Source organism: Eretmochelys imbricata, chromosome 7, assembly GCF_965152235.1.
Source record: "Eretmochelys imbricata isolate rEreImb1 chromosome 7, rEreImb1.hap1, whole genome shotgun sequence".
NCBI classification, from domain to species: Eukaryota; Metazoa; Chordata; order Testudines; family Cheloniidae; genus Eretmochelys; species Eretmochelys imbricata.
The window spans coordinates 111,081,402-111,225,580 of NC_135578.1; the positions used below are offsets into that span (position 1 = coordinate 111,081,402).

The 144,179-nt window shown below is 41.8% G+C and overlaps 2 protein-coding genes across 2 annotated transcripts; one reads left to right on the forward strand and one right to left on the reverse strand.

Annotated features, from left to right (window-relative positions):
• Positions 1–14,262: 14,262 nt before the first annotated feature.
• On the forward strand, positions 14,263–96,779 carry HSPA12A (heat shock protein family A (Hsp70) member 12A). The gene is made up of 12 exons (XM_077822866.1): positions 14,263–14,290; positions 40,789–40,874; positions 45,911–46,038; positions 54,702–54,888; positions 55,836–55,940; positions 58,599–58,715; positions 88,472–88,643; positions 92,063–92,149; positions 92,761–92,865; positions 93,818–94,076; positions 94,745–94,848; positions 96,145–96,779. Exons 1-12 carry the CDS (start codon positions 14,263–14,265, stop codon positions 96,777–96,779), a joined length of 2,013 nt encoding a protein of 670 aa, XP_077678992.1.
• Positions 96,780–122,099: 25,320 nt separating this feature from the next.
• Positions 122,100–142,128, reverse strand: LOC144267581 (inactive pancreatic lipase-related protein 1-like). Its single transcript, XM_077821668.1, has 12 exons — positions 142,080–142,128; positions 140,383–140,537; positions 139,486–139,611; positions 137,383–137,517; positions 135,936–136,044; positions 132,447–132,566; positions 132,067–132,186; positions 129,937–130,055; positions 128,008–128,137; positions 126,882–126,993; positions 123,517–123,684; positions 122,100–122,163 (listed from the first exon to the last, which is right to left on the reverse strand). Exons 1-12 carry the CDS (start codon positions 142,126–142,128, stop codon positions 122,100–122,102), a joined length of 1,407 nt encoding a protein of 468 aa, XP_077677794.1.
• Positions 142,129–144,179: the final 2,051 nt, after the last annotated feature.

Here is a 144,179-nt window from a genome sequence, read left to right on the forward strand (position 1 = left end):
AGGATGACAGATAAAATTTACAAAGTCAATCCTTTTGGATCTGTTTTTGGACAGCTTTACACCACAGGCTATAAACACCAACAGGAATCTGAAACCTTTTCTGCAGTGACCTTGTTTTAGAAAACGGTATTCTTATCTCTCAGCACTATTCTCTGTGCAGTCACTTCTCGCTGTATGTTCCTCAGAATGTGTGATTTCCATTTTCTTAAACAGTGACTGCTTTTGTATTTTTAGTTTGCTGAACTTCTGCGTTTAATTTACATATGCTGGGAAACTCCTGCAGCTGGCTGCAGAAGGATTCTATTGAAATCACTTGATTTCTTGTTTCTTTTTCTTCTTTACACCACAGTTGTGCCTGGAGGCCTTATCCAGGCAGAGGCCCCATTGTGCTAGGCACCGTACTAACAGATACTAAATGACAGTGGTTTTCTTTCTTTGAAATTATAAACTCTCAAACCCTGATATCCTTATTCAGACAAGCTTCAACTGAAATCAGATATTTCACATTTCATTGAAGTCAGTGGAAGTTTACCCAAGTCAGGGCTGCCTGGTCTCTGACAGGCAAGAAGGATATGTCTTTACTGCAGAGCTAACTCATGTGAGCAGCCGCACTGCAAAGTTGTATCCAAGTTACTGTGTCCTGACTGGTGCTGCACTCACGTGTGTGTGTGTTGCTAGGACTTCAGGGCACATATCCCATTGATCTTGTTCCTGCAGTAAGCTGAGGCACTCTATGATTCTTTCCCAGTGAATTGTAGGAGAACTTGTCAGTCCCTTTGTGCCCACGATTGGAACAGTGGGAAAGTATTGGAGGACTATCAGCACTAAAGTGATTTTAGCCTGCATCCTTGCTGTAGAATGGGCAGGTTCCAGCCCAAATGAAAGTCTCACTTGGATGTTTGCCTGTACCCCAGGATGGAGCAGCTAGCCCTGGTTAAAAGCACCACAAACTCAGAGGTTGTATATGTGAATGGGACGGGGATTGGGGCAACACCCAAGTAAGAGCCAGGGTTAACTCTGCTGTGAAATTCTTCCTACTGCCTGGCATTTGTTAGCAGTGGCCTCTCCTTCCTAAAGTCCCCCACTGTTTAAATTTGTAATGTTAGGTTGTGTCCATTATGCTCAGCAATCTAAAAGCAGCAGGATTCATAATCCCTTTTTTGTGGTGGAGGGCTCACACACCATACAATTGGTGGCACAGCTTTGAACTACATGGCTATCACCAGCAGTAGGCTGAGAGATGTATTGTAAAAATTGTTTTCACACACATTTCACTCTCTATAAATAGTGCCAACTATTCCTTTTCCTGTGACCTGTTCAAGCTACTGGGCCGAGCAAGCAGTTATCTTTGGAAATGACTTATTGACTGGACTTTCACACGGTCTAAACATACGTATTTTTTCCACAAAATCTATTCTAACAAACATGTAAACTCGCTTTAAAAGCACTTTCCTTTTGAGCCAGGCGACCTTATATCAGGCAGGATAGTCGAAGGACGGCTCACTTAAATCTCTGTGCATTTGATCTGCTTGGGTTTCCAAGTGTCCTTGCTAAGATCAGCTGGGCTTGCAGGTTCCTGAAGTCAATCTTGTCTCTTTTTCAGCTTACGTTCCCTTTTTAACAATGACCTAGAACAGTGTCCCACCGTGCAGCATACTTTAAATTAAAAAAAAAAAACACCCTTTGGTGAATACAAACTGCATGACCATTATTCTGATCATACAAAAAATTGCAGTTACTATGAAATAATACATATTAATAAAGTGATAGCTAAACAGTACCTGTGTTGGAAATACAGGTTCTTACAGGTGTTTAGTCCACCATATTTTGTCCAGATATCAGTGTACTTGTAACACCAGTGCTTTGGGGCCAGAGCCAAAGTTCATTGAAGTCAATTGGAGCCCTTCAATTGATTTGGATGAGGCCATGTATGAAAGCTGTGATCACAGTCCTTCTGTGGATCTTGGAAAGGACCTGAGTAGGTCCATGAGTCCCAGCTGGATCTCGGATATGGCCATATAGAACGTATAAAATAATCAGATGCATTGCCTGCATAGCTGAAATAGGAAACAGACCTTTTGCCTTTTGTTGCAGCTAGTCATGTCAATATGATGCATTTCTCTTTTTATCCGTGAAGATGTGGATGAATATGTCGTCAGTGCATTTCCTATAGGAACTTCAGCATCATCTTTCTGATAATAAGGAAAAGTAGTTAGTGGCAAACATTTTAAGGGGAGTATTAGTTTTTCTTCTGAATAATTTCTTGGTTTATTAAATTAGCAGACTAAAGCAGTTTAGGCTAAATGTTAGAAGTCACTTTAACAACATTCTTTTCTGCTGGCATGGATGACTGAAATCAGAAATATTTATTGGGAGTACTGTGAGCACACCCAATGGATTTAACAGCGGGGAAAGATATTTCTGGTCTTTAAACGTTTTAGTGCAATTTTGCTATATTTAAATGATGATACATAAACAGCATATTTATCTTAATCATAGCATTCCCTGCACACTTTGTCAAAACAAGTATTTCAGACACAGAGGCTGATTTCAGTTACGGTTATGTAACCTCATTTAAGTCAATGGAGTCTCTCTGTATTTACACTATTGTAACCAAGAACAGAATCTGTGGTTCAGCCTAGTAATTCTTTTGCATTTAATAGAGTTAAAGAAAGAGAGAGAGAGAGAGAGAAAGAGGTGGGTTTTTTGTTCTATGTTTATGTAGCAAAAGCAGCAGTAGTGTCACATTCCAGTATTCATTTTTAGGCAGCCTTTATATAAAATTATTTAAAAAATTATTCTGTGAAACTAAATCTAATAAGGTGAACAGTGTTCCTTAGAGAAAGGATTGTCATGCCCCACTTATCTTTGACAGTACTGTTCCTGTTGGAGAATATGGCCTTTTTGTTTATTATTTGCAACCATTCACGTTAAATTCTTAAATTCACAGGAACGGACTGGCTTTCTAGTTGGTGCAAGGTCTTTTGGTTTAGTTCTAGACAGCTGTATCAAGGGATCTCTGAAAACTGGCATTGATCTATTATTTCAGAATGGCAGATCATTGGAGTTAGTGATGGAGTGATCTGGTCTTCTGTGTCTGATGAAATGCCAATTCCATGAAAAATTTGTGCTCAAGAGAAGAAAGCTACCAGATGGTCTCAAGGGCTGGCACCTAAAGTGTGAGAAATTTAGATATTAAACAAAGTTGCAATGTTTGTTTTGGACTTCTTGAAATTGGAGTCAGTGTTGGGGGAGGGAGGATTTCAGGAAAGGAAATGTGTGCATCAGAAGTGAAGACAAAGCCACATGTTAAGGACTTTGGAGAAACCCTGGTAGCAATCATCAATACACTATCCATTTCAGTACTTCAGAATAGCATTGAGCAAATTATTTGTAATTATTAATTTACAGATGATTTTAGCCCTTTATTTGTTAGCAAATTGTCCTTAACTTTGATTTTTACAAATCTGTTCATTATTTGAAATTGTTTGACTATTTTGTGTGAACATATTTCAGTCCCAAATATTCACTTCTGCTATTAGAGTAGTCTCTATTTTGTTTTTCCTGATTCACGGTGTGTGATAGGCCACTTTAGTCACATGGCAATATTTCCACTCCCTGACTGGATAAATGACACTTTTTATATGAATATGATTGTCTCAAACCTTTGTGTGAATAACATTCCACAAACAGCTTACACTTTTGCTTTCTAAAAACATTCTTACGAATACCAAACACTGGCCATGAATGTTCATAGAAAATAAATCTAAAATGATGCAAAGCCTGTTGACACCAACTCATAGTCTGTAGCCAAATTAATGTTCACAGATACTTTGCAGTATTTGTCCAGCTCTGTTTCTGACCTGGGTACTGGCTTTTGTTTGATTAGTCTTTATCTCCATCTATAAACTATAAGAATTCCCAGAGTTAAAGCCCTATTGATGCTGCCAAATATCTGTTGGAGGTCAGTAGAATTCATTATAAATTCCCTCTCCTTATTCAATGTTTTTTCAATGAGCACTATCAGACTTTGGATCTTATTGATGTATTTTCTTTCCACAAGAAAGAATATTATTCTCCATCCTTTAAATCAGACCCTTGGGGAATTCAGTATTAAAATGGGGGAGGTGTATGCGTCAGTTTAGTACGGAGTGTTGCTCATCACCAGTTAATATAGGGCTTGTCTATGCACTAAAGAGGTAAACTAAACCAACATAAGAGATAATTATATTGCACTGGTTTAACTAAAGTTCTGTTTGCATGTTACTGGTGTGGTCCATAGAATTACTCTGGATTTTCACCAGTGTAAATGAGAGCAACACTTGGTTCAATAGCTCTTCTCTTTCCCTCAGAGGTAATCATAGAACTATAGGGCTGGAAGGCACCTCAAGACGTCATCAAGTCTAGCACCCTGTGCTGAGGCAGGAGCAAGTAAACCTAGACTATCTACTTTTGTCTATCCTCTACTTAAAAACCTCCAATAATGGGAATTCTCCCTTGGAAGCCTATTTCAGAGCTTAACTCCTCTTATAGTTTGAAAGCTTTTCCTAATATCTAACCGAAATCTGCCTTGCTACAGATTAAGGCCATTACTTCTTGTCCTACCTCCAGTAGACATGAAGAACAATTGATCACAGTTCACTTTACCTTATTACTCCTGGGGGAATTCTGTGTCACTGCATGTGCACATAATTAATGAGCTGTGAATAATTTTAATTTTTTGCGCAGAAAAAAGCTTCTGTTGAAAAGTTGTTGCAGTTCCGCCTTTTGCCCACCAGAGGGGGCTGTGGCAGTAGAACACAGCAGCAGCTTCTTCACAGCGGGCCATGTCAGCAGACACGGGGTATGGGGAGACAGACATTGTGGGGTGCTGGGGAAGGTCAGACAGGTGCTCATAAGGGCTAGTGGGGGAGGACAGACTCGGGCAGGGGCTGAGTGGGAGTGGAGGCACAGGACCACAGGGTGGAGGGCGGTGCAGGGCCACATGGTGATGGGGGAGGGAGTGCAGAGCTATTTAGGGATGGGAGGAGTGGGTGTCTGAGTGGGGGTGGAGGGACACGTGCCTGACTGAATGGGAGAGGCTAGGGGTCAGCCAGGGTCTGCATGGGGAAGCTCCCTAACAGTCCCTTCCCGCCCCACAAAAAACCTGTTCCATACTTTTTTCCCCACCCATACCCAAGAATCTTCCAAGTTCGCATCCAGGCTCCTTCCCAGCAATTATTTCCCTCTCCCTTAGCTCCTCCATTACCCCTGACTCCCCCGAATCTTTACACTGCTTCTGGGGTGTGTGTGTGTGTGTGTGTGTGTGTGTGAAATATGGTTCTGTATTGTAGTTTAAATGAATTATTACTCAGAGTTCTGTATTAATACTGTATGCCTAGGAAGGAATCTACTTGTCAAAAAACATTTTCTGAATCTTTTTTGTTGTCTGTATTGTTACAGACATACTTGCTGACAGGTATTTTGAAATAAATGACCCAAGATAATTGAAACTGGTGTGATTAAATTGTATTATTTTGAGAAATAAAATATGCAGAATTTTGCAGAATTTGAAAATTCTGTGCACAAAATTTTTAATTTTTTGATGCAGAGTAATCTTATTTATCCTATGAAACTCCTTGCTCTGAGAAACCCAAATTTGTAGTTCATCCTTATAAGAAAAGCTATACCTTTTGCTTAGCCCAAGGGATGGTGAAATACAATTCAAACCAGAAATAAACACCGAATTCTGTTTGAGAATAAAGGCTTGATTCACCTCTGCACTGCTCCATTATTTTTTTTGCCAGGGGGACTCCATTCCACCATCTTAAAACCAGAGTAACAGTGGTGACTCAGACCCAAAATGTTTAATTACAAGTGTAATTTCCAAGTTTAGTACTTGGGGCAACCACCTCGCTAAAAAGTAAGATCCCTTCTTACAATGACAATACAGAAACCCTGTATCAGAGTTTCTAAACTAGTTACAAATATGTTTTATTACTAGTTTAACTACAGTGAAAACTATACAAAGGGCCACCCTTATTAAGCATCATCAAATACACTCCTATCTTTGTTAGAAGACCACATCCATTAATTAACCGATTTGGTCAAGCTTTGGTCAGAGTGCAAAATTCGCTGTATGGTGTAAATACCTTGTTTTAAAATTAATCATTTTGTTTCACTTATTTGTTCAATACCACCATTGAACGTCACTTGCTCCTTTTTCAGTTGACTTTTGAGCTTATTTTATTCCTCCATACAAAACGTGTATCTCACTTTGATATCTATCTTGCTTCCTACTCATTTAGTGATATAGGCGCCAAGAGACAGAGACAGGGAAGGTGAAATCTAATGACCTTTGAAATGCACACTATAAGGCTATGATATACTATTCTCTTTTATCCTCTATTAATCCTGAGGCTCTGGTTGGATACAATCTTCTATTGTTTTTGTGTATTCTAAACACATCTTCTCAGATGATCTGAAAAAATGTAACCAGACACATGCCTTTGGAAAGTGGTTCTTGGGACCTAAATCTGGGACAATATTTTTCTCTGAGATTATTCAGTTTGTGGAAAATTTATATCCTCCTAGTTGCAGATTTTCCAGTTGTATTTAATTTGTTTTGAGCATCATGTGAATCATGTGCTGATTAACTTGCAGCATTTATGTTTTTTGTTCTAGTATTTAACTGAACCATGGAAAACACGCTTAGATAGAGTCTGTTGCTTTATGTATTTCTGTAATGACAATTGTGTGCCTAAATGTTTGTTGATGTTCCTCAGTTTCTGAATCCTCTCCCCTAACACCACCCAACATTACCTTTTTAAAGTCACTCCTTGCTGGGGATATTTTTAAAGGATCAGATTCTGCTGCTTTTACTTACATCGGGTAGTAGTTTACAATTTGAGCAGTCCTATTCAAATCAGTGAGACTATTTGCAGACGAAAATACTACACAGTGCCCCCTATTCAGCACAGCACTTAAGCACAAGCTTGAGCGTTTTCCTGAATTGAGGCCATAGTGAGTAAGGGTGCCAAAATCTGACCCTATCTGTCTAGTGGCCTAATTCTCAGAGGTGTTGAGCACTCATAACTCCTGAGGAGTTCAATGGGAGCTGAAGAGCTTAGCCCCTCTATAATCAGCCTGTAAATTCTTGTGCATCTTATGTATCCTGTAAACAAAACTATGTTTATCTATTGTGCACTACACACACGCAGCTTTGTTTCAGTTAGGAGCTACAATTAGAAATGTACTATAAAAGAAGTCATTTCAGAGGCAAAATTAAGTTGACCTTTTAAAGATATGAAATGTCTGTTGAATTTTTCACTATATATATACGATAGGGTGTGTATGCTCATAGTGTGTTCACTGTAAGTTATATAATGCATATAAACTGCACCCTTATCTCCACTTTCTTTTAATTTTTCAGAAATGCTAGTGGTGGCAAAAGGCACTGGATTTGATTGACAGCCATGTTTTTTCCACCGAACAGGTACAGCATGATTGTAAGCTCTTTGGGACAGACACCATCTTTTTGCTCTGTGTTTGTACAGCACCTACCACAATGAGTCCATGACTAGGGCTTCTAGGTGCTCCACAATACAAGTAATACATAATAATAACTCAATATTGGAAAAACTACAGGTTGGCAAAGTTGCAGTGTGTTCATTTTTCCTTTGGCCACTGCAACTTTTTCAAAGTCGGAGCCATTTTGAAAAGTTACAGAGTGGAAAAAAGGAAAATAAAAAGTGAAAAAGCAGTGGAAGTTAGTCACGTAGTTACCATTTGTGCCTTTGAAAATCTTTCCCTAAAAATGAATAAACCTTTTGACTGAGGGTCTGTGCCATTGAAGTCTGTATCATATGAGCATTGGAAACACTCTTGTTGTATCTGCAACATAGATTTGCCCTAAAGCCTACTCTGTTAATCGGTGCAGGGGTAAAGTGAATCTGCTGAGAATAAAGAATTGTACATTGTTCATACACATGCTCAGATACCACAGGGATAGGTAACTTTATAAAACAGATGGACAGATACTGGAGAAAGGGGACTAAGGGAACATACTCCTCTTGGAGAAACCACTCATTTCCCTCAATGTGCCCACTTAGTCTTTTCACCCAAGGCTTTCTTACCTTTTGCAAAGGACCAAGTAGCAATAAAAAGAAATGGTTTTAGGAATGGAGGAAGATTCTCCAGTGCCTACTTGCTCTTGGGGAGAGACATATTAGAAGGAGGAGGAGATTGGTACGTGAACCACGAGGAACTGAGGGAATTTGAAAAGTCTTGAGATCTGGGACGAGGATCTACAGTCAGCATAAAACATGGAATTTGAAATAATGGTTGTGAAAATCCAACAAAAAAATCAGACAGACAATGCGTCCTATGTTCCAGAAAGTGTACAGCGACAGCTCTTTGGACTGTGAATCCATTGCTTACAGAATACCAGGAGAGCAGGTAGACAATGCCCTACGTCAGGGATTGTCATGCTGTCATTACTTTTGACAGGTTTAATGTATGCAACTTTCCTTTATTTTACTTTAAATTCAGTGTATTTTTAGGGCTTTATATAAACAACTCCCACTGACACCAATAGGAGCTGTGTGGTAGACTTCAGGGTATTATATGGCCCTTAGTGTTTGACTGTAATAACTTCTGTCAGTAGTGCTGCCAAAAACACTAAAATGGCCATATACTGCTCTTGATTTGCTCATGCAACTTCAATTGATGCTAACAGGATTTGTGTGTTTGGATAGGGGGTTGGGTATGGCCATTAGTGTTTGAGCGAGAGACTGACAGCACTTGTTAAAGTCATAGTTTAGAAAGAGTTGTTATTACTCTTATCCATTTCTGCCAATGCATCCATGTCCCTCTTGTTTCAGTGTTCTTTCTCCTGTGCCGAGGCTGCTCAGCACCTCACAGGGTTGGGTCCAGTCAATGACTTTCCTAGGCTAGCCCCAGTCTGAAGTCTTACCTGCAACTGGCTCTTTTGCTTCAAATTTCTCACTAGTGCTACCACCAGTTCAGCTCCACCAGTGTTAGCAACCATGGAAGTTTTGGCTTAAATAAGGCAGTGGCATCCTAATGATGTAAGCATGATGTCAGATAGACACGCTGTGAGCAAGGTTAAATCACACAGGGTATAAAATGTCAGCAGTCACCTGGACCCCTGGGTGTACTAGTGTTCTCACCATTGCTACCACCAGTGGAACTGGACTGGTGGCAGTAATGGTGAAAAACTGGGGGCACAAAAGGCTAGTATAAGCAAGCCCTAAAATCTGTTACTTAAAGCTCGCTTAATGCAGCAGGAGCATTGTTGAAGGTTAGATTTATTAACATTTCTGACTGACTGAGAAATGGGTACTGAGTTGGAACTGGTAATTTACAATCCAGCTCCATTAATTGCATTCTGCTGATTTCAATTCCCTCTGTAGTTTGAATTGGTAGAGTATTCTTCACTCACTGCCCTGAAGTTCTGTGTAGCGTCTCTGTGTGCTGTGAGAACAGTTGCTGTGGTTCACCCCAGAGGTAGGTACGTATCAGTATGGCCGAAGTCATTGATCTATGTATCAATTTAAGTTTACATAGTGCTTCAGGATCATTTGGGATGAAAGGTGCTACGTAAATGTGAAAAAAAATGATGTATTAAGTCACAGTTCCAAGTAGGGACCTGGGATGGAACATAGCCCACACATCTAGCTATTATTAGGGTGATGATGCATCCATTATGGTCCCGGAGTAGCAGTCGTGTTAGTCTGTATTCACAAAAAGAAAAGGAGTACTTGTGGCACCTTAGAGACTAACCAATTTATTTGAGCACAAGCTTTCATGAGCTAAAGCTCACTTCATCGGATGCATTCAGTGGAAAATACAGTGAGGAGATTTAAATACACACAGAACATGAAAAAATGGGTGTTATCATACACACTGTAAGGAGAGTGATCACTTAAGATGAGCTATTACCAGCACGAGAGCGGGGCGGGGGGGAGAAAACCTTTTGTAGTGATAATCAAGGTGGGCCATTTCCAGCAGTTAACAAGAACATCTGAGGAACAATGGGGGATGGGAGGGGGTAAATAAACATGGGGAAATAGTTTTACTTTGTGTAATGACCCATCCACTCCCAGTCTCTATTCAAGCCTAAGTTAATTGTATCTAGTTTGCAAATTAATGTCAGATGTCAAGAATTATAACATTCATAAACTAGTCGGAGAACACTTCAATCTCTCTGGTCACTCGATTACAGACCTAAAAGTCGCAATATTACAACAAAAAGACTTCAAAAACAGACTCCAACGAGAGACTGCTGAATTAGAATTAATTTGCAAACTGGATACAATTAACTTCGGCTTGAATAGAGACTGGGAGTGGATGGGTCATTACACAAAGTAAAATTATTTCCCCATGTTTATTCCCCCACCCCACGCCCCGCCCCGCACTGTTCCTCAGACATTCTTGTTAACTGCTGGAAATGGCCCGCCTTGATTATCACTACAAAAGGTCTTCTCTCCCACCCTGCCCCCCCCTCCCCCGCTCTCCTGCTGGTAATAGCTCATCTTAAGCGATCACTCTCCTTACAGTGTGTATGATAACACCCATTTTTTCATGTTCTGTGTGTACATAAATCTCCTCACTGTATTTTCCACTGAATGCATCTGATGAAGTGAGCTTTAGCTCATGAAAAGTTATGCTCAAATAATTGGTTAGTCGCTAAGGTGCCACACATACTCCTTTTCTTTTTCCATTATGGTCCGTGCACTGTAAATTGTAATTCCAGGATTTGGTGTTTAGATTCTATGCTGATGGATGCCCTGGAAATACCAATGGTCCATCAAGTCAGAATCAAGCCTCTGAGAATGGTCAATACCTGATGCTTCAAGGGCAAACAAACCTCTTCTCTCCTGCCCTCCCCATCCCTGCTCCCCCATAAAGCACACAATTATTGTTACAATACTGTACTGGAAAGGGTAAGAATTTCTTCCTAACCCATGCAGTGATTAAATCACATCAGGACATAAAGTGATTATCTTATTTGACCAGTTTCAGAGTAGCAGCCATGTTAGTCTGTATCCGCAAAAAGAAAAGGAGGACTTGTGTCACCTTAGACACTAACAAATTTATCTGAACATAAGCTTTACGCTCACGAAAGCTTATGCTCAAATAAATTTGTTAGTCTCTAAGGTGCTACAAGTCCTCCTTTTCTTTTTATCTTATTTGAGTCTTCATAACTACAGAGGATATTGCTGATCATATAGTTATCCAGTCTTTTTAGAAATCAGTTCACAATATTTAGCTTTGTGTTTGTATTTATTTAGACTAATTTCCAGTTGTGCTTATCAGAATCTTAGCCATTAAAACCACAAATTCCAAACAGCATGTCAAAATGACCATAAAAATGACAGACCTCCAAAAGAAAAGAAAAGGAAAGGAAAGGAAAAAAGAAAGAAACCTTCCCAGCCCCAGATCAGCTCAATGACCTTCTGTGGAAGTCAATTCCACCATGAGAAATGTTTGTTTTTATTTGTCCACGAGGGAGAGAGATGGCAAAGGGAAAAGACCCTTCCTTCACCCCTTTATTTTCCTATAACCTAGTTTTCTCTATAGATAAAGCCTCAAGAAAAAAATAAGGTGCCACAGTCTTGTGTACGCTTTTTGCTCTGGACTGGGGACATATATTTGAGCTGAAGTAGATTTCTAACGTGGTTCAACTCATTAGATTTTTAACAGTGATGCTAAGTGTACAAGAAAAAGATTTGATTTTTGTAACCAATTGCTACACACATTTGGGTATGCTCTTTCTGCATTATTCACAACACCTACAACTGAGTCTGTAACTTAGGCAACCTGGTGGGATATTCAGTAATGTAGTCACTGCCTTGACATTCAAAAAGATGTTTGTATCTAGCAATTGCTATTTTTATGTGGGCATTTTGGTTGCTTCAAAGATAAAGAGGAAAACTTGCTTGTAAGTCATATTTTCCCTGCAATGCTAGATTTTTATTTATTTAAATACATGATTGTAAAGCCACAGATCAGTTGCAGTTAAAGTGTATTTAATTGTATGTGAAATTTTTAGCTTGTCAGGAAACCATGACATTAAATGAAAGTTGTTTTGTTTCCTATTTCCTATGCTGATTAATAACAGTTCAAATTTTGAGCCAGACTCTAAATATATAATTAAATCAGACTAAAGGCCAGATGTTCTCCTCTGCTGCATGAGTGGAGCAGAGGAAAGCGGGAGGGAAGCAGCAGCAGCTCTATGGCATAGTGTCCTCACCTCCCTGGGAGATCCCTATGTGAACCTTGGAGCAGTTGGGGCTTCTGCAAGAGTAGGGGCAGCTCTACCAATTTTGCCGCCCCAAGCAGGGACTGCCGCCCCATTCTAAATGCCGTCCCAAACACCTGCTTGGAAAGCTGGTGCCTGGAACCGGCCCTGTGCAAGAGTGTCAGCTAATGCTTATTATAAATGTTGGGGTGAGTGAGACACCCTTTAGCTCCAATTCTTTGCTCAGGAGAGAATACTGCATGCTTCCTTCCCTCTCTGCTTTCTGCCAGTGCAGGAAGTCCCTTCTTATGGTTGACTCACAGAGGAGGAGGCAGGGTCAGGAGCAGTAACTGCACTGCATTCTTCCCCAGCTACACAGTGGATTTTTGGCTGAAGTCTGTCTTTCTAGCTGCTTATAAAGGGCTCATCACTATATCTGTCAGAAGCACGTTTATTGTAAATCTGTTTATCATAAATCTGTAAATCTTCTGCCACAGCTCCTCCTCCACAGACGGGACAGTGCATAGCCACAGGGCTCAGAGCTAATGGCATCAAGGCTTCTGTGACAATCTTGCTACAGGGGAGATATGGAAGACCTGGCAGGAGGAGAAGGCATGCTGCATAGATGACCTGCCATATGTGCGGTTTGCCTAAGGATGCTCTGTCTTCTGGGGTTTCACAAGGACCCTGCCTTCTCTAAGGGGCAGCTTTAATGGGAGGATTCAGCAGAAACTCTGGGGTGGAATTTTTGAAAGCACTCAGTCACTGACCTAAAGGTAATGGCCAATGATTAAGTGTTTCTTCAAATCTCACTCTCTAAACCCAAGGTTCTAGGGCCTGTTTCTGCGTTGCCTTGCATCTTGTGTGGTCATTTACACTGGTACCAAGTGGATGTAATTGCTGCACAATCAGAATTGGTAACATTAAAACCCACTTTGGAGTTACTTACTATGGGTGTGAATAACCACACAGGACACAAGGTACTGGAGGGTTAGGCCAATGGAGTTTCAGGAGAACTTTTTCTTCTACTAAAACGTTTTTTTCCCCTAGGGTAGGAAATTAGCCCTAATTTTATTTTCTTGCTTCTAAGGGAGTTTTATCTAATGTTGGCAACTCATGATTTTAGCATGAGGTATGAAATATTTGATTTTCTTGAATGCCCAGCTCATGGAGTCAAGTGACTATTTGAGTTTCTTGGCTTTCATTAGGAAAAAATGAAAGTAACTTTCTAGCCCTTAGGGCTGTGAAGAAGAGTTTGAAGATGTCTCAAGTGCTCCCTCAAGGCCTGAAAGCAAATATAAATATATATATATATTTTAAATCTCATGATTTTTGAAGGTGCAGGGCTGGTAATGCAGTTAGTCACAGAAAATACAAAGCTACTCAGTGCATCTTTTGCAAATGATATTTGCCCTAACTCCAACTCCCTATTGCAGTGGTGGTGGTTTTTCTGTGCACAAAGGTTAGTCCGTGCTATAAGCAGCGTGCTCCAGTTTCCAACCACTCAGCCATGGGCAGGGTGCTTAGTCTGGAACTAGCCTCATAACGCTGTCAGCTTCATTTGCGCACCGAAAGCGACAGCAATGACAACGAAATACACATTCAAAAGCTAGGCTGGAGCCGTCCCTTCCCTGAGCGTCTCCATCATTTAGCAGCTCCACAAGCGATTCTGTCAGTTGCAGCCTGGGGTGCCCTGGTTGAGGGGGGAAGCGGAGAGCGAGCGCACGCTTGCAGGGGAGGGGCTCTGCAGCAATCGGAGCAGTCACAGCCCTGCAGCCCGCAGGAAAGGCTTCTGAGCACTGGGGTCAAACGCTGAGCCGTCCCTCTGGCTCCCTGCACCGTCTGTGGGAAGGCGCTAGGAGAGTGGGGGAGGGAAGAAGGAGCGAAGCCTCGCCCGGGCTCAGGAGGAAGCAGCAGCAGCAGCCGGCGATGGCTCAGGCTGCGGAGTGAGCAGCGCCCCGCGTGCGGCTGCTGGGCTCTGGCTGCAGGGCGGAGAGGGGCGAGAGGCGGCTCCAGCCATGGCCGAGACGGAGGGCGGCCCCCCAGGTAAGAGGAACCGCGTTCCCTTGTGCCTGCCGCGGGGGAGCCCCTGCCGGCCGGGCACGCACCAGCCCCTCCGCAATGCAGGAAACCTCCCCGTGAATGCGCATGGGGCTGTGGCTCACCTCAGCCTCTGCAGCAAGGGGCCGGGCACGGGTGCGGCCCCGCGGTGCAGCCGCGTCCCGTCAGTGAGTGCGCCGGAGGAGACCGGCTGCGGGAGGCGTCACGCGCGCTAGGCGGCGCAGAAATGGCTCTGCGGGGAGCTGGCGCTAGCCCCGACCGACTCTGTGTCATGTCCCGCCCCGGCCCGCCCCGCCGCCGCTCGGGCTCCGGCTGGGTGCAGCTGGCTCGAGCCCTCCGCGTGGCTTCGCGCGGCGGCCGCGGGACTGTGCGGGGCAGGGCTGGGCGGGGGCTCAAGCCGGGGCCGCGCTGCTGAGCCTGGGGAGCGCTCCGCTCCCGGCGCGGGGAGGGGATACTGGCCTGGGGCGGGATTGATGCTCAGAGGCTCCGATGCAGGCGCGTAGGGCAGCCGAGCGGTTTCCCCAGGGCGACCGCCGGGCTCTCCCGGGCGGGGTGGCCACGCATCTCCCGAGCCAGCCGCAGTCCGGGACCGAAGAGCGTTGGCCGGACAGGACCCCTGGCGGGGGCCGAGGGGCAGCCGCTGCTGCTCATCCCGCGCTGTCTCCAGGAGGGAGTCCGTGCCGCAGGCCGGGAGGGGGCTGACGGGGGGAGCCGAGCGGCAACACAATGCGGAGGAACGTGATGCCCCCGCTTGCCCGTCTCCTGCCTGTCTCCGGGCTGCCCCCCTGCAAGTACGGCTGGGCCCGCGGCGATCGGGCCCGGACAAAGCTGCCAATGCAGCAGCTGTTCCCCAAAGGCATGTACACCACCCAGCTAGCCCAGGCCTCTCTCCCCCTGTCTCCCACTGGCCAGTCTCCTCTCTTAGGATGTGGGGTCAGACTCTGGGCAAGGGCACGCTTTGTAGTTCCACTCGGGTGCTTCTCCGATTGAAATAAAGGGAAGGGGCATTTTAGGCTAATAGAGAGGCAGGCCTGTCAGTGCATCAATCTGACCTGGGGTTTGTGATACAGAATCATCTCTCTTCCCCCCCTCCCCCCGCCCCCATTTAGATCACATCATATCTTCAGCATCCTGGAGCAGCCAGAGAGCTCCAAATCTAAGGAGTCTCAGAGGCGGGATAAAACCGGAGGCAGTTTTGCAAAACCTTGTATATGGGGGTTTGACTTTGTAAAATCAAAAACAGGAGCTGTTCTGGGTCTCCTTTTATCCAGATCAGGAGGATTCTAATAATTAAAAAAAAACATTGGTCCATTTGAAAATACAGTGCATAGGAGTAAAACAATGATGCTTTGGGGGGCAAGGAACTACACTCTGTATGCATCTGTCTGTAAAGGGTGCCAGCACAGTACGGGTATTACCAGACTGCAAAAATAATTATAGGGGAATAAAATATAGCCAGCATGATGTACTTGATTCCTCTCCATGTGGGTGCTGCAGAGGTTTGAAAACATTGTAACTTTGAATCCCAGTCTCTGCACAAATAGAATTCTAGATGATGGTGTAGAGAGAAATAAAGGGTTGGGTTTATATGGTATTAGCATGTGGCTTAGAGGAGAATATTCCCGAATGAAATAGTTCCACTGCAATGCATCGTAAACGGGAATGTCCGAGAACATCCATTTTGAAAACTCTAGAACAGAACATTGTTTGAAAAACTAGTTGAATCTTAAAGTTATCTGCTTTGCTCTTTTGTTGCTTTGCTTGCCAAAGGTTGCTGGGAACTCCAATACTCTCCTTCCCCTCATGTAAATTAATTTTTTTTAAAATAAAGGCTCTAATGATTTGTGTCCTCTGGCTTGATGAAGTTAACTATAATCTTGTTATAGCAGACAGCTGACAAAGGGAAGAGTGGAAAGCAGATTCACCCATCTGTTAGATGACAGTATATTACATATTTTTACACAGAGTTAATTGCAAGTCTGGTGTATTGCAATGTTGAAATTAAATGGTTCGAGGAAGAACCTAAGCAGGAAGGATTCCACTATAAGAAGGAGTACGATATAGCAAAGTAACGATTTGTCATACTAGAAATGCTTACATCTTTTGTAGTCAATAGAACACTGAAACAGTTGGAGAAAAAGGAATCTGAAAAAAAAATACTGCTAAATGAGAGTACGTATATTGGTAGTGTTAGGGCTGCAAAAATTTACAGCAGTGTAGTGTGCTGCAAAAATGACACACGCCTATGTAAAATAGCAAAATGCTGTATGCGCCAGCTGTTCATCATTTTTATGGCTACAAGTAGCACAGCATTGCAGTATTTGCAGTTTGGCTAGCATGAGCATGACTAATTTTATTCACAGAAACTGTTGTGTTAAAGCTTTAATAATGCTATCTTAAAGAAATATAAACCATTGGCTCATATTCAAATGACATCAATTTAGTAGATTAAAAAAAAATTACAAAAAACCAACTTGACAGTACACAGTGTGATAAGCTTTTAACCTGAATGTATAGCACATTTTAGCCCATGAACCAGACCCTGCCCTGTGCTAGGATGACATTTTGCTTCTCCACTGATGCAAAGTTTCCCTAAAGCCTATCAGGCCCCAGAGGATGTGTCCTACACTGGGTTTATGGAAAATAGGTCCTGTCAAACTAACTTAATTTTTTTTGATGGGATTACAAGTTTGATTGATAAAGATAATAGTGTTGATGTTATATATTTAGACTTCTTAAAGTATTTGACTTAGTACAACATTTTGATTAAAAAATTAGAACGGTACAAAATTAACAGGCACTCATTAAATGGATTAAAAACTGGCTAGTTGATAGGTCTCAATATGGAATTGTAAATGTGGAATAGTCATCAAGCAAGTATGTTTCTAATGGGGTCCCTCAGAGATCGGTTCTTGGCCCTACGCTTTTAAACATTTTTTATCAATGACCTGAGAATATAAAATCACCACTAATAAAGTTTGCAGATGGCACAAAGATTAGAGATTGGTGAGTAATGAAGAGGACAGGTCACTGTTACAGAGCAATCAGAATTGCTTGGTAGGTCGGGCACGAGCAAACTACATGCATTTGGATATACTAAATATAAATGTATACATCTAGGAACGAAGAAAGTAAGTCATACTTACAGGATGGGGGACTTCTGGGAATCAATGACTCCGAAAATCATTTGGGGGTTGTGGCAGATAGTCAGCTGAACATGAGCTCCCAGTGTGACACTGGCCAGAATGGCTAATGGTATCCTTGGATGCATAAACAGGGGAATCCTAAATAGGAGTAGAGGTTATTTTACCTAAATATTTGGCACTGGTGTGACCGCTGCTGGAATACTGTGTCCAGTTTTGGTGTCCACAGTTCAGGAAGAATGTTGATAAATTGGAGAAAAGCAACAAGAATGATGAAAGGATTTGAAAACATGCCAAGACTCAAGGAGCTCAACCTATTTATCTTAAAGAGAAGGTTAAGGAGTCACTTGATCACAGCCTATAAGTACCTTCATGGGGAACAAATATTTGATAATAGGCTTTTCACAGGCAATTTTAAAATCAAGGTTGGATTTTTTTTCCCCAGATATGCTGTAGTTCAAAAGAATTTTGGTGGGGAAGTTCTATGGCCTGTTATGCAGGAAGTCAGACTAGACGATCACAATGGTCCCTTCCGGCTTTGGAATCTATGAACATAGGGGCATACTCAGGTGGTATAGATCTGATGTAACAGCCCCTATTCCCTCACACTCTGAGCCAATGTAGCGACAGTGGCTAAGGTATCCCTACACCACAGCTATCCCCAGGAGCTGGCGTGACCTCTTTGGGACATGGACTGTCACTGCAAGTTAGAGCAGCCTTTATGCAGGAGGACAGGACTGTTGCCTCAGGTGCATCAAATCTGGCCCCATAACTGTAAAAGGTGGAATTTGAATCCATTCAGTTCTCTCACAATGTCATTTTTATTCAAATTAGGATAAAACATTTTAAAAGATTTTAATGACATTCATCACCCCCATCATTTTTTGTTGAGTGATTTTTTTGCGTGATCACAGATTTCCTCAGTTGAGGTTCTCATATGACTTGCCAACGTCAGCTTCTCCTCATTGTTTTGGGCATGTTGCTGTCAACTTTGATTCCCATTATGGGCTTCACCTCTCCTGCTGCATTAGGTTCAGGCTTCTGGGCCTTTCCTTCAAGGCTGTGCACAACTCCTCTCCTGGCCATATGCCTGATTTTGGTTTCCCCAGTTCCCTATGGCAGGGGTTCGCAACCTTTTTCTTTCTCAAACCGCCCTCCCCCACCCCCCCCACACTATAAAAACTCCACGGCCCGCCTGTGTCACAACAACTCTTTTTCTGCATATCCAGTAGATTCAAAGCCAGGGCTGGTATTCGGAGGCAGCAAGCAGGGCAATTGCCGCAAAGCGACGTTCCTTGGGCTTCAGTTTTAGTCCAGGGTGATGGGGTTTGGCTTCAGCCCCGGGCCCCAGTGAGTCTAATGCTGGCCCTGCTGTCTGGCTTATTTTGGCAGACCCCCTGAAACCTGCTCTCAGACCCTCACTGGAACCCGGACTCCTGGTGGAGAACCACTTCCCTGTGCCATACCAAGCCTCTCTCACAACCACTCCCCTTTGTATCCTCCCCACTCTTTTTCTCATCTTGCATGGTGTTCCCTACTCTCTTCCTGTGCACCAAACAACCACCCCCCTCCCCCCCCCCCTGCTCATTCAAATCCACTCTTAAAACACAGTTTTTCTGCAAAGGCGTGCAGCGTGACTGGTGAACGGTTCCAGCACTTCCTTACTATCCCATTGGTATCCCATCCACCTTCAGTACATGTGTCTGGACTCTTCTCATGCAGTTTGAGCTAAACTCATCACTGACGTTACTCTGACTTCAGTGGAGGAACTCCAGGCAGGAAATCAGCCCTGTAGGTGGGATTTCCAAAAATGGTGTTAGCCTAAGTCTAACAGTGGGAGTTTTACTCTTGACTTCAGTGAGAGGTAGAGTTAGTCTTCTATTAAGTGTTTTTGAAAATCCCTCTCTGTCTATACTAGATTGTATGCTCTGTAGAACAGGAGCCATGAATATTTGTATGTTTACGCTGTGCTAAGGTCACTCTTGGTCTCAATAAATAATTATGGAAAGCACGAATAGAAGAAAGCAGTTTCATGTAAGTGCACAGTTTTGAGATTAGGAGAGGAAAGATCTTAATCCATTGACATGCTGTTCTGTAAACCGTTAGCAAATTTTGTGAGGAAACTGTTGGGCTGTATTTCCTTTTTTATTTTTTAATGTAAATTTAATTTGACAATTGCGACAAGTTTGCAGGTAAGTACCTTACACCTCTTTGTTAAATGCTACGTTTTGACCTATTTGTCTTTTCATAATTATTTACTTATTTATTAGGCTTTGTATAGCATTCATCAGCTTTCCATCTAACAACCTCATTAGATTAAAGAAGTTAAATCGAGGTTGCTGACGGACACTCAGGTCTGTTCAGCTTGAATTCACCAACGGGAAAGATGGTAGAGTGTCAGGCAGAACTAATATGAGAGAATTCCAAAGCTCTTAAATATACGGGCCCCGATCCTGGAGTGCACGATGCAGCCACTTTGCACGAGCACTCTGGTGCACCCTAAATAATGGGGATATGGCCCTTGGGGGAGAGGTGTCACCATCACATAGGGAAAATCTAAGTACAGTAACTCCTCACTTAACGTTGTAGTTTGGTTCCTGAAAAATGTTACTTTAAGCGAAACGATGTTAAGCGAATCCAATTTCCAATTTCAGCATAAGAATTAATGTAAATTGGATGGGGGCTAGGTTCCACGGAAATTTTTTTTGCCAGACAAAAGACATTATAACATATAGAGTATAAGTTTTAAATAATTTTAAACAATTTAATGTTGGACTTCCTAGTGATGATTGTGAAGCTTGGTTGAGGCAGGGGTGTAGTGGGGTTGGGGTGTAGGGCCTTGCCCCACTCCGCCTGCCTGGAGCTCCTGCTAGGGAGTGGGGTCAGGACGTGGGGGGGCTTGCCCTGCTCCGCCCGCCCGGCGTTCCAGCTGGGAAGGGGGTCGGGGCGTGGGAGGTCCCCCTGTTCCACCCACCCAGCCTTCCTGCCAGGGAGCAGGGTTGGGGGTTGCCCGCTCCCTGGCTGGAATGCCGGGCGGGAGGAGTGGGGTAAGCCCCCGCGCCCCGACCCCGTTCCTTGGCAGGAGCGCCAGGCAGGCAGAATGAGGCAAGCCAAACAACCTTATAACAGAACATTGCGCGACTTTAAATGAGTATATTCTCTAATAGATCAGCAACCCAATAACGAAACAATGTTAACTGGGATGACTTTAAGTGAGGAGTTACTGTATTAGGCTTCTGTAACATTCCTGTGGCTGGTGTTTCTGTGTCCTGGTGACTGTCAGCTGCCATAAGTGCTCCTGGGAGCCTTCGTTCTGCTCTACACTGTGTCAAGGCAGCCTCAGGATGGGGGGAGGGGGATACAATGGGTACCTTTGAGTCTGTCCCTCAGATGTGCCGAGCACTCCTCTGCCGTAGCTTAGGATCAGACCAACAGAGTCTGTTCCGACCAGCTGTGCTCATAGGAATACATTTTACTCAGTTCCACTGAAAAGTGAGCTGGACTATTCACTTGATTAAGATTTACGCTCAAGAGCAAAATCAATGAGTAGATCAGACTCATACTTTGGTTAAAAAAGAATGATTTTATGATATGACTGCTGATAAATATTCACATTTGCTGTGGTGATGAGTGGCATAGTAATGCATATATGTAAGACAGATATAATGAAAAGCTTCCATTTATTTTACCACAAGGTATTTTTAAAACAGATAATGCAGGGTTTTAAAAGTAGGATTGCCACAGTGAAGTGGTAATGGTTGACAAATAGATATTGTAACAAGAAATTCCTCCCAAGTTAGGTTCAGAGCGTTTTTAAAAAATGTTATCACATAACAGAAAAGTAAAATGCAGTCAGTCTAAAAACAGAATGCACTGAAATACTCTTTACAGATGAATCTAAAGGACAAGAGAGAGAGCTCTCAGCACAGAGGGCCTTTGTTCTTGTTTCCCGAGTAGCACCATTTAGGACTGCATAAGGGTGGGTCAAGGACATATGAGAATTGCTTTTGGAAGTTGCTGGGTCCGATTCTCCACTGCCTTGTGTCCTGTGTACCGTTTGGGTCAGGCAGTGTGTTACAGTAGCCACTTCCCACTCACTGGCTCAGATCCTTGGCTTCGTTAGGGCTGATTGGCACTGCAGTGGTGTGACAGCAGCTTTAAAGCCAGTTAACTGAGATTTGAGCAGCCTTGAGGCCGTGATAAATTACATCAGGGTCTAGACTGACTCTCTGCAGCTCCAGAATCCTGCAGCCACAGAAGTGGCTTAGAACCATCTGTCCCTCCCCTAGCTCTCACCCCTACGCCTTCAGCATTGAGCACAACTTGGTCACTGCAGAGGACCTGACACTTTGCACAGGTGAAAATGACTATAGCATGCAAGACAGTGAAGAATTAGGACCAAGGCCAGGAAGACAGCTTTATTGGCCCTTTAGAGCCACTGTGACAGCTCAAAGGCTCTGGATTTGGGGCCAGAATCTGATTTCAAGACTATACAAAGCAGAGCTTACCCAACGCCACTGGAAATTCCCTACTCTCAGCTATATTTAAGAGAGAATCCTTAACAGTAACACTCCACACGTTAAGAGTCAACTCTGTACCTTTTCTCTCTTCCATTGTTGGCCACACACACTATTTTTTCCAGCAGCAATTCTCCAAAGACCAAGGAGCTAAGGTCTACAGACTCTAAAGCAGTGGTGGGTAACCTGTGGCCCGCAGGCTGCATACAGCCCATCAGGGTAATCTGATTGCGGGCCGCGAGACAGCTTGCTGACGTTGACCATCCGCAGGCACGGCCCCCGCAGCTCTCAGTGATCACGGTTTGCCGTTTCCAGCCAATAGGAGCTGCGGCGGGCTGCAGGTTGCCCACCACTGCTCTAAAGCGTTGTTCTGTATATCTTTGTTGAACTTCTAAGTTATTTTAAAATTGCTAGAAGGACCTTTAAAAGGTTTGGGGTTCAGATAATCATCCAGAACTGTACATGCTTATCTGACTGTGGGGGTACCATCATCCCATCCATGAAGACTCATATTCCTCCACCCCCAAAACTCCCTCAATGAACTGTCCTACCTGCAGTTGCCTTTTTGGAAGAGAAGACCTAGAGACCCACTATTTATTACCTTTCAGTGGAGGAACAATGTGGGGAAATCTGTACCATGCCCCATGCCCCACAGCATCTTCTGGCAGCATCACCTGCATTCTCTCACCTTCTCGGGGTTTAGATCATCTATCCCACAATCTTACTCTCTCTGCTGGGGTTTGGATACCACTCACCCACACCATGTCTCCACTGGAAGATGGGGATGTGTAGTGCATGTCATTCACCCACTCTCTCTCCATTGGGAGGATCTCCAGTTTCTTGTACCATCCGGTGTTCCCCATGCTGCCCTCTCTTTCATGGCCTGATGTCACGCGACACCAGGTATTGGCATCCTTTATCTTGGGAGTGGGTAGAGAAATGGGCCTATGCCTGTTCACTGTAGAGACTGGGCTGGTTGTCTGTAACACCAAGTATGAGAGCTTAAATATCACAATTTCTTTAAAATGTTCTTGATGTCCTATACTACTGAGTTGGGTGGGAAATGCATTCCTGGTCTGTCTGCTAACAGTTTGATCTGTTGGATTTCATCTTAGCTGTCTCCACTCTTAAAGATTTAAATAGCTGTGGTTGTACCAGACTGGCAAATAGATCTAACAAATCTAACTCCCCTTTCTTAAGTTTCCATGGATACCTTGAAGAGTGCACACACTGTAATCAAAACAATAGGGAGTACAGTTTACAAAAGCTTCCAGTATTGTCCTCATGGAATTGTTACATTCAAGAAATAGCTCTTTGTAATAGCTCTCCCACTTAGTCAGCTCTGTTCCTCTTATGTTTTTAGTCTTATCAAGTCCTTTGCATCTCCCACCTGTAGAGATGTAACTTTCATCTGAGTACTCAATGTTTAGTCGGTAACTTTTGCCTGATTCAAAACTTGATGCCTAATATAGCTAAGGCACTTGGATACTATAGTGATGGGACAATACAAGAACCTACTCAGGCATGTCTTGGGCCTTGTCTACACTACTACTTAAGTTGATTGTAAGTTATGTTGCTCAGGAGTATGAAAAAGCCACCCCTCTGAGCGACATAACTTACATCGACTTAATGAGATGTCTTCGCTGCGCTATGTTAGCAGGAGATGCTCTCCCACTGACATAGTTTCCGCCTCTCATTGAGGTGGATTAATTATGTCAACTGGAGAACGTGCTCCCGTCAACATAGTGCATCTTCATCCAACATGCTAAATTGACGCCTCTGCATCGATTGCAGCAGCGCCAATTTAGCGTGATAGTGAAGACAAGTCCTTGGTTTGTAATATACAACTGTTTGGAGTTACAACAGTTTCATGGAGAATTCTTCCATGGTTCCTAAAAGTCTGCTGTCTTCTGCCATTGCATCATGCTTTCAAATGTAGTCCTTTTTCTTCTGGGATCTAGAGCTATTAATACCACTTGTTACCAAAAAATCCAATTGCTGAAACATTTTCAGTATCAAGAAACAGGCAATAAAGATAAATAGGTTAGTTCTTGTTTTAGCTATGAGATGTCACTTAGATACTAACCCACTAATCCTAGTCTACAGACTCACTGTTGGCTCTGCCAATGAATGTTGAAATTTGACACCATCCTTGTCGTTCTCCAACTGCTGACATTCTTCTATTTCCTCATCTGTGAGCAAATGTAGGACTTTTAGCCTTGTAGAATGTCAAGGGCTTTACTGATAACACTCAGTACCATGTGACCATCTGTTGTTGTTTTATTTATTGCTTTTCACAGTCGGACTTTTCCATATTACCCTGTTCTCCCTTTCTCCTATAATCTTTTTGATTTTGTCTGGATTCAAGAGCATCTTTGGTATTCCTAAAAATTGTGAAAGGGAAAATGTTTCTTAATGTAATGCACATTTAAAGAAACAAAAGTCATTGGAGTCTTCCTGTTTAGTGAATGACAAGAGTTTTTGTGTGAATCTAACAATCATGGTGAAAGCTGAGTAAGTGACTATTCAACCAAGGATAGTAAACAATACATCCAGAGTAGTTTCCTGTTTGTTCACATTAGATGTATTTTCTATATCTAATCTCTTGCTTAATATGTAATGCCTCAGGTCAGGAAGAGCTCTGTGTAGCTCAAAAGCTTGTATCTTTCATCGACAGAAGAAGTTGGTCCAATAAAATATATTACCTCACTCACCTTGTGTCTTTAATATCTTTGGACCAACATGGCTACAATAACACTGCATATATTTATCTAGCAACTGTGACAAAGTTCCTCCTCTACTTTGGTGGGTCTTGCGCTTATTGACGGATTTGCTCACCTTGGAGCTTCACGGCAGCCCTCAGTTTGGCCGTTTTCGTGAACCCACAGTCCAGGTCAGCTCCTCCTGTGTCTGACCAGGAGTTGGGAGGTTTGGGGGGAACCCGGGCCCGCCCTCTACTCCGGGTTCCAGCCCAGGGTCCTGTGGAATGCAGCTGTCTAGAGTGCCTCATGGAACAGCTGTGCGACAGCTACAACTCCCTGGGCTACTTCCCCATGGCCTCCTCCCAACACCTTCTTTATCCTTACCATAGGACCTTCCTCCTGGTGTCTGATAATGCTTGTACACCTCAGTCCTCCAACAGTATGCGTTCTCACTCTCAACTCCTAGCGCCTCTTGCTCCCAGCTCCTTACACGTGCACCACAAACTGAAGTGAGCTCCTTTTTAAACCCAGGTGCCCTGATTAGCCTGTCTTAATTGATTCTAGCAGCTTCTTGATTGGCTGCAGGTGTTCTAATCAGCCAGTCTGTCTTAATTGTCTCCAGAAAGTTCCTGATTGTTCTGGAACCTTCCCTGTTGCCTTACCCAGGGAAAAGGGACCTACTTAACCTGGGGCTAATATATCTGCCTTCTATTACTCTGCTGTAGCCATCCGGCCCGACCCTGTCACACAACCCAGGTTTGCATGGCACTTTATAGCCATGGAAAAAAACAAGGTCTTTGTCCTGAAAAGCTTGCAATTTAAGTCATTTGGATGATACGATGGGAGATGGAATGAGGAGAATGAACATCAGGAAACTGCACTTAGGAGAGGATAGTTTTACACAGAATCTGGATTCTGTTTCTTTGTGTTTTCTATTTTTTGGGGGGAAAGAGGACATTTTTTATGAAGATATGGGCAAAGGTTTGTTTGCAGGCAAAGGTAGGTTTGTTTTTTTATGAAGATGCGGGCAAAGGTAATGCCTGATTGGAGATTATTAGTGCAGGGACGCCAGAAGGAAGCGAGTTTGAGGAAGGAGTTTTCAGGAGGAAAAGGAGGTTGCTTGGTGTGCAGAAAAGGTGCCAGGCATAGGGTACTGTATGACAACAGGTGTGAGTGGGAGATGGCAAAGGAGGAGCGTGATTGTTCTTTTTCATCCAGCCTCCAAGGTGTCACTGGGCTGAATTCTGTGTTCCTTCAAGAAGACAAGATCTCAGAGGGGGTGAAATTCACCTCTGAGCAGCATGCCAATGCAAACCCAATAGCCCGCTTAAACTCTGATTAAGTTAGCTAGCTACACAAGGTTATCACCCATAGCAAATAATTAAGGTTGTACAAATCCAGAGTTCTTTCTGGTAATGACAATGTAAAACTGAAAAGATCTTGAGAATACTAGATGAAAAAGCACAGATGTGGCTCCCTGGTTGAGTCATAAAAATGATCCGAAGCAGAGTAGTTATAATAAACCGGAAAAGGCATTGGTTCTAGTGAGACAAATTTTATTTGTAGACATTTACTTCAACTGTGCAGATATCTTTGCCTTTAACAAACTATTACTGTACTCTAAATGTTATCAGTGAGATTGCATAGCAGCATTCTGGCTGATTGATTATTATGAAAAGTTAACAGAAAACCTCGATTTGGAATGGTCATTAGCTGGGGCAGTCTCCATGGAAGTGAAAGGTATTGCACTCTTCAAGACACAAGGTGGGAAACCTGTTGATGTTTAAAATAAAGTACCTTACCCTGTTTTCACTGAAGTTAATAGCAACACGCTCATTGACTGCACTGAGAGCAGAAAGTATTTATTTTTTATGCTGAATATGGGGTTCATTTCATTTATATATTGAAATGTTTTTAAATGTGTTTTTAATTTTTGTATTTCTGTTTCTTTTTGATTTTCCTTTTTTCCTTTCAAAGCCTTTTTGTATCTGCACTAAAATCCTCCAGGCTGTAGATTGTGCCAGGTTGTTGTGACACTTTTTTGTAAGCTTTGACATTTTGTTTTCAGTCTTGTATTTAAGGTGAGGTAGTATCCCAGCAATACTTTACTTCGTTTTTGCCAGCTGTGTTGCTTCCCAAACAGCCATGTAGTAAATCCTGCATTTCCTGTTGTGCAAACATCACTGACAATGTGAAATATGCAGACCACCAAGCTTTTCTTTCAGGAAAATTCTCTAGATAGTTAAAATGAGTCTAAAGAGTTTTGAATTGCACTTTGTACTTTACTGTGAGACCCTATGGTCTAGAGGATTGAGCACTGGACTTGGGAGTTAGGGGTGACTGAGGTTCTCTTCCTGGCACCTTCACTAACCTGCTGTGTGATCATTTGAACTCCATGGGCTTTTGCTCCCACTTTTTAATCTGTCTTGTCTTTTTATGTCTGTCTGTTGTTTTTTGGAACAATATAATTCCATCACCTGAAGTCTTTGAATAAGATAGGATGTCTTTCTAAAAATATGTTCTGTCTAGCTCAGCCAGATATGGGTTTCATGCAGAAGCTACTGGGTCAAATTCTATGGCCTGGGTTATGAAGAAAGTTGCACGAGATGATCATAATGATCCCTTCAGGCTTTAAAATCCACAAAATCTATTTAGATTGTAAATTTTTCAGGGCAAGGCTGGTCTCTCATTATATGTTTGTACAGAACCTCTCACAATGGGGCCTCTCGGCTCTAAGGCAATGCTAAAAATAATAATTGTTTAAAAATCTTTCTGTGTTTGTATTCCTGCTATGGTTTTATCTGGAATAAACAAAGGACATTGTTAAAATTTATATGGAATAAGAAAAGATCAAGAGTGAGTGCAGATGCCTTATACAAATCTATTAAACAGGCTGGACTAGCTGTTCCAAATATTCTGTGGTACTGTCAAGCCAGCCGGTTCAAAGCAGTAGTGGACTGGAGCTTTTTAACCCAGTCAAACACTGGGCCCTTATTGAACAAGAAAATTGGGGCAGTGTAAACATTGCTACGCTAACATAGATTAATAAAAAATCATGCCATCCAGAAATTGATATACCTCCTTTAGCAAAGGCTACTCCATGTGTTTGTGATTGAACTAGAGTTAAGTTCTCTTTCCTCACCAATGACACTCTTGCACTACTGCTTAAGTCATAGAATATCAGGGTTGGAAGAGACCTCAGGAGGTCATCTCGTCCAAACCCCTGCTCAAAGCAGGACCGATCCCCGACTAAATCATCCCAGCCAGGGCTTTGTCAAGCCTGACCTTAAAAACTTCTAGGGAAGGAGATTCCACCACCTCCCTAGGTAACGCATTCCAGTGTTTCACCACCCTCGTCGTGAAAAAGTTTTTCCTAATATCCAACCTAAATCTCCCCCATTGCAACTTGAGACCATTACTCCTTGTTCTGTCAGCTGCTACCACTGAGAACAGTCTAGATCCATCCTCTTTGGAACCCCCTTTCAGGTAGTTGAAAGCAGCTATCAAATCCCCCCTCATTCTTCTCTTCTGAAGACTAAACATCCCCAGTTCCCTCAGCCTCTCCTCATAAATCATGTGTTCCAGTCCCCTAATCATTTTTGTTGCCCTCCGCTGGACTCTTTCCAGTTTTTCCACATCCTTCTTGTAGTGTGGGGCCCAAAACTGGACACAGTACTCCAGATGAGGCCTCACCAATTTCGAATAGAGGGGAACGATCACATCCCTCGATCTGCTGGCAATGCCCCTACTTATACATCCCAAAATGCCATTGGCGTTCTTGGCAACAAGGGCACACTGTTGACTCATATCCAACTTCTCATCCACTGTAACCCCAGGTCCTTGTCTGCAGAACTGCTGCCGAGCCATTCGGTCCCTAGTCTGTAGCAGTGCATTGGATTCTTCCGTCCTAAGTGCAGGACTCTGCACTTGTCCTTGTTGAACCTCATCAGATTTCTTTTGGCCCAATCCTCCAATTTGTCTAGGGTCCCTCTGTATCCTATCCCTACCCTCCAGCGTATCTACCACTCCTCCCAGTTGAGTGTCATCTGCAAACTGGCTGAGGGTGCAATCCACACCATCCTCCAGATCATTTATGAAGATATTGAACAAAACCGGCCCCAAGACCAACCCCTGGGGCACTCCACTTGATACCGGCTGCCAACTAGACATGGAGCCATTGATCACTACCCGTTGAGCCCGACAATCTAGCCAGCTTTCTGTCCATTCATCCAGCCCATACTTCTTTAACTTTCTGGCAAGAATACTGTGGGAGACCCTTGACTTTAGCAAAGCTTTTGACACGAACAACACATCCACTGCTTTCCGTTCATCCACAGAGCCAGTTATCTCGTCATAGAAGGCAATTAGATTAGTCAGGCATGACTTGCCCTTGGTGAACCCATGCTGACTGTTCCTGATCACTTTCCTCTCCTCTGAGTGCTTCAGAATTGATTCCTTGAGGACCTGCTCCATGATTTTTCCAGGGACCGAGGTGAGGCTGACTGGTCTGTAGTTCCCAGGATCCTCCTTCTTCCCTTTTTTAAAGATGGGCACTACGTTAGCCTTTTTCCAGTCATCTGGGACCTTCCCCGATTGCCATGAGTTTTGAAAGATAATGGCCAATTGCTCTGCAGTCACATCTGCCAACTCCTTTAGCACTCTCGGATGCAACGCATCCGGCCCCATGGACTTGTGCTCGTCCAGCTTTTCTAAATAGTCCCGAACCACTTCTTTCTCCACAGAGGGCTGGTCACCTCCTCCTCATGCTGTGCTGCCCAGTGCAGTAGTCTGGGAGCTGACCTTGTTCATGAAGACAGAGGCAAAAAAAGCATTGAGTACATTAGTTTTTCCACATCCTCTGTCACGAGGTTGCCTCCCTCATTCAGTAAGGGGCCCACACTTTCCTTGATTTTCTTCTTGTTGTTAACATACCTGAAGAAACCCTTCTTGTTACTCTTAACATCTCTTGCTAGCTGCAACTCCAGGTGTGATTTGGTCTTCCTGATTTCACTCCTGCAAGCCAGAGCAATATTTTTATACTCATCCCTGGTCATTTGTCCAATCTTCCACTTCTTGCAAGCTTCTTTTCTGTATTTAAGAGCAGCAAGGATTTCACTGTTAAGCCAAGCTGGTCGCCTGCCATGTTTACTATTCTTTCTACACATTGGGATGGTTTGTCGATTGTATGTTGCTCAGGAGTATGAAAAAACCACCCCCCTGAGCGACATAACTTACATCGACACCCTTGCAAATAATCCAGGTCTTAACCCAAATCGTGAACCAGAGAGCTTCAGTACACCTGGTTAGCTAGCTGTTCAGTAGAGGAACTTTTCTGACTTATTTAGAGATGAAAACTAACTTTAACTGGCCCTCTCTCCCCTGGTACCAGTATTTCAAGTCAGGCATTATGTGTCTCAACTTTCTAGACAGTTTTTTGTATAAAACAAGTTAACTTTAATAGGAGTTATGGCATTGGGTCAATTAAGAAACAAAAAAATAGTAACTAATTTATATGAAATCTTTGCAAACAACTCTCCTAACAAAAAATGTCCAAATATGACAGTCTAGGTAAAGGACTAGGGCAAATTGCCCCAGAGGAATGGGGTTTGAGCTGGAAAACAGTACCAGCAACCTCAGTCTATAGTATAGTAAAAGAAAATGTCTTTAAGATCCTGTTTTGATGTACTTCACACCACTCAGGTTAAAAGATGTATAGAGATTGAAGGGGATAAATGTGGGAGAAATTGTGGTGAAAGAGAAGCTTTTATGCATATATGGTGGACATGTCCAGGCATTAGAGAGTACTGAGAGGCACTCCATAACCAAATACCACAAATCGTTGGATATTTACCAAATGATCCTTTGGTAATCCTCTTCGGGCTCCCTAGCTGAAATGGTCACAAAACAGAAAAAGAATTAATCCTTGCTGGTAGCTGCTTGGCTACTGGTAGCCTCTCATTGAAAAAGAGAAAAATAGCCCAACCGTAGAGGAATGGCTCAAAAAATATGGGAGGTTGTGATAATGGAAAAATTAACATGCCAGTTACATATGCAGCAAAATAGAGGACAGATAGATACTAAGATATTTGGTTACCTTTTATTTAACACTCAGACAAAGCACATTCACCTACAAAAAAACCAGCACACCTGTTCATTTTTTTAAATATTAATATTTGATAGACAAGCCTGGTCTAGTATTTAGGTGAGTATATATGGATTTTAGTCAATTTAATAAAATCTCTAGAAATGACGTATTAGAGACATTGTAATGACTCTGTAACATGGTAACAGCCTGTTAAACAGAAAAATCTGATGGGTATATTCCTGGATAGTGTCTCTTTAAACAAAAGCTAACTGTTTTAACAATTGTTTTAATATGGTACTATAACAGATTGTAATTCTTTGTATTGTATCCAGTGGTTTACTACATGAATACAATCCTGTATACACTTCTTAATAACGTAACTAAAATTTTAGAAATGCAAAAAAGAAATAGAGAGCAGAATTGATCTTTTTATTAATTCAGAAGTGGGTGTGAGTTTGAGTAGCAGGCATTTGATATGTATGGCTGCCCCTGCAGAATCATGGTGGGTCCAGCTGACTTTGAGGTTCAAACACTGGGACCCACCACCATAGTAGGGGTTTAGATGTTAAGCAAGGTTCCATTAGAGGGACTATGTCACAAGCACCCATCCCCAGTTATTTGTGCTACGACAGTTCAAAGAGTTCCAAATCAGTGTAAGTTCCTAGTCGTTCACCCTCCAGGATGTCAGTACTAGGCTTTATAGGCAGGGGTCCTCCTCACAGATCAGGTTCTGGAAGAGCGTGCTGCTCCCATGCTCCGAAGCTTTCTTTATGAAGTATATTTCTAAAAGGACCACAGTAAGAGCATGAATGACTCCATGCTAGTGATCTGATGGAAATCTTGGGATTCTGTCAGTACCTAATACAAATGCCACGTTTGTTTATGTTTTTAAGTTGCTTCTTTACATCTTTGTAAGCTGGTGACGTGAGGCACATTTGATGATGCTCCTAAACCTGTTCTGATTGCAGTATATTGTGCTGGTTAGCAGCACGCCCCACCAGCTGAACTGCTGCTTCCATTTGCCTGGTGAAATTCTTATTCAGAAGCCTTTATGCACTTGAAAAAACTTCAGCTTATCTGTTGTCTAAATTTGAGGTTGTGGGGCACCTCCTACTGGGATTGAATGCCTTGTTATGGCATGCTACTTTGCTGTTGAAATGAGCGATTTCCCCGATATGTGAGGCAGAAAATCTGCCACTGGTGCCTTATGTATTAAAAAAAATGAGATAAAAGGAGAAAACAAGAAGAAATTGAATCTAATAAAGGAGGAAACAATCTGCGCATTTGGTTAACATAATTTATACCTAGCATTAGCATCATTTCTATTACTTATGAGTGTAAAGTTGTCAATCATTTTTTTCTTATGGCATTTACAAGCTTACTGCCTTGAATTAATCATCTAGGGGAAAATTCCTAAAGACTTCAGAGATTAAGATAAGTGGAATCCCATCATAGTGAAATGAGAGTCATCTATGTAGAGTTTCATTTATGGAACACTAGAAGATTGACAGATGGCAAAGAAAGAGAATGACACAGTTATGGGTCCTCTAAAATCTATCTTTATGGAGAGTCCTATAGAATGTAATGGACAATTATAGCTTTTTCTCTAGCATTTTATTTATATATTTATTTTTGGTTTGAATCATTCTATATAGTTTAATAGAAAACTATTCTCTAGAAAACTACCATTGTCACATTCTATAGGATGGTTAAAAAAGCCAGTAGAAAGGATATTGTTTTCTATTACATTCTGTAGACTATTAGAATAGTTCCTATAGAATCCTTTTATATTTCCATAGGGCTTTTCTTAAAGGCAAGCACGATATAATCAGGGAGTTAAGGAAGGCACTGGAGAAGTCAGGTACAAGAGGATGGTTAATTCTGAACTTCTTAGCCTTTGTCATTTCCTCTTAGAGCCATATTCTTTTTCTGATGTAGCTTCCATTGGGTACAGTTTGAAAGACAATGAGCAGCGATTCTGAGACTGCGCATATCCTATGGCTATACCTGTGGTGACTAGCTGTTCTGCAATCAAATACTACAAATAAGGAAGCTTTAGTGGGAAGAGTAATACTAGTAACCTCTGCTGCTTTCAACTCCACAAGGTGCTACTGACCCATCTACATGATGCTACTGACCCATCCACATGATACAGCTGTAGTAGATGGCCCAGCACTGAAATGGCTTCGGTCAATCCTCTCCAACAGGTCCCATAGAATGAGAGATCCTTCCCCTTCCAAAAAGTCCTCACCTTCAGAATTCTACAGGGATCCATCCTGTCTCCATTGTCAGCTTCCACATGAGACCATTTGAAGAGGTGGACAAAGGCCACAGGTTCAACTGACAGTTATATACTAATTGTACCAAGTTGTGTATTTACTTTCCACAGACACAGTTAGTGCCATCACAAGGAGATCAGAATGCCTACAAGAGATCAGAATGCCTAGAAGAACAGCTGGCTCAAACTGAGGTGATGCTGGTAAAAAGGGGACTATCTAGCTATAACCATGTCTTCCCTCTCCATCTTGCCATTTGTCAAAGAAGTCAAAGCCTCAGGGCCATGTTCAACTCACCATTGAGCCTAGATGATGAGGTATTAGTAGTGGAAAAAGCCTTCTCCTGCATTCAGCTTGCTAGGAAAATCTTCCTCTAACTCCCAGATGAAGATCTGGTGGTAGTGATCCGTGTGACGGTTGCTTTCTGATCAAATTGTTGGAACTTGCTGTGTTTGGGACTGAACAGGGAAACAGTGCAGGGGCTCCAGATTGTGCAGAATGTGGCTGCTCATCTCAGTGGGGTTAGCTGCCGTTGACACATCTTTCTTATGTACTGCTCTCTCCGCTGCCTTGGCAGAGGGCTTGGTGCTGCCTGAACTCCAAAGCCATCAGTGGGTCAGGATCCAGCTACATCAGTGGCCACGTCTCTCTTATTTCATCTTTATCTGGCCAGGAGATTGTGAGGTTTTCTTTCAGATGTGGACTTTGCAATTGTCATCTGTATGTTTGTCACCTCAAGATTAAACAACTGCATTGGACTGCACCTTAAGTCAAGTCTAAAACTGATGTTTGTGCAGACTGGTGCATCACTTATCTAGTGGTTTATCTCTCAAGGGACGGACAACACTAGTGCTCTGTGATATGCATTGGCTTGCATATATTGCATGTATTGCTTTCCAGGTGGAGATTAAGGTGTTGGTTTTATTTGATAAGTGACCTGCATGTCATTCTGCCACTGTTGCAGTCAGCTGAGCTTCTCAAGCTAGATACCCTTCAGGATAAAATACAAAGTAAAGACAAGTTGCTTTTTATATGCAATATGCCTCTAAAGATATAAATATGAATATTAAAAATTTGGCTTCAGTGCATGGGCGAAATAGTCTCCTCTTGTCATGTTCACAGCATACATGCAAAGATATTAGAGGAAAACATACAGTTGCCTTGCTGGAAGCTTGCAACTTAACACTACTTTATTTCTTAGAATTCAGAACACAGAAGAAACAAAAAGAGAGAGAAACAAAAACAAGCTGCTCCCTAAAACAGAGAAACACAACTCATCCCACCTTACTGTAAGTCGGTTCTTCTTCAGACTGGGTCTGCTAGGCCCTGACCTCACACTTCCCTGTAGAGCCCCCTAGCCTGGAGGCAGGACCAGAATTTAAAGTGAGAGCTTATAATTTTTAGTTTTCAATACACAACACTCCTGAGGAGCTGATACATTGAATTATGATCTGATCAAGTTTAAGGAGTTATGGGATGAATTTTGTAAATAAAAATGAGCAAGAATATAAGGTGTTCTTTGCACTGGATGAGGAGGGTAGCAGATACCACACATTTATGGCTTTTCTTCTTTTTTCCTCCTTTCTATCCTGATTCTCTTTCCACAGCTCTTCCATTTCCGAGCAGTTCCTTTGAGTCTGTGTATTTTCCCATATTATACATCTGCTGTTTTGTTTTCCTTGCACATGTGTGTGTGCATATTTAGGTGTGTGTATGTGTATGTATAGGCATGTGTATTTTCTCAAACCATAATAAATGATCAGTAGATATGCAGCACACAGATACCGACAGATAACGTGCTGATTATAATGTGCACATGTGCAGTGTACTTTGCGCACTAAAATGTGGTTGCCAGAGTTTTTGTATCTGAACAAAAATGCAGCCACCATACAAAACATTTTGTGGACTAAAGCAATTTCATTTTGATGACTGTGAGTTAAACACTTTGCAACTCTAACTCATACAAGTTATGTCGAAGTCCATGGGACTACTCCCATTAAGGAAAATCTGGCCTTTCGTAGAATATCTAAAAAACTGAACATGAGTTTTGGCTGATCATCATTTGCAGAGGCACTATGGTATTAATTTGAATACCAGTGTCATCTTCTCAACTCCTGCAGCTGGAAGCTCAAAGGTGGAAGTCCATGCTGCCTGTTAGGTTCGTGAAACCTCATTCTCCACCTTGTGTCATCACTTAGTCTCTGCAGTATGAGTCTAAAACAATAAATCCTTCATTGGGTAATATTTTGTACTTGCTTTGCACTGGTGTAAATGACAAACCACGGTGGGAGGCAATGATGGATTGAAGAGTGTATAAATTCTCACTTGGTGTGAACAGGGCATCCATATTTCCCCTGTATTGTACTGGGAACAGACAAATGATCACTTGTTGCAACTAATAATCACAGCTGCCCTTGTGTTTATGTTACCTGGGTAGGATTTTGAAGAAATGCAGTTTAAAGTTTGATATGCGCTAGTTTTGAAGGTAATAGTGAAACATTCTGTTAAGACAGTCCCTGTGGGTGCTTTGTGAGCCTTTGATACACAATATATTCCTGGGATTGGTAAAGTAAATTTCACCCAGTCCTCTAAGACATGAGAACTGTTACTGCATCAGCAGCAGAGCTCTTAATGTTAGAGTGGAAGTTCCAAAGGATTTGCAATGGGATGTGGAGTCACCCTTCCCTCTATGGAGGGGAGAAATTGCGGTGCAATCAGTTAACTGTTACATGTAAAGAGCTGTTAATTTCTCACAAAGGGTCGAGCTCTTGGTCCTCAGCTCTCCGAGACGCACAGATGGGCAAATTTCATTTTAAAAGTTAAACTGTTGAGGGTTTATAAGAGCAAGCAAATAAGGTCCAACTTTGTGGGTTCTGTAACTCAGCCATGCTCAGATGCATTGCTCTCAAATTTCACAAAACAAAAATTATTCCAAAGCACAGACTTTTTGTGTGTCAGGCTTTGCCCTGGAGGACATTTTTATCCTAGAGTAATAATCCTTGGGAAACAGAAGTTTAAAATTGGTAAAATGGATTGGCTCCTTCCCATATGAAGTACACTCAAGTACTTCAGGAATTTTGGTGAAAGGGTGTGATGATTTAAATGCACTAAGATATAGTCTATAATAAGAGCTCTCATTTTTATGGGCTACAGTCATTCGTTTATTCATTTATTTATTTTTATTGTTGCTTGAGCCTTCTCCTCCCATGGATGCTTTAAACTTCCATTTTCATATTATAGTACTGAGAAAATCTATAGTGCTGCTTTCCTTCTGTGTATATATAAAGTCTGCTGCAGTTTCCACGGTATGCATCCGATGAAGTGAGCTGTAGCTCACGAAAGCTCATGCTCAAATAAATTGGTTAGTCTCTAAGGTGCCACAAGTACTCCTTTTCTTTTTGCGAATACAGACTAACACGGCTGTTACTCTGAAACCTTTCCTTCTGTTGTATCTTTTGCTCTTTAAACAAAACAAAACAATGAAGAAACCACCCGGGCACTGTTGAGTCCAACAGCCTGGTTTACTTAATATACACAGACGTGCAAGGCCTACCTATGCACATACTGCTGTTCTGACTGGTTTCTGGTGGCTTTGAAAACACGTGAGCACCGTTAATGGGCTCACAGACTATTTAAAGAAATACTATCCTATTACTATAGATTACACCTTCCATTTTGTCTCTTCCACATGCAGAGTAGGATATTATTGTTAATGTAATGGCAGCCATCTGGCTTTTCCAATGGAGGAATAATGGCTTGATTCATCAGAGAAACATAAATTGCCAGACTGGATCAGACCCATGGTCCATGTAGTACAGTATCCAGTCTTTGCCAACCCCAGCACTGGATGCTTCAGAACAAGATGCAAACAGCCAGGCATTAGGCAACTGTGGGACAGTCTGTCCTCAACATTAGGTCTCCTCCTAATCCCTAAATTGGAGACATTGACTTAAACCTTGAAGCATGAGATTTAATATCCAAAATATGTTATCAATAGCTGCTATAACTCTTGATAGTCTCATTCATCATGAGCTGTCATTTCTATGTAGATTCTCCTTTATAAAAAAAGTTCACATTCTATGCACATTTGGCTTTCTGAGTTTTACCCAGATTTTGAAGCAGTGGAACAAAATGTGGCAATTATAATAAGAAATAGATGTGCAACAGTAGTGGAGTTAATGAAGTTGTTAGATGTTAAAGCATCATGTGAGGCACTCTGGCTTCCAAATCCTTTAACAAAATCACTTGTTGATGTTTCTGGAAACTCAGAAATTTCACTGATATAATCAAATCAGTTTCTAAATAGTTTGAGTTAAATCTATGCAAATCACTTGTGTCAATGTTCTTAACTAATTTTGAGAGGTTAAGACTGATAAAACTTAATTGAGTTCAGTCACTCTGTAACTGAGTTTAAAATGTCCACGCAAGAAGGTTGCACCAATTTAACTAAATTTATTTTTATTTTAAATGTTAATAGTTTGTTTCGGGGACTTGTAGTATTCCAGATTTCAGTCTGGACCTATGACCAGACTCTTGCAACTGCCTTAGGTAAACAATTTACAAGCTATCAGTGATTAAATATTTGTTTATCATTTGTTACAGCCACTAGATGTCTGTGTGCTATGTAGTGTGATAAAGGATATGGTCCCTGATAAACAAGGGAGATGAAGCTGGAACTTGAACTGTGTGAATGTCTGTTTGCTTGGGTCTATAATTTAACATTTTCTTTTATAAATATCCCATTTAAAAGCACTGTTATTCTATATATCATGACACTATCTAGAATAAAGGTTTTTTTAATGGAGAAAACACCCATCCCTCACCCCCCAACTTCTGGCTTCATCTTTTCTTGCAGCCTAAACAATATGGCCTGTAACTCTTCTTAACCACCTCCTCTTCCTGCTCCCTGTTTCTTTGCAAGAACTCTCAATCTGGGTTCTGTGACTACAAAACACATTCCCAAATACTAGAACCTTCCTAACCTTTCACTGTCTTTTCTGCTATTGGGACTAGACTTGTAAAATTATGCCACAATCTTTTCCCCAAAAGGACAGTATGAGGTTAACATTGTAAAAATAAAACATGCACACCCCAATATATTTTAAAACATTTCAGGAGGGGCCTTTTGATAGATGAAATCTTGTGCTACAAAGTTCCTATATATAATTAATCATTCACTGGTTAGCAAATCATTTCTGTTCTACTAATGAAAACACTTACCATTAATCCAAAGATGAATGGAGCGTAAGAGGCTAGATTCCTGCAGCCTCTTTCTATAAACACGTTTTCTGCCTCTCAGTATCATCAGCTGCATTCATTCATTCGCATGGGAACTCTCTGGTAATATCAGTGCCACTTTGTTATGTCATAACTCAGATTATTAAAGTTTTCCTCGTCATTGCAAACAGCTTGTCAGTAGCATTAGGAAATGTCATCAAATTATTTACACTGTGTGTAAATGTCATAATGAAACTGCTGCCTGCAACAAAATTAGAATGGCTCTTTATGCTGCACTTACAAAATAAATAGTAAGTTTCGACTAAAAGTTCAGTTTGCTATATTAGAGCTGAGTCCTGCAAGGTGGTTCCAGGCTCTGGAATTCTCTCCCTCTCTTGGTCCAGTAAAGCCCAAGGCTCAGTATAACGTTTCTCCATTTACTCAGGTATTTGCCAACACGTGGTGCTGGTAGGATGAATCAGTGTGGTCATCATAGGGGACTTGATCTGTTTTTGTTTGTGTGTGTTTTTAAACATGTTAGATGCAGTGGTAGGTTTATTTTTGCAGGTTTAAAGTGACCAAGGGCCTAATTTTTCAGCAGTCCTGAGCACTTGCAGTTCCCATTTACTTTAACTGGAGTGGTGGGTGCTTGGCAGGTCTGTAGATCAGATCCTTAGAAAAACATTCTAAAGAGCATTCTGTGGCTGAGACTCGTGGACAATTGATTTGAAACATTTTGGTAAATGAAAGTATATAAATCAATTTCTCTCTATTGTACACATTTTTCTACCGTAAACTATTGCAGCACCCTATTCTCAGCTCGGCATTTTTTATTAGATAATACATTTATATCTGTGTATATATTCCCCCATTTATATACTTCTTGGACCAAATTATTTCTGCTGAAACTACATTGACTTGAATGGAGTTACATCAAGCATGAATTTGCCCCATGGTGAGTGCATCAAAAGGTTACTTATCGATTGCTCTCTGGGAAACAAAGGAAGCTGTTTACTCTAACAGGATTTTCTTTGTTTCACACAAGGCACACACAGTAAGAGTCTGTGATTGAGCATATGCATGGAATGTAGATCACTAAAACTGAGGAATTTGGACAGGTAAGGATAAGAGGTAGCAACACGGAGAAATGTTAGAAACACATAGCCAACAGCTGAAAAGAATATTTTGTTTCCTACAAAGTCAGCATCCTAAAGACCATTCACATCAGGGAAAGACTCGCACTGACTGACTTCAAAGGGTATTGGATCAGTCTTGAAGTATCAAAAGACCTTAAGAGGAACATGGGCATTCCGCTAATTCCTTCCCACTTTTGCCAGAACATGCCCCTTTCAGGTCTAACACAAACACATACAAGTATGTATTGCAAGATGCATGTGTTTTGGAACAAAGTGGAATTTATACAGATGAATAAAGTGGCTGATACAATCATCAAATATACATATATTTTAACCAGCCTGAGAGGTGCTGTCCTAATCTGAGAGCAGAAATTTGGCCTTTACCCTCTTTTGTTCTCTACCACAAGTGAACTGACACTGTACACTTTTAGCTCTGAGAATGAGGGTAAGAATATTTAATGATTTTTTTTAAATAGTGTATTTCGGTATTTATGCAAAGTACTTGATATTCTGCTTGTCAAGTAAGATTTTAAATGTATGCAAAGCCAAAGAATTCTTTTATCATTCATTAATGGTGCTTTCTTGCCTCGCAGTTGGGAGTGTTACTGCAGCACTACTAACAGCTGTACCAAGTGTTTCACTGTGGATGTATTAAAGAGAAGAAACTGAGCACTGGGAAAGTTTAATAATAAATGCTCATGACAGAGTAATTGCAATTTGCTTCTACGGAATTGTCAAATTGATTTAAACTGCTCTTTTACTATTGAAATTAGTCTTTTTTGATCTCACATCTTGTGTTCATCTTCTGCGTTTGCAGGAATTCTCAAGTTTTAACCGTAAGCTATTGGTGGAAGTGTACATAGTATCAGCTCTTTATGTCTGCTGGGACTTCTGAATAATGTTAGGAAGCCTTCAGAAATGATGCATAATATGGGAGGGCGCTCAACCAGGAAGCTCAAATCAACTTTCAAAACCAAAATCACAACTTTGTAAACTGTGGTATCAGTGGAGATACTAGAAGCGACTATTCAGTTTAAGGCTTGCTATACCAGATTACTTACGGGATTTGGATGAACGCTGTGCATTCGTCAGAAGATTCAAATAATAAATAAGCTGCAGTACAGCCTCCACCTGACTTGGAATACATGTCAACTAGCAAATCTTCAAAAGAACCAGCAATATTTTTAATAGTTTATAAAACCAAAATAATATATCATAATTATTAAGAGAGCCTGGTTTTATAGAATTTACCTTCTTTATGGTTGCTTTAATGGTAGGATAGTCACAATAGACAAACTGTAAACTGGTAGGGAGAGCAAACTACTCTATACTAACCTACTTATTCTGCTGCATAGACATTTTTATATGTTCCAGTTGCTGAAGAGTTTTCTTTCCATTTTCTTTCAGATGCAGTTTCCACACCTGCTTACTCATCCCCAGCTAAAAGTTTAGGAGACCCAGGAATAACACCATTGTCTCCATCGCATATTGCGGTAAGAAATATAGGGTATATGTTGTACAGTGCATTGACATTATTTTCTCCTGCCTGTCCCGCCTATAAGAACTCAGGACTCCTGACTCCTCGGTCTCCTGGTCATCAGTTACAGAACTCGCGGCTTATATGCAGAAAGTTAAAGGAGCAATTCCACTAGCTCAGGAAGTACAGATAAAGAATGAACTCCTGGCCCCATTGAAGTCAATGGGAGTTTTGTCATGTACTCCAGTGGGGCCAGAATTCCATACAAAATATATAAGGACAGATGTAGAGGAAAGTGACACTCATCTGCATAAGCCGGTCCAATACCGCTCTACAAAACAATCCCTTCTATCCCCACCTTTGTCATTCTCTTGCTGTCTGATCTTGGGCAATCACTGAAATATTCCCCGTTCTCTGAAACGTGACTATAAAATAATAGGATCTCAATACATATGCATCACTCTCTCTGTCCTCTTTCTCTCTCTCTCTCTCTCTTCTTTTCTCATCACAAAGAAAAATAAAACATTTACAGTTGCCTAAGGGGAACACCCAAAGAGGTCACGAAAAGTCCCTTTAAAGGATGCTTCTTTAACCTATCTTAACTCCCCCTCCCCTCCAGTTCCACACGCACAAATCACATTAATTTCTTTGACATACTCCACCCCTTATCGCTAAGCCCCAGGGATGGCCAACACAAGCACAGTAGAACCTCAGAGTTACGAACACCTCATGAATGGAGGTTGTTCATAACTCTCAAATGTTCGTAACTCTGAACAAATCCTTATGGTGGTTCTTTCAAAAGTTTACAACTGGACATTGACTTCATACAGCTTTGAAACTTTACTATGTAGAAGAAAAATGGTGCTTTTAACCATTTTAATTTAAATGAAACAAGCACAGATACAGTTTCTACCTTGTCAAATCTTTTTTTAAACGTTCCCTTAATTTTTTTAGTAGTTTACATTTAACACAGTACTGTATTGTATTTGGGTTTTGTTTTCGTCTCTGCTGCTGCTTGATTACATATTTCCGGTTCCTAATGAGTCCGTAACTCCGGTGTTCATAACTGTGAGGTTCTACCGTAACGCAATGCACGTTCTACTCACAAAACAGTGGTGCTCAGAATGTGTCATTGCCATTGTAGAATCCCTTCCCCAGCTTCACCTGGCTTTGCACATCAAGTTCAAAGCTGTTTATCCTTACCTTAAGGTTTTTCACCGCTCAGCCCCTGCTTAGATTTCTGCGTTCATTTCCTCGTCCCCTCACTCAGTCCAACTCTCCCACCCTTTGCCTCTTTCTCCAACTCATGACCTCATGCCGTGTTCTGCACTGCTTCTTAAACTTGGAACTCCCTCTCTCTTCTTGATTATCAAGCAGCCACCTATCTCTTTAGTAATATCTCTCCTGTGAATGCACTACTCCTGCAAAGCCTTTTAATGGTGCACCAGTGAAGTGTATAATTAGAGAAATCAAGGATAAGAATCCTCAAAGTTTGAGATTAGTCCTTCATCAGGTCATCCCTGGTGTGGCGCTTTTCTGTGTTCTCTGTTGTAAATAGGAAGCCCTTGGAGGCAGGGTCTATAGTCCTTTAGTTATTTACAGCACAGAGTATACTGACACTGCTCTGTAAAATGTAAAGGGGTTGTCCAGGTAGAGTCATGTGGGGGAATGTCCTTTTCTAGACTAAGAAGGGAATTTTATAGAAGGGAAGATCAGTTTGTGAACTGAGTAATACATTTTCCAGAATGCCCAACCCTCATTAGCCCTCTGCAGCCAGCAGTGATTCCGAACAGCTCTCTGAAAATATCCAGATGCCTGATACTCAGTTTATCCACCAAATCTTCATGTTTCTGAACTCCAGGACCTTACTCCTCATCACCAATCTCCAACAAGTCCTGGCACTTAGGTGGCCCTTAAGGGAGTCAGTTAGTAGGATCCAGGGGCTTCAATGAAAGAAGGAATGGTGGGTCTGAATATCTACTGAATGTGGAGACCCCTGAATCTCCAAATAACAGCCTGTTTGCCCATCCCTGTTTCAGGGTGGGTAAAAGCCAATTTAAATCAAATCAATCACATTTTAATAAAAATAAATCTAATTTAAATAAAAATATTTTGTATTTAAATTAAATTCAGGGTTGTTTATTTTTTACAGTAAACTATTGAAAATTAATTTTGAAATTGACAATCTAGGTTAGGGCCTGAATTTATTATAATCTGTTAAAATCATTTAAATTAAATACAAATAATAATATTAAGCAGTACATGTATGTTGCCAAGTTTTAAAGAAAGTCAAAATACTGAACTGTTGGAAGTTGCTGGCTAAGCATCTGAACTCATGGTTTGTTTGAAGTGCTAACCCAGCTTTTTGACAGCAGTAACCTCTTCTGCAGGCTAGAGAGAATGTTTCCTTCATCGCTGTTTGTTCAGCTAGTTCAGTGACTAGTTCATTCAAAGCTAAGAAACCAAGTGGGAATTGAAAAAGCTTGTTTTTCTCTTCTAGTATATGAATAAAAACTAAGTGAGTAGGAGAGCTACTATTTTGAAGGACATTGTGACCAGAAATAATCAGTTCAATTCACTAACTACAGATAATACTTCCTTTGTTTACTAAATCAGTTCGTTTTAAATGCAAAATGTGTTTTGATAAACTTTTTTTCTTATGTATTCAGTAGTTTTATATAATCCAAAAAATAAAATTCTGTTTTTGTGCATTTTTAATTAAATCTTAATTTCCACCCAAATAGAACGCAACTCAGATCACAAGTATAAAATCATCATCAAGTAAATAAATAATGGATCGTTCACCATTTTCTAACATAATAAAAATGTAAAAATTAAGAATTTGAATAAATGTAGGTTATGCTATCTAACTGCATTTAAAAATGTGTATGGATCTAGCGTGTCCTCCTGGTTAGCACTGCATTTCACGTAAAGGCTATTTTTATTTGCAAATCAACATGTTTTAATGGTTACCAGCCAATGGGAATCAACCTTTCTTTAGGAAAATAACTAAAACGTACAAATGCAAAACATGATTAAAATTGATTATTTAAATTAAGGTTTCCTGCTTGTTGATTGAACTCATAACTAAAATTGGTGATTTAAATTGCTTTGATTTAAATCAATCCACCCACCCGTATTTAGAGCCTCATTTGATAAGAGGCCAAATGTTTCCATGTTTTGTGCATGAGTTGGTTAGTTCCTCATTCCATTTGGCTTTTGATGATGTGTAAGGGGCAAAGGGTGTAGAAAGTTTACATCACAGTTAAGGAACCATGCATCTGTATTTGGGCTAAATCTCTTTAAGCTTGTCCCTTCAGACAGTTTAGTAAGGTATCGTTTGCTGTATACATTTTGTTAATTATGCTGTAGCTTGCAACTACAGTTTACTGTGACAATTGCCTTGCCCCTTGCAGTCAGATGTAAAGGGCTGATAAAATTGTTACTGAGAGTAGCACAGTACACAAAAAGGTGATTAGTATAAGAGTGTTTATGTTCTGGTGTGTTTACTATGACTCTCCCAGTGGAAGTTGTGTGATATCCTCTCAGTATGTGCAATGGTGGGTTTGCAAACAAGAGAATATGTGGACGGAACTGGGGCATAAGCTCAACCTACATTTTCAGAAGTGACTAGTGATTTTGGTTGCTCAACTGGAGACACTTTTAAGAGGCCTAATTTTCAGAGAGTGGGTGTTTTAGGAGTATCTGAAGTGAAGGCACCCAAAATGACTAGTCAGTTTTGAAAATTTAGGACAAGAACTTCTGTGGGTGGCCACCTTCCAGGTTTTTTAAGCTGAACAATCTAATTGATTGTGTCTCTTTAAAATGTAATAAAAACATAAGCTGTGTCTATAAACTGTTTTGACACCCTTCAAAGGAAGGCACTAATAAGTGCAAGGTGTGAATTTCATAGTTAAGGTTGAATTAAGTTTTGCATTTTGTATACAATACAGTATACTTCCATATCCATGGTGGCAAAATCCATGGCCAAATGGTAGAACTATGTGATAAAGGGTAGAAACATACAATGAGTAAAATTTTATCATAGACCTCGCTTATACTCTGTTCATTAATCTGTTTCTGCCAGGATTTATTCCATCAGTCCAGCTCCCTGAGCAGCTTCAAATAGATGCCTTTTTCTTTAAAAAAATATCAAACCGCCACACAAATATTTCTTCCTATTTCCTACAAAACGACAGTGGTCCAGGGCCCGGAACAAGCAATATTCAGCTTCATGTCAATAACTAGTTAAAGGCCTGATATTTCATGAGTGCACAAAGCTAGGAATGGGGGCTGTATGCCAGAGAAAAGGGGAGAATCTTGGTTTTCCTGTGGGACCCTCAGCAATTTAAAGACATTTTTAGAGATGTTTTCAATTCATTAGTTTAAAATTTTCTCTCCTCTGAGTCCTGTCAAACTAAACTGATTGTAACTAAGGCCCATGGATTTACAGGAAGAAGGATAGGCAGCAGGATATTAGAATTAGTCCTAATACAATCTCTAGAATGTTTCCAGAATAGGTTTTCCAAAAAAGATGCAGCAATATATGATGCTGTGGTGCGGTATAAAGCTTTACTGGCACGTATTGGGTTGGCCGGCACACCTTCCTGCTGGCTTCACCATTTCTGAGCAGTCTTACTTGTGCTTATATACCTTTTATAATTTACTATGTATTCCATGTATGGTATAACTATCATGTATTCCATATATGATACACAGAGGTATAACATGTTTTTCAGCTAATACATTTCTAAAAGTTTGGTAGCTAGCCGTGTAGGTCTCAGCTGTTACTGGAAGTGAACATGAAAGGATTTCTGATTCATTTGGATTTGTGTGAAAGGTACCAGAATTAACTGTTAGTTTGGTTGTACATTGCACTTCCGTGCCCATTAAGGGATATAGACTACTGATATGGTTCTGGGGGACCGCACCTTTCTGCAGGAGACAGATGAATGCTTTGCTGCAGTTCAGAGCCACTGAAAAGTAGGACAGATTACAATTCCTTCTCTAAACAGTGACTCAAAATCTGTTCTGTTTCTGTTATTTTAACAGAAGGACTCTGATACAAATGACGCTGTAGAGCAGTCATTCCTTGTTGTTGTGGCTATTGATTTTGGCACGACATCCAGTGGCTACGCCTACAGCTTCACCAAGGAGCCAGAATGTATTCATGTAATGAGGTAAGGGCTGCATTGCAGCATTGAGCTCCTGATGGTGACAGTGTATATTATCTGCAGTTGCTACATCTGAGGTCAGCATGGGTTTGGAATGACTGGATTTGTATACAGCCACCAATGCGAAAACCCCCTTTCATGGTGTAAATTTCTCCTATGTCCCTATCTTATTTTAATTGCTTTAATAATAAACATAAACATGTTCTCTGTGAGTCTTATTGCTCAGGTTTATAAAATGGTGTGAATTAAAGGAGGAGTCTGCTGGCAAAGTATACAGAAGCATTCAGGGAGCAGTTATAACTGTGGCGGTCGTGACTTTGTTATCCATGTACAGTAATTTCTCTATTAGGCACTTTGGGATAATGGTAGTTCCAAAAGTGCCTAATAGAGAAATCACTGCACATGGGGTGGGTGCAAGGCCCTTGTCCTTTTGCCTCATATCATACAGAATTTGGCAGGTACAAGCTGGCATATTTGCACATCTTATTATTTAGAAACCTTGGATAAAAATTTCCGAGGTCCCTAATTCCCATTTTCAAAATAGACCGAGATACCTAGGAGCTTGTCACTTTTGAAAATGTGACTTAGGATCCTAAGTCACTTAGGACCAGATTTTCCAAGGTGTTCAGCACCCACAGTTGGAGACAGATTTTCTGAAATGCTCAGCTCCCAATTAGGCATCTAAATTAAGAGGCCAGATTTGCAAAAATGCTCAGCTGGATGCATTTGAAGATCTGGTCACTAGGCTCTTTTGAAAATTTTACCCCTCATCTCTCCACATTGCAGAATGATATGGGGGAGAGGGGGTTAAGAGAGCTAAGAACAATGATGGTTATTGCTATGGGTGTCCTTAAATATTTTCAAACTGAAGAGAAGCATTTAGGCTGAAATACCATTGCTTTATGATGCTCTAATTAAATTTTAAGAAATGGTGCAGTTTGCAGTTCTGAGCAGTAGGTGGACCCTAACTGAAATTAGTAGGAGAAAGTTGTGCATATTCATTTAAAGGGGAAAGTTTACCTCTCCTAGCATCTCAGTAGGAGGTAGTGAACAGAGAGAGAGAAGGTTCCACCAGGGAAGTAGAGTGGCTGTGACCCTCTGTGATCAACAGCAAGGAATCAACCCAGTTACAGTGACCACTGAACACCACAACTTACTTAAAAGTGGGGAAAGTCTAGAAAAATAAGACACACCTTAAGATGCCCCTTCTGCCGAAGGTGCAAGGAGGCAAACGGCATAAAGCTAGCTATGCCAGGGATTCCCCAGTATCCCTGGACTCCCTCTTCCCCTGTTATGGCAGCTTTCCATCTGGAGCAGGGCAAAGGGGATCTGGTCTTCTCAAGCTAATGGTGCATCCGTAAGTCAAGTAATGTAGCTGTCTAAGGTACGTTACCTAAATTATTCCTGCATATAGTTGTGTACACAACATTTTTTTGACTGCAGTTATTTACACCCACAAATTGTTGGTTCAAAAACAGAGGCCAGTGTTTGAAGATTTGGACCATTTAAATTTGTTACTTTGGGAGGGGTGCATAAACCTGTGGTAATGTTATGTTAAGGTTGTTAAGCACTCAAAAGTCAGAAAATGTAAAAGTGAAGCTTAACTCTACCGCTTATATGCATGTATGCATACAAAATACCTGTTAGTTATGTGATTACATATTGTTTCTCAAATAATATAATGCAATACAGCTTTTACCCCTGCGAATTTGATATGTATGCATCTAGTAATGTGATCAAAATATAAAGACTACTGTGATGGATACACAAAAGGAAAAGAGCACTGGAAAATGAGTTCCTTAGGAAAAGTTTTGTGTTTTCTTTTTTCATTTCCCATAATTCAAAATTGACTTCAGTCTTACTAAAAATATCTTTCTTTAAAGAAAAGAAAAGATAAATTGTACCCTTGTGTAGAGAACAAATTATGGGAAATTTCAGCCCAAAAGGTGAATGGTTTGGAAAGTTGAGTGTATGAAAATATTAACTGTAGCAATCACTTTTGTCATGAGGCAAATTACTATTCATCCTTCTGGAAGTCTGAAAATTGGAGTAAAAAGGACTACAGTGCTACTAACCAAATGAGACATGCTGTAATACTTGTAAGCAGAGAAACTATCTGTGGACAGTCCTGATTGTGCAGTCAACGTCTGTGGTCAGTTTATAAAAAGCCTTTCTGCCCCATTCATCAAGGGTCCTTCAAGAAACCCACAATGCAATTCATGAAAAGGTACTTGGTGCTACCAGTTGGAGACAGGTAGATACCAAGCACCACAGAGATGTATGGGAGGCAGAATTGGACCCATATTTATAGTAAGTTTGCATATCCATTTTTGACAGTAAATTAGTTTTTAAATGAAAAATTAAATTCTTGATTTTAATTGTTAAAATAGGGGATCTGGATGAAATACTGGAAGAAACGGCATTTCTGAGATTGTACTTTAGTGATCCCAAACTGTGCTATTGACAAGGCCATTCTTACAAAGCCGTAGCACAGTGGTGCCTCTGGCCCACCACTGCTTAACATCTTAAACTAAGCCTGTAACATACTGTGGAAATTTTAGGTAGTGACACCATCCAAACTTTTAGACCCAACATTTGACCTGTAGTATCTTAAGTACTCAACCTGTATTTGGATCCACACCCTGTACTTGTGCAGAGCCCAGTTAAAAGCATAGGGCTTCATACAGCTGCAGAGGTCTGCCAGTGCAGATGTTATTGCAGGGTTAGACAATCAAAAAGTAGTTGCAGTACAATTGATGGAAAATACTCTCCAAATCTTAAATATCACTTTACCACTCACTTGCTGAGAAATTATTTGGTATAGAACCTAGACAAAACCAATGCCAACAAAGGGAACAACATGCTGTTATGGTGACTTGGATATGTGTAGACATTATTTTAGATGCTAGTGCAAAACAAGGAGTAAAGGAAGAAGCCATGCTTCTTTCAAGCTAGAAAGAATTTTTTTTTAAAGTTTACCGAATTGGAAGGACAAAATTTGAAGGAAAATAAATGTGGTACCCACATTTCCAGTGTGGCATAACTAGCGTCTTAATAACAAGAACAATTACAAAAATTACTGACTCTTACATGCTTTTACCCTTGAAGTTGTGTTCAGAAAGTGCATGAAATATGCTCTTGGCAGTAACACACAACTATAGATTTCTATTTTCATTGTCTCTTAATTACTATAAAGAATTTGGGGGAAAGTGTTTCATGATCCTGTTCCAGCTATAACGTGTTTATGAAATTATGAAGTTCAGTGAAAAAACATAATTTTAAAAGGTTAAGAAGTTTGACAACCAGTAGTTCAGAGGGCATTAAGAAGCTCAAAATATTTACATAATTAGGGTTACATGTAATATAATTTATAAATATTTGAGCACAGGAAATGTCACTTCCAACTGAACTTCCAACATTCTTGAGAATGTTTACATTAAAATGTAGCACACCAGTGATACATTGTCGTCTTTCCTTGCTAAGAAATCTTGGTTCTCTGCCTAACATTGATCCTTTCCAGACACTTGGATTTCTGGCTACCTTCTAACAAAGCTGCTTTTCTGTAAAACGTCTCAAAGTAGTATCGTTTTGATTTTCAACTACAAATTCCTCCTTTGGTACAAGAGCAGACTACAAGGTTTCAGTGATATAGATTACTAGGCTACTGGATCTCAGCAGCATTGTAGCATGCTATATGCATGGGAAATATAATCTGCAGGCAAACCAAGATGATCATTTTGACTCCAGTTGTTATTTGTTGTAAGTGCCAGTACTTGCAAACAAAGAAAAACTTCTAGGAACTGATCCAGCAAAGCACTTAAATCATGTGCTTAATTTTAAGTATGTAAGTAGTCCCATTGACTTCAGTGCTTCGAATTCAGCATGTGCTTAAGTTCTTTGCTAGATCAGTATCTAATTTACCTTGATTGCATAGTTTTAGTTTTGGTTTTACCAGTTACAGTACTTCATGTCTGTAAAGTCCCATTAACTCCTCAGCGTTTCTGTCAAGATATTTGTAAGGTCCTTACCGTAATCCATGTCATGGGTTAGGAAGAAATATCTTGCATATTCTGAAGAATACCTATCGACTGATAGTGATTTACACAAAGCTCTAAATATTTAGGCTGATGCTTAAATAACAGATACTTGAATTTGTCTAAGTATTTTATGGGGGGAGACACAAATTCATAGGAAAATGGATGCAATTTCAAAACAAATGTTAGGTGCATGATCTCCCCTGGGTCCACACATGGAACTACTTCCATTGATGCCCATGGGAATTCCACACATGGAGGAGAAGAGAATGTCCTCTTGCCTCAGTGTTGCCAGTGTACTACTTCTGCTGTCAAGAATCTTGTTTCTTTGATTAAGTTTCTGCTCTAGATCCACTCCCCCCCTCACTGCCAGGATCACTCCCTTAACTGCATCTTTGTCAGCCCGATGCATGTGTAGAGAAAAAGCAATCATGTGATCTTAACAGTAACCATTGTTCTCCCTCTTCCTACCAACCCTCCCTTTGTCTCTCGTTGCCCCTTGTAAAGTAGGGACAGATCCTCTGCTTCTGAAAACTGGCTCTGCTATCGTCAATGGAGCTACGCCAGTTTAGCCTGCTGAGGATCTGGCCTGTTATGTCTAAACTAAAGCAAAGATCCTGCAATGAGGTCTGCATGGACCGATCCCTAGCCCCTCTCCAGCTCCCCTGATGTCAAGGGACATTTCATACATGGAGGTAGAATACTATTACTTTGCATTTATATTGTGCTTTTCATACATGCATCTCAAGGTATGTTATATAAAGGAAGGTGAGCATTATTACCCTCACTTTGCAGACGGGCTAATTTAGATGCAAAGAGGATAAGTGATGTGCCTAAAGGGGTTGAAATCCTCACACCATTGAAGTTAATGGCAAGCTCCCATTATAAGCTTCCACAGAGCCAGAAATTTCCTCTGTGAGTCAGTGGCAGAATCATGGGTAGAACACAGGTAACCTAACTCAGTCCCCAGGACCACAGCTTCCCTTCTCTAGAAGAGAATAGATGCCATACGAGTCTTTTTAAAGGCCTGTATTATTTCAAAACTAAAGTCAAACTTCCCATTATATTTATTTATTGCGGCTTGTATGTCTGAGCAGAGGTGTACATTGAGATTTTTAAAGCTGCCTGAGGGATTTGGAGGCCAGATTTCCATTAGAAGTAATTGGGAATTGGGCATTTAAATCACCTAGGTGACTTTGGAAATCTCAGCGGTAATGGAGTGACGTGTTGGGCTGCCAGGTTTAGCTGCAGCTTAAGTGCATTCAGTCTAGAAAAAGGCATAATCCACCTGTCCATAAAGAAAATAAACAGGGCCATCATTATCTAGCTCCTGAGTACATTTTCTATTAATGGAACTTTCCGGAAATTACTCAGCATGAATCATTGAGGATTCCTTCTCCAAATGATACCGTTCTGCTTCCCTGGATTTATATCTGATGTGTGGGACTGCAACATTTTGGTTGAAAAATCTTTTCTGTTCATTTGCAACTCGTATAAAATATATACAATAGGTAAAACAAAGCATGCTAAATTTAATATGCTATCTTATATGCAGAGGAAGTAGCTCGGCCTGTAGTTAACATTGCCCAAAACTCCTGTTATAAGACCCTGTTCCCAGTGGCTTATAACTTTGCCAAATGCTAACTGTTCAGGCTGAAATTTTCCATATCATGTCTGCCTCAAGCTGGATTTTAGCCCAATCCAGCAAAAATAGTTCAGCTGCCTCAGAGGATGAGATTGAGGGAAAATATGTTGTTTTGCCATGTTAAAAGAAATTTACAACTTTTTGGTTGAAATCTCTAGTGTCCCCATGCTTTGGAACTGGGACTTGAAAATTCGCAGCAGGGAAAGCCTTGGTGTCAGGGATGTGCCTTTTTCTGTCCCCCTGAAAATTTGCCCAAATTTGGCTAATTATAAGATTCTGAAAAGTCTTGGTTTACACTTGCTCAGTAGAGATGGCTTAGAATTCAGTAGCTAAATTCTCCAAAGATTCTATCTACAGTCCCCTCATAGCCCCTGTGTGTGACTGGATTGCACCTGTATTGCTTCCCCATAAAGCAGATGCACATGCTTCATCCTGGGCCTGCAGGGGCTGAACAGGACTTCCCTTTAACTTTTCCTCTAAGTTGCTGGGGGCTGATGTAGTGCCAGGCACAGGAACTGAGAGCAAGGAAACTGTCTCTCTTGTGCTCTCAATGTTCCCTAAAGCTGACCAGTCTGGTCAGACAGTCTAGTCTGGTGCTTGATGGATGAGGAGAAGAAGAAAGGCAGAGAGACAATTGTAGAAGAGAGGTTTAGTCAGAAGTGTTTGCAGTCCCTGTATGCATAGCATTGACACACAGTACTGCTGATTCTTCTGAAAGGGAGAGGCTTTCTTTACATAACCATAAAATTACACAGAAAAAACCAACATTATGGTCACAAAGTCATGCACTCAAAAATTAGGAAATGCCAGAAATAAGGTTGCTTGTGCAAGCTCAAATTGGACTCCTTGTGTGTATGCGTTATGATTATGACTGCTTGAAAATTTTCCACTTAAACTGTTTTTTGACTGAAAATTGAGTGTTTAGCTAAACGAAATCTAAAATATTTCTTCTCACAACCAGAAATACTCAGTTTGGAATGGTCATCGCAGTGCCTCAGGGGAGTTGTTTGGGTGTCTTATGCCTCCAGTTTCCCCTATCAGCTGTGTTCCCCAGCTAGACTACATCTCTGACAATGCACCATGTTCAGAGACTCCCATGATGCATCATGGCAGATCTGCAAGAGGGGACACTGCGGTGCATCCTGAGGGAACATAGCTTGGCCAGGGAGCCAAGGCACCTGAAAATACAACTCTTGTGAGGCTCCACAGCTGCTTGCTTCCCTCCTACCCCCTAAAAAGATCAAAATTGTCCACAGGGGAAAATATCTTATTTTTCAACCAGCTCTAATTATGATGCAGTCTTTTATTACATGATCACATACTGTTTACCCACAGGTTCCCTGCTTCATTCAGTGCACAGGATATACACTACTCATATATATAGGTAGTTATTCAATATATCTATTTATCCTCTTCGGTCAGTTTGTGGCCTCATACTTTATTTTTCACACACACCATCCACTGTACCGAATATAAAACTATTAATTTCCTTATGGGTAAGGGTACGATTCTGTCACGGAGGTCACAGATTCCGTGACTTTCTGGGACCTCTATGACTTCCTTGGGGTAGGCCTGGAGCAGCTCTCAGTCCTGGAGCCGCTGGAACAGCAGTTGGGATTGGGTCAGTACCCCTGAAGCTGCCGCAGCAGCTGGCTGGCAATCAGCCCCAGAGGTGCTGGAGCAGTGGCCCCAGGGCAGAAGCACTGGCTGGGGTTGGGTCAGCCCCTGCAGCAGGAGCAGCAGTGGGGCTGGGACAGCTGACAGGTCAGCCCCTGGCAGTGCTTTCACAACCGCCCCAGAGTATTTTTAGTAAAAGTCAGAGACAGGTCGTGGGCTTCCATGAATTTTTGTTTATTGCCCGCAACCTATCCCTGACTTTTACTAAAAATACCCGTGACAGAATCTTAACCTTACTCATGGGCTTTTCTGTGGTGTTCTCACCATGATATGTGGATGCTTCACAAAAATTAATGAATTTATCTTCACAACCCCCTGGGAGGTAAGGATTTATTAATATGCTCATTTTGCAGATGGGGAACTGAGGCACAGAGAGGAAGGCTAACATTGTTTACACTCGTTTTGGATGCCCAAATTGAGATGCCTACGGTGTTATTTTTGAGAATATTTAGCATTTTTGTAGCACATTCTGTTAAAACATGGCTCCCATTAACTTCAATCACAGCTGTGAGTGCTCAGCACTGCTGTAAATATGCCCCCTAAAGTTTCAAACAAGGTACCCAGAAAATGAGGAACACACAATCAGTGACCAGCTGTGAAAAGTTTGTTTTAATTGACTTGTCCAGCATCACAAAAGAACTCTAGAGGCAGGGATAGAATCCAATTCTCCATGGTGACATTTGACTGGATGGGATTTCCTTGATGGGGTCTTGTGGAAATGGTGTAAATGATCATGTATTTAAAGGCTATATTACAATGCATATTGACAAGGGGGCTGATTTAAGGTTGTATGGGCAACAACTTTTGCATTTCCTAACTTTTGAGTGCTTGGCTTTGCAGTCTTAATGTTCTTTTAAAGTGGGGTTTGTTGTATATAATATATATTTCATTTGTTCATTATTTTATTGATTTTCAATTATCTTGATACTGTTGTCCCCTTGTTATTCCTGTGTAGCTCACACTATGGGAGTTATATACTCATAAAGGGAAGGATATAACCATACTGTTGAAAATTTCATGACCATGTGTGAAGACTGTTAAAAGTCTGGAACAAAGTTTTCTTGGCTGTGAATAAACATTCACTTTTGGCCTAAAGAGAATTCAAATCCAAGTCTGCTCATGTGAAATTCTTCTGTGTAACCCATTGCCAGATCCAGCTTGCTTACACAATGCATTAATAAGCATGAAGTGAGCTGTAGCTCACGAAAGCTTATGCTCAAATAAATTGGTTAGTCTCTAAGGTGCCACAAGTCCTCCTTTTCATTATGAATGTTAATTATCACTAGTTTGAAGCTGGTTCATCTTTTTCCTAGGCGATGGGAAGGTGGAGATCCTGGTATATCCAATCAGAAGACTCCAACTAGTATCCTCTTAACACCAGAAAGAAAGTTTCATAGCTTCGGTTATGCAGCAAGAGATTTCTACCATGACCTGGATCCCAATGAATCCAAGCACTGGTTATATTTTGAAAAGTTTAAGATGAAGCTACACACCACTGGTGTAAGTAATAACTGAGCTCTGCTTCGATGGTTTGTATTGGTAACTAAACATATTTTCATATTGGCCATGCCAGATTTCTTTACAAATGATGAGCCAGGCATGGAGCACCAGCATTAGTACTTGTAGGAAAAAAAGGATTTGTTTATTAAGTGAAACTTACAACGTAATGCCTACTGCTTTATTTTGCTTCCCTCTCCCAGCCACAAACATTCTTCAACATTTTAATGAATGCCATTCTAAACCTTGGCAGTTTCCTCTCCTGGACTATCCTGTCCTGTCTGCTCTTTTTGAGTGAAATTCACTCCTGAGCAGAGAGCCTATCTAAGGCCTATGTACCGCTTACACCCTATTCTGAAGGCGTAAGAGCAACTTAAGAGCTACATAGCTGTAAGGGTGACCCTCTGTATGGGAGTGAATTCACCCTTAATACTTGGTGATATATTCCAAAAGGAAGTCATGTTATTATTCGACTGTACTCCCAATTATTATACTCTGACTTTACATCTTAAAATAACCATTCTAGAGTTCTGGGGGTTGGTCAATACTTTCTTTTCTAGTTTCACATCTTGGTAGGAATTCAAAATATATGATTTTTTAACCTTTACCTTGGGCTTCATTTTTTGCATGCAGTTTCATGGCTTCATTTAATTGCAGGTGCAATTTATGCAAATGAGATACTTAAATATCCGCATTACAAGCTCTGCCTACAACTATTTGTTGCCACAACTGATGGGTACAAAAAACCTGGCCTGTAACAAACAACAAAATATCACAATCCAGGAAATCTCCATGGTTGGTTAGATCCTCTCCAAAAGAAAACTAGAAAAAAAAACCCAAACAATGTACATCAGTTTTTCCTAAGCTGGTGGGTCCCAGCAAGGAAGAATTCCCTTCCCTCAAGCAATGGGATATGAATTTAACATTTACCTCTTATTTTCTTCCTTCAGAATCTCACCATGGAAACAGATCTGACAGCTGCAAACGGGAAAAAAGTCAAAGCACTTGAAATATTTGCTTACGCCCTGCAGTTCTTTAAGGAACAGGCATTAAAGGTAGGGAAAATACTTCCTTTATTCAGCTCTATATTTATAACTAGCACAAATGCTGCCCCAACAATTTTAACCGTGCCAAGCTTCAGCCGCCAGCAGTGTTTGATGTAAACAAAGTGGGGCAGCTGTAGGAAATCCAGGAAAGTCGGGGACTGTGAAGGGTCCTGGATAGCCTTAAGTGATTTCCTTCCTTACAGAAAGAGCAAGAGGATGTCTTGGTATCACTGTGATGCAGAGACTGAATGTTCTCTCAATGGAATGATGCTTTTAAACCTATTATTTTCTCGTCAAGGAAAATCTTCTTGTATTTGGCATTTGCTTGAACAAAATGTGATTAAAAATCTGAATACCGGAAACTCAGTGCTTGGCATTATCTGTATGTGTAACTCTCTAGAAGTAATACATCTGAGAGCCTCTTTTGGCTCCATTCATTGTGATTCTCCTCATGCTGGGGCATTCCATATTCTGTACTCATTTAAAGGTTCTCTCCTGTCTAGCAGATTGTACTCTAACTTCTTAGGGCCCTATACAGATGCTCAAGTCCCCTATTTTGGGGGCATATGTGATACCTTGACTTTGTTCAAGTTCTCTACATCGGGCAGACTTCACCCAGTTGTGAACAGAGAGCAGATGTTGTTTTTTGTCCCTTATAGAGAATGTTTGTGTATAAAAAAATCTCACCAGCATTAGGGAGATACAGTATATGCAACATCTGTTATAGCTTATTCTCGTGTCTTGCCTCCCCTGCCTCACTTCTACTTCAAATGTAAGTGCCCACCCTTTATGTTTTTGTTTTTTCTAATAACATGGCTGATGTTTATACATAAGAGAGATGAAAGTGGTCTGGTTTCTTTGCAATAAAGAAAACAAAATTCCTAACATGAGCCTCACAAATTAGAGAGAATGGAATTGTATTCTCCCCTAACACATATTGAAAAACTGCAACACTTCACACTTCCTGTAACGTGCTTCCCAGCTGATGGTGAGGAGCTGTATGGCATGTATTGTCCTACAAAAGACATTTCTTAGGTAAACAATTCATGCTACTGAAAAGGAGTACTTGTGGCACCTTAGAGACTAACCAATTTATTTGAGCATAAGCTTTCGTGAGCTACAGCTCACTTCATCGGATGCATTCAGTGGAAAATACAGTGGGGAGATTTATATTCACTGTATCCAGCCTGTCACAGAAGTTACCAGGTTTGCTGTCCCTAGGGGAACCGTATACACACAGCTTGAGTGGTACAACTCAGGATCATGAATTAAGAGCTGAATTCTGGACTCACATACACCAGTGCAATCTGTCTAGGGATTTCTAGGGAAGAATTTGTCCCTAAAGCTCAATTCAGGCAAGTATCACTTAAACAACCTCATTGTTAGATAGTTAACCTGCTTCTTTCTTTGAATGGGATTCATTTATTCTCTTTGATTGTTATCTCTCTTCTTTATGGCTGCTGTGAGAGAAGACACCAGTCTACCGCTACATTTTCAAAGCCATATTTTGGACTCCAGCTACTTTGCTTTGCTTTGCTTTGCTTTGCTTTGCCGCCACACTCGAATGTTAATGAGTCACAGAGCTGACATCATACACAGCTTGGGGAAATTCCAAGGCAAATGTGCATATTCTGGGGCACAGCTGCACAGTGACACGTACAGTTTTGCTCCGTTGCATCCTCTGGACCTGAACTGCTGTAAATAAGCAGAGTTCTGTGATATGATGTTCTGTGTATATGTGTAAAATAAAATAAGCAGTATCAATGGACCATTACTTTGTGTGTATAATAATTGATCAAACAGAGTGTTCTGGTGATATAAGATCTCTGATTTCCCGCCACAAGTTTTGAATTGTATTGTAGCTAAGCAAACACAACGCCTTGGGGAATTGCGTGTAGAAAAATGTTTTACATTCTAAAGCAGGTTGTTGTTTACCCTTTTTGGATGGAGATTTAAATAGGCCCTATAATAATGACATTTTACTTGGAACCTTTCCCGAAACATGTCCCAAATGTTACCTAATCGGCAGTGGACTACAAGCTCTTTTTAAAAAAAAGAAAAAAAAATGCTACCATTAAACGTTTGCTCAAAAGTAAAAAATTTTCAAGCCATCAACAGTCAAATGTTTTCAGATTCTTAGTAAGAGGAAATTATATTTTGACTTTGTCTTTAAAAAATGGATTGATCTAAATATGGTCAGTGTATAAAGCAGCCATTGACAAATTCAGATTGTAAAATACAAGGTTTGTCAGTGCTACAGCAGATAATTTGCGGGACATTAATTAGGGTGAAAGTGTGAATTCTTTAAAGTGTCTGCAGAGACCAGATTTTTACCATGGACATACATGAATATGCTATTATGTTCAGCAAAACCTGAACTCCTCATTGGAAAAACTAACTCTTCCTGCTCCATGTTAAGAAACCTTTCCATGGGCCTCTGGGAGAAGGCATGCTGTAACTGTTGGTTATATACCCCACTGTTGGTATTGTGAGCATTCTTGAAATGCCGGCTAGTGATTTAAACATTCTGATTGTAATGTAGACATAACATTAAAAAAATTATGAAAAGGGGAAGTTACCTTCGCCAAAGCCAGCTGAAAACTATATATACTTGTAAAACAGCTGGTGTCAATCTTACATCTGTCTCTGTGTTTTCATTTGGTTTAGGAGCTCAGTGATCAAGCTGGCTCAGAGTTTGAAAACTCTGAGGTAAGATGGGTCATTACAGTGCCTGCTATTTGGAAACAGCCCGCAAAGCAGTTTATGAGACAAGCCGCATACAAGGTAAGACTGTGAAATGAGAGAGAAGGAATAACCCCCTTAAATCCCTGTAATTAGACTCACTCTAAAACATTTGTTGAGTATCACTAGCAAGAATATATTCTGCATAAAAGCAGGCCAGAGAGTAATAAAATGGACTGGGTTAGAAACACTGGAGGGCTGAGCTGCTCAAAAGCAGTATGCATCAAGTCATATGTTTTCACCCTAGTAGATGCCTGAGCTGTCTATCTAGATTCCTGTATTGGCACCCATCATTGCAGCCTCTAATCCTTCAGTCATGCTGTGCCCAGGACTCCCACTGAACTCAGTGAGAGTTCTCTATGTATGGAACAGATGCAGAATTGAGGCCCAAGAACCAGACAATTTAAATACTAGTCACAACTTTTTCTTAACTGTCAACACTGGCATCGTAACTAACAAAATAAAGTAAGAAGAGGGAGAGCAGAAATCCTCCTCTGTGGAATTATTTCCCCTTTGCCCATATTCCCACACTAGGAATGACCTGGACAGCCTGGAGAGAAAAATTAAATGCAAATATGAATTTCACTTCAGAAACAGATTATGTGCAATTTAAAAAACCCTGAAATCCTTTTAGAAAATTCATACAGTGTCTATCTGTCCTTTTATTTCAGACTCAGTTTGTGTCTTTGCTATGTTAGATGTACATATCCTTCTTTTCATTAGGATACAGGGGTGCTGGAACAATATATATAGTGGGGGTGCTGAGAGTCATTGAACCAAACTGTAAACCCTGTATATGATGGAAACCACTTCAAGCCAGGGGGAGCTGGTGCACCCCTTGTTCCAGCACCTATGTTTGGATCTTCATTTTGTATTTAATTTTTCTGGCCATTAAGAACTACATGTCCCAATGGCAGTATTGCCAGTTTGTAAGATCTCTAGGGGTTCACATGTAACCCCCCGAAGCATTACAGGGAGGCACCCAAGTTTTTTGGACTCTGTTCTTCCTATCTCTAATGTTGAGCAACATTTTTCTTAACAGTCTTTATTGTGGGATTGCTAATCATAGTGCCAGAAGCAAAACACACTTAAAGTTCTGATGGAAGGACACAGTTATAGGTAAATCTGAAACACTATAGACCCATCTGTTATCTATGTATATCGTTGTCTGCCTGCTGTCTGTGTGCATGTGTGATCATGAAATGGCAGCTATGTAAGAAGAAGGATAGAGTACCTCTATTGACATTTCTCATTTGTGGCACAGTGGAATGTCGTTGAATAGTGTCTGTGACTGTGTTTTTTTTATCAGCAAGCTTGATAAATAGTGAGGACTGATAGAGCTGTAAATGAGGATGTGTGAACAGCTGAAGAAAAATGAAAGGAAATGGAGAAATAATTGAATGTATACTTGAAACACAAAATGACTCTTAAAAAATGGAAATAGCACAACAAAAGAAGAAAACTGATTCTTCTGGTTTGTAACTGTCTTGCAGTCTTATGTATTCTGATTGTCAGATCCACCCTGTTGCTCAAACCAGTACTTGCAGTGTTTTTATTTTTAAAAAACAAGCCTTTGCTACTTAATATTGAAACATGCAGACATCTTAAAAATGAGAATTTGCTGCCACAAGAGTAACACGGTGTAGAAATAAGTAGAGGAAAGTATGAAGAGGTAAGAAATGATCACTTTGTAATTGGAAATACTCTGCACTTTAGCTAGTCTAATATGGTGTGAAGGTGGCTCACATCAATGAGCACTAGGGGGGAATCTGTCTGAGGGAGCTGGGGCAGGTGGTATAAGAGAAGTATGAATATCTTGGGCAAAGAATAACCATATTCAGTCATTACCTCATAGTATGCAGTTTTGCAAGGCAAAGTATTGAAAAGGATTTTGCAATCTGTGGTAAAGGGCTTTTCTGCTCATCTCAGATGGGTTTCCAAGCAGAAGCTAAATATCCCCTGGAACAGTGAAAAAGAGTAGAGGATATAACTCTGCTATGCCATGTTCAATATGGCTGTTTCCTGTGTCATGAGGAGTCAATAGAGATCCTCCTATTTCCCTGCCTCTGTTTATTCTCTCTTACCCAAAGATTGTGCAGTATAGTGATGTGGGTATGCATTAAGGGGATTTATGAGCCTAACATTGCTGCAACTGAAATCAGCAAGAGTTTGCAGTTCACTCAAGGGGAGCAGGGCTAGGCCTGGAGCATGGGAGTAACATGAAATAGGCTTTCTATGGGACTTTGTAAATCTTATGCTGTATATGACAGAAAGAGGTCTTCCTGTTGCAGTACAGTAAAGGCCTCTCTGATGAAAAGATGAAAGCTGTCCAAACTATTTAATAGCATCTATGGTAAATTTCTAGAAGTGCTGTGTGTAATTAAATGAGAAATAGCGGCCAAATCTTCTAGCAGTTTGTTGCTGTAATATGTTGCTTTGAGTGGCACTTGTAACCTCTAATTCTGCCCCTTCATACAAATGAAATTCGGGTGCAGTAGCCTGCTTATCAGGAGACTTTAATATTTCTAGTCAGGTGTCTCTTTTTAATAGTTTTCAGAGTAGCAGCCATGGCATTCTTCCAGCTCATGTTTCACTATAGCTTCTTCTGGTGCACTAAAGAAGGAATGGGAACTGCAGCCTGGAATTTCTTTAACGTGCCAATAGAAATAAGGGTCAGGGAACGGGTTGGGGTGTGACAGGAATATGTGAATGGTGAAGCTGTAAAGTAAGGACATAAAGCACAGTATGTGAAATATGATCAGTGCAGAGCAAACTAGCCTGCAGATTTATAAACATCAGTTAACTGAGCAGTTATTTAGTGATGTTGTAAACATTGTTTCATTGTAGGTTCTATGAATCTCGATACTGTGTATTTGAGTCTCTCAAAATAGATTTGTAGTTTGATGACAGATAACAGGGATTACAATAAAATACATGCTTAGTTCATATAAATATAGAGAGGAAGTCTGATCTAAAGGACTAAGCACAGAGCCAGGAATTCCAGTGGGTTAAGTCTGGCTCTTTTTTGAATATCATATCTGCCTCAGTTTTGCCCTTGTATAGAAAGGGGATAATAATATTTACCTAACAGATTGGTTTTTAGGCTTAACTAATATTTATACAGGCTAGGTTGGTCAGGACCAGAGGGGACAGTCAACGAAATTAAAAGGTGAGAAATGCAAAACTGATCAAATTCAATCCTGTTTCACACAACATGTGATGAGAGTGTGAAACTCTTGTGCAATGGGAAATCATTGAGGCTAAGAACTTAACAAGATTCCAAAAGGGATTGGACATTTATATGGATATCAAGAATATCCAGAGTTGTTGTAATTAATTATAACAAATTTTGTGGAAGGGATATTAATCCTTATACTTCCGGGCTTAAGTCACTGTCTAGCTATTAGGAATCAGGATGAGACCTAATGTGGGGGGTAGATTACTCCACATATGTCTTTTGCAGGGTTCTTATACTTTCCTCTGAAGCATTTGGTCAGGCCACTGTCAGAGAGAGATTACTGGACTGTACCTTGGGTCTGATCCAACTGACAATTCCTATGCACATCCCTTTAAAGATGTAAAGTGCTGGATAGTTTATTATCAGTATTGATATACGTACAAAATGTATTGGAAAAACTTGATGTTCAGGTTTCCAGCGTCAAGAAATGGATTTAAAAGGGCAAAGAAGAAATGGCTTTCTGATTAGATGAGACACTGACACATAACCATTTGTAGCTATTTCACCAAGCTGAATATTTTGCAACTCTCTGGAGAGAGATTTCAAAATATGTTCTTTGTAATAAAATAGTTCAACATGCCATTACTTTTTTTTGTGCTGTTGCCTCAGTTGTGCACATCTGTTCTATTGTCAAACATTTTCCACCAGAAAAGAAGTCTGCTTTTTGGAAGGCACTGTTTAAAAAAAAAAATCAGAGCAATTAAATACTTAATCTTTTCCCAGAATGTATTGTAGTCTGGGCTTTTCTCTAGGATAGAGAGTGAATATTTTGAGAGACAGGAAATGAAAAACAATAGCAATGTCAGGACTTCCTACAGAATTTGGTTATAATTAGTGAAGACTACATCAGCAGAAAGCAAAATCATAACTGGAGAAACAGTCATTTCATTAAGGGTCAGTAAAAATTCAATCACCATCAGCACACGATAGCCCACAATAGAATGAAGCTTTCCAATTCACCAAACTTACCTTCTTGCGTACGACATACACCATGTGACCTCATGACACAGTCCTGTTGAATTTTGGAACAGGAGGCTGCTCTACCTCAGGTCGAACAGCCATTCAGTTCAGTGGAAGCGATGCCTATCTAAAGATTGCAGGCTCAAACTCCTTACATGTGGGAGGAGTGTTGTTAAGGTTCCTTCCCCACTCTGAACTCTAGGGTACAGACGTGGGGACCTGCATGAAAGACCCCCTAAGCTTATTCTTACCAGCTTAGGTTAAAACTTCCGCAAGCTACAAACTTTTTTACCTTTTGTCCTTGAACCTTTATGCTACCACCACCAAGCGTCTAACAAAAATAACAAGGGAAGTGCCCACTTGGAAACATCCTCCCCCCCCCAAAACATCCCCCCAAGCACTACACTCCCTTTCCTGGGAAGGCTTGATAAAAATCCTCACCAATTTGCATAGGTGAACACTCAAACCCTTGGATCTTAAGAATAATGAAAAAGCAATCACGTTCTTAAAAGAGAATTTTAATTAAAGAAAAACTAAAAGAATCACCTGTGTAAAATCAGGATGGTAAATACCTTACAGGGTAATAAGATTCAAAACATAGAGAATCCCTCTAGGCAAAACCTTAAGTTACAAAAAACCACAAAAACAGGAATATACATTCCATTCAGCACAACTTATTTTATCAGTCATTTAAACAAAACAGAATCTAATGCATATCTAACTGGATTGCTTATTAGCCCTTTACAGGAGTTCTGACCTGCATTTCTGCTCTGGTCCCGGCAAAAGCAACACACAGACAGAGAGAACCTTTGTTTCTTCCCCCCTCCAGCTTTGAAAGTATCTTGTCTCCTCATTGGTCATTTTGGTCAGGTGCCAGCGAGGTTATCTTAGCTTCTTTACCCTTTAAAGGTGAAAGGGTTTTTCCTCTGGCCAGGAGGGATTTAAAGGTGGTTAGCCTTCCCTTTATATTTATGACAAGTGTAATTTATTTTCTTCAGTACTGTTAAAAACCTACAGACAGGAGAACATTTTCAAAAGCCCCAAAGTGAGTTAGGAGCCTAAGTCCCACTTTCAAAAGGGCCTTTAGGCTAGATTTTCAATTGTATAAGCACCTAAACAGATTCTATGGTTGGAGCTAGGTGCCATCCCTGTTTAGGTGCTTTGGAAAATCCTACTAGACACCTATCTGCATTTTTAGGTGCCTAAATACCTTTGAAAATCTGGCCCTTAGGAACCTAAGTCTCATTGAAGGTCTGCTGCTGCTGTTTGTATTATTTTTTATTGTATTACTATTTCATTACTTAATTCTCCCTTCATTTTTTAAGAAGCTAGAGAGACTTAGACTGAGATACAATGCACAGTGTGGTTCGTTTTCTATTGGGCGCTGTCATAATAACCTTTTTTCCCTTAAAGTGTAGATCTGGTGTTTAATGCCTAAAGACAAAGGTGATGTTTTGAACTTGTGAAGTCCTCATACTGCAGCCAACTGCATTGTAGCAAGCCTTTGATGTAAACTGCATAGGAAAGGAAATGTATTTAGGCATATTAGTGGCTTTAGAGAGACAGAAGACTGACTGTTCTTTAATGGCACTTGCTAGCGGAGACAGAATTGTGTTAATGAACTGATTGTCCTGATTATCAGAGGCTCATGGGGTTATCTTGCTCTGACAATACTTTCACTTTAATGTTCGTGAATTCTTTTTAACCTAAGCATTACAGTGTTTATAAAGCAATATTGCTGAATTTTGCAGCCATGAATAATTAGGGAATTAGATTGGTCATGGAGTGAAGACCTGCATAGTGGGAAATGTGTGCTAACAAACCTAATTTTACACCTCTTAATAACTGCAACTAGGTTTACATGAAATCACCAGAATGGACTAGGTGAGCCATTTTATCCAGCTTTGCAAAATTCTACTCATCCTCTTGCCTGGGGCAAGGTTTGTTTGGTTTGACTTGTTATAATCAAGTAAAATGTAAGGCTTTTCATTATGTTCCTGGTAAGAGAGCAGGTGGATATTATTCTGTGCTTAGGTAGTAAATTTGCGCAACTTCACAAGTATGAATCTGTGTGTAGCTTCCTTGAAACGCATTTGGAATCTCTTCCGTAGTAATTGTCTCACTTCATTGACGTCTACTGTACTTTTATATAGAAAGGCGAGCATCTGTACTTAGAAGTGGAAATGTTAACAGAGAGCTCCGATGCGGCATAGAAAGACTTATGAGACAAATGAAAATAGTAGAGCTGATTGAAAAATCAGAATGTCTGTCCTGCCTGAAGAAAGACCGCAGTGCATCATGGGATACCAGTCCATAGAGGCTAAAGGGGCCATCAGGCAACCAAACTGTAACTTCCATGAGGCACCGCAGCAGCTCAGGCAGACACAGATTAATTGGCCCGGAACAAAACATTTCACTTTGGTTCTCCAAGGCAAAATGTTTCGGTTTGAACTGACCCCACCCCCAAAATGAAATATTTCATTTAAACTTTCCCAACAGAAAATCAATATTTTTTTTATTTTTGGGGGGGCAAAATCAAAATTTCCCACACAAAAAGTTTGCGTAGGTCTCTTTATAGAACTAGTTTGATCCACAAGAACCTATGGTAGAGAAGTAAGGGGGGAACCCTGCTGGACACTAATGTTCAGAAGGTACATGAGTAAACAGAAGCACTCTGGTATACCTTCAAACTCGGCAGTTGGTGTGCATGTACAGTGTACAGAGAATATTCCTGCAGAAATATAACCTAGGGCATTGGAGAGCTCATGAGTCTAATAGGCTATAAAACTGAGAGTGTTACGCATAAAAATTCCAACTGCCGTGTGGCTGATGGCTTCCTGCACCCTGTAAAATGTAATATAATGCAGTCCATGATTACTGTAATGCCCCTGTTTGCTATGACTTCATCTACTGCATAAATACATCCTTCAGCAACAGTCATTTTGGAAGTAGCTGCAGCAAAATTACCATAGGGGAAGAACAGAATTTCTGCTAGTGCAGCCCTGTTTCTGCCTGATGGCCTGCCAGCACAGCCCTTCACCTTGGCAAGCACTGCTTCTGCAATGTACACATTAACCTCATCCAGGCTGATGTTAAATTTACTAATGTGCTTGGGTCCAGTTGTAATTTTGGAGAAAGGAAGGAGAGCAAAGCAGCAATTGCCAGATCACTATTGTTTCACGAACATGAAAGAAGAGATATAATGAATATTGCCAGGGGTAGTCTTTCAATATCATTCGTGGTGATAAACACCTAGGGTTAATGCCATCTAGCTGTCATTTTGCTGCTACTTCTGCCCTAGATTTCTGTAGAGATTATTAGCAAGAATCTTATTCTGGTTTCAAACATGGGGCTAAAATATGATGTACTAAACTGTGGCATTTAGCCACAGAGCTGACTAAGGAACAGTGCATCACCAGTATCAGATGATTTGCTAAAAGAGGGTCCAGCTTGTTCCCTGGTACAATCAGGCTGCTCTCTGGACCAGTGCAGAGGCGAGGGCGTGGCCATGGCACTGCTTCATCCCCACTCTTGTCCCTTGGGCGCACCATGCGTCCTGGTGACACAAAGAGGAAGCAGTGCCTGTTCTTCCCTAAACGCACAACTGCAATTTGTGTGACAGCCTGTTATGTTGGCTGCACAGGGGGATGGGGCAGTGGGAGCTTCTTATACCCCATCATATGCACCCCTGCATATGGGCCTGCTACAGACTGGCCAGTTGTAACTTATTTATTGAAACTAATATTTTAGAACAAACTGTGTCCTGTGTATTGCAAACAAAATATGTTTGCTTATGTCACTATTGCCACCGCCAAGCATTCAAAAATCCTGAGTCATCATGACACTGATTTAAAACTCCCAATATTTAAAAACAGTAGTTCTCAAACTGTGGGTTGGGACCCCAGAGTGGGTCATGACCCCATTTTAATGGGGTCACTAGGGCTGGCTTACACTTTCTGGGGTCCAGGGCTGGAGCCTGAGCCCCACCACCCGGGCCAAAGCATGAGCCCAACGGCCCAGGGCCGAAGCCAAAGCCAGAGGGCTTCAGCCCTGGGTAGCAGGGCTCAGGTTACAGGCCCCCTCCCTGGGGCTGAAGCCCTTGGGCTTTGGCTTTGGACACCTCCCTCCCTCCCCCTTCCCCCGCTGCCCGGGGTGGTGGGGCTCATGCAGGCTCAGGCTTCAGTCCCCCCAGTTGGTAGTAATTTTTGTTGTCAGAATGATTTTGAGGTTCTCTTTATTTGCATCCTGATTTGGGGGCCTTTGAGGTTCACTTTTTTAAGCTTTTCTCTCTAACCATGAGGGCTAGAAACTTTTATTTGTAAATGAAGCTTAGAGTTCACATAATCACATGATTCCAGAAGCTGGGGCTTTAAGAAAAATGCCCAGTATTGTGAGATTTCTGATAAAATCATGAGAGTTGGCAACACTGTTATGCTTTTCCTATACTCTTCCTAGCGTTGTACATAATTGAAGTTCTAGAAATGTATAGGAAGAAGCCATTTTATCCTACTCAGTCTCACTAAGTTTATGGAAATTCCTTTGATAAAACTAACAAATGGATATCTTGATTCCACCAAGATCCAGGGTGTGTCCATTTGTTATGATGACCCAGAGAGACCGTGACTGACCTGCAGGTGAGAAGTAGAAGTCCCTAGTCAACTCTCCACAGAGGCTTTTAAAGACTAACTGCAGAGAAAATGCAAAGCTCATCCACATATCACACAATGCAGAATATTTCAACACTGCTCCAGCCACTGGTAGCCAGTATTCATAACTAAAGTACCTTCTCCTGGCATCTTCAATTCACCTTTCCCTGCCACCACAGGGTAGAATATTATTTCCAGGTGCATCCCACTCAGAGATCTGTTTTTGGCTTCAGTAGCTACATCAGCTGTGCCACCAAGATAACCTGCCAATACCAATTCCCTGCAAGCCGCATAACTCCCCTTCCCTAGAGAAATGAAGTCCTACTGAAACAAGGGTCTTCTGAAGGCATTTCTGGATCCTAAGAGGATTTTAGGAAACAATCTCCCCACCCTAAGTCGTGCTGGTGGGGAAGAAATAGAGGCACTGCCACATCCAGGCCTCTGGATCTGAGGCAGTTCCCACCAGCAATCTAATTCCTATGAGGATCCCTTAAAGGCAGCATGAAACAGATGCTGCTGTACTTCTCCAGTGACAATCTTCATGGGCTCCCTGCCAGCAGGGATGGTAAATCATAATCTCAACACCTGCATAAAGGAGGCAACAGAATCCCCATCTCCCCTGCATGGGGGAGGCTGGTAGCAGCAGGATCTTCACACTCTGCTGTGCCATGTGAGTTGGCAGCAGACTCTTCACAAACACACCACCAGCAGGGAGCAGGCAGCAAGGTGGTCACCGTTTCACACACACAACAGTCAGTAGGCCGCCCCTCCCATGATGATTGCACTACAATGTCGGCTTGCGGGAGCAAAAAGGGAAGTTTGTGAGGCTCAAGAGAGGGCTGTAGAATCCAGGGGTTCGTGACTTCAGTGAGCACTGCTACAAAATTACTTCATCCTGTTCATACAAGGGAAGGGTGCTTTGGATTTAGAATGTGCTGTCATGTATAAAGAGAATAAGAGGGGGGTGGCAGCCATCAGAAGCAAATCCCAACACAGGCAGCTGGATATTCCGAGTTCCCCTGGCTCCATCAGTTCCTGCAACCCGACAGAGTCCACAGGCTTCCCCTGGAGCTAGTGGACCTTTGCGCCTCTTGCTTTCCTAAATCATCTCCTATACATCCATAATCCATGCATCATTTGCAGCCCCTGTTTTGGCTTCCTGTGAAGTCTGCATTGGCCCATTGTTCCTGCTGATCTGCAGCTGGTCTTGTGAGCTTTGGAACAACTGCAGAGACTAAGAGGCTTGATGGGGAGCAGGAATCAAAGGTATGAATGAAAGCTGGGGAGATGGGGTGAAACTGAAGCACAAAGGTTAGGTAGCAAGTCAGGAATCAAGCAGAGCAACTAGGCTCCACAGCTTTTCTTGCACCCTGTCTTCTCAGCTGTCCTGTGGAGCTCTAACTTGCCTTGGTCCTAGCACACTGTGGAGCTCCAAGACTCTGCAGGGTATCTGGCTTTCTGCCTTCTTGGGCTCTCAGTGCATGTCCTAAGCATTTCACTTCTTTGTAAATGAAGTTAGCAAAATTGAGAAGATGGAGTTGAGAAGGGAGTGTGTGTTGATAATGGACGTGTTTCCAAGAAGCAGTGTTCAGAAACTGAGGAAATTCAGGTTAAAATTAAAGAAAGCCTAACGTTTGGAAGTACAGTAATGCACAGTTAAGGCACCCAAACAACCCAGACTCTTACCTCTGTCACAATAACTGGAGGAAAAACAAATGTCAAGAAGCTAACAATCAAAACAAATAAATTTGTCTCAATGAGACAACTTAGCCATCTAGAACAAACTGTTCATCTAATCAGCTACCAAAGATACTTGGATTTCTTGACCCTGAAGTGGTTATGCCACCCACAGGCGCCTTTACAACCTCATGCAGTCAATTGTTCAAAGGTCATGCTGAAAGCAAACTGCATTGTTTGTTGCAATTCTAGATGCCACCAATTATACACCTGGGATGAAGGTACATTTGTCTTCTTGTTTATCTGAATGCAGTGCCCCAATTTCTCAACAGCCACTGGTAATAAGCCCCATTACAGGCTGTACTTTCTGCACCCATGATGGGACTTGCTTATTAATAGACTAGCATCCAGAAGTGAAATATCAAATAGTTTACCACTTTATCGGAAATAAATGACTAAAGAATATATAAGCAGGCACATGGCTAATGAGAGCCCAGCTTGAGATGCCTTCTACCTGATCTTCAAAGGTGTCAAGCACCCACAATTTCAACTGACTTCGGTCGGTGCTACAATGCACATCACTTCTATAAACCAGTCCCTATGTGTCTCAAGTTGGGTACTCAACAGCTGAGGCATCCAAATTACTGGAGCCTCTTGCAAATTTAGGCCTGAGTATGTGTCCTGATTTTATAGAGACAGTCCTGATTTTGGGGGCTTTTTCTTATATAAGCACCTACTAACCCCCATCCCATCCTGATATTTTTCACTTGCTATCTGGTCACCCTAGGCCTGAGTGATGTGCAAAGAGATCACAGAGGAAGTTTGTAGCACCGCCAAGAATAGAGGAATCAAATCCAGATCTCCTGACTTGCAGTCTTAGACTTTAAACAAAAAACCATCTTTATTCTTTAAACAGAAAGAAAATTATTCTACTAGGAAGGAGAAATTTTTCCTAATGCCTCTTTGCAGTTAGATGAAAGTTTTTCATGGAAGTTGTGACGAGATGCCAGTCAATGTTTGGATTAACGGTGTAGTCAGTGAAAATACTTCAATACCATGTTGAATTAAATTGATCTTTTCTATATTAATTCAGTTGTTAAAATGTCTGATTACTGCTAATGGTGCAAGAGCATTCTAGACTTCTCAAAACTGCTACACTTTTACCCACGCAGATTAAATAATCAGCTAGTGTGAGGAATATTTCCCTTCAAAATCAGAAGGATCAAGTAGAAATTCTAACTGAAAAGATTCTTGAACTCTTTAAATAGTCCTGTGAGCACTTGAATAACTTCAGCCTTTTCACAGTGAGTGTGATGTTGCTGTCATGGTGTCAGATATGATTTGCTCCTTCTCACCGATACACTAAGGCAGGCTCTTGACACAACAGTCACAAAGGGGAGAGATTAAGGACTTCATGTGGATTTGGCCAATGGGAAAAACACTGGATAGTGACAGATTCCTTATCAACTTTTTATAGTGTTTTGTTCCTTGTCCTTCAGCAATAATATAGTCTGCACTGACTTAGGGTCCATTCCACAACCCTTACTTTCAGTAAATTATACTAGTCAATACTTGCAAGCATAAATACTACCTGATATGAGTAAGGATCATCAGAGTGTACCCAAAGTAATTCCAAAGACTCCTTTGTAAATAAATAACAGTGGCAATAGTTTATACTTTGATAGCGTCTTTCATCTCAGGTTTTCAAAGGTGTTAAAAATTAGTTAAGTGTCAAGACAACCCTGTGAGGCATCTGTGTTGCTCTGTACATGTTACAAATGGAGATGCTGAGGCATAGAGCGGCTACCTTCCTCCTCGGTGTGGCACAGTAGGGAATGAAAAGAAGTCTTATTTCCCAGTTCCACACTAAACAGCAGTCAGCACTGCGTTCCAGAAGCTGTCTTGTACATCTGTCATCCTTGTATTATTAAGTCACAGAGAGAGCTTTCTGGGGCAAGGAACATGTCTTGCTATCTTTGTAAAGTCTTGCAACACTACGTGTCAAGACAAGACTCAGAACAATAGTTCAGGAAAAGGAGGGTAGAGAGACCTTACTGGAGAGGAGGAGAAGTTAGGAAATGATCCCATTAGAAATGGGTTTGAAAGAGAAGAGAGAGGATATTTGGAGAAGTGGGAAGTGTTTGGCATTTAGGGGACAGCATGTTAGAAAAGGCACACAGCCAGGAATGGCTAGTTTAGTCTGCAGCAAATGGTAGCAGTCCCCAAGGGGCTGTCTGCCAGCTGAGAATACTTCCTCTCACACTCCTCTGGCATGGTCACCAGGGTCAGGAGTGGAGGTGGTACTTCTATGCCAACTAAGGACCCCTCACACTGGGGGAATCCTCAGCTGCCAAGATCCAGCCAGTTTCTGTTCTCTTTGCTCCACCAGAGCAGCACAAGGAGGATGATAGATGGTCAGAGGATCTTGCCCCAAAGCAGCAATACACTGAAAGGATTGGGAGAAGCCTAGGAAGCAAGAGAGAGAAAGTAGGAAGAAGTGAAAGCAGACATGTAGGATTGTGATTGATTTGTTCTAGGGGTTTGGAGTGGAAAGGGAGGAGGGAGCTATGACACTAGCTAAAGGCAAGTGATACCAAGGGAAAATTTGTTCAAGAAGGGACACATGCCATATGCTTTCAGATGGTCTGTCATGCGCTATGAAAATATGGGCTACAGTATTGGTCTTTTGGTTAGATAAAGGCACTAGATGTAGAATAATAATTGTTGAAATGCCATTAGTGAACGAGAGAACCCTTAGATAGATGCTTGACATGGATTGTTAATGTTCCAAACCATACCGTCTGGATCAAATGGGATTTATCATCCATAGAAATTCATATGATTATACTGAGCATGTGGTCAACATGGTATAAAGTCAGTACTACAAGAAAAATAAGTCCCCAGTCCTTTGAGCAGATGCCAAAGAGTGGGAGTTTGTGCATTCAGTTCCTGACAGTTTCAAGCAAGTTCCAGCTTCTGAAATTGTGTTGGTACTTCATCTGCTTCTGCTAAAGCTCAGGTCCTAGCGAACACAGTATTGTCCTTTCCCCATCTTTCTTTTACTAACATCATGTCTGCATTACCACTCATGTCAGCAAAATTTATGTCGCTCAGGGGTGTGGCGCTGTAAGGCTTCTAGTGTAGACCTAGCCTGGGTGAATTCAGCACTGCTGGAACATTAGGGATGTGTAGCATTTAACTGCACATAGCTATTAGTCTGCATAGTCTCGCTCCAGTCTGTGGGAGGACCAGAGTTGTGGAATGGGCAAGGGACGCAGTCTCAAATTCAGAGGAACAAATCCAAAAGGATCCTGGCTCCTGTCCCCACAGATTTCAGGTCACTCTTTAGACAAACTCTCCCTCCTTCTCATTGCTGGGTATTTGCCCCTTTCTGTAGCATGGGAGCATGGCAGGGCCAGTAGCCATGCTGCCAATGACTCCCTGTCTGAGCTGCAGTCCATGATTCCAAAGCATGTGCAGTTGGCGATTAGGCTGCCAAACACAGCATTAATTCTCTATTGATTTCCCCTTCAGATCAGTGATAGTTTTGATGAGGAGCATGTGTAGTGCAGTTGCTTCCCCACCTGACCCTAGCCTTGGCCACTTTTCCCCCACATGGACCTGGGGTCATGCAGATATTTTGTGGAGGGAAAAGATGACTTCCTGAAAGACGCAGGCAACATTCTGCTTTACCATTGCCCTGTCTACTGCCCCACTTACAGTTTTCTCTTCTGATTTGCTTCCTCCACAATGTGTCTATGTAAGTAGGTTACCATATCTTTGGCTACTGTAAAATTCCTCTGGTGGTAAGTATTTTAGATTAGATTAATGAGTAATATGCTGATCCTGGCCTCAGAACTCCATAATCATTTGTTATGTGAATATTTAAAATGCCTAATTTAATTCAACTGGAAAACATTTCTGAGAGATTATGCAAAGTGGGTATGAAATCATTAGAATAAGATGCCCTGAAAAACCAAGGAAAACTATTGTAGGAATCTTGCATATTATGTATCCTGTTTCTGTCCCATTACAGGGCTTCTACTCAGCAATGATGTTGAACCCAGAGGGCATTTTTCTTGTGCTTTCAGTATTTAAATGATGCAGGAGGATGTAATTAATTGTTGATGTTAAATGGTTAAACTTGGATATTAACCCATTGTTGCATTATTTTTTTGTGCTGTTTGTATCACTGTTTACTAGAATTTTTGGCTTCTGTCTTTGGGACACTTGTATGTTCCGTACAGATGACTATTGAGCCACCAAGTTTGTATCTGGGGTTGAACTTTCGCAGAGTTCAGAGGTGTTCCAGGCATCCCTAGCGTCCAGGTGTTGTGGGGCAACCATGTGTAAGATTGCTAGTGACTGTGAAGCTGCTAGGAATGGTTTAAGAAGCTATTGGTTCAGTGGATGCCAATTCAAACTGTAGAGGTGTTTAGAGCTGAAAAATGAAATGATGGGAAAATATGTGAAGTCAAAAATATAAGAAGGTAGAGGCCACTGGGGTCTGGGAGAACTTGTAAGTGGGCGTCAGGGTTCCCACCACACTCTGAACTCTAGGGTACAGATGTGGGGACAATCATGAAAAACCCCCTAAGCTTATTTCTACCAGCATAGGTTAAAACTTCCCCAGGGCACAAATCTCTATTTGTCCTGGGACTGAGGTATGCTGCCACCACCAAGTGATTTAGACAAAGAATCAGGGAAGGGACCACTTGGAGTTCCTATTCCCACAAAATATCCCCCCAAGCCTACACCCCCTTTCCTGGGGAGGCTTGAAAAATAAACAAGGTGAGCACAAACCAGACCCTTGGGTTTGTAGGACACTAAAAACCCAATCAGATTCTTAAAACAACAGAACTTTATTATAAAGAAAAAAAAAGTGAAGCACCTCTGTAAAATCAGGATGGAAGGTAACTTTACAGGACAATCAGATTCAAAACACAGAGGATTTCCCTCTAGGCAAAACTTAAAAGTTACAAAAACCAGGGATAAACCTTCCTCTAGCACAGGGAAAATTCACAAGCTAAAACAAAAGCTAAACTAACGCATTTCCTTGCTTTACTTACAGTTTTTGTAATCTAGATGCTTAGTTCAAGTAGGGCTTTGGGAGATGTATTTTCCCTGTCCTGATTCCTTGCTGACCTGGAGAGAACCAACAAAGAGAACAAAGCAAAAACCTTCCCCCACAGATTTGAAAGTATCTTCTCCCGTTATTGGTCCTTTCGGTCAGGTGCCAACCAGGTTACCTGAGCTTCTTAACCCTTTATAGGTAAGGAGGGATTTTATGATACCCTTAGCTGTATGTTTATGACAGGGCACTTAATGAGATAATTGAGCTCATAGCAACAGTTGTCTGTGCTCACCAGGAAGAGTGAGGGGAACATGCCAGACACAGAAACGTTTCCTAGAAGAGGTGGGTGTCAGAAAATAAAGGGGAAGAAACTAAGTAAACTAGGGATGGCGTCAAAATGAATGACAGGGAGGAGGAATATATTAACAAAGGGTGGAGAAGGCTAGAAGACTGGACAGCCAGCACACAAGCATTTTTAAAACAATGATAAATGTTGTATAAATATATAGTAGCAGTTTATACTCCATTGTTAGAAAAAGGGGAGATAAGAGGGGTCTCAAGGGAAGCTACCAGGACAGTTATAAGACTGAGGGCTATTAATCTTGCCCATATTACACAGGGGCTAATTCTCCCAGGCCTTTCACATTGCATAACCAATTACTCCTGTGCAGTGTGTGTAAAACACTACCAAATCAAGACTAGGAATACAACAGGGGTCTCTTAATTCCCAGTCTGGTGTTCAGTCCGCTAGACTACATTGCCTCATAGGCAAGTCAGCTAAACTTTCTTAGCCTCAGGTTTCAGAGTAACAGCCGTGTTAGTCTGTATTCGCAAAAAGAAAAGGAGTACTTGTGGCACCTTAGAGACTAACCAATTTATTTGAGCATGAGCTTTCGTGAGCTACAGCTCACTTCATCAGATGCATACCGTGGAAACTGCAGCAGACTTTATATATACACAGAGAATATGAAACAATACCTCCTCCCACCCCACTGTTACCAGCAGGACAGTGGGGTGGGAGGAGGTATTGTTTCATATTCTCTGTGTATATATAAAGTCTGCTGCAGTTTCCACGGTATGCATCTGATGAAGTGAGCTGTAGCTCACGAAAGCTCATGCTCAAATAAATTGGTTAGTCTCTAAGGTGCCACAAGTACTCCTTTTCTTTTTTCTTAGCCTCAGTTTCCCTCATCTGCAAAATGGGGCTACTGCCTTTTGCCATAAGTGAAATCCAAAAATTATACCTGATTATAACTAAATATGCAATAGGTGACTGAGTATTCTTGTCTTGTCACTTAATTTCACAGATGGAGAAGCTGATGCTGAGATAAATGGGAGTAGTGATAATTATCCACTACATTTACATTTGTAAATGCAAAGTGTTACATGCAATCAGTAGCACAGATGGGAAAAGAGTTTAGGACATCCTGTCTCCCACTCCCATTCTTAATCCACTAAAGTAAATGTTTTTTAGAGGTAACCTTGTTTGTTTCCTCCAGAGCTTTCTAAATTCATAAATGTGAATTTTCTAATGAAAATGGCTTTCTGACTCTTCACCAGTATCCAGAGTGTTGGCTTGATTATTGTCTCTTGGGAAGCATTCAGATACTGAGGTGATGGGTGCCACTGTAAGAAGACAGAAAAAAATATTCTGGGGAAGGCAAATAACTTGTTGTTTTGGGCTTAAATAAAGGCAGCAATAGAAGCTACAGCCATGAATGTGTTTTAAAAAAATAACACATTATAGGATAAGACTTTAATCCTGCAAGGTGCTAAGTGTCTTCAGTTTCTCTTGACTTCAGTGGGAGTTGAGGAGCTCAGCCCCTGGCAGGATTGAAGCCTGAAAACACTCAGAGCTTGTCTACACTACCACTTAAGTCGATGTAATTTACGTCGCCCAGGGGAGTGAAAAAGATTCCCCCCCTGAGCCACACAAGTTACATTGACTTAAGTGCTGTCCATACCGGTGCTATGCGGGTGGGAGACACTCTCCTGCCAACATAGCTTCTGCCTCTTGCGGAGGTGGCATAATTATGTCAACGGGAGAGCGCTCTCCTGTCTCGGCACAGGGCGTCTTCTCCAGACGATGCGCCGATGTAGCGCTGAAGTGTAGACTTGCCCGCCGGGTCAGATTTTCAAAAATGTTCAGCACTTCTCAGTTCCCACTGAGGCACCTACACAAAGTGTCTGGATTCTCAAAAGAATTGAGCACCCAGCAGCTCCCAGTTTTCTCTCACTTTGGTCTGGTGCCTAAATGCAAGCTGAACTCTTTTGAAAATCCAGCTCCAGGTGTGGGTGCCGAGCACTTTTGGGAATCTGGCCCTAAGAAGATAAGTGGACTGAGTTAACCAGGTGATCTGACCGCATTCCGTTATATTCACGTATTCCTTTCTGTAATGTATGTCTCTGATTATTCTGAAAACTAAAATCATGGCATGTATGCATGTGAGGGTTTTCATGGTTTTCAAACATTTGGGGAAAAGGCTTTTTAAGTAGCAAACCTAAAGATTTAACATCATGGCGTTAAGCGTGTTGTTCAGGTAGCTTTCTGAAATAGGTTACCCCTTTGTGAGTCTCTTGGTGCTAATACAGTGAGTCTTTTCCCTTGTTGCTCGTCTTCTTTGCTGGCATGCTCAGCCGGGTAATTAGGTCTCAGTTGTTTATTTGTGACATCCCAGTATGATGCCATGGGACTAGAGAAAGTGCTAGCCAGTGAGAAAAAAAAATAAGGATTAACGAAGAGTTCACTTACTGATGCACTAAGCCGGCGATGTTATCACAAATCTGTTAACACAATGAACTGATTGGTTTAAACAGTGTAAATTTCAGAAGGCATTTAATTTCCAGCTGCAGTGGTGCCGTCTTAGTTCAGTTACAGAATACATTCCCTATAAACGCTATGCTGGGCACAGCTTGCGATCACAGCTTTCCTGTTGTGAGTAATTATAGCAAATATTCCAGTAAACCCAAAATTTGCCATTTATTCACAACTGCTGTTTATTTGTAATAACAGTTGGGTGAATGGTACCAACCTGTAGAACTCAGTTCCGTAATAACCCACATCAACTTTATGCAGATATTATAAAGGGCCAACTTTATAGCTGCCCCGGCAGATTTTGCACGCACCAACTAGCACGTATATGCTCAAATTAAATAGCTGCCTAATTAGCTGAGAGAGGAACCTTGGGCTTGTAGCTAAGGCTAAGGCACTGAACTGGAACTCAGGAGTTGTGGAATTAGAATTCCCAGCTCTGCCACAGACTTTCTGTGTGACCTTGGGCAAGTCATTTAATCTTTCTGTCGCAGTTTCCCATCTGTCAAATGGGGATCATAGTACTTCTTTTCTTCCATCCTTTGTCTTGTCTAATTACGCTAAGTTTTTTGGGGCAGGAACTCTCTCTTACTACATACGTGTACAGTGCTCATAGTGGTGCTCTACTAGGGTATTACCCTAGCTGTGCCTGCATGTTCCCGTTTGGAGCTGTGCCTGCAGAGGCCTGTCCAAGACATCATTGGGGGAAAATATAACTACTACATATATAATTAATATATGTTCCGTACTCTCTGTACTTTCCAGCTTGCAAAGTGGCTGTTGGTCCATGCATTAAATACATCTCCACACGTACATTATTTATCTTTATGGCCCCAGTGCAGCAAAACACTGAAACACCTGCATTCCTATTAAGCACACAAGTAGTCCCCTTAAAACCAGGGCAATTATGTACATGCTTCAAGCTGTGCATCTGCCTTAAGTGTATTGCTGAATCAGGGGCTGTATGGTTAAGAGAATGACTTTCATTTAAACAAAAACAGGCTTATGCTTTCTGAAATTGAACCAGATTCTGAGGGGTATCTCTCAAACTCACGTCTCTTGCTTAGTTCTCTGAGTGGGCTACTGGCATCTCAGGTCACAGTACAAGGGGGAGATCAGCCCTGTGGAACTGCTATGCTCCCTGCAGCACATATGGGTATGGATTGGGTGATGCCTTGACTCCATCCCCCTCACCTCTCCCTGCGCTGGCCTGCACATTGGAATCAATAGGGTGTGGGAAGTAAGCTGTGCCAAGTAAAAGACTCATGGAGCTTACTTCCCTTCTGGATCAAGGGAGAACTAGGGACAAAGATTGGCTTCTCTTCTGCTTCTGGGGCAGCTCAGCTTCACAGCTCATGGAGTTAACAGGAGCCTTAACACTGATTTATGACTCAATTCTGCAAACTGTTCTGCACATTGACCCCCACACATCATAAGTGTCTGTCTGCATGGATCTGATTGTAGGAGGTGAGCCCTAGAAGGATCTGCTGATCTATTAATTCTGATGCTGCCTCCTGCAGTTCCAAGTCATCCAAGTCCTTAGCTAATTTTCTTTTATTTAATGAGCCGTTAGCTTCATCACAGCTTGTGAAAATATATTTTCCCTGTATTGTTGCCAGAAGGGTGATACTGTTTCTACAGCGTGGTATTTAAATTCATGTTTTAAAATACCAAGGCATTTTTGCCTACAATAAAATAGCACTCAAGTATCAGGAGACTTCTACAACCTATTCTCTGAGGTAGGGGGAAGAAATTGCTCTTTTCTTCTCGTTCCCCGTTTTTTCCCTTGTGGAACTATCATTGAGGTAGGAACATGCTTTGAGGCCAGTGAATTTAGATTCTCAGCTGTAAATCACTGTGCCTCCGTTTAAGTTACCCAGTGGGTATCTTCATTTTACCCAACAAGTTTATAAACTTTAAAACGAAATACCAATCCAGGAAAAATCCCCCCAATCCTACTCCCTTGTACTCTGGTATCTCCCAGAGGGAGGCTGCTTGGAGATATGATCCTGGATTGGTTCTAATGCAGGAATTCCCTTTATTTTCCCCAGCCTCTGTCGCATGGAGATGGGTGCCAGTCTCCTGGAATGGCTCAGTATCGGCTGCTCACACCATCTCAAAATCAATACTCGTAGGAGAGGAGGGATGGTGCAGAGGTTAGGGTGTTAGCCTGGGATTCAGGCGATGTGGGTTCAATTCCCTGCTCCACCCCAGACTGCCTGTGTGACCTTGGGCACATTCCTTAGGCTTACTTGTCTACACTAGAAAGTGTACAGCTGCTGTAAGATCTCTCATGTAGCTGCTCTATGCCGATGGGAGAGGTCTCTCCCATTGACATAATTAAACCACCCCCAATGAGCAGCAGTAGCTATGTCAGCGGGAGAAGCTCTCCCACAGCAGTGCTTATATTAGTGTAACTTATGTAGTTCAGGGGGGTGGGTCAGCGGCATAAGTTCTGCTGACATAAGTGGCATTGTAGACGTAGCCTTAGCCTCTCTGTAACTCAGTTCCCATCTGTAAAAAGTGGATAATAGCGCTTCCCTACTTCACAGGGGTATTGTGAGAATAATTACATTAAAAATTGTGAGGGGCTCAGAGACGAAGGTAATGGGGACCGTGGAAATGCCTTTTCTATTTAGATGATCAACACATGAATCTCACTCTTGGGCTGCAGGGTCAAAAAATGTCTTTACGCTGAGACAGAGTTGAAGATCTAACAAATCTGTATACTACCTATATCAGGGGCGGGCAAACTTTTTGGCCCTGAGGGATTTCCAAAATTGTACAGAGGGCCAGTTAGGGGAGGCTAAGCCTCCCCAAACAGCCAGGCGTGGCCCAGCCTCCTACCCCTGTCCGACCCCCCCCCTGCTTCTTGCCCCCTGACGGCCCCCCCAGGACTCCTGCCCCATCCACCCCCACCCCCTGTCCCCTGACAGTCCATGGAACCCCCACCCCTGACTGCCCCCCCCCACCCCATCCAACCCCTCCTCTCATTCCTGACTGCCCCCCCAGGACTACTGCCCCATCCAACCACCCCTTCCTCCCTGTCTCCTGACTGCCTCCGGAACCCCTGCCCCTCGCTGCCCCATCCAACACCCCCTCTCCTCCTTCCTGGCTGCCCCCTGGGGACCCCTGCCCCATCCAACCACCCCTTCTCCCTGTCCCCTGACTGCCCCCAGAATCCCTACCCCTGACTGCCCCCCCATTGCACCATCCAACCCCCCACCCTTCCTGACTGCCCTCCCAACCCCTGCCCCCATTTAACCCCCCCTGTTCCTCGCCCTCTGACTGCCCCGACCCCTATCTACACCCCTGGCCCCTGACCACCCTCCCCGAACTCTCCTGCCCTCTATCCAACCCCGCCCCCCCACTCCCTGCCCTCACCGCGCTGCCTGGAGCACCGGTGGCTGGCGGCGTTACAGCCGGACCGCCCAGAGCACCAGGACAGGCAGCCGCAGCTCTGAAGCCCCACCGCCCAGAGCATTGCACCGGCGGCAGCGCAGTGAGCTGAGGCTGCGGGGGAGGGGCTGGGGGCGAGCCTCCCGGGCCAGGAGTTCAGGGGCCAGGCAGGAGGGTCCCGCAGGCCGGATGTGGCCCGTGGGCTGTAGTTTGCCCACCTCTGACCTATATTGCTGTACTAATCACAAACCTGGACCTCTCTTAGAGGCAGACTTGGGGTGGCTAGAGGCATTCCATGTGTGCTGTCAGGACCAAATCCTCAGCGTAATGTGGTTTGACTTTGTGTGAAATGTCACGGTCTTGTAGAGATCTGGCCTTCCTTCAGTGGCTCATTATATTCAAAAGCAGTGTTGCTTGCTCTTTGGCCATGTCACCAGGATGGACCCAAACACCCCAGCACACCCTGTTCTCAAACTGTCCATCGACATGGAGGGGAGTGCATGGACACCCTACCCCTGCCTGGTGCTGCCCTCATAGCCCCCCACAAATATCCACGGATTTGCAGAATTGAGCCAGATCTGGGAACTCCACTACGTGGTGCTTGGTGTGATGCCATAAATGGTGGTCACTGGTTGGCATGGCGGTCTTCTGTACACTCTGCCTGTGTTTGATGATGATGGTCACAAAGGTCTAGAGCAGGGGTTCTCTACCTTTTTCTTTCTGAGCACCCCTCCACCCCCAACATGCTATAAAAATTCCATGGCCCAGGTGTGCCACAACAACGGGTTTTCTGCATATAAAAGCCAGGATCGGCGTTGGGGGTAGTAAGCAGGGCAGTGCTCAGGGCCCCACGCCACAGGGGGCATCACGAAGCTAAGTTGCTCAGGCTTCAACTTTAGCCCCGGGTGGTGGGCTTGGGGCCCTGGGTTGCAGTCCTGTGCAGCGGGGCTCTGGCTTTCTGCCCAGGGTCCTAGTGAGTCTAATACTGGCCATGCATGGCTGACCCCCTGAAACCTGCTCACGGCTCCCCAGGAGACACCGGACTCCTGGTTGAGAACCACTGGTCTGGAGGGTAAGAAAGCAACTATATTAATCTGAAGAAAGTGTGGTGACTTTTCACTAGTTGTCGTTATTGTGGTAGCACTGAGAAGCCTCAGCCAGGTTTTGAGTAGCTAGGAATAATTCCTGCACCCAAATTTGCTATTTTCACATCTGTCTGGATTAGGGTTGCCAACTTTATACTTGCACAAAACTGAACACCCATGCTCCACCCCGGTCCCGCCCCCGCTCACTCCATCCCCTTCCCTCTGTCACTCGCTCTCCCCACCCTCACTCACTCGCTCATTTTCACCATGCTGACTCAGGGGGTTGGGGTGTGGGAGGGGGTCAGGACTCTGGCTAGGGGTGCAGGCTCTAGGGTGGGGCTGAGGGTCTTGGGGTATAGGTGGGGGCTCTGGGCTGGGACTGAGAGGTTCAGAGGGTGGGAGGGGGATCAGGGCTGGGGCAGGGGGTTGGGGTATTGGGGGGAGTGAGAGCTCCAGCTGGGGGTGCAGGCTTTGGGGTGGGGCTGGGGATGAGGGGTTTGGGATGCAGGAGGGCGTTCCAGGCTCGGATCGAGTGGTTTGGAGGGCGGGAGGGAGATCAGGGCTGGGGCAGGGGGTTGGGGTGTGGAAGGGGGTCAGGGCATGGAAGGGGTTCAGGGGTGCAGGCTCCAGGTGGCACTTACCTCAAGCAGCTCCCGGAAACAGCAGCATGTCCCCCCTCCTGCTTCTATGCGGAGGCATGGTCAGGTGGCTTTGCGCACTGCCCCCTCCGCAGGCACCACCCCCACAGCTTCCATTGGCAGTGGTTCCCAGCCAATGGGAGCTGAAAGCTGGCTCTTGGAGCCCGGGCAGCGCGCAGAGCCCCCTGGCTGCCCCTACATGTAGGAGCCAGAGCGGGGACATGCCGCTGCTTCCATAAGCTGCGTGGAGCCTCGGCAGGCAGGGAGCCTGCCTTAGGCCCACTGCGCCGCCAACCACATTTTAGATGGCCTGGTCAACGGTGCCTCCAGGGTCCCTTTTCAACCAGGAGTTCTGTTCAAAAACCAGACACCTGGCAACCCTAATCTAGATTGGTACTTATATGGCTCTCATCACTGTAATATCTGGATGCCCGAGAATGGTTAATAGATTTTATTCTTTCAATATTCCTACAAGGCAGGGAAGTGTTATCCCAGGTTTACAGAGGGAGAACTGAGGCACAGGGTAGGTAAGAGCCCAAGGAAGTCTGTGACTGAGCCAGGAATTGGACACTATTTTTTGAGGTCCAGTCCAGTGCCTTCCCCATTAGACTGCCATTCCTACATGCTGAAGGCACAAAACAACCATGTCTCAGTGTGTGAATTTGGATTTATACAAATGTTTCCCTTGTAGATGGGGAAGAGTTCTTGGAAGATCTGCACAAGGTGATGTTTTACACCCCCTCAGGGTCTCTGCTTCTAGGTTCTACCCTTTGTATGTGGAAGGGGGATGGGTGGAGAGGGGTTCCAGGAAGGTTTGGTCAACTATATGTCTGTGGAGGCAGACAGGGGAGGGCGCATATAAAGGGGACTGACTCCAATTAACATCTAATTCTAATAATAGATCAGGACAGTAAATGCAACTGATTAAGCACCATTTTTTGTTGTTGCGCTAATTGAGCCCTCGGTGTCAGTTCTTCTCGTCAGTTTTGCAATCCAAAGATATTCGTGTGCTTCATGGATAAGCCATATTATTTAGTACTGTGGATTTTATTGCTGTTGCCTTTAGTTATCCTGCCTGCAAAATAATGTCTAATGTGTCCTTCGAGAAAGGAAGCATCACTGCGGCCTTTAGTAGCTCAAACAGATAGTATTAAGAACTGTTTTTAAACCTTATGAATGATTGTGTATTTCCTAATGCAGCATTCCTTTTAAGTAGGCCACTATGAAATAAATAAAGCCACACAGAGTGGAGTGAATGACAGCATGGTGCATGGCTTTGTGAAATACAGAAGTGTTGATGGTGCTAATTACAGAAGCTTTCAGAGACGGGAGCCACTCACACAGGCTGGTTCGCAGCTTTGTACATGTTCCTTTCTTAAAAGCTCAAATTATGCTGAATATTTCTTTATAGTACTGTCTGTATTTTATTTCATTTAAAAAAAACCTCAAATCAAAATGATATTTCATTATGTCCCGTAACATGGCAGACTAGTCTAGGGAGAAGAAGCGTCGTTCTTGAGAACACTGTGACGATGATAATTCTGCATTTCAAATGACTAAGGACTATTTAGGTCTCTGGAACTACTCAGAGCATCGCTATATTGAGGTAGAATCCAGACCTAAATGTTTGTTAATTTGGAGCCAGTCGAACGCTTTCCAAGCCGGCCAAGAGCTAGACCAATCTGGAAATGTTTGTCAGTCACTAGAAATTATTTCTAACTATCACTAGCAATGTTGTAGGAGTGATGCGCTCCAGTGGTCCCAGCTTCTACAGGCAACAGAGACAGATGAAGCCTTAGCTTGGCAAGCTGGATCAGCGAACCAACTCCTTGCCCCCAATCAGTTGTCCATGCTACAATGCACAATGGATCTTGGGCTGCTTCTGCAATCCTAAGACTAGGTGTTGGAGCATCCAGAGATCCTTTGGAGATAGAGCGTGCACAGCTGAATAGGAGAGAGGCAGTGGCATGCAGAGGCTCCTCCTTACTGGAATGACATTCACAAAATAAGAAATACCAGTGCTAGTACAAAAACCAGCAGTGCAGCACTGCTGATGGCTCAGTACTAAATGAATTATCCATTTTTATGGCTAGAACCCCCTGTTCACTTGGTGTTACCTGGTGTTTAAGCATGTCACCATTTTCCAGACATACCATGTGTCATTTTTCAAGAAAAGTAGCTGCCCTGCCCCATAGCTAGCAAGGTCTCCTGAGCCCAAAAGGAAGTTATACCTGCATGCACTGAGAATTGTACCTTCAGGTAGGCTACTCATCAAAGACTGCCTGGCTAATTATTGTTAAATATTTGCATGATGCATCATGGTTTCTGTGCGCTCTACACAGAGAGTAAAAGCAGAATCCACGGCCACATCCTGAAAGGTTACAATCTAGCGTGGTCCACACTCATTAATTTTCAGAAATGAGATGCTCAGTATAGAAAATAATCTATGTTAAGTCTTCGAGATAAATCCAGTGGTCATTAAGACACAAACTACTGTTGTCCTTGAGTTGGGATAGATTGGCTTGGCTTTTATGTATTTATATTGTAGAGGGAACACCGGTCTGCTTCCTTGATGTTACATAAGTAGCTGAGCTTTATGCAAACTGAGTGGGCTGGGGTAAGGAAGTCCACCCCTCCAATCTTGAGTCAGGATGTGAGGCTGCAGTGCTGTACCCCATAGCCTAGGCTGGAGTAAGAGCCATAGCATCTCCACATTGATCTACGTAGAGTCAAATACCAGGTCCCTTTTCCTGGCCCATCCTGGGGTATTACAGCCCACTAAAACCTAAATCTCCCCCTTTTAATAGTTGTATGTGTGCACATATATTTGAGAGCATGAAAAAAGGCGGAAAGAAAGACACAAAGACAGAAATTACACACAGCCCCAGAGACACATGCCTTACCATCTTCAGCAGCCATATTCTTTTATTCATGTTGACCTTGTCCTGCTCTTCCCTTTACCGCCTGTGCCCAATGCTTGACCACACTCCTTGTGCATGTGCCCTCAACTTACATCATAAACTTCACGGGATAATGACATTGTCTTTTATGTGTCTGTACCAGTCATATTTAGGGTGCTGTAGTAAGGGAAGTTTCAGCACCACATTCCACCCCACAAGTCCATGCTTTCTGTCTCTACATACATGTGTTTGTGTGTGTCATACTGTACATTATATAGAGACAAACATGTATAATATATTATTGGGAGAGCTGGTATCAACCCCTAGATTTTGGTTGCATACCACTTTTCATGATTAAAAATTCTTGCCATTTCTTTCTTTCTTTCTTTCTTGTTTTGAGAAACACTAACACCTCCATGGTTTGCAAATGGCCTTTGAAATTCAGCAGGGAGAAAGTCCTGGAGTTAGAAAAATGCCTTTTCTTTGCCTCACAAAATTCCATTTAGGTTTAGTTGAGTTATCAACTTAAAATTTCCATGTACCTTCTCCTGCATGTGTTCCCCAGGATAACGTTCTGAGTATGTCAAAATGGCTGGACACAAAGCATTCTAAAGAGCGGGTCTCATGCCATTGGCCCTGCCACTGCAGCAGCTGCAACACACATTGTACTGGGAATGCTTAGGAGTTCCTGGAGCAGGAGGAGTGGCAGAAAGAGCTAGACCCATCTGGAATTGTCACCAGCCACATCCCTGGGACATAGTATGTGACCTCAGAATCCTGTCTCCCCTCGAAGGGCAGGAGCCGCTCTTCCAGCTGACGGGGGCCGGAGAGAGAGAAAGCCCCAGGTCAGGCTTCTCCCTGACTACCCACTGGATCCAACACATGGCATCAACAGCCCACCCATCCCCATCCCCCAGGAGATAACAGACTACTGCTGCTTGCTAATGTAGTTAGTCCTATAGCTCAAATAGTAGAAGTCTATGCTGCAATGCTGAAAGTTCAGGTTCAAATCTTGCTGGTGATGCATGGCGTGGGGAGGAGGTTATTATAGTTCCATATAACAGAATTTGTTTTTACCTTTTTCTTTTAGAAAAAAATAAACCTAAGAATTTGCCTACAAAAAGCTACATAAAAATAAATTTATTTTGGTTGCAAAGTCACATTCAAATGTTAGGAAATGCCTAATTGACAGTTGAACATGCCACCTTAATTCTGACCATTTGTGCGTCTGCATTATGATATAGATTTTAATTATATTATCACTTACTATTTTTTCACATACCTTTTTTCCACAGGAACTTTGCCTACTCCAGTGCATAGGTTGAACAGAAAAGGGTGTAACAGAGAGGTTGTGTAGGCAACTATACGCTTATCATTTCCTTTCTTTTAATGTAGTTTTTTTAATATGTAATGTGAGATAGATGTCCAGATTTGACACCCATACTCATGTTGGACAGTACTTTACTCTATAAATAGCCCCACTGAGTTCAGTGAGACTACTCGTGGCGTAAAATGCTGCCCAGCGTGAGTAAAGGTATCCAAACCTGGCCCGTAGTGAACTGAGCACAGTCCGCAAAGCTTTTATGGTTCATGTGCTTTCAAACCAATGAACAACCTTTGTAAATTTACTCCCATGCCATGGAGTGGGAATTTACTTACCATACAATTTCTCCATTTCACCCTTCCCAGTAGTGGTGGGGAGAGTGATGCTTTTGTTGGAAGTACAGGCCTCTTATGGTTGTTACAAGTGAGAGGAAAAGAACAAGGTGATGAGAAGACAAATGGTGAAACAATCACTTTTGTTGTGCTGAGCAGTCTGGCCTGAGCATTGGCTTATGAACAAGCTTTACTTTCACTTATACCTTCTCATACAAACAAGTTATTTCCCAGCATGTACAACCAGCAGTTGTCTTATTACTATAGTGCAAAGTGTAACTATGTGAACTATTTGGGATTCCAATGCAGGTCAGCTGTTTTTCCATCTGATCCACTTTTGTTTGTTTGTTTTGTATTTTAAAGGCTTGTTCACATCTTAGGTAATTGTTGTGCCTTTTTCTTTTTTTCTTTTTTTTTGGAAAGCTCTCATGCAGTGACAGTGTCTGTGCATGAATCAAAGCACCCAAAAGTTGCCTGGGAGACTGACAATGAAAACAAATAAATCAAAAAACCATTCTCCTCTTTACCAACATGCTTTAGCATTAAGGAACACAGTTTATCAATAAACAACATTAGCAGGAAAACCTCAACTTGAATTGGAACTGTAGGAGCTTGGAAATGTCAATGTTGCCTGTCATAAGAGAAAGTCAGAAGCTCAGGGGAAACACCAGAGCTTGTAGGAGAAAAGAAAAGTAAGACAAAAGCACACTTGCCACCTTTTGTGATATTTGGAATTTTTCTTAAAGCCCCAACTCTTGGAGTCATGTGATTACATGAGAATCTTAGGTTTCATGGGGAGGGGCAGAAGTAAGTTTGTAGCCCTTATAGTTGTAGAGAAAATCTTGAAAACATGACCCCTAAAGGCTCACAAACCAGAAAGCAAATAAAAAGAACTGTAAATATGTTGGTTTTAAAATTTTCTTGATTTTTAAGCCAGTCTCATGATGTTTTGTGGGCCTGACATATGATTTTGAATGCATGGGTTGGCAATACTTAGTCTGCATCTTAAAACTGTTGCAGAATATAGGTGTGTGTAAAGGTGATGGTATTAGAAAAACTCAACTCTAAGTGAAAAGATGGATATCTGGCAAAGGGCATTATACAGATCAGTGACTTCAGGGGACTCCTCTTGCTGGCTTTCTGCAAGAGCTACTGAGGAAATTTCTTCAGCCCCACCACACATGTGAACAAAATTTGCTGGGCTGATACAATAGCCATTGTGTTATCCACTTGCTCTGTGTAGTGATAGGATATAAAATAAGAGTGATGCGTTAATCTTATTGTTACAGTGAAAGGAGGGCAAAGGTATTTCTCCGTTTCTTGACAGAAGGTTGGGACTCTTAAGAAGTTTAGATTTAGCTGGGTTAAGAGGAGTGTAGATTGTAGACAGTTTACCCTGGATTTCAACTGTCTTCTCTAGCTCTCTTTCTCTGCCTATTGTACGCGCTCACCTCATTAACTAGATACTAAGCATGGTAAGTGCATGCATCTTCCCCAGTTACAACCTGCAAACTTGTGAAAACTGAAGACATAATTTTTTGCAGGCCAAGATCCTTAGCCAATGGCTCAGCAGCTTTTTAGTGGCATTTAACTTAGAAAAAAATGCAGTGCTGGTTTAAATGTTCATTGTTCACCTACCAAACCAGTCTGAGATGAAGACTATCTGGTTACATTTTTTCCTACCCCACTTCTCTGCATGATTCTGTTTCACAGGCAGGAATGGCAACTCCTGAAAACCCCGAGCAGCTGATAATTGCCCTGGAACCTGAGGCTGCTTCCATCTACTGCAGAAAGCTCCGCCTTCACCAGATGATAGACCTGAGCAGCAAAGCACCTGTCAATGGTTATAATGCTAGTGACACCGTAGGAGCTGGATTTACACAGGGTACCTCTTCTACTAACTGACTTGAGATCTAGTACCTTTCGGCTACTTTAGATTTGGTCATTAGGGCAGTTTTCTTACCATTTCCTGTAGATTATCATTGCCTCTTTGTGATAGTGGAACATTACAGGCTAGTATAGAAAAACTTCTCTATTTACTTTAATTTGACTATTTTGGGCACTGATCCTGCAAACGCTTGTGCTCAATGCTTAACTTTAAGCATGCAGGTAGCACGATTGACTTTATTGGGACATGAGGGACTACTCACAGGTTTGAAGTTAAGCAAAGGCATAGTGTTTGCAGGATTGGGACCTTACTGTTTTAATGTAATAGCTAATTGTTTCCTAGTGCAGATTTAACTTTATTTTTGTGAGCCAACCATGATGTGTTAAACTAGCTATATTAATTTAACAAGGGATTACACTTGAATTTGCCATCAGACCTTTAATGTTTCTGGAATTTTTGTCAAAAGTTGGGCACTTGGTGATTTTTGGTTCACAATTACATTGGTCACCATGAAATAGTCAGCATTCACCAGTAGTTAGCAAAACTGTGCTACATGATACGGCATAGCATGTTCTCTGAACTTCGAACAGAAACTAACTATTGTGATTCAGATATCATGGTGTGTTATCTATTGTTACTGTGAATGTTGAGTTTTTACTAGCTCCCATGGTAGGTTTGATGCAGACTCGTTTACACTGAGAGGCAGACTATGGAGTGTAATTTAACTGGTTTGCAGATGGATCATCTTTCACTGCAGAAGTTTTTGAAAACAGTCATTCTGATTGAGTCTGAAGTTAGGCAGTAAAGATGGGACAAGTTTTGATGGTAATGTAAAGATCCAAATTATCTGCTAGTGTAAATTGGTGCACTCCATTGACAGTTGTGGAGTTGTGCCAGTTTACCCCCGCAGAGAATTTGGCAAAAGATCTTATATTTTGCATGTTTTCCAGCTCAAAACAGCAAAAGCAAATGGAAGATTCTGCTAATAAACCCATTCAAAACATTTTATTTCTCCCTGTCCTTAATGGAACCCATTTTTTTTTTAGTTGACAGGATGTGATGACCCAGTTTGCCCCCAGAAATTTCATAATTAATTAAACTGATTGAGTCCTTTTAATAAAATAGCATGTCTTATTTCTCTAGGTGAAATAATATTTAGCCACCACAATTTGAGCCCTGACCATGCCACAAAGACCCAGGTTTATTCAATGGTACCCCATGTAAAATTTTCACCCCAGCACAAAGCTATAAAGAGGCTTTGCTCAGGGGTGTCTCTTAATGGGCAGGAGGACAGAAGCATCCCTCCTGTGCCTAGATCACAGAACTTCTTCACAGCTGGAGCCTGAGAAACTGTGCACCCCTAAGCAAGCAATTTTTGGCTGGTGCAACCATGTATTTGTCAATGCATTGGTCTTGCTTCTGCACCTGTCCTCTGGCTGCCATCCTTATTCAGAATGGTGTAGCCCCTGCAGAGCACAGTTCTTACAGAACATAGGGTGCAAACCTGTGTGTGGGTTCACACATTCTGCCCCATCCTCTGTGTAGCTGAGCCACATGCTCAGGACCTTCCGTGACCCCTTACTTGGGTTGCCAGGGCATCTATCCCTATGCAAATGAAAACATTTTCTTGTTTGGTTAAAGGGAGCTACAGGGCTGGGCTGTTGAGCAAAATCTATTCACAAAGTCATGGGATTCTGTCAAAAGTCTTTTTACAGTTATCTTTCTTTACTTAATAAGGTAAAAGCTGGTATAGACGAAAAGGATTTAATTCAGTTAGAATTAATAGAAACAAGGCATTGAACGAATTAATTTGGGATTTTATCTAAAATTCAATAAAAGCATGGCAGGGACCCAAGCAAAGCTGAGAAGAGGTCAAGAAGGAAAATCCTTTAAACATAAACAGAAAGAAGCATTTCAAGGACTATTTTAGTGCTGTGTAGTCAAAACAAAGGTTGTAGTCTTCAGAATACTGAGGATAAATTTGCATTAGGAGAGGAAGCATAATCTAATGGTTAAAGGAATGTATCTCAGGTCTGATCCAATGCCTTTTAAAATCAGTGGAAAGGCTCCCGTTGACTTCAGTGGGTATTGGATCAGGCCCTTCCTTGGATTCGATCCCTTGTTCTGTTATTGACTCCGGTGTCACTTAACCTTTCTGTGTCTGCTTCTCAACTTGTAAAATGAGGATAATATTATTTGCTTGCATCACAGGAGAACTGAAGTTTTATTCTTTGGCTTTTGATATCCTCTTGATATCCTCAAATGGAAGACACTATAGAAATGTGAAGTGTATTATCATTAGCTAGCAAAATATAAATGTCTTCTTATATACAATAAATGTACCTTTTTTTCTAATATTAGATAGAATTTTTTTAGATGAAACAATATTTTGCTATACCATGGAATGTGTCTGCATTTTTCTGTAGTATCATATAGATGAGTGAAAGTTACATTGGAAATGATTTAGTAGTCATTTAATTGCACAAGCTGGGTTTAGAAATACTTTAGTGAGACACTTAGCAAATCACATTACATATTTTAAATGTCTTTGTGGAGATTAATGTTCATAAAATGCATTATTGCTATAACTATGCGTTACTAGACTAGACTTCATTTTTAAATCATATGTATTTAAATTGACCTATGCTGGTATATGCAGATATGTAATGGGCCAAATCCTACAGGTCCTCCATCAAGCAAAAGTCTAACTGGAATCCAGTGGGAGGTATGGCTGAGTAAAATGAGCAGGATTTACTCCTACAACCCAGGTCCATAGCACAAACCTGACAAAGGCCAAGATTTTCAGAAATAACTAATGATTATGGGTGCTCAAATGGAGATATTTTGAAGGGTCCTAATTTTTAGAAGGTACTGAGCACCTACCCTCCAAAAACTGGGCTCCCTTGAGGCATCTCATCTTAAGCAACCAAAAATGGGGGCACCCAAAATCAGTAATGACTTTTGAAAATCTTGGCCAAAGTGTCCCTTCAATTCCTAGACAGTTTTAAAGTCAAGTCTTGATTATTTTATTATGCGTCAAGTATGCCACCTACTGGCAAAAATGCATCTTGGCATTTCTAGAACCAAAAAATTTGTCTGTATGTAAATATTTCATTTTGTTAATTAAAAATATAATAAATATGTATTACAAAGAAAGCTTTCTATTATTCTTAGAGGAATATTTGAAATCCAATTATTCTAAGTAAAGAATAGAATATCTGATATTTTTCTTTCCAGAACTCAGTTTGTAAATTCCTAATTCTAGTACAGCAATTTTTGTTCATCTGTTTTGTTAGAACCTTATTGAATGATACATAGAAAGCTCTCATTCTGCTTGTGCTTGCTTCCTGCACTGTATGTCATCAGCTTGTTCCTGCTTTCTAATGCTTAGTAATTTTTTCTCTGTCAATGATTAGCTAAAGAACACATCCGTCGTAATCGGCAGAGCCGCACCTTTTTGGTGGAAAATGTCATAGGAGAGATCTGGTCCGAGTTGGAAGAAGGTAGCGTCCTTTTGTGAATTATCTTTGCTCTTTCTGGTTTTATATTGCTGGCAAAAAACCCACAAACCTTTCCCATACATTTGTTATGTGCTTTTGGTATTCTCAAAATGACTGTATTTTCCTTTAAATTACAAAGCATGCACTGCTCTTAGTCTAGAAGACTGAGCTAGAATTTTGCATGCTCTAGAGCAGCACATATTATTAAGTTGATGGGTTGTAAAAAGGATGAACCCAGATTTTAAAATACAAGCCAGAGCATAATGTCCTCAGAATACACCTCGTAAGTAAGCTCGCACTGTAACATTTCTGCAGAACTGTTCACGCAATGGAATGTACACCGATGGCACGCACAATTCCACTTATCATAAAGATACATTCTCCCCACATGGGTGCTTAAATCTGTAGCACACAAGTTTCACTTCCATTATAAATCACTGCAAATTATTCCATTAGGAACTGCTAATTTTCAAGCCAGATGTTCCCAGTACACATGTTCATGGCTTTCTGCTCGGGATGCCCGCAGTATTAGTATTTAATATTGCTTAAGTATTAGTAGACTGTTGTGTTGATGCCGATGAAAATGATGTATGCTTGTTCCTGTTGCTTCATAGGTGACCGGTACATAGTTGTTGACAGTGGAGGAGGCACAGTGGATCTCACTGTCCATCAGATCAGGCTACCTGAAGGACACCTGAAGGAACTGTACAAGGCAACTGGTAAAATTACAAGCGAAATGAGTAGTGAATAATGTATAGTACTTGGAGTTTGATCTTACACCCTTACTACCAGTAAGGATGCTGTAATTCAAAAGGTCTTGCTAATTTCATGTGATTTCTGAACTGCTAGTCCGTAGATAGTGTTAAATAATATTGTGTATATGTTTACTATGAGAAAAGTAAAACATTGCCAGCATTGGTCTGACTTCCATCACTCACACGCTAGCCATCTCTCCTCTCATTTAATCTCTCATAGGTCATCTCTAAACTGTGGTGACCTGCCTGGGCATTTAGGGGGTCACTATATGGCTGGCTGATAGTCAGAACAAAAGATTGTTGTAAAGTCCCACCAGGCTATTAACCGAGTGATTTGTTAGAATAACAGTATTCTCCCGCAGATTCATGTAGAATCACACATGCACCATTAAGTTCGAGAGGTAGAGCACTGAGATGGGTCCATCACCCTGATGAGAAAGGTGTGCCCCTATCTCAAATCAAATGACATGGTGATTGGTCCATGGCCAGGAAGTAAAATTCAACTCCCCAAGTTACATTCCCATCCCCAACTCCAGATCCAGTTGAGCTTTGCCATTAGCTACCTGAGACAATCCCTTAGTTGTCATAGCACCTGGGACCAACAATCCTGGGTTGGTCCTCTTCTGTATGAGTCCTGAACTCTCAGCCTTGGTGACTCCAGTGTCACCAAAGAGGAACCCAGCATATGTCTTTCTCTGTGCAGCAGGGCAACTTATTCATGAATACAAGCTCCATCTTGATCTCCTCATATACAAGAGAGTGTTTCCCTGACAGTGAAAATACACTTATCATGCTCTGGATCATTGCATTTTATCATCTGCTTAGCTATGTCAGTATGATCTGGATTTGTATATGATGGGCTCAAATTCTAATTAGCAACACAATATGTTAACGATATGTTTTGTTTCTAACACAGGTGGGCCATATGGTTCTGTAGGCGTGGACTACGAGTTTGAAAAACTCCTGTGTAAAATATTTGGAGAGGATTTTATTGAACAATTTAAAATCAAGCGTCCTGCTGCTTGGGTGGATCTGATGATAGCGTTTGAGTCTCGTAAAAGGGCAGCAGCCCCAGACAGAACCAATCCACTGAATATCACTCTGCCTTTCTCCTTCATTGACTATTATAAGAAGTTTCGAGGTCACAGCGTGGAACATGCTTTAAGGAAAAGCAAGTAAGTAGGCAACTGAACCTGGATAGATTCATAATTAACTACTCACTGCTGGAAAGAATAATAATTAAAATATCCTAATTACAAGTAGCATAATAGATTGTAGTGAGAAAATGTAATCTAATGATGGGAAAATCATACTGCCTCAGATACAGTTACCAGAAAATAAAGTTATATTCTAGCTTTTCTTAAGAGTTTTTTCCGAAACACTTGCATCCTGCTGTAGACGTCTTTCTGCAAGTTCCATTAGACCATCTTCACTTATATGGCACCATTTCCTAAGGTTCCACACTGAGACAGTCTCCTGTATTTCTGGCCATATTCAGTGCGGCTAAGAGTCACCTTCCCATTTATCTGATTCTGGGCTGACCAGAAACCACAAGAGCATCTGGTGTAATTTAAAGCAGCCCACACCAACTGTAGCAGTTCCATAGAGAGTTTCACCGTTTACACACCCTGGGCCCAGCATGCCCTTCATACAGTGGGTTGCAGGAGCCAGTGGGACACAGCTGTGGGATATAGCTGGCCATTTGACGTACTGCAAGTGACGTACTTAATGTAGAGGCTGTAAATCTGTGAATTTCTTGTCAGCCATGTACTACTGCTCAAGTACTGTCTTACTCTTAACATTAGAACTCATTTTAACAGCCTCCTTTGCTCTTTTGTTGCAGCGTGGATTTTGTCAAGTGGTCCTCCCAAGGAATGCTAAGGATGAGTCCAGATGCAATGAATGCCCTTTTCAAACCTACAATTGACCAGATCATTCAACATCTTAGTATGTATCAAGGTGTCATGAGTCTGTGACTGGACGTAAATTGAAGTTTGATTTATCCAAATACTCATCTATCACAGCCCCCAAACTGGGAATTACATTCAGTGGGGTAATTTGACCCCACAAATTGGGGGTGAGGAATTTAAGTCCCCCAAATTACCCCAAAAATGACTATCAGGGTTGCTCCAAGTCAGCTAGTATCTTAATAGATATTTCTAGCTATTCTGTAGCTGTTGACCAGGCAATCAGTACTAAAGCTGCATACATTTTATTTCCTCTTGAGCTTTCAGGAATATAAATCATTAGAAGATTGAAACCTAATTAATAGTCAATATCCTTTCTTTCTTTCTTTCTTTCTTTCTTTCTTTCTTTCTTTCTTTCTATTATATATTAGAATATTTGGAATATAGTGTCCAATTTTGGGCATCCTATATGAAAAAAATCATAATTATATTAGAGCACGGCATAATAAGGCAACTAATATAAATGCAGCAAAATAGCTTATATATGAATAGAAAATGAGAGAACTAGGATTATTTTGTTTTGACAGATAATTGAGACAGTAAGATTGAAGCGTTTAAACTAGGTACAGGTAAATGTAACATTAAACTTAATAGATATGAGTTTTTTGGATAGACTAGAACTAGAGAACATGGATTTAAGTAAAGAGGGAACATATGTAAGAAGGATTTAAGGAGGTATTATTTTGCAGGTGGAATACATTTCAGTTGAGAAGGTGGAATCAGAATTATTAATATATTTTAAAATTGGGTGATTATATGTAATGTAATCAAGGGAGCATTAGTCAGTTTTGCCTGGGAATACCTGGCTGCTGTCTTGGATGTCAGGAGCTCATGGGAGATATTTCATCTAGCAGGCTTCCCTCTCTGCCCCCAGACTGGCTGTTGGATTGGTTTGCACAGAAATGTGCCCGCTTTCATCTAGCAGAAAAAATAAAAATAAAAATATGGCTTAAGAGAAAAATAAGTTTTAAAATGTGTATCTGGACTCTACTACTTCAAAATTTTCTTCTGTTTTGAGGGCCCCCTCAGGCACATCCTCCATGTTAAATACAGGACATTTCTCTCCCGAAACAATAGAATCTTTCAGAACAAAAGACACTTTGGAGGTGTCACAGAGTTTATGGAGCCATTCCAGACACATGCCTTCTTTCTGGTCCTATGTGTGGATATTTGTGATGGGGCACCCATCGTGTCTCTTGCGAGATTATTTCATGGTCTAATCGGTTTTGCCATTAGGAAGTTTTCCTAGCTGAGCAGGCTTTGTCTTTCTGTTTAGGTGACTTGTTTGAAAAGCCAGAAGTAACCAATGTCAAGTTTCTGTTCCTGGTGGGTGGATTTGCCGAAGCCCCTTTACTCCAACAAGCTGTCCAGAATGCTTTCGGTTCAAAATGTCGAATCATCATTCCTCAGGATGTGGGCCTCACTATCCTCAAAGGCGCTGTCCTTTTTGGCTTAGACCCCGCTGTCATCAAAGTGCGACGTTCCCCTCTGACCTATGGGGTGGGGGTCCTGAATCGGTTCGTGGAAGGAAAGCACCCGCCGGAGAAGCTGCTGGTTAAAGATGGCACACGCTGGTGCACTGATGTCTTCGACAAATTTATCTCAGCCGACCAATCTGTAGCTCTTGGAGAAACAGTGTCACGCAGTTACACACCTGCCAAGCCTTCCCAGTTAGTAATAGTGATCAATATCTACAGCTCAGAGGAAGATAATGTCAGTTTCATCACTGAGCCCGGAGTGAAAAAGTGTGGCACTCTTCGTCTGGATCTCACAGGAACTGATACTTTGGTGCCAACTCGAAGGGAGATCAAAACGCTAATGCAGTTTGGGGACACTGAGATTAAAGCCATGGCCATTGATGTTGCCACTTCTAAGAGTGTCAAAGCTGGTATTGATTTCTTAAATTACTAAAAGTCCCCTCCTACCGTGGTCCATCTGCGAGACTTATTATTTCAGTGTTCCATTTTCTGACTTTCATATATGACACAATCCACTTGAATTTCAGCAGGCTAGATAAGAACAGCCAATAGGTAGAGATATATCAAGGTTTATTTGCCTCTTAAATGATCTAGTGAGATTTTCAAAAGTCCTAAGAGGTTTAGGAGCACAAGTCCCATTTAAAGTCAATGTTCCTAAATCACTTAGATGCATTTGAAAATCTCACCTCTATTAAATAGTATAAACTTGTCAGGTGCTAAAGATTAAGCTGAAGATTCCAAAATGGTTGCAAAAATTTACCTGCAGGATTGTTGTGGGGATTGGTTATTTGATCAGCACTGTCTTCTGACTATGAGAACACATCACTTTTTGCAGTGTTCATTTGTTTTAGGTATTTTGGCCAAATTTTTCCAAATCTGGATGCCTAAAGTTGGGCTCCTAAATCTGTATTTAGGCACATAAGGAATAGAGACCTGATTTTCAAAGATGCTGACACCCACATCTCCCACTAACTTCACTAGGAATGGACAATACTCACCAATTTGAAATAATCAGGACTCTTCTGTGTTAGGTGCCTGTGTATGGATTTAGGAGCCTAACAGTAAGTACTGAGGTTTGAAAATGTCTGCCTTTATTTCTAAAGCTCTTATTTCTATAAAACTGAACAGCTGTTACCCTGGTTTAGATTTGCAAATTCTCTGATAACAAAGAAACTTTCCATTTTAGGGTTTTTTTTATCAGTATTAATCTGAAATCTATTATTGCATTCTTTGACAAGTTAATCCACTGGTTTATCATTTTGGAAGAGTGCTCAGTTGAGGACTTCCCCAGAAGCGTATACAAGTGAAAAATGGAAAGTTTTCTGGATCAATAATGTTATAAATTTTAAAGTAAACATTTTAGTTGAACAAAATATATTTTGGAAGTGTGCTGCAGAGGCAGTAAGTAATGTAGGAGACAGAGAACAAAAGCCCCAGATCATCAATGAGCGCCCGCCAGACACCAGAGTTCAGTGCATGCTCAGGGGTCTGTCTGTAATGCAGGCAGAATACACTACTGCGTGTGGTGTCACCATGCTTTCCAAATGGTACCGCTTTACTAAGATGTCTTCCAACACTCACACAACTGGAGCACCGCAGCTCCAGATAGGGCAGTTTTCATTTTATAAAAAACTACGGACGAGCCAGTTCTGGAACCCTGCATCCCCCATGAACTGGGAAGCTCAGATTCAAATCCAGACCCCCATCTAATCTTGAGGGCTTGGACAAACCTGTAGCATCAGCTGAAAAACACTGCTATTTTTAATACTTTTATCATTTTTATTTTAAACAAGGCTGCCCCTTCACCTGCTGCAATGTATTACACTTTCAAGACATTGAAAGGTTAATTATTTACCGGAACCCTTTTCCTTTAGTTAAGCATAGGTTAAAACCATAGAAGCCATTACTGACGGTTTTTGAAAAAGGAAGCTTTATCAATCACTTTAGTAATTTATGCCCCAATTCTGCACTTCTTACTTGAGGATACTGCTTAATTGGGATTTTGCCTAAGAAAAGAGTGCAGGATTGGGCCCTTATATTCTGCCCTTGAATTCTTTGTCTCTCTCTTGCAGAATTCCCTAGTAGAATGTGAAAAAAATATACTGAATTAAATAAAAAAGGGACTGGAAAATGCTAGTAACATTATCTGGCTAGGTATTTCTTATAGAGTTACAAACTGCTTGCTAGCATTGTTTCCTGCTACTTGCTCTGCTTAAAGTGTTAAATATAAGATTTCTTTTGGTTGCCTTTCCTGGTTTACAAATAAGAGAACCTTTAAGATAAGTTATGAACAATATAATTTTATGTATATACAATATTTAAATACTGTACAGACTCTTTCTTTCTACAGTGCTATTTTCTTGTATAAAAATGCTCTTCGCCTCTTTTGATTGCATTCCTCTGTTAATTTTAAATAACACAGATTCTCACTCAGCTTTTGTAATTATAGGCTTTTAAAGATGGTAAGATATGGAATGTGTAAGGCTGATCTTATAATAATGGGAGAGCAGTGTTGGTGTGTCAGAGAACACAACCGTCTTCCTGCAATGCGAGTCAGACCAGTTGAGCATACTACACAGACATGCTAGTCAGTTGCTGGGGTTTTTGTTTCTTGTTTCAAATGGTCACCATTTCATTTTCAAGAATGCATCATGATAATGAATGACTTCTCCTGTAAAATATGTGAAAATTTAGAACTTATGCCTTGAGACTTCAGATATATGACATGTACTTACCCACCTACCTAGGGAAGGCTATGTATCATGACAGATCCAGGCTATGCCAGCCTGCATGAGTTGTGGATCTGGCCCAATACTTTGTCTAATAGTGCCAAAATATGACTTGCATAAAGAAAAGCAGGTTTAAGATCCTTACATCCAATGTTAAATTATGTGGGTCCAATTCTGCATAGACTTGTAGCCTGCAGAACTCCATTGATATTAAAATATTTACATGGCCTTAAGTCAGTGCAGAATTAAGGCTAATAATGCCTTGTTACATGGATGCAATATCCACTGAATGGAGATCCAGCTGGGATTAATTTGTCCCTTTATTTGTGAGTGTTGCTTTCAGCATGTCAGCAGTGAATGAAGGGAGCTCTGCAGCCCCTCAGAAATGTAGCTCCTGAACAACAGTGATTCTCTGCACATTTTATATTCACCTTTTAAAAGATTCAAACTTGATCCAAGCTTTTTGTTGTTTAAAAGATTTTGTTGTTGTGAAATGAGAAGAGTTTCCACACGTTTGCACCCCACCTTCTTCTGCAATCTAATAGGAGCACTGTAAAACTTATTTTCCCAGAACTGAGGATTGCTGAGCAAACGACCACTCAGTCCCCAATTCATTCCCTTGACCTGACCTCCCCAACCCCCCTCCCCCTGCAAAATAGAAAGTCTAGCCTTTTAGAATTAGAACTAGAATCTTACACTGCAACTACATGCTGTAGTTTGTAGCCCTTTTAAACAACTTCAAAATATAAGTGGCATATGGAAGCCCATTTTAACAACATAAATTGAACCATCTGTTAGGCTGGTAAAACTGGTATGAACTTCAATAGGACAAAAGTTTCTAATTGAGTTGTTTATGGAATAGACATTCAAGTGTATTCTGTAGCAAATTCCCCGCAGAACACTTATCAATAGGCATTTCAGACTACATTGTGCTATTTTAAGCGAACAAACCCTCCAGTCCTTAGGCAAAACTCCCAGTGACTTCAATGGAAGTTCTGCTTGGGTGACAACTTGAGAGTTTGACCTAAAGTTGCTTAGCTCTAGTTTGGAAATTAGTAGCTTGCTGTGGTTGAGTCTGATGAATGTACAATGATGGTAAAGACAGCATGTATCAGTATTCTTACACCGATTTTTATATACAGGAGATTGAATGCGTTATTATGAGAAGGCCTAATTACATATTGCAGAGATTTAATAGCTGAGATAAGCTGCATATTTATACTACAAAGTGGCTTAAATGGATGAATGGCATAAAAGTTGTTGGGCATAACATTACAGTACTCACCTGCTTGGAGTATTCTTAAACTATATTATAAAATATCAGTCATCGTGGTCTTGTTCACCTCTCTGTGCAAGATAAATTCAAATTTCACCAACCTTTGGAGCAGTTCACAACTTGTTAGGATTGTACCTGAGTACTCTTGTGTCTTCAAAAGTGTCCAATAAAATACAATAAAGCTCTGGATTTTGTGTGATAGAGTGTTTTATTACTGTTCATCTTTGTTTTTAATGGAAAAATTGTTATAAAAAGTATTGCAAATGTTTTTAGAAAGTAGCAGGTTTTAGCATAGATTTAAATATACTTCTCCTGCATTTGCTTATTTTTTAATGTGCACAACAGAGCAAAGATGGCATAGTTTACATATGTTGTAGATTATTAGGAGACTCCTGCTGGTAGATCCAACTCTCTCTATATTGTTAGATATAGCTAAGGCATAAATGGCTTTGTAATGCCAAAAAGCATATTATGCACTCTTGTATACTGCAAAGACATTATGAACAATGAGAGAGCTGGGAAATGGTTGGCAGCACAATTAGAGAAGCACATTGCCACAGCTTCTATGTTTTAAGGTACATTAATTACACAACCTCAAGATATTAATTTGAGTTGGCCTCAAGCCTCAGAATTCAGATCAGGATTATAAATATTCCCCATGTTCAGTGGCTCTTTGTATCTATTTGTATTTGTACCCAAATTCGGTGGCTACAGTTTTGATTTGGACTATTCTAAAGATAGGGTCCAGTTGCAAAATTGTGATTCAGTTCTTGATTTGGAGTCTGAGTATTCTAACGCTCAGGTCTGCTGGTTTGATTCAGGCTGATTAACTCAGAACATATTTTGAATATTAAGTTTCTTTGTACCAATCTGAATTTTTTTGCTGTATTTTCAAAACAAGTTTGAAATCGTGCTATTTATACAAGGCGACAAAAATAAGTTAGCGCTCCCATAACAGAAGATACAGCCTTTGATTCTCTATTAGGGCTGAGTTGTGCTCGGACATAGTGGAGAATGGCAGCTGCAGGTACCTGTTTGTAGCTCCCTTACCTTTGGCCATCCAACCCCATTGGAAGTTAAAGCAGCAGGGAGCTATTCTAACTACTGCCGTTAGGATAAACTCCCTTATAGAGCTCACACCAACAGAGGAACAACCACAGCCGTGGGGGCTCCACCATATCTCCTCCTGCCTCTGACCCCATCAGTTTGCCCCAGGCCTACTTACTCCTCCTTATGCTGGGGGATGGGGATGGGGATGCAGCTGACCTAGTCCAGCCCAGAAGCTCAGTCCATAGAGGTCAGTGCGCATGGACACGAGGTGCAGCAGGTGAGGCAAACACAGATTAATGTCAAACTGGCCCAAAATTAAATGTTTGGTTCCACAAAATTAAATGTTTTGATTCGGATCAAAATGAGGGGGAAAATATATTTTGAGGCACATCAGAATTTTCTCACAGGAAATTTAAATGTTGTGAAAACTGCATTTTCCATTGAAAAAACATTCTGATAGAAAATTCCCAACCAGCACTAGTAAGCAGTATACATAATTCATCTTCAGCTTTTCACCGCCTCAAAGGAACATGACAGTGTTGTCCTTTCCCACAATTATTTTAGTATTAGCTCTAGAGCCCCTCACTGACACAGCTAGAAAACACACAAATGTTGTAAAAGGGGTAAATCCCAGAGCATTGTGTCTACTAATGTTAAATGATTCTATAGAATCACTGTCACCTGCTTTGGTGATGGAGTCCATGTAAGAATTTACTGGGATTAGATAGATCATGGAAATTTTAGATATTTGCACTTGGTCTAGTTATAAAATTAACTGGGTCAAAACAGAAATGTTGACATTCAAGCTTTTGTGAACGGAGGACTTCAAAGCGTTTGTTCTAAACCTTGCTTATGGAGCTCTTTAAACTCAAACAGATCATTTTATAGGATATATTGAATAAATGTATTGGACTCTCAACACTTTAGGCTGCACTTCACATAGATGAACTATGTCTGTGCAATATTTATGCTATAATTCATTTCTCTGTTTATACTGGGGGACTGTACCTTTGAAACAGTGGATAACACAGAAAGCAACCATCACTCATTTCATTCTCTCTGGTCACTCGATTACAGACCTAAAGGTCACAATATTACAACAAAAAGACTTCAAAAACAGACTCCAACGAGAGACTGCTGAATTGGAATTAATTTGCAAACTGGATACAATTAAGTTCGGCTTCAATAGAGACTGGGAGTGGATGGGTCATTACACAAAGTAAAACTATATCCCCATGTTTATTCCCCCCCCCCAACCCCCACTGCTCCTCAGACGTTCCTGTTAACTGCAGCCAATGGCCCACCTTGATTATCACTACAAAAGGTTTTCTTCCCCCCCCACCACTCTCCTGCTGGTAATAGCCCATCTCAAGTGATCACTCTCCTTACAGTGTGTATGATAACACCCATTGTTTCATGTTCTGTGTGTATATAAATCTCCTCACTGTATTTTCAACTGAATGCATCCGATGAAGTGAGCTGTAGCTCACGAAAGCTTGTGCTCAAATAAATCGGTTAGTCTCTAAGGTGCCACAAGTCCTCCTTTTCTTTTTTCATTTCATTCTGTTTTGTCTTCAAGTAGATGATAATCGCCAGCTGTATGAAAATACAATAAAGATATTTGAAAAAGAATCCATTAGTTAACAAAATTCACCCATAATGACCATTTCTGTCGTACTTTGAAACAGCATTTGGAAAATAATATTTCACAAGCTAGCAATCTGGTCAACCATCAAGAGGCGTACAGCAGACAGGAGATGTATCAAAATGACAATGTAATGACCTCCCCACAGTTGAAGGATATATTTTGCTTCCTGGTTACCGCCAAGGAAAGTGTAATTATTTGTGTGTGTAAGCACAGACTCTGGGTGTGTTGGTGAGTGTAGTAACGGATGCAGGTGTGTGTAGCACAGGTTGTGTGCTTGTTCGAGGGTGCCGCACAGGCTGTGAGTGAGGTGTACAGTACAGAGTGTTGTTGGGTGCAAGTGGATGTAGCACAAATTAGGTGCTTGTTAAGCCCTGTGCACAGATTGTGAGGGGGAGGGGTGCAGTACAGACTGGATGCGGGTGTGTGCGCAGACTGGATTGCGTGTTCATTAGGGGGCATAGCGCAGGCTGTGTGTGAATTGCGTGTGAAGTAGAGGCTGTTGGATGCAACGGCGTGTGTAGCCCGGATTGGGTGTTCATTAGGGGTGTAGCGCAGGCTGTGTGTAAGTGGAGTGTGCTGTGCAGACTGTTGTTAGATGGAGGACCGTGCAGCCCTGTTTGGTTGTTGGCTAAGGGTGTAGCACAAGTTGTGCGATCGGTTGAGCAGTGGAGGAGGGGGTGACGGTGTGTCACAGGCAGAGAGCGGATGCTCTTTGGGGTTACAGTGGCAGTTGTCAGTCCCAGGCACAAATGCTACCTAGTTCTGCTGCGGCCCCGCTCTCTGGGGCTCGGGGCTAGGCCCTGCTGGGTTATCTCCCCAGCACAGCTGCACTCCCAGCCCCCGCTATCCCACCCTGGCTGGCTGAGGTCACAATGCCCTGGCTGGGTGCAGGGACTACAGATGGCAGCTGTCTCGGCAGAGCTCATCCAACTGTGGAGCCTAGCCAGCGGCAGGAGGCACCTGGTTCATTTGGACCTGGGGAGAGCTCTGGGTAAGGGGCCCTGGGCTCTAGTACTGATGCCCAGCCCAGTGCCTGTCCCTGCCAGCCACCCCCCGTAGTGCAGGGCCCAAGTCTGCTCCCACTGGGAGCTTTGCAGGGACTGTAGCAGCAGCAGGAAGCCTTGATACCTCCAGTGCAGGGCTGGGTGAATGCCGGCTGCCAGGGGAATCAATCACAAAGCCCCACTCTGCCTTCAGTGGAGGGTAGCTTCCCCCATGGGCCGTTGCGCCAAGCAGCGAACGTTCAGTTCCAGCTGGTGCTTTTTATTGGGCTCCTTAGCTGTGACTCGTTATGTGTGGCCCACCTGAATTTCTCTGAGCTTTTTTATGCCCACAGCATAATCAGCACTATACTAGCTAATGTTGACTTCCACAGACTACTAGCTACAGCATACTAAATGGTAGTTAAAAATAAATAACTAAAAGCCTGGTGGTGTTATACTTAAACACCTCCTCAGAGTAGATTTGTCCCCCTGAGTATAATGCCATTTTTACCTGCACCCTCGAGGCTTGAATGAAAATGTGAATGAAAGTCCCAGACAAGGTATTTTAATTACATAGAAAAATCCTAAATTAAAAGTTGTAGGCGGGGCTAAGACCCTGGATCCTGCAAACAATTCCGCACATATATCTCAGATTGATAACTCCTTGACGCAAGGACTCTCATTTACTGTAACAATGCTTAGCAAGATGGGGCCCATGTCTAGCCAAGACTCCTAGGCATTACCATAGTGTTACTACTGATAATGACAGGTTTCAGATTAGCAGCCGTGTTAGGCTGTATCCGTAAAAAGAACAGGAGGATTTGTGACACCTTAGAGACTAACAAATTTATTAGAACATAAGCTTTCGTGAACTACAGCTCACTTCATCGGATGCATCCGCTGTAGCTCACGAAAGCTTATGCGCTAATAAATTTGTTAGTCTCTAAGGTGCCACAAGTACTCCTTTTCTTTTTACTGATAATGATGATGTGTGTCTGCAGGATCAGGCCCTAAAGCTGCAGGCTTTCTAGATGACATATACAGGCTCTCTTAAGTATTATTATAAACTTTTATTTCCCTAAATTACCCCTGTAGTTTAGCTCAGATGAGTTTTTGTACTTTGACATTTTTCATCTAAGGTGCACAAAATGATTTTCATACAATATGACTCATTACAACAAGCTGTCCTCCTTTGTCCTATCACCCCAGAGGTGTTAACTGCCCACTTCACCTTGAATGGGTTCTTGCAACATGTTAAATCCTTATGCTAAATAATCTGTTCCATTTTGCATTTAGTAGTGACATGCTGACCAACTTTCCCAGACCTGAGAAAGAGCTCTGTGTAGGTCAAAAGCTTGTCTCTCTCACCAAGAGAAATTGGTCCAATAAAAGATATTACCTCACCCATCTTGTCTCTCTGATATCCTGGGACCAACACGGCTGTAACACCACTGGAAATTTAATACAACATCTAATTCAGTTTCATGTTAGGTATAGGGGTCACTACAGTGGAACACACAGCCACCAACCCCGTGGGTGCTCCGGGGCTGGAGCAGCCACACACGGAAACAATGGTGGGTGCTGAGCACCCATCGGCAGCCCCCCATCAGCTCCTCCCCACCAGCACTTTGGAAAGTCGGCGCCTCTGGTGGAACACAGCCGCTGTTTACAGCCAGTGTTGACCGTTTCACAGCAGCAGCATACCGCACTTAAGGCCAGGAAGACATGAAGAATATACTGTCCAATAGAAAGAACCAGGGCAATATTTTGATATATTAGAATTTAATCCTCAACCCTTCCAGAAACTGCCTTGGGATCCTTTCCCCTTTCCTTCCTCAAGGGTTGGGTTGTGCGGCTGTGCCGCACCAGAGCCACACTTCAGAGTGGGACAGATCGGGAGCGGCTCCAGGATGCACAATCTGTAAAGTACCCCTGGGATTACAAGAACTACAAGCAAATAAGATCTTACTTAAAATGTGATTGTCATTGTATTTCCAGTGACTTTAATAAAGTTACTTCTGATATACACCAGTCACAAGTAGACCTGTCTGCCTTTATAATGTGTATGCACTGATGTCTACGCAATACATTGTGTGCTCATACAGCTCCATGCTCAGGACAGCACTGTTCCCTCACAGGTACTTGTCACTGGTATTTACAGGAACTACACTGCTGGTTGTGGGGTTATATCCTGACTTTTCACTTCAACATCCGTACTTCGTTGTGGCATAAGGTACTATTGAGCATATACAAGGATGGCAGAAACTGGCCTTTATTGAATAACTGCAGGGCTGGTATTTTCTAGTCTATACCTGACCCCACAGCTCTTACTGCTAAGCAGTTATTCCTAATGTGTAGCTGACACTTTAATTTCCTTACCTTGAGGTTGTTGCTCTTTTTCTACTAGCTTCTCAGGGGGCAGGTCCTTTCCTTCATTTATGTTATTGCAATGTTAATTTTACAGAGACACTGTTAGAACTTAAGAACAGCCATACTGGGTCAGACCACTGGTCCATCTAGCCCAGTATGCTGTCTTCTGACAGTGGCCAGTGCTTCAGAAGGAATGAACAGAACAGGGCAATTATCGAGTGATCCATCCCTTGTCGTCCGGTCAGTCAATTCTGTCAGTCAGCGATTTAGAGACATCCAGAGCATGGGGTTGTGATGCTGAACATCTTGGCTAATAGCCATCGATGGATCTGTCCTCCATGAACTTCACTAATTCTTTTTTTAATCCAGTTTTACTTTTGGCCTGGCAGTGAGTTCCACCGGTTGACAGTGCATTGTGTGACGAAGTATTTCTTTGTGTTTGTTTTAAACCTGCTGCCTATTCATTTAATTGGATGATCTCTGTTTCTTGTGTTATTCGAAGGGTAAATAACACTTTCTTATTTACTTTCTCGACACCATTCATGATTTTATAGATCTTTATCCTATTCCCCCCACAAATGTCTTTTTTCTAAGCTAAACAGTCCCAATCTTTTTAATCCCCCCTCATATGGAAGCTGTTCCATACCTCTGATCATTTGTGTTGCCCTTCTCTATACCTTTTCCAATTCTAATATAGCCTTTTGGACATGGGGAGATTAGAAGTGCACTCAGTAGTCAGGGTATGGGCGTACCATGGATTTATACAGTGGCATGATATTGTCTGTGTTATTATCTATCTTTTTCCTTGTGGTTCTGTTATCTTTTTTGACTGCCGCTACGTGTTGAACAGGTGCTTTGAGAGAACAATCCATGGTGACTCCGAGATCTCTTCCTTGAGTGGTAACAGCTAACTTAGAACCCATCATTTTATATGTAGAGTAGAAATTATGTTTTCCAATGTGCATTACTTTGAATTTACAAGACTGAATTTAATCTGTCATTATGTTGCCCAGTCGCTCCATTTTGTGGGATCTCTTTGTAACACTTCACAGTTAACTATTTTGAGTAATTTAGTATCAGCTGCAAACTTTGCCACCTCACTGTTTACCCCCTTTTCCAGATCATTTATAAATATGTTAAATAGGACCGGTCCCAGTACAGATCCTTTATTGCAGGTATCATTCCACCTGTCCCAAGAGGTATGACTTTTCCCTGGTGTATTGTTTCTTCTGGCATGTCATTGCCGTTTTTTGGTCCAATTTCTTCAGGTTATTATATAGTCAGGAATTTGCTCATGGTGGAGCTGTCAGTGTCATCTAGATTTCCATTAAGAAAACGAGTGGAGGCACAGTGATCACCTTTAAAACCTTTCAGAGTAACAGCCGTGTTAGTCTGTATTCGCAAAAAGAAAAGGAGTCCTTGTGGCACCTTAGAGACTAACCAATTTATTTGAGCATGAGCTTTCGTGAGCTACAGCTCACTTCATCAGATGGATCTTTAAAACCTTGTTGATTTTGCCTTATGTAAATAGAGATAGTTACTTCAGTGCAATATTTGCAGCTATACTTGTAGGAAATACTTGAAATACTGCAAATACAGAAGTAATATTAACTTAGGCATGATCTAAAGCCTAAATATAATTTAACTAAGGCATTACCTCAAACAGCAGGCTAGGGCATAAGAGGGCCTATGTACGTATTTCAGTAGTGTAAAAATAATGTATGCATATCTGGCCAGTATTTTCCCTGGTACCTCAATGTTCCTTTCCAGGTATCTTAATTTAATTGCACAAAAAACTTGTGATTTAGCTGTATATTTTTCAAAATTCTATTGCATGGCATTGCTTAGTAGAAAAAGTGAATATTAAAAGAGAAGTATAGTATATTCTGTTCCTGATTACACTGGAGTAATATTATTGAGTTCAGATGGCTGCAGTGAAGTTACTCTGAGGTTACACCAGTGTAATAGATAACCTGAATTTGGCCCATTAGCTGAGTTTTAAGATTGCCTAATATTTATTCTTAGGAATATAACAGATATGTCATGAACTGGCTTAATTGATATTAGGATATAAGTTCACATATAAATGTCCATTTTCTTTCAAACAGGTACAGAGAGAGCATGAAACCAAATCAAAATCCCGTGGATGTGTGCAATCCTCTGATACCTGGATACACAGGTAAATAATGTGTTTGGGCCACATCCTGACCTCCTTTCTCAGCTTTAAACCCAACTTATCTGGCCAGTGGAGGATTCCCCTACATCGTGGAAAATCCCCTGGTGACAAAGAGCTGCAATAGCAGCTACCGTATCATGATCCTCTGCTCTATTTTACCATAGGGATCAGGCCAAAACCTGGCAGCCCTGGAGTTGGGGGAATGTAAACATGCCTTAAAATCGCCCCCTCCCTAGACTTTCAACATGCACAGCTCAGCTGATCTGGCGAATTTGGGCCAGAATAGTAGCTTTGCATTTGAATTTACTTTCTTGGATTAGTTCACATAAGAGCTGGACCTGATCCACAACATTTGGACCTGGAACTAAACCACCCCAATGTTCAGAGATAGTTCAGAACCAGGATTTTGGCTCATCCAAACTTACAGAGTTAGTGGTCAGTTGCAAAGTTCAGACTGACAAAATTCAGGGACAGTTGGGAGTGGGGTTTTCGTTCAGCCCCATCCAATTTAAATCAGATTCTTATCTCTATTTCTTTAGCATTTAATATAGTCATAATAGATTCCGGTTCAATGTTAAAGGAATATGTAGTTGTGCTATACGCATCTATTCTTTATAATGAAAATAAGTTATTACATGATGAAAGTCTGCGTTGGGGGTTGGTCTCCCATATAAAAGACCTACATCTACTTCTTATAATTCAGGAGTTCATTTTAATACAATTTCCAACCAAAATGAATGATCTGAAACTGCATTTTCAAAGCATCTTGTAAAAGAAGGACAATAAAAAAAAAAAGAAGCATTTCAAACCACCCTTCAGGCTGACATTTTGGTACAGTAAAGAGAATTGCTGTTAGCAGAATTGATATGTCATAAGGGGGTTGTACTTTCATAGCCCTTGTCAAAATGTGGCTTGTTTCTAAGGTCATAGGAGATCACTGTGGTTGTAACCATCTATATAATTTCAGTGTACGTGTGTAATGTGAAGAACTAAGAATGGCAGACAATGTTCTATGGTTGTTTGATAATTTCACTCTTTCTGTAAATGCTTGCAATATGTTCCATTAGATTTTGTGAGCTTTTAACATTTATTCTGCTTACTCTTTTAGGCTATGTCCCCCAAAGATTCTATAGAATTGGCACTAGTTATGGAGATGATTCAATGGCATGTATGACCTCATTCCACAATGCTACTCAGAGAAGCAGAGACACAAAGAATGGGCTGAGATACATAGCAGCCACTACACCCAAACTTCCATCTATCTGCTCCAATGAAGATGTTTTACAAGCACTTTATGACTATAATTATAAACACCATCCTTATGTGCTAGGTACTGTATTGAAGTTGTAATGAACTTGATTTCAGCCAAACATTCAATTAATGTTACTAGTACAATGTGAATTATAATTACAGTCTTCAGGGACACAGTAAGAACCAAATTTTACCTTCAGTTGCTAGCACATTGCTCTGATTTCTGTGGGAGTTACACACACATGCATTCAGTGATAGAATGTGGCCCCTATATCTTTCATTTCTATTCTAAATCTTGAGATTTTCTCAAATAGGTGTGTTTATATTTAAGGGTAGAGTCTCATCTTGATGTGAAACGTTAAACATGGATCTTGCATCAATTGTAATTGTTATCCAGAAATCCTTCCATAAATGGGGTTCTGAATAGACTCATGCAATAGCATGCTCTCAAATTGTACTATTATCTAAAAATCTGAAGCCAATGTTTTCAGACCTGGCTGCCTAAATATAGAGTAAAACCAGCCTGCTGTTCTGAGGGGCTAAGCACTTGCTGCCTTGACTGACCGCAGTAGAAACTACAAACTACAAATACCATCCCTGAAAATCTGTCATCTTATCTGGGTATCTAATTTTATTCACTCAGATTTGAAAATATTGGCCTGCCGTTCTGGGGCTTGATTTTGCCACCTTTGAGTGAGAGAGAGAATTCTTAAAGTAGTCTTGAGGAAAAGCAAAACTTTTTCATTTGATCTTGTGACTCATGTGGATCTCAGGATGTCTCATGTATCCTGGTTTTCCCTTCAGCAATAGCTTCTTTCCAAATCTTTCCTCGGGCTCCTCACTCTGGGTAAGTGAGCCTCTTTGTGGTTCTTCATGATTCATAGACTGTGAGTATCCATGAACTCCAAACACCAAAGCCCAAACAAGACTCCAAGTGCTTTGACCCTAGCTGAGCTCAAACTCAATTGCCTGTCATGGATTCCTAACTACCAGCTGCGGCAAGCTAGCATTTCTCATCTGATCCAAAGTGTTCCAGGACCAGGACCATGCTGTAAAAGATGTTCAGAACTTCCTCCTGCAGTTACCTTAGAAACTCCAATGTCATCAGATAGAATGTTCCTGAGTGACAGTTCTTAAGTCTGTAACTAGTGCCTTTCTTCCTACACCACTGAATAGCAGCCAGCTCTGTCTGAACGTGGCAATCCACAAAAAGACAACATTGCAGTTTAGAATAGAAAGTTCAACTGTGTCCTGTTGAAACTGCAAGGCATCTTTCAGCAGGTAGAATGTAATTTCCTGTGTTGGAATTTTGACAGGCCATGGGTACTAACACATATTTATATGAATGAGTTTATTCCTTACTTAGGCATTGTTGCAAACCCCATTACATTCAATGAAAAGACTCTTACTGGCTTCAGTGGGCTTAAGCTCAGGTCTTTAATGACCATTGGTCAAATTCTAAAGTCCTTTCATAGCCTGAGGAAGGACTGATTCAAAAATGAGGAAGGACTTCAGGATCTGGCCCCATAAAAGAGAAAAAGTTATCTAGGCACCACTAAGGGGCATATCAAAAGTGGTGAGACCCACCCACTCTTGGTGATACTAAGTGACTAATGAACATTTTATGAAGCATGTCAATTAACTGAGAATATTTGTTATAAGGCAGGAACCTTTATGGTAAACATAAGCAGATATTTTATAATATAAGCAGATATTTTCTTGGTCAGTTAGGTGTAATTTTGAGGTGGCATTTATTTGATCATTTTTCAGGTACTGTAATAACTAAGAGAAGTTTACTAGAGCCACCAATTCCTGGTTGGACTGGGTTTGTGCCTAGAGCAAGGGTCACGGAACTGGGATACGGTGTTCGTTACCATGAAATGACAAAAAATTGCTATCAGGATTTTAAGAACTTAAGAGATCGGGTCTGCTACGATCCCACCAGCAATTTCCACAGGTAATTTTATACTAAAATACATCAATTGAAAAGTACTATAGAAGATGGTGATGATGATGACGTTTAATTGTATGGTGGAGTAGAGCAATCAATAAATATAACCTCACCAACCACTAAAGCAATTAAAGGTAGTAGGACAGGTAACAGGCTTACATAGACTTTAGGGGCTCTCCTCGGGCATGATTGTCAGGAATCTGTGTACCACACCATTTGTAATATAAAGCATACTTTTTTTGGAAAGACTGCAGTATACTGTGTATTTTTCATAACTGTATTTTAAAACCTTCCTTATCTACAAGAGGTACTGAACATAGACAGCACACAAGAACTACTGTACACAGAAGGATGTTGTCATATTTTGGTTATGCTGATATTCAGACCTTTTCTATTCACCACTTGAACCACAAACATTTTTTTAAAAACCTCATTGTATGAAGCCCTGATGGTAATCCTTTTTTCAAGTATTTCCAGTACATCCTGCTGCATGGTGGATCTAAGGCCTTGCCTACAATAATCTCAGGAACTGGTATAGTTTAACGGGTGCAAACATCTAGTGGATTTTCACCAGAGCATCATTATTTGCCCCAGTGAGGCATATACCAATAGCTGAAAGGTCAGTGTAGAAAAGGTCTACATTCTGTAGCTTGCGTAGGACTGAAAATTCAGTGTTGATAGGAGGAAAAGCTCTTGGGAACCTCGCTTTTAATCCAGAAAAGCACATCAAGTGGCAGCTTATTTCAGTATTTAATTTAATTTAATAGAAAATCTCTGATTCTTTTTCTGCTTACCTGACATTTGCATTGCCAATGAAATTTCAGTTTGCCTCAAAATTTAGTGTTGACAAAGCCTTAGTAGCTGTCAGCAAGAGGCAATGAGGGCTTGTGAGGGGGAAGACAAGTGAACTGGGCTTTTATCCCTGGGAGGGCAGGAGAGTTGGTCTGTACCACTATAAGCGGCATGGGCCAGGCCTCTTACTAACTAGGAAAGGATTTGGCAGTGGAGCAGGGGGAAGAGTGTGGCTGTGAAGACTTGGGAGTTTGAAGTGCCACAAAGGGGTGGTCAAGGCATCGGAAACAGGGTTTTCCCTTCCCAAACTTGGCAAGAGGGAGTATTTCCCTTCTTCCCTCCTCCCACTGAGTGACAGATGCTGCCTCTCTGCAGGCAACTTCCTTCTTCCTCCTGCTGATAAGGAAACACACTGGCCGCAGCACATCCATTTTCCTCCCAGTACCATGCACCAGCCTAATTATGAGTTGGTGTTTCCTACACACACACACACAGAGCACCCCACAGATACGTCATCACTGAGCATGTGCTAACACTTGCTGAGGCTGTAATTGAGGTTTTGCACTGTACTGTATGGAAGTCTAATATGTTGTGTGCTGCGAGCTTACTCATCTGTTGGAAAGCGTAAGGGACTTGTGTTCACAACTCCCCCTACACAGCCTCATCCATACACCCCATTTTCCTCACAGGTATACCTGTGCACCCAGTGACGTAGATGGACTTGCATGAGTTTAGCTGTGAGCAGAACTTGGTCCAATGAATGAAATCCTGTCCCCAATGAAGTCTAAAGGAGTTTTGCCATTGGCTTCAGTGGGGCCAGGATTTTAGCCAATTATTCTAAGTAAGGTTCTTGTATTTAAGTGTATGGTTTCAGTTGCGATGCTATAACAGTCTCTCTCTGTTGATGTCAGTTGGATTCCATATTCCATGCACACGCAAAACTCCCTGGGAAGGCAATGGGTGTTTGGGGTGTGCAAGGAACACATGAGTGTTGTGGGCATGTGGGGAATGCCTAATAAACAGAACACATACAGTTGGAAGACAACTAAGGCCATGAGAGTTAAAAATTAAGTCTGATAGTTATGTGAAACATGGGGACATGTAAGCAAATTCTGAAACACTGAAAGTTAACTTTTGAACAGGATACCTTCTGAACGGCGATTTTGTTTTATTTTAGAGACAAAATGCATGAAGTTAAAGTTAGCAAAGTTCCCAACACATACCAAAGATTCTACAGGCCTGAAGGGATGCTGCCAAAATACAGCGGTCATATTCCACGTAAGAATTTAGAATTTCTGTCCTTTAAAAAGATACGGTTTGCTATTGACACATTGCTCTCCAGCTCCGATTTATTATTTGTTTATTTGGAATGTTATTATTGTAGCCAATAAGAGTGCTTGTTCAATGCTCTGGGCGCCCTTGACAATCCTTTAAAAGCCCATCTAAATACACCTACCATGTCAAGATTAAATAACCCTGCAGCAACATGAATATAACAAAAATGAATTAACCACCTCACAAAGCCCCTTCTCAAGTCCCACACAGTCCCTAGCCTGCCTCACCCATTCATCCATCTCCTTACAAGCAAGGTAGAAAAGATAAGCCTGCCAGCAACTTCTGAAGGCTAGCAAACTTGATCAGTTGCGGACAAAGTGGAGAAGTGAGTTCCAAAGGTTCAGGGCTGTAATGGAGAACAGCCTGCCAGCTACCCCGTCTCCTTTCTCTTGCACCAATGAGGCATAGACAACCTCCACTGACTGCAACAACAGCGGTATTTCATGGGACTTTAGGGATTAACCAGTGGACATTCATTTCTTGCAGATGAACATCTTGTCATTGGGAAAACCTTTGGAAACCTGTGCAGAAGTTCCTCGGTATGCACGCACACGGAGGAGTCCTATGGTGCACATCTCGCGAAGAAATGTAATGCCACGCTGAAGCTCCCGAAGACCTTGAAATGTAACATGAAGAGCTGAAATGTGCGGTGATTTGGACTTTGGCAACTGATGATTAAAAACTACTGAAATACTATCTGAGATGTGCATGTCATTAGGCTTGATCTCAGCACTTAATGCTATGTTATCTGAGATGTGCAGTGTGTTGGATAAATTTCGCTTGTGAGGTAAATATGAAAGTATGGTTATAAACCACAGTGTGATTCAGTAGTTATGAACTCATCTAGATCAGTATTTCTAAAGCATTCCCACTAATATTCTTTAGCATAATTGCTGGCAGTGCTTCAGCATCACTCAGTTCTTCGGTTTTACTGAAATAAGGGTATTGAGTTTTTGGGCTGAAGTGAAAAGCACTGGAAAGAAAAATGCCAAAGAGTAAAAGGAATCAGTAACTTCCAGAGAGACCCGCTGGGAAGGGCAGGATACACTTGACTACACAAACAGGATTTAAAATGTAATTTGAAACAGCATATCCCAAACTTTTAGAAGCTGAGTCCCGTTTCAGGAAAATGAAAGCAATCACGTCTTTTAACCATCCCCACATATCTTCATGTATATACCTTCCACACTCCTCCCCACCGTGGCACATGCTTCATGCTGCTTTGTGGAAACCCCACCTTTTGGGAAACACAACCTTAGAAAAAGAAGAGGGTGGGAGGGTAAAATACACCAGCAGATTGAGTTAGAGCCAATCATTTAAACCTTATTATATTCAGAGTTGATAGGTGTGGGGGGGAATCATATGCTTTCTTGTCAAAAACTCTAAGCATCCCCATTTCTCCCCAACTCCAGGCCTCAAAGAGTCACTATTTTTCAGCTCTTATCAGCATTCTTCTTTAAAATGGTGTCAACAGCTGGCGGCCTACCTACACTAGTGTTTCCAGCACTGCCAACACAGGAGTGGAGTGGAACCATTGTTAGCAAAAGTGACACATTTTTAGTGAGTTTCCCTAGTGTAATCAGTGGGCTGGATCCTCATGCCTGTTCCACATGCTTTGCACTCCAGAAATTATTTTTGCCCCACAGGTCCTATCCCTGGTCCTGTATGCAAGAGCTCTCACATGGCCAGAGAAGATGATGGTAGTAATATCAGAATTTCAAAAGACCTCCAGAATCCTGACATGGATAAAGGGCCTGGGAAAGACCAAGAAGATCTAGACCATAACAGTGCATGTGCTGCAAATATCTGTTGGTATGTTTCCTGTTCAGAACCATGTTGGCCAAATGGAGCTGTTTAGAAACAAGATTAAAGAAGGGGCAAAAGCAAGGGGTAAAATTCCCCAGCTTTATTTGACTCCATTACCTTTTGCGAGGCTTTGGTGTCCCCATTTAGTAAGGGAGGCATATCTGTATTATAGATAATTAGCTTGCACATTATATATTGAACCTTGACAATTTGTTCTGTCAAATGTGTCAAAATCTGTGACCCAATGGGGTTATACGGGGAAGATTTGGATTTAGATTTGCTAATCAATTCTATGATATCTAATTCTTTACAATGGCATAATTTAATAGCTCCAATTTCTGCTTTCAGCTCTTTGATTTCCTTGTTAAGCATTTAAGTTTCAATTCTTTTTTTTAATCTTTTAACCTTTATCCCTTTGATTTTTTTCTCAGCCTATAATTTGTTATAGTCTCCTGTCAGAGGGGGAGGTAGACTAGGTGACTGTTACTGTGTTGCAAATTATAATTATTAGCGTTATTTGCATTAGTAATGGATTCATTCTTACCACTGAAAACAATTCCATTATCTGATCAGACAGTTATCTTCACACACAGTTCAGATTGTCCGTGATCATATATTTTTATTAGGCACCTCTTCCTCAGTGGGTCAAAAGGAGAATTATTCTTCAGTATAGTAAGTGGTCTTTCTGCTTCGAATACTTCCCTGAGTAAAGATGCTAACCCTGCAGGGAAGTAGAACAAGACCCACGCTTTTGCCTCCATTGTTCCGTCATATGTGGCAAGTATAGTGAGATGTGCTTTCATGACACCTCGATCCAAAGCCCAATGATATCAATGAAAGGACCCCCATTGCTATCACTACATGTTGGATCAGGCTCATTATTCCAGTTCAGTGGGAAGCACTGGGAGGATGATTCTTGCTTGACCTTTCAACTCCTTTTATTTTTTAGTTGAAAAGCAAAAGTGAGAGAGGCACTGTTGGGGCTGACCAAATGGGGCAGGATGAGTTGGCAATGGGAATGGATACTTCTTCGTCTCTCGTCCTTTAAAATGGAGTGTGCCCTCACAGGGATACAAAGTTTTCACATGAGATGGCTGTCCAAATTAACCAGGGGGAGTGGGGGAGACAGGGAAGGGAAGGATGGTGCAGGGCTACAGAACAGCCAAACACCTCTAGACATTAAGAATAACTTGGGTCAAGGTTGGAGTGGAGACGGCAGAGAACCTCTCTGCCGTCTCCACTGACCCCTTCCCAAGCATCGAGTGACGGCCAGCGTGGGACCAGAGATGTAAAGATATTAAGAGAAAGCTCACATGTCCAAGAACTTCTGACATAAGAACAGTCATACTGGCTCAGACCAAAGGTCCATCTAGCCCAGTATCCTGTCTTCCGACAGTGGACAATGCCAGGTACCCAGAGGGAATGAACAGAACAGGTAATCATCAAGTGATCCATTATCAAGTGTCAGCCATCTTAGGATTCTCTTCATACCATTACAAGCCATGTTTTAGTGAATACAGATTGTAAATAAAGAGACAGACACTGGTCCTATTCCTAACTCTGCCACTCCCTTGTTGGGTCATTTTGGGCAAGTGCACTGGATTTTTGTGTGTTTTATCCCCCTCAAATGTAAAATGATTATATTAATACATACATAATACATACATGTCTGGAACACTTTTAGACCTGTGATTGAAAGAGGCTACGTAAGTGGCAAATATTGGTAAATTTCAGCTATAATCAGGTTGTAAGAATGTTATCTGTCTGAGCCAAGATTGTCAGAAGTTACTGGTGATTTTTGGGTGTCCAACCTATGTGACCTTTAAAATATGGGTGATCAGCACTTTCTGAAGGTCAACCCCTCCCCAACTTTTAAAGCCTCTCAAATATTGCCCTCAAAATGAACCACCCCAAATCTGTAGTAAATGCTGAACATTCTGGGCTTTGTTCTTAATAAAGTCATGTATAATTTTAATTCAAGACTGTCTGTGTAAGATCATTAGATCACGAAACAATGTGTTTTATTTTCAGGATTGGGTCCATCCTTTTTCTTCACTTCCTTAACTGGTTTGATGTCATTAGTTATACCCTTCATGAACTGAACTAAAGGTAAAAGGATCTTGCAATACTGTACATACATAGGAATAACTGCACAGCTCCTAACAGAGTGGAGACTTATATGACTGTTTGGGATACAGATTTTAAATAAGCTTGTCTCTGCAATATCCACTCATTTTTACTGTATAATTGCATAGATACAGATATAATAATTTCCAATATATTTTAGTTTTTTCTGGTTGGTTTTTATGTATAGGACAAGAGAGGACTAACTTGTATTTAGGCCATAGTTAGGATTTTTCACATACAGCTGGTCAGGAAATAACATTTCCTTCAGATTTTGGGGAGATTTTATCAAAAAACAAAAACCCACAAACTGAAAAAATTAAATTTTGGGGTTTTCAGTGAACACCTAACATTTTTGATAAAAATGGACTTTTTTAAAAAAATACCCTTTTTTTCACAAAAAGCTATTTTCAGTTAAAGAAAATGTTGATGGGAAATTTTTATTTTCAAGACCTGCTTTACCTAATGTTTAAATACAAATGTCTAAGGTATGGTTTTCTAATTTAAGTGCTAAGCAATAGCCAAATAGCAAATGACTTGTGCATTTTGGGGACTCTAAAACTAGATTAGTTTTAAATTCAATTTCATAATAAAATACATGTTGAGTAAATTTTATAAAAGCACTAGTAATTACATTTTAGGGGGTATCCAGTAACACTTGGAAAGAAGTATAATATATAAAATACTAGCAATAGCGGGGACAAATGTATGCCAATATTTAGGGTAGCTAAAGAAAGATCTAATATAACAAAGTGATTATAAAAACCTTTAAAAGGTTCAAGAAGTAAATTAATCACTGCCAAAATAAGATACACGCAAGAAATAGTTCTAGTCAAGGTGGGACTTGAATAGCGCATTGATTTAGGAAGCAAATCAGAAAAGACATGTTCTATAGACAACACTGAGTATCACTATACATCAAGAATAATTAGAGACAGATAAGATCTTCAATGTCACTTCGCTGTTTTCTGGTGAATTAGAATACATGATGAAAGTACATTTGCACTCTCTGTGGAAGAAGCCTTTTTGCTTCTTGAAAAAGTGGTTTGGCAAGTTAAGCTGCCTATAGCATGTGAAGAGGTGGAAGGAGCTGAGTTCATTTTGTATGATATCAGAGGTTTCCCCGAACAACATATATATCATCTTTCTGGTTTAAAAATGGCTTCTTACTGGTTACTGAAAACCAAAAAGATTGTTTGCAAGAACACCACGGGTGGAATTCGCTATTTGCAAAACCAGGGGGCCAACAGAGATTTGAGACAACTTATGCCAGCAGGGAAGTTGGCCCCAAATGCCAATTGTTTTACATGTATTGGAAGAGCCTTGCTTTTTAATTCTGTACAACAGTGTCAATAGGGCTACCTTGTGTTTCTGTCAGTGGAAAGGACCGGGCTCCACGTGGCTCAGGGAATGGTTCCCTCCTCATGCTCCCTATGGGATCATTCCCTGATCCCCTGTGCCTGTAGAGGTCGTTGCACAGGTGTACCATGGGGTTCAGGCTTTGTGGGGTGGCAGGACAGGAAACACATGTTTCTGCAGCATTATCCCTGTTCCCTTATTAACCCCACAGCGCATTAGCAAAAATGTCAGCACTTAAAACCGCCTTTTCTCCTCCCGTCTCTGTTTCTGCCCATGCGTAGGAATGGAATAATGCAGGATGTGACCCACCATTTTCTAATTACAAAGCCCCTACTTCAGCGAATCACTTAAACACGTGTTTAACTTTAAACAGGTGCTTACGTTTAATTAACTTCAATGGAAATTAAGCACATGCATAGGTGCTTTGCTGAATCGCAGCCCCTATGTTCATATCCCCATGCGGATGGAGATGGTTTGAAAACCTGGATGGATTGATTTAGAGGTTATTCTTTCCCATGCTCCCTTCTGAAAGGGAGCCAATTACAACACAAAGGAAAGGACAGGTTTAATGAATGCCAGGAAACGGCATTGCCCTAAAATCTTGCCTTAACACTGCTACTGCTTTCCAAAGAACTAGTCCCCTCATTAGTATTACAGACAAGAAGATACATTGCTTAGTTCACAACATACGGTATATTCCACCAGGCTTACTCAAGTCCAATATACAAAAAAACCCCTGACAGCTGAAAATACAGTGCTATTGCATATGAGAGCGAGAGAGAGCACGCAACCCAGGACAAGGACAATCTAAAATGCAATGAAAGTCCATAAGCCATTTTGTCTTTAGCATTTGAAATTCTAACAGTAACACTGCACACCAACAAAATAATAGTAATTTCCAGCAGGGATTATAAAAACTAAACTACAGTGTAGGGTATTGGTCATCAAATAACTCATTCCACAACACAGTTCTCCCAGATTTGTTTTGTAATGTTGATAACAAAAGAGACATTTTGAGGTCTGACTTGTATTTCTCTTCCTTTGATGAACGAAGTCAGTTTTTAAAATGCAGCAAAATACATCTCTGAAATTACGCAGGTAAAACCAAAACATTTCTGCATTTAAAGATTCAATCAAAGATTTGCTGTAAATGGTGAGATACTAAAGTTAAAAAAAAAATCAATCCGGTATGTATTTTGAACATGATTTGTCGCAAACAACATTTCTAATAGATAAGAGTCATTATATGGTAAAGAGCGTAATTTATATATCCCAAGCACTATGCTTTTGTCACTGACATCGTTAAGGAATTTGACACGTTTGCAAGAGAACAATATACGTCAACTGAAATATATACCAATTAGCTATAAATGGGACATTGAAATGAATGATGCATGTACATGCTATACTTAAAAGTAATAACATGTGGTTTAAAGTCACTTGCGTTTTCAAACAAGAATTCTTTTCATGTTGTAATTTTAAAAATCTAATATTTCAAAAGGTCAGGAATAAATAGCACCATTAGCATTAAAAGCTAGCAAAAGAGAAAGTAATTTGTTGTTCATTTAACAATGCATTTAATGTAACAGCTTTGTAAAGCGTTCATTTTTATTCTGCTAAAACAAGGTGGAAGCTGTTCCAGTTCATTATTAAAGAAGGTTTTTTTTATTATACCATTGTCAATTTTAATGTCCTGATTCTGTTAGGTATTTGTTAAAATTACATGGTCTGCTGGAGTGGCTATGGCAGAGAATAATGCTGAGAATATCACTACTGTCAAAACAAGAGTATGGGCAAGTATCTGCTTATACCAAGCTATGAGGAATGAAAAACAAAGGCAGACATCTCCCTCAACACTAGGAAGTTAATATGCCTGTAGAAGGTGCCCTAGGAGGAGTCACTGAAATTTGTAAGCCAGGTTCTGTAGGACAGCCCCTCTGTGACAAAAAGGACCAGGTGCTGCCATGTCAAGAGGCTGCAAGATGCAATGACACCTGACATCATGTTGCAGGGTACAGTGTCCAGGTAACCAGGCTGTGTCTGGTTACCAGTGATTTTAGAAGGGGTAGCAGCCACTCTGCTGCTGCATGTGCTTGAATGTACCCAGTGGCCATGTCCCTCAGACATGCACATCTCTCTTCCTGTTTTCCTGTGGAGACTGGTTGTGGAGGTCACATGCTCAGTGGGTAAGTGGATGCAAATTCCCCTGGATGGGTCCTCTGTTTTTTTGACTCACCAGTTTGGCCACAATGGAACACTCTCGCTACTTAAGGGGCTATTGTGTCTGCCTGCACAAGCCAGCTTAGTATTGGATCCTGCGTGACTATGACTGCCCATATGGAGCAGGATTGTAAGAGTTATTAAAACTTATGCTTTCACAAACACCCTTTCTCCTTCGCTACTTCATCCACAGCTAGTCCATGCTCACTTGCCTCCGTGTGACCTCTCTGGACACTCAGACTCAGTCTGTCTGTTTTTAGGCATTGGGCAATGTGAGACTTATGCCAGTTTGTGGAAACATTAGCTGGGCTAAACTCTGCACTCAGTTGTACCTGTGCAGCTCCAGAGACTTCAGTGGGGTGACATGGGAGTAACTGAGATCAGGATTTGCTTCAGTATGTCCTCTGATTTGAGACAACCAATTCACCTCCTTAACAGATGACAACCTCCCTGATCACTATGCTTATGTATCATATCCTTGTTCCCTATGTTCCATATGTTTGCATCTTTGAACATTGTAAGTCCCTCCACATAGGGAGCGTGTCTTCTTGTACATTTGCATAATGGCCAGCACCTTTTGGGTTCTACCATAATACACATAATGATGATAAAAGGAGTGGGACAGTTATTCATTATCAACTTTTATTAATATTAACATACAGTGCTGACATTTTTGTATGTTGTTAGCAAGATGTAAGAGTTTGCAGAACGTTCTCTCGCACAGTTTCGCTGCCACAGAAATTAAACCTGAGGAGAAAAAAAGATGTAAAGTGCTTTTAGTGTGTCTAGATTTATTTCTTTTTTGTAATTGTACCAGTGGTTTTTTAATAGAATAAGCCAACCTAATTTGTTTTTTGACAAAGTTATGATGAAATACTGTTACATTGGCACAAAAGAACAAGCAAATGCTTTGGGTTGCTAAATGTGAAATATTATTTCCTGCTAAAACACCACGGGACTTTAATCATCCTGATTGATTGGCCTCTCTTTTTTGGCTACATTCCTTTGGTTGTGTACCTTTCCTGCTCAATTTGCATACCACCAGCATTAGAGAGATGATGGTTGCTAGGTGTTTGCCAAGACATGAATAAATAGAATAGCTCATGGGACGTTTATAAATAGAATAACTCATGGGGACGTATCCCTCAACATGTTGATCTGTTGAATGCAAAAAACAGAAGTAGACTTGTACACTCTGCTGTACCATAGTTCACTGGGCTGTGAACATTTTGGTTTGCTTGAGATTCCCCCACCACATCTCTATTTCAAGTGAATGGACTTTAGCTGTGTGATTTTTTTAATTATATCCGTGACCCATTGAATGTACCTCCCCCTTCATTGTGTCTCCATTCAGAAGGGCAGAAAAGGTAACAAAACATCATTGGTGGGTAACTGATTGAAACATGCTGTTTTAAAAGAATTAACTTAACGAGCACCTTCCAATCAGTAACTGCCATGAAGTACACTGCTTCTACAATCTTAAGGCCTTATCCAAAACCCATTGAAGTCAACGGGAGTCTTTCAGTGGAGTTCAGTGAGCTTTGGAACAGGCCTTTTAAGCACAATTTATAAGTACTAGCTCTGTCTGTGGGAACTGAAGACATATTACCATTACCTTTTACTCTTCCAGAGCCTGATCCAACACCCATTAAAATCAGTGGAAAGACCCCTATTGACTTCAATGGACAGTGGATCAGACCCCCTAATGTAAGTTTTAAACCCTGATGGCCATTTCTAGTATAAAACTTGTAGTACCCAATAGTCTGATGTCTGGAAAGAGCTGTGCTGATTACCTAAGCCACAGTTAAGTTAACTTTTCCTACCCAAAGCACAGAGGTTTATACAAAACCGTTGCTCTTGTTGAAGCCAAATCCAGATGTTTTTATAATTTTTCCTTGACGATATCTGACAGAAATATTTACCAGTAGGCTACATCGGTAGCTTGTGGGGAAGGAAATTTAAATTTTTCCTCTTTTCTTTTTTTTTCTTTTTTTTTAATGCTCTAAATGGCTGTTCTTGTGCAAGCACTATTACCCTCATATGTCATGCTGTACTTGTAGCTCCTAAAGAATTTGAAATTTTCACAATAAATGTACATACACACTTCCATCTTCTCCAGCTTGTACTGTGACCGCTGCTGCTCCCAGTGTGGGTAAGGTTGGGTTTAGGACACGGTTGTTCCAAAGAAATTTAACTTTTGTAATAGTCCCAACATTAAGTTCAACGTCAATGAAGTTGGCATATGTTTTGCCTGGTTTGAGGGTCCCCCTTCAAGAACAAAAGTATATAATATCCAGTGAGGTTTAATATTAATTACCAATAGAGTGTAGCTGTTTGAGTAGCTACAGTAGCATATTGATAATGAACATGGCCTTCAGCTTGTCAAACAGCAAGGATCATAGAGTCATAGAAGATTAGTGTTGGAAGAGACCTCAGGAGGTCATCTAGTCCAACCCCCTGCTGAAAGCAGGACCGACCCAAACGAAATCATCTAGCCAGGGCTTTCTCAAGCCGGGCCTTAAAAACCTCTAAGGATGGACATTCCACCACCTCCCTAGGTAACCCATTCTATTGTCTCGGTTACCTCAATATCATGTAAATGTTCATGTTACATAAAAATTTGTAAATGAAATTTTCCTGTCCTCATATAAAATCAATGTTCATCAGAATGCATTACCTGCTGACCAAAGGGATGTTTGTCTGGCATACCCATGCTCTACAGTACCTCCCCTATATTAAAATATAGTGTTCCAGGGGACCCAGTTACAACACAGTGCCCTGAGGCTTGGCTGCAGCATGGTTTCATTTGGTAGCGTAGGCAGGGTCTTGGCCATGTTTTGCACATATGTTAGACCTGTTTTATCTTCAGTTCAGTTGCAAAACGCAGGCGTGGTGCCATATGTGCTACAAAATGTAGGTGTGTAGACTCAGTCAGGAGACACCCATGTTTTCACCGAGTCTCTGAAACGGTTGGATTGGTCATGCAGGAAGAGCCTTAGGGAAAGGGGAGGATCTAGCAAGAATCAAACAAAAAAAGTCAACTTCTTGAAGGCTAAGAAACTCCATGCCTGGCTGGGAAATGTCAGGGGGAGAAGTCAATCCTGGGGTAGTCTTTTCTGTGCTGTTAGCACACCAGGCCTTTTCTTCCGCAGAGGCAAGGGGCCAAATTCTCCTCTCATCTACATGGCATAAATCCAGAGTAGCTCCAATTACTTGCACAAAGAACTCATTAAGGAAGTGGGCTTTGAGAAGCGATTTAAAGGAGAAGAGGGAGGTGACAAGGCGAATGGGGTTAGGAAGGCAGTTCCAGGCACAGAGAACGCATGGGAGTGGGCGTGGGGAAAGGATACAAAGAGAGACACAAATTGGCAAAGTATATGTGTGGGTTGCCCATCAAGCAGAATTTACTTGGTAAGTGCTTTGTGTCAGAGCTGTGCCTTCTGTTAGCATCCCTTGAGAATCTAAATCAAATCTAGCTGAACATAATTTATAATGAAAATCACTTAAAATATCTTCCCATTAGATCTACTACCCTTCCAAATTTCCATGACAGCATAATATATTACTGACCATGCCAGATAAACAGTAATCCAGCACTAACATATTTGTACTGCTAGCACAAAAAATGAACAGGATTGTTAACTCAGAAAATCAAAATAAACTCACATTGCAGCAGAAAATTGCAATGCTTTGCAATGCATAGCTTTATTCAATGTGCACTACAGCTGGGATTTTCAAAAGAGCCTAAGGGAGCAAAGCACGTAGGTCCCACTGACTTTCAAGGGCATTTGGGCATCTACAACTTCAACTTCAAAGGGAGTTTAGGCTCTTTTAAAAAGTCCAGCTTTCTCATGCTAAACCCTTTGGCAGCATAAATTTAAGTTTATATATAATTACACCCCAAAAAAGTTCAAGAGCATTGTTAACGTTGCAAAGTCAAGCACTCATAAGTTAGAAAAAACCAGACTTAACGCTGTCCATGCAACTTTAATTTGGCCTTTTTTGTGTGTATGTATTATGATAAAGTCTTAAATTACACCATTGCATATTATCTCTTTTAAATTACTTGATCACATGCTATCCATTTTCCTCTGTCTTCGCCCCGCCACATCAAACCTCCACCCCCTGGATCCTGCTCGCTCCCTCTTTGCTTCCCTGCCCCTAACCCCCATCCATCCCCTGCACTTTGGCTCCAGCAACCCCCATCTCCCCACTAATCCTGTTCTTTCCCAGTTTCTTGCACCTACTCACATCTCTGCATTCCAGTTAGGCTGTTTTCTTCTCCTCCTTGCTGCCAGGCATGGGGGAGCATTGAGGGTACAACAGACACTGTGTCCCTACTCTCAGTTCCTGTGCCTGGTACCACAGTGGTCCCTGGCTGCCTAGAGCAACATCTGCAGGGAAAGTCTTGCTCAGCTCCTGCAGCCATGGGATAGAGCATACCCAAGAGCTTTGTTGGGATGCTGCATGCAGCATATGGTTGCAGATAGCAGCTGTGAGGAGCTGGAGCATACTCAGTGCAGATGGATTCTTTGGAGAATTTAATGTCAAACTCTAACAGGTCTTTACTAAGCATGTGCAAACTGAGATTTTTCAGAAATGTAGGACAAATGTGGATGAATTTTCATGGGGTTGGCAAAAGAGACATTCCTGACACCAGGATGACCCCACTGATAAATTTAAAGTTTCTGCTCTAAAGCATGAAGGCCTTAGAACTTTAAGGTCAGACTTGACAAAGCCCTGGCTGGGATGATTTAGTTGGGGATTGGTCCTGCTTTGAGCAGGGGGTTGGCCTAGACGACCTCCTGAGGTCCCTTCCAACCCTGATATTCTCTGATTTTTTAACTTCTTGGTTGTAATGGTTGTAAGAATTTTTTTAATATGGGCAAAACACTGTATTTTTCCTTAATCTCTTTCTCAGAAACACCTGAACCATTCTAGCTGAAATTTAATATCTGCCTGGCTTTCTGTCCAAAGCAGCCACCTGACATAGAAAATTTCAGCAGAAATGGTTAAAGTTTGGCAAAGTGATGACCACACAAAAATAGGGTTTTGTAAAAGAAAGTGTCAGGCAATCCTGATGACAGGCCAAGCTGGGTAGCACCGCCTACGATAGCACCATAAACTGATACAACATTTTACAAACATGCAAAAGATAAGGGATCAGAATTATACTAGTGTAAATCCATAGTATCATTTTAGAATTCAGTTAAATGACATGGTGTAACTGAGATCAGGATCTAGCCCCAGGTTCTTGTATCCCTATAGTTATCAGAGAAGTAGGGGTAAATTCTAACGCTTCTTCTGATGTAAATCCAGAGCCAATACAGTTAGTATGGATTTACACCACTGTATGTGAGAGCAAAATTTGGCCTGTAGATTAAGAAGAAGCATTAATTAAAAATAGATGAATTAAATATTCTAATAGCAGAGAAGCTCATTTTTCATTATAATATGGAACTTACTGAACAATTTCATATTGCCTTGTGTTTCCTCCAGCTCCGTACAGGGCAATATTTACATACCCACTCACTTTGCTCTTTCCAGCAATTGACACAGATACTTTATACCTCCAACCTACACAGCAGAAATAAAATGAATTCGATTGTACCCACATAGAAACAAACGCAACAGGCCTAGTTTTGATTTTCTATCACTACTTTATGTTTCAGGACAAAACAAAGGGAAAACATCACTGTCACTTCACTTTGAGCTCAAGATTAAATTCTGGCCTGATTGGAATGACGAGAATACAATAGAATAGACTGTTTTTATAGGCGAATACTAGGAACCTGCTTTTCCACTGCTTTGCACACTCTGCAGTCATTTACAGCCTTTCAAAAAGAGTGTAAAACCCTAGCAAATCACAATTCTCCACGCACACTGGTAGTAGCATTTTATTCCCAGTTTGCATGGTGTGAATGACTGCACAAAGATCAAAGGCAGAGGAAATTCATGGACTTTGTGTTTATTTGTGAAAAATAGTCCATACTGTGATAGAAGGAACATATCACATGTCATATTGACCAGGAAAGTACCTATTCACAACTTGGGGGTGTTGTAGGGAACAACACTGAAGAGTGAGGACTGGATTTTCTGGTCCATAAGCAGGGCAAAGAGGACTTAAAGCATCCGACAGCCGGAGGAGTATTCTGTAGAGGGGAACTTTCCGTTGACTTACAGCTGGGAAAGGTGGCTATGCTACCTCCTACTCCAGCTGCGTTCCCACCCCCAGCATAAGGGGAAGGAATTATACATGGGCCTAGTTTGGAGGGTGAGGGGGCATTTCACCCCCAAACTGTAAGCCTTGGACAGGCATGGAATTTGCAGCCCCCCACACACACGCATAGCTCCATTGGCCAGACTGGAGCTGTCCCCCCAAATATAGAAGTCAAACTACACCTATGGAGTTATGTTGGGGGCTTTCTGGGACTGGTGTTGTCAAGACAGGGAGGGGAGAGGGCCCCTCCACCATGGTATGGTCCTTCATCCATTAAAACTAATTTAAAGTGAGAGGGAAATATTTTAAATATTTTAAATTATGTTGGTGCTCAAGTGTAAATAGAAGCAAGTAAAGAAGTAGGAACTTACGAGCAAAATCCTTGGCCTCTCCAGTGTTCAGATAAAGTTTCTGGATCCCAGAAGTAACTCTGTCCTTAAACTTATCCGCATAGTGACCCATTTCGGGGCATCCGCCTTTGGAGCATGGGAAGCAGTTATCCTAATCGAAATATATGTGCCAATTCACAGAATCAGAGAATATCAGGGTTGGAAGGGACATCAGGAGGTCACCTAGTTCAACCACCTGCTCAAAGCAGGACCAATCCCCAGCTAAATCATCTCAGCCACGGCTTTGTCAAGCCGGGCCTTAAAAACCTCTAAGGAAGGAGATTCCACCACCTCCCTAGGTAACCCATTCCAGTGCTTCACCACCCTCCTAGTGAAAACATTTTTCCAAATATCCAACCTAAACCTCCCCCACTGCAACCATTACTCCTTGTTCTGTCATCTGCTACCACTAAGAACAGTCTAGATCCATCCTCTTTGGAACCCCCTTTCAGGTAGTTGAAAGCAGCTATCAAATCCCCCCTCATTCTTCTCTTCTGCAGAATAAATAATCCCAGTTCCCTCAGCCTCTCCTCATAATTCATGTGCTCCAGCCCCCTAATCATTTTTGTTGCCCTCCGCTGGATTCTTTCCAATTTTTCCACATCCTTCTTGTAGTGTGGGGCCCCAACTGGACACAGTGCTCCAGATGAGGCCTCACCAGTGCTGAATAGAGGGGAACAATCATGTCACTCGATCTGCTGGCTGATCCTAATGAGGCTCTATCCCAAGGAGACAGGGAAAAAATCATTTGGCCACAGAAACTCTAAAAATATAATTGTTTCTCTCTCTCTGTGGCAGCACGTTGCAAAACAGCCCCATTCTCTCCCCCCACAAGAAAAGCTCATGTGAATTAACCTATTCCCTCCAATCCTCCTCATCTTCTGATGTTCAGACCCATCAATACTATCCAGCTGATGACGTGCAGTTCGCTCCAGCCCTGCTAGTGATAGGCGTGTGTAGTCGTGAGTGGTGTAGAAAAATGCTGCTAAGCCATGTCTATGGGCTAACTCTAACTCTGCTTGAAATAAGCTGCCCTAGAGAGGGCAGGAGGAGGACGGGCCCTGCCTGGCACCCCATGGATTTGGAGAAATAAATGTCTCCTTTGTACTTCATCCCAGTTTGCTGTTTGCTAGAAGGAGGTGTCTCCATTTCTCTAAGTTCCCTCTCTTAAACTCAGTGGTTTAGAATGGGGGTAGCAGATGGGGATCATGCTCTCCCTGGCTCATCTAATGGGTGGCTGTGAAGTGCTTTGATGATGCAAAGGTTTATGTAAGTGCTCGGTATTATTGTTATTTACCCCTTGCGCACGGAGCTCTGTTCCCCTTTACTGGTGGGTGGGCCACATAGCTGGGTTGATGAGCCTGCTACAGTGTTAGCTAACCGAGTTGGGCCATACATAGAGCTATGGGACTGAGGAGAAGGCAGTGGCTTTAGGCCACATCCCATCTGTATTTGTTCCTTGAGGTCATCAGGGGCGTCACCGAGCATGCACTGAGGTAAATGATTTTATTTCAAAATTATTTGCAAGGCAAAATGCTAAAATATGGGGGCTGTGCTCACTTCTCCTTGGATGTGCGCAATAAATAATTACTGGGGCAGATTCTTCCCCCCCCTGCCTGAGCCCCTCTTCGCCACAGCGGGGTGAGAGCTTGCAGGAGCAGCTCTAACTTATGCCACTGGCATGAGGTCTCTCAGGAACCTCAGGCCACTGTAGAGCCAGGCATAACTCTGCTCCACCGTGCCCCTTCCATGCCCCATCCCCATCCCCCAGTGCCCCAGCACATCCCTTACTTCCCCTTATGCCTGCACTCACGCAGTGCAAAGTGGCCTGAGCTGAATAGACTCTGGTTCTACCGCATGCAGCTGCACAGACAAGAGCCGCTCATTCCTTGGGATGTGAGAATGACTTACTGTCTGGAAAATGTCATATGAAGCACAGGTGTATCCGAGAAAGCCATCGGGAGAGAGGATGCTGTCAGAATAATACTTGTAGCTTCGCAAATGATTACAAGCAACAAAGTCACGAGTTCCTGTGGAAAGAAGCTCCGATTACATACCGTATTGCAAGGCTATTGGTTGTTAGGTTTTTCTTTTCTGTAAACTATTCAGACTGGAATCGTGGTATTGAACTGATAGTGGCATTTGAATGATTTATAAAGCTCCACATTACGTCGTCACAAGTCTGGGCAGCACCTGAGTTGCCGTTTGAGACCTATTTCTTCAGTGACTGTATTGACCCTCGGTGTAATGCACATAGTACAGAGTGTGCAAAATGCAGATGTGTAACCAACATAGGGTCCAAGCGTGCACTCCTCGTTCATGTTGGTGAATACTTACTCACATGCGTAGCCCCCCAGTGTGTGATTAATTGCAGTAATGCTCGCTAATATGAATAAAGGGCCTCTGTAGGGAACAGCTCTCCTTATCATTATATAAAAGGAAACAAAATGTAGTGTGTGAAACACTATGTCCTCCTTAACACTAAGCTTCCTGGAGCAATGCTGATTTATGCAGACTGCGAATCTGACCACCTGATTATTTGAGGCGGGGAAGGGGCATGTTATTATTTTAAATACGTTATTTTGTACTAAAATTCCTTAAATGTTCTGGGTTTAGGTGAAAAAAAGAAGTAATTAAGTGCAAGGGGTTTTTCTGCATCCTTATTAATAGAGAACTTGATCTTGCAGTGCTTACACAGGTAAGAATTTGTGAGTAAAGACTGCAGAAATAGGCCAGTAATTGCAAAGAAGAGATTCATAGGGAAAGGGCTAGGAAAGAAATCCCAGGAAAATTTTCAGGTTTTATGAGAGAGGGAAAATAAATGTCTGCTATAGCTGGGGTGTTGTCCTTACTGTATGTCTTGATTTATCAATGTGATTTCCCAAAAGATGTAAAAGTTCGTGCTTGCAGATCCTTTGGCAGCTTTGGAATCTTAGACTGCAAGGGTTTGCAGGGCAGGTTATGTGCTTTATTTACATTCTGTCGGGTACAATGTAAATGTATGGCACTATGTACAGGATTCTTAACAATAAAAATAACAACAGGATTTGGAATATACAAAATAAGGAACAAATCTGAATGCGCATGATCTATCATACGCCAAACTCTTTCCAACTGCCTAATAATAGAAACAAAAATTACATTGTTCCAGTGCAACCCAAATTGCTAACAGGTAACTACAGAATAGAAACACATTTGAATTTAGCTGCCAAAGCTCACAAAACAATTGAAGCCAGAGATCCCATAGCAGAAATAGACATGAATGTTATTGTTCCACTCTCACCCAGTATGGCTGTCAGATGACAACATAATAGAAACAAAGTTGAATGTTGATGTTCCAGAGCTAAACTTCTGGCATAGTTGGAGTAGGGTTTGTTTCTCTGATTAGATAACTGGCAGCAGGTTTGGATGAGATGGACCAATGAATTAATATTTGTTTCTATTGTGGAGTTACCTGGGAACAGTGCAAGGTGCACTGGAACAATCACACTGAAGTTTGTTCCTGTTATTTGGCAGCATGATGGACTATTTACAATAAACTCAAGTTAATCTTGCTCCATTAGAGCCAAAGCTGGATAGTTTGAATAGTGGGTCAGCCAAGGTCCTTGAACGAACAGGGCTGGTGGGATCTGGGTCTTTGCAGACCCATGGAGCCCAAACACATGTGGAAGGGGAGCAGGAACTATTGTTATTGCTCCTCGCCCCCAACCTTGTACGGGTACCCACTACTTGACAATGCAGACGCTCTGGGTGGTTGGAGGTAAAGATACCCAATCTCAACCCCATCAGCAAAGCAAAGCCTTCCCTTTTCCCAAAGCAAAGCCTTCGTGCTACTCATTCTTTGATCCCCCTACTAGAACGTGCCCCCCAGAGTACATTTGGACCATACTATCAGTTTCACTGTTGTTTGTGGCTGTAACTATTGGCATTCGTAAAGAAAATAATCAAAAATAGTTGAAATAAGAAGATTGCTGCTATGTTAGCTCAATACATTTTGATGTAGACCCTCAATAGAAGTCATCATCTGCTTAACATATTTACCTTCCCAGATTCCATCAATGTCAACAATCTGTGAAACAGGATTCTTCTTACATCCTGGCATATGTATTCCTCCATTTGGATAAAAATCAAGATGTCCTATAGCCTGGTTCATGCCAAAACCTGCAATGTTTGTAACGGGGGTAAGCAAATTTTAATTTAAATACCGTCATGTATTTCCTGGCAGCAGCTCTACATAATGCTATAGGGCTATACTTTGTAAGCTCTTTGAGGCAATGACTGGTGGGCTTTTTTGTTTGTTTATTTTTTGTTGTTTTTTTCCTGTATTTGTACAGCAGTGGGGTCATATTCTGTGACTGGGACTCCTTGGTGCTACCACAGGACAAAGCGATAATAATAATGCAATGCAGCTGGAAACTTACCCAGATATGGAATCGTGGGAGCTGAATCAGTATGAATAATATCAACAAAGGCTGCATCAGTCTTATCTAGTCTGACTTCAATGGGAGTACCTTGAAAATAAGGCTGCGCAGGATCCAGTCCTTAAAGAAATATATGCACAATTACACGTGCGTGCACTTATGTGTGCCCATAAATATAGCTAGCTAGTTCTACTACTGTATATATTTGAAGATGGGTCTCTGGCGGCTACATAGTTGTATTCACTTCAGAATTAGAGTCGCTAACAAATATATAGAATGATCGATCTGTCAGTGGTAAATGCCAAGGCCGTAACCATAGCAGGGTGAGCAGGGTAACAGCCCAGGAAGCAAAGCTCTGGGTGCGGGGGGTGGAAAAATGGGGTGAAAAAATGGTAGGGGTGCAAATATGCTTGCTCGCCCGGGCACTAAAATGCCTAGTTGCAGCACTGGTAAACAGTGTGGGACAGATCTCCAGCTGGCGTAGATTAGTAGCTCCAGTGAAGTCAATGGAATTATACCGATTCATGCCAGCTGAGGAGCTGGCCTTGTAAATGTTTGTACTTGAATTCCAACTACTGCAACATAGATTGTTGTTTTAGGCCAACTTTTTTTTTTTTTTTTTTTAAAGCGTGCCTAAAGTGAGGCTCCTAAATCCATAACCTGAATGGTCAGATTTTCAGACGAGCTTGAAGTCCGTAGGAGCTGTTGGGTGCTCAACACACTTGAAAATCATGATGCTTCTTTAGGTGCCTAGGTACAGATTTTGGAGCCTAAGGCCATGTCTACATGACACAGCTTTTAGCGACACGGCCATGTCGCTAGAAGTCAGGCAGTATGAATGCTGTTTGTTGGCACTTTTGCCAACAAAATACTTCCATCCCCAACGAGCAGGGTTCACATTGTCGATAGGAATGTGCACGGCGTTCACACAGGCACTTGCCATGGAAAAACTTTTGTCTTTCAGGGGTGAGGGGCTTAAGTACCTGTGGACGACAAAAGTTTTGTCGTCCAATTGCAAGTGTAGACATAGCCTAGCTTTAGACACCTAGTTTTGATATTAGCATAAACCTGAGACTCATTTTCTTTCTCATTCACTGCATTCGACTCAAGTGTTTGTAAAATCCTGTAAATTACAAAGCACTTATTATCCTGTGCTGGTACCTGATGCTTTCCCTGGGCAGCAGTTTTAGTTTTGTTTTTAAGTTGAATTTTGCACACTACTAGCCCAAGGGTTGGCAGGCCCAGGCTCTTTGGAAGATGCTATAATGGAAAAAAGTTAAGTTCATAACATCTGAAATTGGCTTCTGTGCATGAGGGGCAGCTTTTCTGCCTAATGCACATCCCTCTTTGTCTGGCCTGTGTGCTGAATGAGGAATCCAAACAAACAGCTTGTCCGGGTGAGTGCTGAATATGTCTGTAAAACAGCCTGGCCCTGAAGTCCGGGGGATACATTAGCTGTATTTTCAGAAATAAGTAAGTAAATATGTATTATGTGATAGATCAGTTTGCTATGCAGAAGCTCTCTTGGCATAATGAATAACACTACTAAAAATAGTCAAGTTGCAGCTTGTCTGGACTGTATTAATAAAACGTGAACACCACAGCCCTGGAGTAAAGGAGCTTTGGGTGAGTCACCTGTGTGGCTGCTGAAAGGAAAGAATCCTCCGCCCATCCATCCAGCCCAGAGCCAGGGCACTGAACACTCTGTCTGCAGCTGTTACTCTGGCCCATGAGCTGTAGTAGTGGCCGCAGGCTGTTGTGCTCTCCCTCTCTTTTAATTCAAAGAAGGCTTTGTAGGCAGTGAATCTGTGCAGTTGGCAGACTCAACGGCCATGCTGGTGTCACTCTCCCCAGCCACTTGTGAACCCCTTGCACAATCCCCCTGAGATAGCCACTGTGGAGCATTGCGCTGGGGTTATGCAGGTGATTGTGGAATCCTTTTGCACCTTCTGTTATACTGTTTGTTCTCCTCTGCACAACGGAACAGTGACATTTCTACAGCAGTTCAAGCCTGGTGCATCTAAGGAGCTTAAGGGAGAGGGGTTAGGATTTGCCCTATGACCTTAACAGGTCATAGGGCCTGATCCTGCAAGATGCTGAGTGCTCTGTCCATGCTCCAGCAAAGCTCTTTAACATGTGCTTAACCTTAAGCATTGGAGTAGTTCCACTGAGACCAATAAGACCACTCACATCCTTTAAGTTAAACACATGCTTAAATAGTTGGTTGGATTGGGGCCAGAGTGCTCAGCATCTTTCAGGATCAAGCCCTAAAACAGTTGCTACGGTCATTTTAACAGCACATTTTTGTTTTCCTGTTGTTTTCAAAAACCTAAGAAATTAAACTAAAAAAAAAATCTGCTGGAAAAATAACAGAAATTAAAATTCATGTGTGTAAATGCATTGCCCAGATGTGAAGGTTTTGATGTAAACCTAGGAAAGCAGGGAGATTAAAGGGTTACATTTGAAGGGTCAACCTTCTGTCTTTGCTACGTCAGTTTCAATCAGTCCTTTTCTGGGAATGGATATTGGATAGCAAAACCATGGCACCAGACAATTAACTCCTCTCACTGTTGTGCTGCGGACAGCACACTTCACCCAAATAGTGGGTGATCTTAAATACAGGACATGCTGCTGCACCTGCACAACAAGCTGGCTTAATGAGAGAAGTAAACGATAGGAGAAAATCTGCCCAAAAGGATAAGGAAAGTGGGAATCACCATGTTAAGCCTGCATTGCTATAACAGGGTTGGGCGAATGCTTTGGAAAAAATCAGACTCATTACAACTGGTGCAGGTAACTTAAAATCTGTCAAATGAACTAGATTGTTGTGCGTTTGCACTGAGCAGCTTTAGTGGCAGGCAGAATGCCACAGTGTCGCAATGTTAAGTCATTATGTACCGAGCCAGAATAGCCCAGGCTCCCTGGGACCATCCTTAGAGCACAGCTGACAAAAGAGGACCTGCTGTACACAGCAGAGGCCAGCCATATCCTAGGGATGGGATGCTGGTACAGATCACTACCCCATGCAGCTAACCGTCTCCTGCCCACTGCACTTCATGGGGACAAATTTAGCCCTGATGTAAGAAGATCTCAGGGACATTCTGCAGGGGGCATATATCTCCTCCCACAAAGATTAAGGTTAGGGCAAGAACACCATGAAGGGATCCTTATGGAGATTCCCACCTGGGTAACACCTTCCTGAGAGTGGGATGGTGTTATTGCAGAAGGGCACAGTTTTGGCTGTTAGCAATATGAGGTTATGATACAGTTGTGGAGTTCTGATTCCATCCTGTAGGGGGCAGTGGCAGACACATCCACACATGGGCATGCATGCATACACACACCCACCAGTTCATTACACTGGAGGGTTGCCCTTCAGTCAGATACTGTAGTTGTTTTAGTAAAAAAACGCCAGGTAATGTTAAGGTCTAACAGTGCTCTCTTCAGATTCTTCATTGGTATAGACTGAGCTATAATTCATTAACCTACCGGTTATTCTTCCAAGGCCTGGCCTCCTTCTCCCTGTCTCCCCTGCAGCGTGCGCTCCAAGGCTATGGCCAATGAAATGGACTTTGGAAGGAGAGTATCCATATTGTTCCTGAGGAAAACATCAATTGTAACGAAAGAGAATCTATATTTTCACTAATATGAGGTCTAGAGAGAAGCTCTGGCTTACACAACTAAAGCCAGAAATGGGCTGTGCAGAGCAGAGGTCCATGGAATTGGAGGGAGGACAGGGTCCAGGGTGTAGAACAGTAACAGAGCCATTCAGTAGCTGCTACTACAGCCTCAAGGCATTATTAACCTCTGCAACTTCTGCACACATGTGAGATTTTTGGCAGTGGATAGTCATGGATCCACCAGCCAGACCCCTTATTCCCTGCCCCACTGTGAACGGAAGTGTATTTGGCGTCCTATTGACATTGTTTTTGCCGACTCATGAATGTCCAGGGAAAAAATTCATGGCCACTCTTATGTAGGACACCCACAGTCTGCTAAGGCCTGATTCTCCACTGCTTTGCACCTTGTGTGGGAGTGAGCACCAGTGCAACGTGAGTGCTAAACACTACCATTCCGATTTGTAATTTGCACAGATGTAATTGACAACACAGGCTGCAAGGCAATGGCGAGCCAGCCCCCTAGTATTTACGCTAGCCGGAGGCAAACTAGTTCAGAAAAGATTAGGCACCATCCCTCTCCTCATAGCTTCACTCAGGCCTAGTTGCAAGCATTTTTAAGTCATTAGATTTAGGGACAGAGGGAGAGATTTTCAAAGGCAAAAATGGCAGTTAGGTGCCTAATTCCCACCAACTTTCAACTGGAATTTGGCCCCTAATGGCTCTTTGTGACTTTGAAAATGCCCCCCAGAGCCACATTTGGTGTAAAATGGTGAGTTACGTTGACATCAGTAGATCTATGAGATTTGCACAAGCTGAACATCTGGCCCTTAGTTTGATTACAGACCCACACCCCGTCTCCCTGCCCTGGGGCAGCTGGGAAGAGCCCACCTGTCCCCAAACACTCAGATCTAGGTGACACTTCTTCATGGGTTGGGGAGAGGACTCTGCTCTTTCCTCCTGGGAGGTGGCTGTTGCTGTCCAATGGCCAATTATTGTAGGCTTTTGTATGGGTATCCCTTAAGATGGGTCCTATAGCTTTCGTGGTTGAGAAAGGGTAAATTGCCCTGTTCATTACTTCTCTATCTTTAAAACTACCCAAACCTTCACATCCACAAAAGTACATAAAAGTAATTGCAGAATGAAAATATTCAAACTCTATGTATTATGGGGGAGTTGAAAGGACTTTAAAATCTAGCAGGAGGAGAACTGTCTTTTGCTGGCTATATGACAATTCATTGTGGTTGTTTATTTAGATTAGAATACATTTCAGCAACTCTATGACTATAATCCTATTGTGGAACGAGAAGATCCCTTACCATAAGCACATTTATAAAATAAGCCACTTCAGCGCCCACGACACGGATATTGTTTGATGCCTGGGTATATTGGCATCTTGATCCACCACTCCAGTCTATGCAGATGCAGTTCACGTCTTCCACTTCAAACATCCTCTGGTGCGAATATATATTTAAAAAGAACAGAAGCAAACATTATCAGCACCAGTTCAGATTGCTAATTACTTAACACAGTCAGAAAGACATATAAATGTCATAGGAATTCCCTGTACATTTTTTCAAGTACAGCCCCTATATTACACCAGGGCTCTGTTCATGTCTTGATTCTTTATGTAAATGATGCAGAGTCACAGCCTGTAAATTATAAGTTCAGTTAGAAGCTTATATTTTTCCATAATAATTAAAAGGTGGGATAATTAAAAACTTATATATGATCTGTATTTATCAAACACATGGATTTATATTTTCAAGAGGATACATAAGGTTTTGCTTCTCTTGCTCTGACCTGTAGAATGGTTTGCTAAAGACACCCTCTTTTAGCAGCTCTGATATATTTTGTGTATTATGTTATGCTCTGGGTTATGTGTCAGTAATGCCAGTGAAAGCAAGTAAAGTACTTCTTGTTGTGAATAAGGATGGCAGAATCTGGCTGTACGTCAGTGGTTCTCAAACTGTGATCAATGGACCGTCAGCCTCTTTGGTGATCTGGAGATTGAGGTCATTCAGAACCAAGCAATGGGAAATTTGAAGGAGGGGATGACCGCTGGAGAGAGGAGGAGTATTCAGCCCAGGGAGAAGGTTAGAGAAGTCCTGTGTTTGTGTATTGTTGCTTTCGGAGCTGCAAAAGGGTGGTTTTGTGCAGAGCTGCCAACTACAGGGCTCTTTTGTTATCCACAAAGATCAAGAAGCAGAATTTTACTGGTGGAACGGAGCCAAAAAAGGCTCCACATGTCCCCTGAACTGGGCTAAATCCTGGGAGTTGGGGAATGTTGGCCAATCAGCACCCTTCTACCCCAACTGGCCAATGGGTGCCAGAGACTCCCAGGGGCCGAGCTACCTATTGTCCCTTGGTGAGTGTCTCCCTTCCTTGCTGCTGGGACTGTGTCCCTTTCACCACCTGCCCCATCAATTTCCCCCATCCATTGATGCAGGTGGGTCACAGTTGGTGTTATAAAGAAGAAGGAGCAGAATTTTACTAGACAGCAAGTCAGCTCTTCCAGGAGAACTGATTTTTTTTAGTTTTCTAAATTTGGGTGGCCTATTGGCCTATTTAGGACCAGAGGGAGGAGCCTGTCTAGACCAATATAAAATGTATTTATAAAATCAGTCTTAAGTGCCAACTTTCAGAACAAAGACAAGGATGAGATTTTCAAATATAGGGCTCCAGGCTTCCCTGGAATTAGCTACTGACTCGAGACAAAGGAATAAACTGCACAGCTTTGCCCTGCCAGCTCAGCCATTCTGATTGCAAATGCTCACTTGCAGAAAAATGTTTTGTATAAATGTGAAAAGAGGAGATGGATCTGAAGATGAGTAAAAATGCATCAGAGGGGCAGATGGTTGGAATAGGAATGTTAGGAGCCATGTCATCTCCCCAGCTATCGCGGCCCAGTTCAGTGTCATGGGCTATCCCACTCTCCTCGGTGGACCTTCCACCCTCAGAGCCTTCCTGTACCCTCGCAGGTTAATCCAGCTCATAATCGGCAGAACTGGGCAGCAACAAGCTTGATCTCTCCCAATTTAACAAACTTTGGAATCTCCTTAATTTGTAAGCAGCATTTTACTGCATTTTTTTTGTATGCCAGAGAAAAAACATTGATTGGACCAAATTCTGTCATCATTTATGTCTGTATAAACCCTTTGACTTCAACACAGAGTAGAATTTGGCCCATTTTGTTTAAGATTTTTCCTGGAAGTGGAGCTAGAACTGAATAGATTTCAGGTGAACAACATTTTATGTCCTAATTTTGTAAAGATAGACGTGGACAGCTTTCCTCTTCTTGTCAGCCCAGATGGCACGATATGCATTAGTTAGACATAGAGAAAATGAATAATTACAGGAATACCTTCATAAATGTGAACTAAGTGATTTGAGAATGACAGAATATCCAGATAGTACCATACCTTGCACATGTCCGACAGCCAGTTTTCTTCTCCTTGGTCTATAAATCCATGGATAATAAAACGTGTTATTTTGTTTGTATTGAAATTTGAGTAGCCAATCGTTGCTGGATTTATTGCAGTGATCTCCTGTTGTAGATATTAAAATAGTAAATGTTTTAGCTATTTCCTGTGAAAACCTTATCAAAACAGCAATGTGAATAGAAAACAACACTGTTATTATGCAAGCCCAGATCCTGCAAGCATTTACACATGCACTGAACTTTACACATGTGACAGTAAGTCGGTGTATGTCTGCAGGACAGGGGCTGAGGAGTTTCGCCATTGATTTCAGTGGAGCCAGGATTTCACCTTTAGTGTGTCCTTTCCATTTCTCACCAAACAAGCTCCAGTGCTACAGATTTTCCTAACATTTCTCAACAGACACAGGAAAAATGCAAAGTGTGGCTAGGGGTGACTTTTGCCGTCCTTTCTGGGGAGGGAGCCTTCCGTCTGTCGTTTGCATAGGGTTGGGAAAGTCTTGATTGGGTCTATTCAAAGAATCACCTGTTGCATCCACCAGTGAGAATTCTGTCCCTTGAGACTTAGTGAGACTTGTGGTAGGGTGGACAGGAAATTTCTGAGGGCCTGGAAAATGCTGCCTCCTGACCAAATTGGAGAGTTGGCCATTTCTCTCACTGGCCTTGGGAATGCCAAGAGCACTAAAAGGTGATGTTGCTATATTCTGTGTGTACGTGTCACTTAGGGTGATCAGATGTCCCAATTTTATAGGGACAGTCCCGATTTTTGGGTCTTTTTCTTATATAGGCTCCGATTACCCACCACCCCGTCCCGATTTTTCATATTTGCTGCCTGGTCACCCTCAGTCACTTGCAATATTTAAACAGAAACAGGTCTTACTTGAAAGTTATTAGGATTCTTTTTTGTGTAAAGAAGGAAGCGGGTGTTTATCTTTTCTGGACTCCAGGGTAACTTTGCCACTGGTCTTTCTATAGTTCCAGCCCATGGTATATCATCTGTGAAGCACCCGAGCCTTTCAAAGCAAACTTCCTTTCCTGTAGCACACAGATCAAATTATCAGGATGTGAATGAGCAAAGATGTGGTAGGTTCTAATTGTCACATTCTGTCCCGACAGCACTTTTCCTCCAATGGTCTCTCGGTGCTTTCTGAGCGCAGCAACCCGCATTCAGGCCAGCTACAACTGCAGGCATTGCCCTTGGCAGAGCACAACAACTGCTTCCCCCGGGCCACAGTCCACCCCCAGTGATGCAAAGGCCTTCCGCACAGGCCCACAGAATAGGGCCAGCATGTAGTGGGGAGTATGTATTTCCCCCTGACAAGGTTTGATCTAAACCACACACCACACAACAAAAACACTAACCCAGGAACCTATCCTTGCTACAAAGCCCGTTGCCAACTGCGTCCACATATCTATTCAAGGGACACCATCATGGGGCCTAATCACATCAGCCACACTATCAGAGGCTCGTTCACCTGCGCATCTACCAATGTGATATATGCCATCATGTGCCAGCAATGCCCCTCTGCCATGTACATTGGTCAAACTGGACAGTCTCTATGTAAAAGAATAAATGGACACAAATCAGACGTCAAGAATTATAACATTCAAAAACTAATCGGAGAACACTTCAATCTCTTTGGTCACTCGATTACAGACCTAAAACTGGCAATTCTTCAACAAAAAAACTTCAAAAACAGACCCCAAGGAGAGACTGCTGAATTGGAATTAATTTGCAAACTGGATCCAATTAACTTAGGCTTGAATAAAGACTGAGGGTGGATGTGTCATTACACAAAGTAAAACTACTTCCCTTTGTTTATTTCCCCTCCTACTGTTCTTGTAAAGTGCTGGAAATGGCCCACCTTGATTATCACTACAAAAGGTGTCCTCGTGTTCCCGCCACCCCCCCACTCCTGCTGGTAATAGCTCACCTTTCCTGATCACTCTTGTTATAGTCTGTATGGTAAAACCCATTGTTTCATGTTCTCTGTGTATATAAAATCTCTCCACTATATTTTCCACTGAATGCATCCAATGAAGTGAGCTGTAGCTCACGAGAGCTTATGCTCTAATAAATTTGTTAGTCTCTAAGTTGCCACAAGTCCTCCTTTTCTTTCTCTGGGGAACATTCCTCCATAGGCTCCCTCCCCCTGGCTCTTCACTGTCCCTTGTCATGGGCAATTTCCACAATGTGAACCTAATTGATTACCAGCCAGATTGTGCCCATGCTATTCTGGATGCACAAGGGAGGAAGTAGGTACAAAGATCCTTCCACTTTACCTTGTGGCCTTGTGGAGAAGACCAGGATAACAGCATTTTTGGGGGGAAGAAATCTCCCCATACTTCCTGTTTTGTAAACCTGCTTGTTAACCTGCAAGGCTCAGGAACTGGGGCTGGGACTTCCTGAGGGAATGGCAAATCATACCTCTCACCCTCCTTACAAATGAGCTGCAAACTCAGATAGTCATTACCACATAGAACCTTCATCACATAGAGCAAAGTCCTGGGAAAAGAAGATGATTGTGATCAGAATAGAAATGCTGTACTGAAATTGACATAAATCCTATGCCTCACCTCTGGTTGTACCAAGCAGAAAAAGTGCAAGAATCCAAATTCCAAGCATCTAGAACAAGTCAAAAGGAAAAAGCTTAGACTGTCTAATCCACATGATAGGCAAAGCTTTGCATCGATTGCTTTTTCTCATTATAAATCTGTAACTGTACCACACAATGACAGTGTCTCAGCAGCAGCTTTTACTAACTAAGATAAAAAGTGACTTACTGTTCAATGCTCTACCTGGCGTCCCCAGGGATTGCTAAACAAACTTTGTGTGTGCTTTTATAACCTGACTTATCCTTGAGGCTTTTCTTCAAAAGGAAACTCCCAGAAAGATAGAAAATGGCATGTGTGTACTTCAGATGTAGATTATCATAAACACACAGAGCAGCGCTCGCGTATGTATCAGGTAACTAGTTTTTATCATGTAAAATTTCTGGAGCAGAAGAAGATGTTTTGATGGAAAAAGCGGTTGTTAACTCTGCATTTTAGATGTGCATGTGCCAATGCATGATGCTTTCAGAGTACTTAAAGACAAATAGCTTTACTAAATAAAAATAAATCTTCTGAACTGGATTCCACTGCCTTTACTCAGGTTGCTCTGCAGTAGTCCCATTGAAGAAAAGGGTATTATGCATAGCTGTATAGATTTTAAATCCCTATAGGACCATTGTCATCATCTAATCTGACCTCTTGCATAACACAGGCCAGAAATTTCATCCAGTGACTGTGCTGGCCTCCGAGAAGGTAGCAGGAAAAACAGAATAAACCAGACCTGCTGGCCTCCAAGAAGGTAGCAGGGGACCTGCTGGCCTCCGAGAAGGTAGCAGGAAAAACAGATTAAACCAGACCTGCTGGCCTCCGAGAAGGTAGCAGGGGACCTGCTGGCCTCCGAGAAGGTAGCAGGAAAAACAGAATAAACCAGACCTGCTGGCCTCCGAGAAGGTAGCAGGGGACCTGCTGGCCTCCGAGAAGGTAGCAGGAAAAACAGATTAAACCAGACCTGCTGGCCTCCGAGAAGGTAGCAGGGGACCTGCTGGCCTCCGAGAAGGTAGCAGGAAAAACAGATTAAACCAGACCTGCTGGCCTCCGAGAAGGTAGCAGGGGACCTGCTGGCCTCCGAGAAGGTAGCAGGAAAAACAGATTAAACCAGACCTGCTGGCCTCCGAGAAGGTAGCAGGAGACCTGCTGGCCTCCGAGAAGGTAGCAGGGGGAAACAGGTTAACCAGACCTGCTGGCCTCCGAGAAGGTAGCAGGGAGAAGCAGGTTAACCAGACCTGCTGACCTCCGAGAAGGTAGCAGGGAAGAACAAGCATAGATTAAGCACTGAATAAAATCAGGAGTGATAGAAAAATTAAAAATTTGTTAGAATGTTAAAGAAAAAACAGGGTAAAGCAGGTATGGAGGGAGGAATGAAACCGGAGGGAGCTCCCGCCTCGGCTTTCATTAGAGAAATTACACCTTTCAAACAAGTCCTCCAAAGATATGGACATAATCCATGGACTGAACAAGTCCTTGTAGATGTCTGTACTATATCAGACCTAGAGGATAGATTGGCTCAATACATCCTCATGTACAAACCTTCTAGTGCTGCCAAAAGAGACGCAGCAGCTATTTGGCTATTATGGGAGGCATGTAATAACAGTTACCTCCGCCTAACTACCTGTAAAGAAAATGAAATTTCTCTGCAGGAAAAACTAACCCAATTGGAAAAAGGGATAGAAAATTGGAAAGTGGTGGCAATAAACTCACAAAGCCAGATGGAAATAATAAAAGAGGCACTGCAGGAATACAAAAGTAAAGAAAGATTCCTGACAGAGCAAACTACCACATTTAAACAAATAGAAAAAGAAAACCAAGCCCTAATTAAAGAGAATCAGGTCCTACAAGGGATGGTTAAAAAGCTAACACTAGAACAAGGCAGAACTCCGGTAAACCACAGTCGTTGTGAATCTATTATCAAACAGCTTAAATTGAAATTGGGCTTTGCCACCCGTCAAATCGCGGCTGTTAGCTCAGGAGAATGGGACCCTGCCAACCTTAATCTAAAATCAGATTGCGGGGGGGAAGCCTGGGATCACAACTTGATGATCACTTTAGATAAGCTATTACCAGCAG

Bases quoted from the DNA above. Each gene is read 5' to 3' on its own strand.
- HSPA12A (XM_077822866.1), top strand. From the start codon at position 14,263: ATGGCCGAGACGGAGGGCGGCCCCCCAG. The intron at 88,644-92,062 runs GTACCTCTTCTA...GTCAATGATTAG, and splicing joins AGGAGCTGGATTTACACAGG to CTAAAGAACACATCCGTCGT. The intron at 92,866-93,817 runs GTAAAATTACAA...TTTCTAACACAG, and splicing joins GGAACTGTACAAGGCAACTG to GTGGGCCATATGGTTCTGTA.
- LOC144267581 (XM_077821668.1), bottom strand. From the start codon at position 142,128: ATGCTTGGAATTTGGATTCTTGCACTTTTTCTGCTTGGTACAACCAGA. The intron at 140,538-142,079 runs GTGAGGCATAGG...TGTGTGCTACAG, and splicing joins TCTGCTTGGTACAACCAGAG to GAAAGGAAGTTTGCTTTGAA. The intron at 130,056-132,066 runs GTAAATATGTTA...TTCTTTCCACAG, and splicing joins CATTGATGGAATCTGGGAAG to GAACTCGTGACTTTGTTGCT.